The sequence below is a fragment of the Leopardus geoffroyi genome, chromosome C1 (assembly GCF_018350155.1).
Source record: "Leopardus geoffroyi isolate Oge1 chromosome C1, O.geoffroyi_Oge1_pat1.0, whole genome shotgun sequence".
In the NCBI taxonomy this organism is placed as follows: Eukaryota; Metazoa; Chordata; class Mammalia; order Carnivora; family Felidae; genus Leopardus; species Leopardus geoffroyi.
In genome coordinates, this window is record NC_059328.1 from 31,137,142 (window position 1) to 31,244,492 (window position 107,351).

General features: G+C 38.9%; 2 protein-coding genes across 2 annotated transcripts; both read left to right on the plus strand.

The window, feature by feature from the left end:
- Nucleotides 1–4,834: 4,834 nt before the first annotated feature.
- On the plus strand, nt 4,835–91,893 carry RLF (RLF zinc finger). The gene is made up of 8 exons (XM_045482320.1): nt 4,835–5,106; nt 36,131–36,285; nt 37,364–37,445; nt 40,988–41,120; nt 48,282–48,484; nt 65,872–66,008; nt 79,331–79,472; nt 86,769–91,893. Exons 1-8 carry the CDS (start codon nt 4,870–4,872, stop codon nt 91,410–91,412), a joined length of 5,733 nt encoding a protein of 1,910 aa, XP_045338276.1. The 5' UTR covers nt 4,835–4,869; the 3' UTR covers nt 91,413–91,893.
- Nucleotides 91,894–98,593: 6,700 nt separating this feature from the next.
- On the plus strand, nt 98,594–102,367 carry TMCO2 (transmembrane and coiled-coil domains 2). Its single transcript, XM_045482322.1, has 2 exons — nt 98,594–98,944; nt 101,964–102,367. Exons 1-2 carry the CDS (start codon nt 98,702–98,704, stop codon nt 102,276–102,278), a joined length of 558 nt encoding a protein of 185 aa, XP_045338278.1. The 5' UTR covers nt 98,594–98,701; the 3' UTR covers nt 102,279–102,367.
- The last annotated feature ends 4,984 nt before the right edge of the window (nt 102,368–107,351 follow it).

Here is a 107,351-nt window from a genome sequence, read left to right on the forward strand (position 1 = left end):
CCCTGCTTGGGCTTCTCTCTCCCCTTCCCTCTGCCACTCCCTCTCCTTTTCTCTCTCGCTCAAAGTAAATAAATAAACTTTAACAACAACAACAGTAAAAAGGAACATTCACTACTACTGGGAAATAATACTTGGTTATGCAAGAATATGTTGCACCTGTGCTAAAGAACTGAGCCACCCAGGTGCCCCAAAACTCAGTAAGTATGTAATACTAACTCCCCGTTCTCCTTTGCCCCAACCCCTTGCAACAACTCTTCTACTTTTTGTCTCTGATTTTAAATCCTTTAGGTACCTCAGATGGGTGGTATCACACAGTGTTTATCTCTGTGATTTACGTATGCCAGTTAGTATAATGTCTTTGAGGCTTATCTATTGTGTAGCATGTGTCAGATTTTCTTTCCTTTTTAAGACTGAGCAATATTCCATTGTATGTATATGCCACATTTTGTTTGTCCATTCATCCTTCAGTGAATGCTTGGGTTTTTTCCCATCTCTTGGTGATTATGAATAATATTGCTGTGAATATGCATATACAAATATCTGCTCAAATCCTTGCTTTCAATTCTTTTGGTGCCTTTCCGTTTGAGGACACAGAGCAAAAGATAGGGAGTTTGAATGATGCTAGTTATAAAAGTAAATAGAGTCGTACTTAAAAAAATTTTTTTTAATGTTTTATTTTATTTTTGAGACAGAGAGAGACAGAGCATGAGCGGGGGAGGGTTAGAGAGAGAGGGAGACACAGAATCCGAAGCAGGCTCCAGGCTCTGAGCTGTCAGCACAGAGCCCGACGCGGGGCTCGAACTCACAGACGGTGAGATCATGACCTGAGCCGAAGTCGGAAGCTCAACTGACTGAGCCACCCAGGCGCCCCAGGGTTGTACTTTTTTAAAGTTTATTTATTTATTCTATTTATTCTATTTCGAGAGAGAGAGAGAGAGCAAGCAGGGAAGGAGCAGAGAGAGAGGGAGAATCCCAAGCAGACTCCTCACCATCAGCACAGAGCATGACAAGACACGAACCCACAAACTGCAAGATCATGACCTGAGCTGAAATCATGAGTTGAATGCTTAATCAACTGAGCCACACAGGCACCCTTAGGGTTGTACTCTGTGATGAGGGCTGGATCTTGAAAGATAGAGAAATCTATGTGTTCTTTAATATAGTTAGTGTGTGTGTGTGTGTGTGTGTGTGTGTGTGTGTGTGTGTATAAAGAGAGAGAGAGAGAGAGAGAGAGAGATTTTTGCCAGGGCAGGGCCCTTCTTGGATGGTTTTAATGGGCCTAAATATGTAAATGGTGTTAGAACTGGGTGGGTACAGGGGCGCCTGGGTGGTTCAGTCTGTTGAACGTCCGACTTCGGCTCAGGTCATGATCTCACCGTCTGTGAGTTCGAGCCCCGTGTCGGGCTCTGTGCTGACAGCTCAGAGCCTGGAGCCTGCTTCGGATTCTGTGTCTCCCTCTTTCTCTGTCCCTCCCCTGCTCATGTTCTGTCTCTCTCTGTCAAAAATAAATAAACATTAAAAAAAAAAAAAAAGAACTGGATGGGTACAGCAATGAGTGTAGATAGAAAAGAGGTTGAAGGGCTGTGCCTGGGACAGCTAGAAATCAGAAAGAGAAGGGAGAGCAAGAAAAGAAACCATGAAGAAACACCAGGAAAGTATGGAGACTTGGAAGCCAACTGAAATCCAATACCGGGGAATGATCAACAAGGCCAAATACTGCCAAGAGACTAAATAAAGGACTGAGAATTTGCCACTTGAGACAACAAAAGTAGAAATTACTGGTAACATTAAAAAAAAAAAAAAAAAAGGCAGTTTCAGCGAGGACTGGGGATGAAAGCCTGGCTGTAAAGGGTTCAAGAGAGAATGAGAAGAAAGTGCAAATAGAGGATTTGGCCAGCTCTTTACAAGAGTTTTTCTACAAAAGAGAGCAGAGATGTGGGACGGAAACTAGGGGAGGATGTGGTGGAGTGAAAGAAGTCTTGTGGTTTTTGTCTGTTGTTGTCTTGTAACAGTGGCATGACCACTGATGGTTCTGCATCTCCAACCCTGCCCACAGACATATATCCAAGCGTATCCATTTGGATGTCTTATAGGGAAATTAAAATTAACCCATCCCAAACAGAACTTTCGGTTCTCTCTCCCTCTTTTCCCAATCTGTTTCTTTCCTTAGTCTCCATCTTTCTCAGTAAGCATCTTTGCCAACCATTCAAACTGAAGGCCATTCCAGATTCCTCTCTTTCCCTCACTCCTCATAAACAAAGCATTGGCCTGTTGGTTCTGCTTCCAAAATGTATCCTTAATCTGTTCACCTTTACTACTGGGACTGCTGCAATAGCTTCTCTGTCTTCCTTCTTGCCTCCCACCACCTTTTCTCTATGTGGTGGCAGCAGGAGTGTAAATCAGATGATATCATATGACCACTTAACGCTTTTCGGTGGTTACCTGTCACACTTTAAATCCCCACTGCTTGCCTTGAGCTATAAAGTCCTATATTATCTGGCCCTTTTCTCCTTCTCCAACCTCATCTCCACCACCTGCCCTGCCTTGCACCACATTACAGATACACTGATCTTCTTCCCACCCCACCGCATCCTGCCTTTTTTTTTAGGCCTAATTATTTTGTATGCCAAAGATACAAAAAAGTACAGAGAATTTTATAGAAAACCATGTGCCTATTACCTACATCTAACACATTAATGTTTAGCCACATCTGTCCATTAAAATATGTTGTTCTCTGAATCTCTGTTAGCTGGGAAAGTGCCCAACACATAATAGGTGCTAATCAATCAATGTTGATGTATGCAGCTTACTATGCTGATGTATGAAGTTTTAATTCATTCATTTACTGGCTGTATATTTTTTGTGTGTGAATATACCGTAATTTGTTTATCCATCTTTCTACTGTTGAACATTTAGTGTACTGTTAAACACTAATAGTGTTTCAATGAACATTGGCAACATAGTGTTTAAGAGGTCAGATTTGGTGGCTCGGGTAGGTTAAGCTTCTGACTTCAGCTCAGGTCTTGATCTCACAGTTTGTGAGTTCGAGCCTTGCGTCGGGCTCTGTGCTGACAGCTCAGAGCCTGGAGCCTGTTTCGGATTCTGTATCTCCCTCTTTCTCTCTGTTGCTCCCCTGCTTGTGCTCTGTCACTCAAAAATAAATAAACATTTAAAAAAATCTTTAAGAGGTCGGATTCTATGGTAGTTTTTTTTTTTTTTTTAAGTTTATTTATTTATTTTGAGAGAGCACTCAAGCTTGGGCGGGAGAGGGGCAGAGACAGAATCCCAAGCAGTCTCTATGCCGTCAGCGCAGAGCCCAATGCAGAGTCCAATGCCTGGCAATCTCATGAACCATGAGATCATGACCTGAGCCAAAATCAAGAGCCAGTTGCTTAACCAGCTGAGCCACCCAGGCACCTCTAAGAGATCCGTTTCTGGAGCAGACTACTTGGGATTGAATTCCGGGCACCATAATTTCCAAGTTGTGTCACTTTGGTCAAGTTACTTAAACTCTCCATGTCTGTTTCCTGAATTATAAAATGAGGGTAAAAATAGTAACTTTTCATGGTATTGTTAGTAGGATTAAACGGGTTAAAATATATAAAAAACCTTATCTCAATGAATATCAACTATTATTATTATGAGGAATTGCTGAGTCACAGGACATGTGTATATTCAATTTTATTAAGTGATTACCAATTAATGCCTCCACCAGCAATATATAAGTTCCATATTTCTAAATCCTAAAACATGGTACTAAAGGGTATAAAATTATGTATATATATATAATACATACATATATATTATATATATATTATATATAATATATGTGTTATATATGTATATATATATGTTTATTTGATCTCTACACCCAATATGGGGCTGGAACTCATGACCCTGAGATCAAAAGTCAAATGCTCTTCTGACTCATCCAGCCAGGTGCCCCATATATTGTTTTAATTTGTACCTTGATGGTCACAGTGAAGTTAAACACCTTTTCACGGGTTTATTGGTCATTCTTATTGGTGTTTTGGTGAACTAGCTCTGTATATCCTTTATTTACTTTCCTACTGGATTGTTTGCTTTTTTCCCTTTTGATTTGGGGAACTTTTCGGATATTAATCTTTTGGCGGTTTTATATATTTAAATACCATCTAGTTTTTGGCTTGTCTTTGTGTTGCATCTTCTTAAACTTCTGTTGTTACAGAATTAACTAATTTTAATGCAGTCAAATCTAACAATATTTTCTCACACGGTTTGTGCTTTTTGGGGCTTATTTAAGAAATTCGTCCCTATTTTGATATCCTAAAGAAGTATTTCCTGAAAAATATTTCGGGGCCTGTAATCCACCTGGGATTTATTTTTGGATATGGTTTAAAGTAGAAATCTAAATTTTCTTCCTATTGAAAAAGTTGCCTCAGCCCCATTTCCTGTAGAGGTCATCCTTTCCCTACTGACTTGTAGTGCCCATTCTTATAAACCACCTTCCCACGGACCTAGTCTTCATAACCTTTGCTTATTTTCTTTCCACCGGGGGATCCTTATTCTCTCTTTCTTCCGATCGCAGTTTAAGCGTCAGGCCGCTCCTGTCTAGGTTATGTCTACATGTATGTCCGGCTCGGTGACCCCGTGACTCCAGAGAGTCTGGAAAGGCTGAGAGAAGTAGGTGTTTGGCCAGCTGCCGCCAGGCTGTTGCCAGGGCGGCTGTCGGGAAGGCCGCCGAGAGGAGGAGCACCCAGAAACCCAGTGACGGAATCCGACCCGCGCCCGCGTCGCCAAGGAGTGCGTCACCACGTGTGGTCGAACGGGGGCGGGGCCAGGGCTGAATCACGTGGCTTGGTTGCCTACGCGCTGCTGGGCCGTGGGAAGATGGCGGACGGAAAGGGAGAAGCCGCCGCCGCCGCCGGGGCCGGGGCTGAGGCTCCGGCAGGAGCCGGAGCCGGGGACGGAACCGAGACTGAGTCCATGGCTCGGGGTCATCGCCCTGCATCTCCGGCTCTGGGAGCCCCGGGACTGCGACCGTGTCTGTGGCAGCTGGAGACAGAGCTGAGGGAGCAGGAGGTGTCGGAGGTCTCATCTTTGAACTACTGCCGGAGCTTCTGCCAGGTGAGGGGCTGACTGGCTGGCTGAAGGCGGCGGGGTGGGGAGGCCAGGGGAAGAGGCCTCGGATCGGTTGCCGCAGCCGGGGCTGGACTGAGAGGCGCCACCTCCGTGTCTCGCCGCGCCCCCAGGCCGGGAAGGCCCAGCTCGGGAAGCTCGACCGCTGGCCCCCCTTCACCACTGCCCGACTTTGGTCACCGCCAGGGCGGGTTGCGCTGGGCCAGACTGAGAGCCCGGAGGGCGCCGGCGGCTCCCTGGAAGGGCCGAGCCCTGTCGCCGTTGCCTGTCCCCCTGCCGGGTGGTTGGTTGGAGCGCCATTGCCTCCAGAGAGATTGATTGCTCGTTCCTGCTGGGAGATCCTTTTTTGAGTGCAGATCTCCAAACTGGAAAACCTGAGTTTTCCTGAATAATCCGGAGATATGTGTTGGGGCCAGAGACTTCTCTTTGGAGTCAACGTCATCTGGGCCCCTAAAAGGTCTGACAGTTGGCTTTGAAAGGCGTCTTGGGCTTTCTCATTAGTGATTGCGGAGCCCATTGGTTGGTTGTGTTGTTTTTTTTCTTTCTTATTTTATTTATTTATTTTTGAGAGGCGGGGTGGGGAGACTTTTAAGCTGTTCTTTCTCTGCTTCTGGATTCCTTTGAGGATTGTGCTATCAGCAGTGAGGCTAGTGAGCTAGTGGTGGCTATTTAGGGTCTTTGAGTGGAAGAGGATTGAGAAAGATGTGGAGTGTGGTCTCTTGGCAGTGGTATGACCATTTCTGTGCTATAGTGGGTCCTAACCTGTGGTTACATACATATTTATTGGTATGTTTAGTTTATAGTCTCCATGGTCACTTCCAGATTTTTGTCTATAAATTTAAAGATATGCTATTATTATTTCTACTTCTGCTATTCTATCGGGTTTCAGGACCAACCCTCTGCTCCTCACCTGGTGTATCTGAGAGAATGCAAAATAATGGTAGTATGTTGGTACTTGGACTCTTGATGAGTAGTTGAGTGTGCCGAATACCTTGCGCTGTTGCAAAGTTGTAATTGGGGGGGACAATTTTGCTCTCTTAGTCCAGTGGAAAATAAAAAATTGGCTTGCTTTCTTGCTTTTCTCCTTCCTCTTTGCTGAGCCAGAGACACCTCATCTCTTTGAATGGAATTTTGTCCATGCTCATCTTTTCTATACATTGTATCATTAGCAGTTTTTATGTCTACAACCTGCAGCATTTGTCTGCACTAGGAAGTGTCCCGGTGTAATTCTTCTTTGCTTCTATGCTAGTAATGAGCATTGGTATTTAATACATTTATTCTGCGAACTTTTACTGACTGCATTGGATGACGCCAGGCACTTCCTCGAGTGCTGAGGAAACGTAAGACAGCACTTACCCATGATGAGCTTACAGTTGGAAGGAGGTGGTAGACGTAACAGTATTTCCAGAACAGTTTTGGTAATGATGGAAAAGGAGGTGTTGTAGAGACAGTGGTAAGGGGATAGCCATCATGGCACATCCTAATGGAATGGAATGACAATTAGCTAGTAAAAACAAATTAAAAGTTTAACTGTGGACCGTACTGTGTACTTAGAAGTAACTGGGAGAGGCCTCTTTAGATAGGGTGGTCCAGGAAGGCCCTAAGGCTGAAAGGTAAAAAATGAGTCTTGGGACTGTAGGGGGAGGGGAAGGGAGCATTTGAATGCCAAAGGTAGAGATGAGAAGGAAAATTGAAGCTTTGGGAGAATGGGAAGCTGATTGGACAGGAGTAATGGGGAGGACGACAGGAGAAGAAATCTGGGTTTGGGGAAGTCTTCTAAGCTTGTGTTATTATCTTAGATAACAAGAATGGATGTAACTACTTAAGTTGAAGCTTGTCAGAGGATACCATGTATATATCTACATATCTATATATTTTGCTTTATGCCTAGTGCTTGCAGCCCTCATCTCATTTTAACTGAATGTTTTAATGTCTTGAGTCTTGGTGACACCTAGAAATGTAAGGGCACAGAGGAATTTTAAAAGCAAAGTACTTCTGTAATTTGTCTTTTCTGTGAAGATTTCCTTTGGCCTGAGGTTTTTCCCCAAACACTTTTTTGGACTAATAAATGTAATAAGAAAAGATGTTCCTGTAATCATAATGTGTTATAATAGGAAGCACATTGGATTGGGAGCTAGTCGGGTCCTATTTGTGACTCTACCGCTTATTAGTTAATAACCTTGGACACACTGTGCCTATGGAATTTATTTTGTTTCCTGGCCTTTATCTCCTTATAATGCTTTATACAAACAGTAGAAGAGAAAGTTTATATACAACTCTTCACAATATTTGTCAGAATACTTTGGTCACATTTTTTTCCCAGTAGTCCAGATAAAATCAACTCATGGTGCCCTTGTTCACCAAATGCAGAAAAAAAATTCAACATTTTATGATGAAGGAGGAACAATTTCACCATTCAGATTTGGTTGGATAGCTCTTGGTTTCACATTTGAAAGGCAGAATAAGATTTATTCATCCACTCTTTGTGGTGTGCCTGACGTTGCACTAAGTGCTGGATATAGGAACATGCCCTCTAGGAGCACTTAATGTGTAAAGATAGGTAGTAGCATCATAAAGGCCTGATTTGTGCTCTCTGGGATACTTAACTGCCACAAAAGTATTCTCATCAGGTATTTAGTTTAGAAATCTAGAGATTTAGATGTACCAAGCACATCCCTCCTGCAACAGGCTGGGACCATATTCTCTCCAGCTCTTGCAGTACTTAAAAGAAATGGGTCTATCTTTGGAATTGCACCAAATCAAGAAATAAACCAACATATGAAAGGATAGAGTAGCTTGTCTCATTCTGGGCATGTTTTCAATTTTCAGAAGTTTGTGAAGATGATAAAAATGAAACTTGAAAAGTAATAGTTACTAAGAAAATGATACTTAGATCAACTTGTATTCAGTGAACATTTGTATTCAGTGACAATGGGATGTGGCTTTTCCCTCTTTTCCCTCAATTTCTTTTCTGAAAACACTGTCTACCAAACAGTGTGGATGAGATTAACTCCAGAAAATAGTCTTTCTTTGTTTTGTTGAAAAATTGATGGCTATCCTCTCAAGTTTTTGCTATATTTTGGGAATCAAGATTCCTAAAGTTTTACAACTGGTAGTTCTATTTGTAATACAAATTTTGAAAGCTTAAGTAACATTAAGAGACTTGAAATTATTGGGTGAATGATTATACTTTGAGAATACCAGGCAAAGTAGTTTTATGAATAAATCTTGTTGATATGAAACTTTTAGGTTCTAGACTAATAGTGACTTTATAGATTTTTAAGTGTTAAAGTAAGTAAGTACTGCATATATTTCAGTTTCTCCTGGATTTGTGATTGAATGCAAAGGGTCTGCTGGCTTCACCATTTAAACTAGCTATGTGACCTTGGGTACGTTATTTTCTTTAACCCTTAGTTTTCTCATTGGTAAATGGAACAATAATAGTACTTACTATTATCTATGTAAACATAATTGTTTATGGACTAAATAAGACAATCTAAAAAACAGTGTTCCCAGAATTGTCCTAGTTTTCCAGATTTCTTAGCCTTCGAATAGAAAGTCTTCACCCCCTTACCTCCAGTTTACTTTTCAGCTCTTACCTAGCCAATCCCATCACCATAATCCTACTCTTATTCAGAGGTATTTTACTTGGAGTCTTTGGACCAAAATTTCTCCAAGTACATTATTTTGGGAAAGCTGACTTTAATTTTCATTTGATTCCTCAAGATCCAAGATACATATTAGGCTTCGGTAAATATTTACCGATTGATTGATCTCCAAAAGGATACTTTAGCAAGATCTCAGGTCAAGTAGTCTGCCTTTGCCTTTCATTGTGCTGTTCTCTCCTTTTTTCTCTCATTTTATATATGGCGAATTTTCCTTGTTTAGGGCCCAGTGCAAACACCGTCTCCTCTGTGAAGCTTTCTCTAATTTCTCTAGACTTCCTCTTAGATGTTTGTTTTCTTTTGATGCTTTGTACATACTTTTAACTCTTGCTTTTCTTGCTGTCACTGGCTTAGTCCAGGTTTCATAATGTCCTGTTGCAGCAACCTCTTCACCAAGCTCCCTTGCTTTCTGACTGACTTTATCTACACTCCATTCTGGTATTCTTTCTAAATTGTAAATATAATCTCGTTAGTCACTTTGTTCCCTGAAATTCTTCAATGGTTTCTTACCCCAAAGACAAGATAGAATTCAGACTTACCAGCCTCACCTGGCAGACAAAGCCTTTTAGAATTTGGACACTGCCCCCACTCCCCTTCCCCAACTCCCACCTTTCCAACCTTTTTTCTTTCTTTTTTTTTTTTTTAAATACCTTTACTACTGTATTCATCTCTAAGTCTGCCTGATTAACCTAGGGTCCTCCCTTCTCCATCTTCTTATTTATCCTTTAAGACCAGCTCAAACATTAAGTCTTTTTTTTTTTTTTTTTTAACTTTTTATTTTATTTTTGGGACAGAGAGAGACAGAGCATGAATGGGGGAGGGGCAGAGAGAGAGGGAGACACAGAATTGGAAACAGGCTCAGCCCAGTGCCTGACGCGGGGCTCGAACTCACGGACCGCGAGATCGTGACCTGGCTGAAGTCGGACGCTTAACCGACTGCGCCACCCAGGCGCCCCAAACATTAAGTCTTTGAGAAGTGTTTTATGATTGCAGCAGACAGAATGAGGTGATTCTTCGTGTACTCCGGTAGCATCTTGTACATAATTGTGGTACCTGAATAGTTGTTTCCATGTTTGTCTCTTGTATTGGCTAGCAAACCAACAAGAGTAGAGGTCTTATTTAGTCTTTTTTGTATACTTGGCACCTAGCAATTAATACAACGCCTGGCACACAAAACTAATTTGTTGAATGAATTATATTGTAGAACTTCATGATATACTGAAGAGGTTAGTACTGCAAAAGAAACACCTGATGTAAAATCTGATGTAAAAAGCAACTTTATCATAAGAAACAGGATAAAGGAACAGGATAGACACTCTTTGCTCATCTCTTGGAGGCGTACTTGTGAACTTAGCCTACATTCATACGATGTACACATTTACATGTGTGGAATGAGGAGTAGTGTTGGAGGGAGAAAATTAGAGGTGTTATAGCATTGAAGAAGAGTTAGCAGCCTAATAAGGCAACAGTTTGGAAATGTTGAGATGGGGAGGATCAGTTAATTCCTTGAGATTGGTGACCATGAAAACTCTTGAGATTTACTTCTCATTTATTTTAAAGGATTTTTAATACATTACCTTTTCTTTTTGTGCATTCTAAATAGAAACTAGATGACAGGTGGTTATAATGGCATAAACTAGCTTTGCACCGCATATGACCAAAACATAATTATAAATGTGACTATGAAGCAGTGGGAATTTTGGATGCTGTCATTTACTTGGTACCACCCAGTCTCTTTCATACTAGTGATTTTTGTGTCTACCTGTGCTTCATGCTCTTCTGAACAATTTTAATAAAAAATCTAAGTAGAAAGCACCACTTGTTTCAAGCCTGCAAAGGCATTGGTCAACTAAAGTGTGCTTTGTTTTCGCTTAGTTCTAGACACCTGTCACCTCTCCCAGAGGCCTTTCTTGGCTGTCTTGTCTAAAACAACACTTCCCCATCATCTTCAACTCCTGAACACTGCTTTATATTTCTCTAAATCACTGACTACTATCTGATGTCTATGACAAATATGTCTATTTATCTGTCTCTGCACCTGGAATGTAAGCATCAAGAGGGTGTTGACTGTTTTGTTTACCCAGTGCCTAGAATTGTCCCTGGCACTTAATGGGTACTTAGTCAGTATTTGTTGATCTTTTATCTCCTTCCTTCCTTAAATCTCTGACTAGACTTCTTAAGAGTAACAAGTCTTACCTTTCTTTATTAAGAAATAGGGACATGTTTTGGCCAGCCAATTTATGCTGCTTCTGAGCAGGGCTCAGGTCTTACTGTTCTTTGTATCCTAATTACTAAAGAGTATAACTAAATTTTATTTATGGTTTTTTTTTTTTTTAATGTTTATTTTTGAGGGGGGGAGGGGCAGAGAGAGAGAGGGAGACACAGAATCTGAAGCAGGCTCCAGGCTCTGAGCTGTCAGCACAGAGCCTGACACAGGGCCCGAACCCAGGACATCATGCCCTGAGCTGAAGTCGGAGCTTAACCGACTGAGCCACCCAGGTGCCCCTTATTTATGTTTTCTAAGAATTTCCCATGGTTGCTTGTATCCCACAAATATTTAAAGAGCTTTTCAACAGGGTTTGCTTAGCCAGGTTGAAACATTTATTTTGGATATGGTTGATATCATACTGGAAAATTTGAACATAGATAAGGGATTGAGCAAGATTGTATACAAAAAATAGATTCCTAAAACTTTTGTTGATCCCTAAAGCCAACATATAAACCATTACATGAAAAATTAGAGGGGTTATTTATTTATCTGTCAATCTTTCTATCTATCTATCAACTAATCAATCATCTTTTATGTGCCAAGCACTCAGGTAGATGGTGTTATTTTTTATTTTCATTTTACAGATAGAAAACTGAGGCTCAGGGAAATAAACTTTCCCGGGGTCACACAGCGAGTAAGCTGTGACAGAGTCTTCAGATTCCAAAGTCCATGCTCTTTTCCCTATATCAGCATTTCCTAAACTGTTTTCTTCCATGAGTTATATGTATTAGTAAGTACTTACTGAATTTAGGATTCTGTGTTCATGTAAGTTAGGATAATGTTGGGATAAATATTTTTTTATGTGTCATATAAGTTAAGATGCATTGTGAACCTCCTAGAGAGACATTGTTATGCAGCATTTGCCAAACTTAGCAGGTCTGGGACATTTAATATTTTGCTGTGTTCTAAACCTGGTATCATCCCCAAATTACATGTTTTTCTTTCATTATAGTAAAGCAAAACACTATGCGGAAGAGTGGATTGCTTTATGTTTCTATATACCACTGAATTTTGATTCCCTACTTTCAGCCTAAAACATGACTGCGAACTTTTTATGAAAAAAATTTCCCTCCAAGTTTTTGCAGGTTTTGAATTATACTTCTTGTCACATATGAAAAGTATTTCAATGTATTATAATTTTTGTAAATTGGAAATGAATACTATTTAGACCTATCTTGAGATCAAGTTTATTCATCTGGGTTTACCTTTATCTCTGCAACATAGCTAGCTTGGGAACTAATGTATTTGTCTATTTCTTCTCACTTTTGTGCTATGTCTGAATTCTTTATTATGTTTTTTTTTTTTTTTTAAATGCCTTTCTTGTCCTTTTTGGGAGGGATCTATTAGTTCAGCATGCTGACATTTGATTTCATAGTATTTTTACTCCCAAGGAAATAGCCGGAGTGTGTCACATTAGCCAGCACAATAATGCTTTACTAATATGGACACGTGTTAAGAATTATTACTGGGTAGGGGCGCCTGGGTGGCGCAGTCAGTTAAGCGTCCGACTTCAGCCAGGTCACGATCTCGCGGTCCGGGAGTTCGAACCCCGCGTCAGGCTCTGGGCTGATGGCTCAGAGCCTGGAGCCTGCTTCGGATTCTGTGTCTCCCTCTCTCTCTGCCCCTCCCCCGTTCATGCTGTCTCTCTCTGTCCCAAAAATAAATAAACGTTGAAAAAAAAAATTTAAAAAAAGAATTATTACTGGGTATATTGGAATGAATGGCCTAGCTTGGGAATTGCATTTTTGTGATACATGGTTATATAAAATAGGTGTATTTTTATTCATAATTTCATTTACTTTAATTTGCTTTTTTAACATATATGCTTAGAATACATAAAGTATCTTAAAATAATAAAACTGAATATATATATGTATATATAGATAGATATATATTTAAAGTTTTGTGACTCCTGCCTAGTATGTGCTCATTCTAAAAGCTTAAGACAAGATGTATAAGTGCAGAAAGTGAAACCACCATGTAATCTCACTGTGAATAGCTTGGTGTATTGTTCTGATTTTTGGGAAAATATGTATATAGTATACGTGTATATATAAGGATTAAAACTAAAAAAATTATTTGAGTATAGTTGACACACAGTGTTACATTAGTTTCAGATGTACAACATAGTAATTCAGCTTCTCTATATGTTATGCTATGCTTACTCCAAGTGTAGCTACCATCTGTCACCATACAATGCTATTATAGTGTCACTGAGTATATTCCCTTTACTGTGCCTTTTATTCTCATGACTTACTCATTCTATAACTGGAAGTCTGTATCTCCCATCCCCCTCACCCTTTTTTTCTTTTGCCCTACCTCCCTTCCCCTTGGCAACCATCTATTTGTTCTTTGTATTTATAGGTCCAGTTCTGCTTTTTGTTTGTTCATTTGTTTTGTTTTTTTAGAATCCACATATGAGTGAAATCATAAGTTAGTTTTCTTTCTCAATCTGCCCTATTTTAATTAACATAATACCCTCTAGGTCTATCCATGTTGCACATAGCAAGGTCTTATCCTTTTTTATGGCTGCGTAGTATTCCATTGTGTGTATGTATATGCATTTGTCTGTTAATGGCCACTTAAGTTGCTTCTATATCTTTTTTTTTTTTTTAATTTATTTATTTTGGAGACGGAGCATGAATGGGGGAGGGGCAGAGAGAGAGGGAGACACGGAACTCGAAGCAAGCTCCAGGATCTGAGCTGTCAGCACAGAGCCCGACGCGGGGCTTGAACTCACGGACCATGAGATCATGACCTGAGCTGAAGTCGGACGCTCAACCGACTGAGCCGCCCAGGCGCCCCTATCTTTTTTTTTTAATATTTATTTTTGAGAGAGAGACAGAGCATGAACAGGGGAGGGGCAGAGAGAGAGGGAGACACAAAATGCGAAGCAAGCTCCAGGCTCTGAGCTGTCAGCACAGGGCCTGATGTGGGGCTCAGACCCACGAACTGTGAGATCAAGACCTGAGCCCAAGTCGGTTGCTAAATCGACTGAGCAACCCAGGCGTCCCTGTATCTTGGTTATTGTAAATAATGCTGCAGTAAACTTAGGAGTGTCTATCTTTTTGAGTTAATGTTTTCTCCTTAGGTAAATACCCAGAAGTGGAATTATTGGATCAAATGGTATGTCATTTTTTTTAAGATTTTTTTTTAAAGTTTATTTATCTTTGTGGGGGGGGGGTAGAGGGAGACAGAGAGAGAATTCCATGAGAGATCATGAGCTGAGCTGAAATCAAGAGTCAGATGCTTAACCAGCTGAGCCACCCAGGTGCCCACTGGGTCAAATGGTACTTCTAATTTTAGTTTTTGAGGAGCCTCCATACTGTTTTCCACAGCGGCTCTACCAATTTACATTCCCATGGTGTACAAGGGTTCCTTTTTCTCCAGCATTTATTATATCTTGTCTTTTTGGTTCTAGCCAATCTGACAGATGTAAGGTGATATCTCATTGTGGTTTTGATTAGCATTTCCCTGATGATTAGAGATGTTGAGCAATTTTTCATGTGTCTGTTGACCATCTGTAGGTTTTCTTTGGAGAAATGTCTGTTCAGGTCCTCTACCCATTTTTTATTTGGATTTGTTTGTTTTTTGGTGTTGAATTGTATAAGTTCTTTATATATTTGAGATATTAACCCCTTATCAGATATGTCATTTGCAAATATCTTCTCCCATTCAGTAGGTTGCCTTTTTGTTTTGTTGACTTATTCCTTCGAAATGCAAAAGGATGTAGTCCCAGGAGTTCACTTTTGCTTTTGTTTCCCTTGCCTTAGGAGATATATCTAGAAAAATGTTGGTGGGGCTGACGTTAGAGAAATTAATGTCTGTATTCTTTTCTAGGATTCTAGGATATTTAGGTCCTTAATCCATTTTGAGTTTATTTTTCTGTATGTTAGAGAGTGGTCCAGTTTCATTCTTTTGCATGTAGTTGTCCAGTTTTCCCAGCACCATTTACCGAAGAGACTGTTTTTTCTCCGTTGCATATTCTTGCCTCCTTTGTTATAGATTAATTGACCATATAAGCGTGCATGTATTTCTGGACTCTTTATTTTGTTCCATTGATCTGTGTGTCTGTATTTATGCCAGTATCATACTGTTTTGATCACTTCAGCTTTGTAGTATATCTTGAAATCTGGAATTATGATACCTCCACCTTTGGTTTTCTTTCTCAAGATTGCTTAAATATTGGAATTTTTAATTGTCCAAGAAATTCATGTAAAAAAAATTAGAATAACGTAAAAGAAGAGAGTAAAGGATGAAAACTGTCACATATACCCTAATACTTCAGTACTACATTTTTCTAGGTTAATAGTTTTCTTAGGCTAACAGTTTGGGAATATATACTTAGAGAATTTTTCTATATATGTATATATTTTTAGAAAAATAATGTTGAGCTTATATATTAAAACCTAATATATTGATATTGTAGATAATCTGTCTTGTGGAATACACACGTTTATTACTTTAAAAAATTGTATAATATTTTATTGTAAACTGCCTTGATTTTAAATATTTTTAAAAATGTTTTTCATGTTTATTTTTGAGAGAGAGAGAGAGAGACAGAGTGTGAGCAGGGAAGGGTCAGGGAGAGGGAGACACAGAATCTGAAGCAGGCTCCAGGCTCTGAGCTAACAGCACAGAGTCTGACGCAGGGTTCGAATTCTCGGACTGCGAGATCATGACCTGAGCCGAAGTTGGACACTTAACTGACTGAGCCACTCAGGTGCCCCGAAAACTGCCTTGATTTTAAATTCTGCAGGTAGCAAAACCTTCAACACTCTTAATTGAAAAAAAATTTTTTTTTACCTAGAAAAATATATATTGCTACAGAAAGGAAAAAATAAAAGCCCTTTTCTGCCTTCAGTCCCTCCAGTCACTCCCCAAAAGAGTTAAGTCTCTTGTGTATTCTTAAAATCTCAAATACTCTTCTGTGATTTATATTTTAATTTAATGAGAACAATTTTCTATATCGACACACATTGAGCATGTACCATAATTAAACCATTGTGTTCTTTTTTATTGTTATCATAAGTAAGGTTGCAGTGAATATCCTTAAACATCAAACACTAGTTATTTATACCTATAGCATAAATTCTTGGAATTGAAATTACTATATTAAAGAGAATGTTTATTTTAAATTTTGGTGGATACTAGCCTACAAAAAGTTGAGTAGCATTTGTATGTTTTTCATGTGTATTAGATATTTGAATTTTTTTTTCTGTGAGGTTTGTCTTTACTATTTTTTACATAACTGTATTTTAAAGTATTCCCGGCTAAAAGTCATTAAAATTTGATTGTGTTTAATCATTGAGTATGATCATGTAATCTTAAGATCCCATGCTGCTTTGAGGTTCTCAAGAATCTGAAGCCATTGGAATGTATGATACAAATTAGTGATTGTTGCTGTGAGAAATTTGTCGGTCTACTCATTTCCAACAGACATTTATTGATGTTTTATATATCAATGCTATTAGACTCTTGGAAGACTTAAGTCATAGCTGAATAACTGGAAAGGCCCTAGTGCTTTCCATTAGCTAAATTTTTCTTATATTGTTATTTTTATGTTACCAAATAAGGTGTCACTGAATGTATGTATGACCTTGGGCCAAATCAGTTTGTTTTGGGGACTTCAGATTGCTGCTCAAATCAGATGATCTTTAAGGTTTGATTCTCCTTAGAAATTATATAATTCGTTTGAAAAATGTTTGCTAAGGATTATTTTCTAAGTCATCTCCAGACTTTGGTCTTACGTATCCTTATTGAAATAAATGAATAATGTTTTATTTATGCAGTACCTATATGTTATAAGCAACCACAGAAAAACATAAAAGTGGTAAGATTTTTGAAAGTCATTTAAATAAGTGTTAGTATTATGTTTCTGCCCCCAACGGGTTATTACTTCTCTCTCTAGGGTAAATGCCTATCCCAGTGGAAACCACTCTACTGATTTGAACTGAAGTTATTCGTTTACATTAGTTATGTTTATTATCCTTATCTGGCTTCTTTCTTCAAAGTGAAATCTTGATTACAGTCTTTAAGGGTCTTGGTAAATGAAAATATTAAATCTAGAACAAATGATCCCATAAAGTTCTAACAGTAAGTGTGGATACGACATCAAATTTGGGCAGTCTTAATGTTTTACTATCTTATGACATGAAGAACATATCTAATAGAAAGTAGATTTGAAGTTAGGAGATTTCATTCTAACATTCTTGTGACTTTAAACTTTGCCTTGGATCTCTATTCTTGTCTCTAAAATTGGGGGTAATAGAAAGCTCCCTGATAGGTGGTTGTGAATATCAGGTGGGACAGTATAACACTGCTCTTAGCATAACTTTTGGTAGCAGACAGGTACCTAGTGGATCAATTTCTTTATATCCATTTCATCACGAATAATGTTTTAAAGAAATATTTCATGTAGAGCAGCTTTCCACCATTTTCCTGTCAATGTACAGCCCATTGGGGGGAAAAAAGGTTTCCTAGATGTTTATAGAGCATTTGCTAATATAGTTTTAGAGAGCCTATGATGAGCTTTGTAGATTGGAAGTGTAATTTACAGTAAATTTCTTTTATGTTGAAACAATATGGATGTCGTTTGGGATCCACATATAGTGGATATAATGGATTTGACCTGTTGTAACTAACAAATCATTCTATATAAAAATTTCTTTGATTCATTTGACTACTTGTTTTAACTTGGCTTATTATTTGCCATTTAAATTATGTATTTCATTTTATTGAAATCTGCGCATCTCAAAAGTGATTTGAGGGGTGCCTGGGTAGCTCCTCAGTTGGTTAAGCATCCAGTTCTTGATTTGGGCTCAGGTTGTGATCTCATGATTCTTGAGATAGAGCCCCAGGTCAGGCTCTGCGCTGGCAGCACGGAGCCTGCTTGGAATTCTCTCTCTCCCTCTGCCCCCTGCCCCCACTCGCAATCCCTCTGTGTCTGTCTGTCTGTTTCTCTCTTTCAAAATAAATAAACTTTTTTAAAAAGTGATTTGAATTTATAACACGTTGGATTTGAGTCCCTGAAAAAAGGTGGCCATGTTTTTATAAACATGTTTGAGGGAAGAAGTTTAGAAGTTATTTAGTTCACTCCCCTTTCAGCTTAAAACTTTTAAGGGGGAAACTCCCTCTCAGTGTAGGATGTTAGCTGAGGATAAGAATAGGTGATAATATCAATAAAATTCTGAACGTTGACATATCTATTTATCACCAAACAAAATTCATGACTAGTGTGTCATTAATCTGATGTGAACACCCTTGTAAAAAATAGGATTTAAGCATTTTCTTTTATTTATTTATTTATTTATTTATTTATTTATTTATTTATTTATTTATTTATTTTTAAGCATTTTCTTTTAAAAACTCCCAGAAGTGCAGTTTGGTCAACATTATGCTGCTCTCCTCCTTTACAAGGATTTGAATGAAGCAGTAAGAATTTGGAACCAAATCTACTTTTTTTTTTTTAATGTTTATTTTTGAGAGAGAGAGAGACAGAGCATGAGCAGGGGAGGGAAAGAGAAAGAGGGAGACACGGAATCCGAAGCAGGCTCCAGGCTCTGAGCTGTCAGCATAGAGCCAGACACGGGGCTTGAACTCACGAACTATGAAATCATAACCTGAGCAGAAGTTGGACACTCAACCAACTGAGCCACCCAGGTACCCCAAATCTGTTTTAATATACAATTGTTTCACTCTCTTCAAAGATATGTATCTGAGAAACTATCTTAATCAAACTTCAAAAATAATTTAGCATATCCTTTAATAATAGTGCGAAGCCTCAAGAGCAAGTAACTATAAGAATACCTGCTATATACTACTCAGTATGCTGGATTCTGATCTGCACTGATGACAAAACAGATGTGGTTCTTGCCCTCTGGGTTTATTATCTAGTGGAGAAGATAAACGTTAAACAATTTTTGTATTATGTTTGCTTATTGATACAGTAGAGCAGTAGTCAGTGTTTGATCATATATATTTATCCACCTTCCAATTAGTTTGTCCTTAGGTAAGAGGAACATAAGTGAAACAGGAGCTATTATTATTGCATAATAATTTTGAGGTCTAACATAAGTGGTTTTAAATATTTGAACATCGAATATTTGAATATTGAACATGATTTCTCTTTTCCAATTAGTATAGATTATAAAGAAACAATTTTTCATGCCACTTTTCTATAATCAGTTTCATTGATCTTGGTTGCCAAATGGAAAATTTGAAGCAAGTATATTTTTAAGAAGGGAAGACCTGGGGTGCCTGGGTGGCTCAGTCGGTTGAGCGTCCGACTTCGGCTCAGGTCATGATCTCACAGTTCGTGGGTTTGAGCCCCGCATCAGGCTCTGTGCTGACCGCTTGCTCAGAGCCTGAAGCCTGCTTCAGATTCTGTGTCTCCTACTCTCTCTGCCCCTCCCCCGTTCACGCTTTGTCTCACTCTGTTTCTCAAAAATAAATGTAAAAAAAAAAAATTAAAAAAAAAAAAAAAAGAAGGGAAGACCTTACTAATTTAAGGGGGAGTAGAATGCCAGAAATCTTTTTTATTTTAGGTTTGGAAATGCCAAAAAATAAATACCTTTTGAACGTCCCAAAACCATAAGACATCTGAGCCCAGGAGATTATTATAAAGAATTAGAAAGCTTTTGTTTATGTTTATAAAGCATCTGTACCAAATTATTTATAGGGGTTATTTGGATGTGGGGAATGAGAGTAAAATTAGATGGAATACAGTTGTGATTTTTCACTTCTTTATTGCGTACAAAATTTTAATGTGGTGGGATTGTAGGTGAATTTTACCTTTTTGCTGTATTTCAGTATTTTTTCAAATAAAATTTAAACAGATGATAAGGTAGTGCTATATGTATTGATAGGAAAGGATACCCAAGATGTTCTTTTTTTTAAAGAAAATTATCTCATTATATAAAGCAGTGGTATATAGAAAAAGTTTTGAATTACTAAAATGTTATGTGTTGCATTTCAGTCAAGATTTAGTGGAACATCCATTTTTCTTGTATTTTTATACAGTTTGTACTTAATCTGTTACCCTTTTATATCATTTTTCAAAATATTTTTTAAATGTGTATTTATTTTGAGAGAGAGAGAGAGCATGAGCACATGAGCAGGGTAGGGACCGAGAGAGAGGGAGAGAGAATCCCAAGCCACTTCCATGCTGTCAGCATAGACCCCAGTGCGGGGCGCAATCCCACAATCCTGGGATCATGGACTGAGCTGAAACCAAGAGTTGGGTGCTTAACCAACTGAGCCGCCCAGGTGCCCCTCTAAAATATTTTATTTTTAAGCAATTTTTACATCCAACTTGGGGCCCAAACTTAACCTGGAGATCAGCTCACCAACTGAGCCAGCCAGGTGCCCCTATCTGTTACCCTTTCAAATTAATTTTCATTTTATCCTCTGTTGTTGTTGTTGTTGTTGTTGCTTGTTGTTGTTTTGTTTTGTGTGTTTTTTTTTTTAGTATTTGTCTTTGTTTCTCTCCCTTCTGTTTTCTAGCCCTTGTGTCGTTTTCTTGTTTTACTCGCTTGCTTTGGATCTGAAGGAATACCACACTCTGGTAGCTTTCTAAGATCTCTCCTGTCTCTTGTTTGTGTTAGACTGGGTGTAGGAATCTAGGTTGAAAATCAGTTTTGCTCAGAATTTTGCAGCATATGTTAAAAACAAAATATCTCCAACATACAAAGTAGTAAAGAGTATATTAAAATGAGCATGACCTAAGAAATAAAATGATAGAGACTACCTATGTACCCTTTCATAGATTCATTTGCCTCCTACCACCATCCTGATTTTGGTATTTCATCATTGTCCTGAATCTCTTTACTTAGTATTTGTGCATTTTAACACATTTATGTGTTTTCTGCTTTACTTAAATGGTGTACTATATTCTGAAGCTCTTCTTTCTTTCTTTCTTTCTTTCTTTCTTTCTTTCTTTCTTTCTTTCTCTTTTGAGAGAGAAAGAAAAAGAGAGAGGGCACAAGTGAGTGAGGGCAGAAAGAGAGAAGTGGGGCTCACCCAAAGTGGGGCTCTAGTTCACCTGAAGCAGGACTCAAACTCATGAACCGTGAGACCCAGGCCGAAGTCAGGTGCTTAACCAACTAAGCCACCCAGGTACCCTCTTCTGAAGCTTTTTAAATTCAACATAATGGAAAAATAAAATAAATGTAACAGAATGTTTCTAAGATTTATCTGTATTGGCATGGATAGCTTTGGTACCTTCATTTTTCAGTGATGTATAGTATTTTATTATATAAATATAACTCATTTGTCCATTCTTTTATTAATGGACTTAGAGGCATTTGTTTTTATTTATTTATTTTTATTTTTTAATGCCTTTTTTGAGAGAGAGAGTGCGCGCGCAAGCATGATTGGGGGAGGGGCAGAGAGAGAGAGGGAGACACAGAATCCAAGGCAGGCTCCAGGCTCTGAGCTGTCAGCACAGAGCTCAGCATAGTGCTGGAACTCAACAAACTGTGAGATCATGACCTGAGCCAAAGTTGGACACTTAACCAACTGAGCCACCCAGGCACCCTGAGGCATTTGTTTACATTGACTGTTGGGGTTGATATTTTCCCAATGTATCTTGATACATTGGTACAAGAATTTCTTTAGGGTATATGCTTAAAGTGGAGTTGCTGAGTTCATATATAGACCTGCCTTCAACTATAATACTGCCAAGTTATTCTCTAAAGTATTTGTAGCAATTTATGCCAGTTATTCATGTATGAAAGTTAACATTGCCCCACATTCTTGCCAGTAATTGGTGTAGTTCGTTTAATTTTAGCCATTCTGGTGGGTGGACTGTGGTATCTCATTGTGGTTTTAATTTGTTTCTTTTTTCTGTTTACTTGTAAGGAGTTACCTGTTTAGTTATATTTATTGCTATTCATATTTCCTCTTCTGTGAATTGCCTTTTCTTGTTTTTTGCTCATTTTTTAGTTGCGTTATTTGCCTTAAAATTTTTTTTTTTAATGTTTATTTTTGACAGAGACAGACAGAGACAGAGCCTGAGTAGGGGAGGGGCAGAGAGTGAGGGAGACACAGAATCTGAAGCAGGCTCCAGGCTCCAAGCTGACAGCACATAGCCGGAGGCGGGGCTCAAACCCACGAACATGGGAGACCACGACCTGAGCCAAAATTTTTTTTTAAGATTTTATATTTAAGTAATCTCCACACCCAACATGGGGCTCAAACTCACAACCCCAAGATCAAGAGTCATATGCTCTACCGACTGAGCTGTCTTTTACTTTATAGTTTTTATGAAATTTTGTATTATGAAATATGAATCTTTTGCTGGCCATATACCTTGGAATTATCTTCTCTCCAATTTATCTTTTCATTTTTTTTATATTTATGCACAGAGGTTTTACATTTTTTACAGTAAAAATTATAAATCTGACAACTGAAACGTAAAATTTATTTAAATTATTTTTATGATTTTGTGTACTTCTTGGCCCATGTCTTTTTTTAAAATTTATTTTATTTTTGGGGTGCTTAGGTGGCTCAGTTGGTTAAGCGTCCAGCTCTTTTTTTTAATGTTTAGCGTGTGTGCTAAACACACACACACACACACACACACACACACACACAGTGGGAGAGGGGCAGAGAGAGAGGGAGACACAGAATCTGAAGCAGGCTCCAGGCTCTAGGCTCCAAGCTCCTGAGTTGTCAGCACAGAGCCTGATGTTGGGCTTGAACCCACAAACTGTGAGATCATGATCTAAGCTGAAGTCTGGATGCTTAACTGACAGAGCCGCCCAGGTGCCCTAGCGTCCAGCTCTTGATTTTGGCTCAGGTTATGAGCTCACAGTTGTGAGATCAAGCCCCACGTTGGGCTCTGCACTGAGTGTGGAGCCTGCTTAAGATTCTCTCTCTCCCTCTGCCCTTCTCCCCTGCTTGCACTGTCTCTCTCAAAGAAATAAAAATAAGTTTTAAAGATTTTTAAGTACTCTCTACACCCAACATGGGACTTGAACTCACAAACCTGAGATCAAGAGTTGCATGCTCCACCGATTGAGCCAGCCAGACGCCTCCTGTGCCATATGTCTTTTTAAAAACAACTTTATTGAGGGGCATTTGGATGGCTCAGTTGGGTAAGCATCTGACTCTTTTTTTTTTTTTAACGTTTTTATTTATTTTTGAGACAGAGAGAGACAGAGCACGAGCAGGAGAGGGGCAGAGAAAGAGGGAGACACAGAATCCGAAGCAGGCTCCAGGCTCTGAGCTGTCAGCACAGAGCCCGACGTGGGGCTTGAACTCACGGACCATGAGATCATGACCTGAGCTGAAGTTGGCCGCTTAACCGACTGAGCCACCCAGGCGCCCCGCATCTGACTCTTAATTTGGGGTCAGGTCATGATCTCATAGTTTGTGGGTTCGAGCCTCATGCTGGTCTCCATGCTATTAGCGCAGAGCACACTTGGGATTCTTTTCTCCCTGTCTCTCTGCCCATTCCCTACTCACGCTCTTTCTCTCCCTCTCAAAAATAAATAAACTTAAGAAAAACTACAATCTTTATTGAGATATAATTGATATACAGTAAATTGCTTGTTTTAAAATGTGCAGTTTGATAAGCTTTGCCATATCTAATGGCAAAACACCGGTGAAACCATTACTGTAATCAAGATAATATATCCATCACCCCTAGAAGTTCCTTCCTACCCCGTTGCATTTGTCTGTCTTTTCCTAGCATCTTTCATCTTCATCCAACGATTGATCTGCCTTCTCTAGAGATTAGATTCCATTTTTAAGAATTTTATATCATTCTTTTATAAACTATGCTGTGCCTTTGGCTTCTTTTACACAGTAATTATTTTGAAATTCATGTTGTATGGAATTAATATATTGTATTGCTGGGTATTCATTGTATGGTTCTATTATGCTTTGCTCATTCACCTGTTGATAGACATTTAGCATGTTTCTACTTTTTGGCTGTTACAAATAAAGTTGCTGTGAACATTTGTATTTATAAGTCTTTGTGTGGACAAATGCTTTCTCTTTCGACTCTTAAAAAATGAGAACAAACTGAGGGCTGATGGGGGATGGGAGGGAGGGGAGGGTGGGTGATGGGTATTGAAGAGGGCATCTTTTGGGATGTGCACTGGGTGTTGTATGGAAACCAATTTGACAATAAATTTCATGTATTTAAAAAAAACAAACGCTTTCTCTTTTCTCTTAGGTAAATATGTAGCTGGAATGGTTGTATCACATGACAAGTTTTTCAGAGTAGTTGTATCATTTTACATTCCCACCAACAATGTATGAGAGTTCTAGCTTTCTATCTCCTGATCAACATTTGGTGTGATCAGTCTTTTTAATTTTAGCCATTCTAAAATTAGTGGTGCTCTCTGTGGTTCTAATTTACATTTCCCTAATGACTTATTATGTTGAGTATCTTTTCATGTGTTTATTTGCCATTCTTATATCTTTCTCGGTGAAATATTTTTTCAAATCTTTTGCCCATTAAAAAAAGTGGATTGTTTTTTATTGTTGAGTTTTGAGAAGGGTGTGTGTGTGTGTGTGTGTGTGTGTGTGTGTGTTTGTGTCTGTCTGTCTGTCTTTTTTCTGGACATAAACCCTTCATGAGATATATTTTTCTTTCTTCCTTTTTTTAAATGTTTATTTTTGAGAGAGAGAGTGGGGAGGGGCATAGAGGGGGGACAGAGGATCCAAAGTGTAGACTCTGCTGAGAGCAGAGAGCCTAGTGTGGGGCTCGAACTTAACAACTGCGAGATCATGACCTGTACTGCAGTCAGACACTTAACCGACCGAGTCCCTCAGGCACCCCTATTCTTTATTTTAATGTTGAAGCTTAGATGGCAGAGAGTGGGCAGAATGGGAATGGTGATTTTCACTTCCAAGGTATACACATTCAGACTCTAGATCACTTGGGACTCCGGAGGGAACATCCTTGGCCATGACACAGATTCCATTGTGGTAATGTGGCCATGGGGAAAGCCTAAGGTACTGTCTACCTGCTTATAGGGAGCAAATCACTAGGATGAACTAAGGCAGAACAGCATCGTGGGTGTCACACATTCTGGAATAACTGTTGAACTCATGTGAGATACCATCAAGAATTACTAGGATACTGGGTAAGACAGGAATGAAAAGTCCTACATGACTAATGGTGGGCACACAAGCCAGCCAAGCCATGGTTAATTTTTATTAAGTTGAACCCTTCTATAAACACACAGGCTTTTTTTCTTAGGCTTTTCCTTTTATTCTCTTACCAGTATCTCTTGAAGAACACACATTCTTAATTTTGATAAAGTTCAGTTTATCAACTTTCTCTTTTATCTTGTAACATGCTTTTCATGTTACATACAAAGATTTTCCCTATGTTGTCTTCTGTAAGTTTATTTTAGGTTTTACATTTAGATCTATGATCCATTTGTAGCTTATTTTTATATATCCTATGATGGGTGGATGGAAGTTTTTTGTGTTTTTAAATGAATATCTGAATGTTCCGTATTGTTAGTTGAAAAGACTGCTTTCTCTGGGGTGCCTGGGTGGCTCACTTGGTTAAGTGTCTAACTTTGGCTTAGGTTATGATCTCATGTTTTATGAGTTCAAGCCCCATATCAGCCTCTGCACTCACAGCATGGAACCTGCTTGGGATTCTCTGTCTCCTCTCTCTCTGCCCCTCCCCTGCTTGCAAGCGTGCATACATGCTCTGTTTCTCTCTGAAAATTCAATATATAAACTTCAGAAAAAGAAAAGACTCCTTTCTCATTGAATTAAAAAATTGCCTGTGCACCTTGTTGAAAACCATTTAGCCATATGTATATAGGTGTATTTCTGGACCGTGTTCTGTTCATTGATCTATTTGTCTACCCTAATGCCATTATTATTATCTTTTTTTTTTTTTTTTTTTTGCCATTATTATTATCTTGTGTTGCTTTTTCAAACAGAAAATAGAATATGAAAGCAATATTGCACATAGAGACAGGAAGTAGGTGATTGTCAGGGGGCTGAAGGGAGGTAGTAATAATAGGGAGTTATTTAATGGGTTCAGTTTCAGTTTTGCAATGTGAAAAGTGTTCGATGCATGGATGTTGGTGATGGTTGCACAATACCATAAATATACTTAATGCTACAGAACTGTATTTTTTTAAATGGCTGAGATGATAAATTTTTTTATCATCTAATGGCTAAGATTTTTTTTTTTTTTTGCCGTGATTTATTACAAGCTATATTGCACAATGTCTGGGGCAGAATGAATACTCAGTTTCAGTTGACTGATTTAAAAAAAAAAAAAAAAAGACCCAAAGAGGTTAGCTAGCAAATGATGAGGGTAAGAAGTTTGAATCCACAGCCAAAAGGCATATTATTTCACTCTATTACATAGCTACATCTGAATTGTAATACTTTTCCCCAACATGATAAAGCTTGGATTTTAAAATCTCCAGACTTGGGGCACCTGGGTGGCTCAGTCGGTTAAGCGGCCGACTTCGGCTCAGGTCATGATCTCACAGTCCGTGAGTTCGAGCCCCGCGTCGGGCTCTGTGCTGACAGCTCAGAGCCTGGAGCCTGTTTCAGATTCTGTGTCTCCCTCTCTCTGACCCTCCCCTGTTCATGCTCTGTCTCTCCCTGTCTCAAAAATAAATAAAACGTTAAAAAAAAAATTGTATATGGTTACCTAATTTTCCCAACACTGTTAAGAAGACTGCCCTTTCCCCCATTGAATGGTCTTGGCACCCTTGTGGAAACTCATTGACCGGATATGTATAGGGTTTATTTCTGGGCTTTCTGTCTCATTGGTCTGTATATCTTGTTTTCATGCCAATATACACTGCTTTGATTACTGTAACTTTGTAGTAAATTTTGAAATCAGGAAATGTGAGATTTGCAACTTTATTCTTTTCAAGATTGTTTTGGCAATTCTTGGTCCCTTGAGATTCCATAATTTTAGTATGGATTCTTCTATTTCTGGGAAAAAAAGTCATTGGGATTTTGATAGGGATTGCATAGAATCTGTAGATTGCTTTGGGTAGTATTAATATCTTAACAATAGTAAGTCTTCCAATTTATGAACATTTCCATGTTAGGTCTTTCCATTTATTTGTGTCTTCTGTCATTTCTTTCAGCAGAGTTTTATAATTTTCAGTGTGCTTGTCTTTCCCTTCCTTGGTTAAGTTTATTCCTATTTCTTTGATGTTATTGTAAATGGACTAGTTAACTTCTTTTTCAGATATGTCATTGTTAGTGTATAAAATCAACTGATTTTTGTGTGTTGATTTTGTATCCTGCAAGTTTGCTCAATTTGATTATTCAAATTTATTATTATTTTTTTAATGTGGAATCTTTAGCACTTTCTACATGTACAATCATGTTGTTTACAAAACATTGAAACTTTTACTTTCTCTCCAGTTTGGTTGCTTTTTGTTTCTTTTTCTTGCCTAATTGCTCTTACTATGACTTCCAGTAGTATGTTGAATAGAAGTGGTGATAATAGGCATCTTTTTTCCTGATCTTAAAGGAAACGCTTTCAGTCTTTCACCATTGAGTATAATGTTAGCTGTGGGTTTTCATCTATTATTGGTGTATATTATGTTGAGATAGTTTTTCTTTTTTTTTTTTTTTAAACGTTTATTTATTTTTGGGACAGAGAGAGACAGAGCATGAACGGGGGAGGGGTAGAGAGAGAGGGAGACACAGAATCGGAAACAGGCTCCAGGCTCCGAGCCATCAGCCCAGAGCCTGACGCGGGGCTTGAACTCACGGACCGCGAGATCATGACCTGGCTGAAGTCGGACGCTTAACCGACTGTGCCACCCAGGCGCCCCTAGTTTTTTCTTTTTTATTCAAACATTTTTTTAATGTTTACTTATTTTTGAGGGAGAGACAGAGTGTGAGTGGGGGAGGAGCAGAGACGGGCAGACACAGAATTCAAAGCAGGCTCCAGGCTCTGAGCTTTCAGCCCAGAGACTGATGTGGGGCTTGAATTCATGAACCTTGAGTTCATGACCTGAGCTGAAGTCAGATGTTCAACTGACTGAGCCAGCCAGGCACACCGAGATAGTTTTCTTCTGTTCCTTGTTGATTATTTTTTATCATGAAAAGTTCTTGAATTTTTCAGACACCTTTTCTGCATTAGTTGAAATGATCTTGTGAAGTTTTTTCCCCTTTATTCTATTAATGTAGTTTTTACATTGATTTTCATATGCTGAACCATCCTTGCATTCCAGGAATAAATCCCATTTGGTCATGGTATCTAATCCATTTTAATATGCCATTGAATTTAGATTGGTAGTATTTCGCGGTTGTTGTTTTTTTTTTTTAATTTAAGAGAGAGCCTGCACGCAAGGGTAGGAGAGGGGCAGAGAGATAGAATCCCAAGCAGGATCCACACAGTCAGCTCAGAGCCTGACATGGGGTTCAATCTCATGACCCTGGGTTCATGACAAGAGTCGGACACTTAACCAACTGAACCACCCTGGTGACCCAATGAATTTTTTATCAGTGCTTATAAGGGATCTTGATCTGTAGTTTTCCTACTTGTAGTCTTTCTTTGGCTTTGGTATCAGAATAGTGCTGACCATATAGAATGAGTTAGAAGTATTTTGTCCTCTTTGATTTTTTGAAAGATTGAAGTTAACTGTTGGAGCTATTCCCATCCAAGCTCTCTTCCTTACTGTTATTGATAATTCAGATGAAGATACCTCATAAGATGCTGTAGTAACTTAAGATTACCTCATAAAAGAAATATATGAAAATTTTATTCAACTTCACCAGTAATGAAAGGATTGTTAAATTGAATAAACAAAATAATTGTATTTCTCCTATCCAGTTGACCCTCAAAAAATCATATTTAGATTGCAATATACAATAATTGTGACAGCTCCCAATCTGTCACTGTCTAACACTAATAATAGGAATGTAAATTGGAACAAATTTTCTGGAGCAGAATTTGGCACAATGTAAAGCTTTAAAAATTATGCATCTTTTGACCTAGCAATCCCATTTATAGGCTATTATCCTAAGAAAATTGTCATGAAGAATACATGCAAGAAGTTAGAGGAATGCCTTCAACATTATGTGTAACAGTACAAAGTTAAAAACTATAATGTCCAGAAAAAGAGAATTGGGTAATAAATTGTGATACATTCACAAGCCTGTGCAACTATAACATACTGATGTTGGGGAAAATGTTACAAAATAATGTATAGTATGATTCCATTAAAATGTTTCTATTTAGGCATTAAAACCCCCTCAGATTTAATATTACCTGTTAACAGTGGTCTGTTTCTGGGTGGTGGTAGTGTGGATTCTTGATATTATTTCTACTTCTCCATCTCTCTGTTTTTTAAACAGTAAATGATACTAGTTTTAGGGCAACACAGGAAAAGGTATTCTGTTAGAATTGAAAATGGTGCTTGCCTCAGCAGCACATACACTACAATTGAAAATGAAATGAAGCAAGAAACCATAGTTAAATCTTATGACAGAATCAGTATCTAAAAATAATCTGGGTGGGCTGGGATGATGGACTGAATCCAATGAAATTTAATCAGGATGGATGAATTAGGTAGATAAGATAGAGTAATAAGTAAGTCATATTTCTGGGTTTGAAAAACCAACTATACTCAATATGGAAAGTGTGAAGTGGAGCCTGATAGCAACGTATGTAAAAGACTTAAAGGTTTTAGTTGACTCTACCCACTTTTTCTGTGTGAGCAGCCAGCCATTTTCCTCCCCTTCCATTTCATCTCACACCCAGCTTAGTCTCTTCATGGGAAACCTCCAGTGTTTCCTCACCAAGTGACGTTAAGTCTTGTCACCATTTGCCCCCATCTGTTCTAGTCATCTTTTCTGACTGTTCAAGTTGCTGTCTATTTGGAGTCCTCCTGTTCCTCTCCCTTTTGCTTTTTCAAACTTGAGCCATACTTCAGAAATCAGACTTAGTCTTGTTGGAAGCCTGTCTGTCATAGTGCGATCACATTTTACTCAAATTTATTTTAATTCTGGGAATTTCATATGTTGAGAAATTAAAATCAATAAGGTTTCTCGCTTTATGTGCAAAATTTGAAATAATGCAAATCTCTTCTGTTAAAAGTGACATAATTTCCTTTTGCCTTGGGACATGCAGCCTTAACACTAAATACCTTTTTTCATTTCTTTGTGAGCCACCAGCATTCTAAAGTGTGGGGCATTAATTAGCATCACTGCCGCAAAACCTTCCCAGAAGCAGTCACTTTAATGATACTACAAAATATTAAAGACAGTGCTTAGAGGAAAAAAGGAATTTAAAAGCAACTTAAAGGGGCACCTGGGTGGCTCAGTTGGCTAATAAGCATTTGACTCTTGGTTTGGGCTCAGTTTATGATCTCACGGTTCATGAGTTTGAGCCCCAGGTCATGCTCTGTGCCCACAGCACATAACCTGCTTGGGATTCCCTCCCTCTCTCCCTCCTTGTCTCTTTCAAAAATAAATAAACTTAAAAAAATAAAAGCACACTTAAAATAGTTGTAGAATTGTGCATTCTGAAAAGACATGCAGCAAAGTGATGAAGTGTGGGCTCTGGAGCCCGGTACCTCTGAATTCAAATTTAAATTCTGAGTCCTGCACTTAGCTAGTGGGTGACTTTGGGCAAACAACTTAATCTGTGTCTCTGCTTTCTTATGTGTGTATGTACGTACGTTTATTTATTCGTTTTGAGAGAGAGACTGAGCGAGCAGAGGAGGAACAGGCAGAAAGAGGGAATGAGAGAATCCCAAGCAGGCTCTGCACTGTCAGCGCAGAGCCTGATGCGGGGCTCAGACCCATAAACAAGATCATGATCTGAGCTGAAATCAAGAGTCAGATGCTTAACTGACTGAGCCACCCAGGTGCCCCTCTTTGTTTCCTCACTTTAAAAAAAAAAAAAAGGGGGAAAAGATTTTATTTTTAAGTAATCTCTGTACCCATTGTGGGGCTCAAACTTAACAGCCCTGAGATCAGGACTTGCATGCTCTATCGAGTGAGTCAACAAGGCACCTTTTTGTTTCTTCAGTTTTAAAATGGGCTGGGGACACCTGGGTGGCTCAGTTGGTTAAGCATCTGACTTTGGCTCAGGTCATGATCTTACAGTTCATGAGTTTGAGCCCCACATCAGGCTCTCTGCTGTCAGCACAGATCCTCTGTCCCCCACTCTCTCTACCCCAACCCCATGTGCACACACTGTCAATAAATAAATAAATAAATATAAAAATAAAATAAAGCTTAAAAAAGAATAAATAAAATGGGCTGATGATAGGGGCACCTGGGGGACTAAGTCGTTTTAAGTGTCTGACTTTGGCTCAGGTCATGATCCTGGTTCATGAGTTTGAGCCCCCCATCAAGTTCTGCACTGGTGGTGCAGAGCCTGCTTGCAATTCTCTCTCTCTGCCCCTTCCCCACTTGCATGCGTGCTGTCTCTCTTCTCTCTCTCTCTCTCACTCTCTCTCTCGCTCTCAAAAGGAATAAATAAACTTAAAAAAAAAAGGGGCTGTTGTAAATTGTGTTAGTAGCATGGAAAACTCCTAGGAGAATACATAGCTAATACTGTGTGCTCAAAAATACTATGAGAATTCCATTGGGAATATTTCTATTAAAGAAAATAGTCTTAAACCACTTGAGTTTTAAATTGCAGTACATCCCTGCATAAAATATGACTATTTTGTAAGAAATGCTCCCTCTTTGGGGCATCTGACTGGCTTAATTGCAAGAGCATGTGACTCTTGATCTTGGGGTCGTGAATTTGAGCATGTTGGGCGTAGAGATTACTTTAAATAAATAAACTTGAGAAAATGCTCCCTTTTAGATAGTTTCTCGGAAAATAGGATGTGCCAGTCTCTTTGAAACCATGTAGTGAGGAATGTAGATAGAATTCAGATGAAGGGAGATTTTTTTTCCCCCTTCATTGTAAGCATAATAATTGTTCACTAAAGAAAATTTGAGCGTGGCTGGGTGACTCGGTTGAGCATCCAACTCTTGATTTCAGCTTAGGTCATGATCCCAGAGTCATGGGATCGAGCTCCAGTCAGGCTTTGTGCTGAGCATGGAGCCTTCTTGAGATTCTCCTTTTCTCTGTCTTCCCTCTCCCCTGCTTGTGTCTGCACTCTTTCCAAAATAAAAATTTAAAAAAAAAAAAAAAAAAAGTTAAAAAAAAAAAAAGAAACTTGGGGGTGCCTGTGTGGTTCAGTTGGTTAAGCATCCCACTCTTGGTTTTGACTCAGGTCATGATCTCCCAGCTTTGTGGGTTTGAGCCCCTCATCCCTCGTAGAATTCTCTCTCTCCCTCTTTCTCTGCCCACCCCCACCCCCAATTTGTACTGTGTCTCTCAAAATAAATAAATAAACTTTAAAAATAAAATAAAATAATTTTAAAAAGAAATTTGGGAAGTTCAGAAAAATATGAAAACAACAAAAAAATTGTTCATAATGCTACTACTGTCCCAGTGCTAACCATATTAGCATTTTAGTTGAGTTCCTTCTAAGTTTTCCCCTGTGCATTATTATTTTTTTTTAATATACATATATGTTGTGATTATAGCATACAGAACGTATTTAGCCTGGAGAAGTAAACTATTGTAGAAGTCCAGATGAGTCCATAGTAAACTATGTTGGGGGCCTGGTCAGGGTCACTAGCTATAGAAGTAAAGCATAGGGGTAGGAAACAAAAGTATTTCTGAGGTTGAATCAACAAACTGTGGGGTGGTGATTTAGTTTTTTAGCTCTGGCTCCTGAAAAGAGGCAGATGGAACATAGGAGGAAGAGCATATCTGCTGGGGAAGATGTTTGTTTTGGACATGTTGAGTTTGCGATTTGAGTAGGACATTCAGATGGAAATGTCTAATAGGCAGTTGAGGTTTTTAACAAAGACTTGAGAGGTAATCTGCCTGGGATATGCATGAGAGCACCCCAGTAAGAGTGTTTAAAATCATCAAAAATGGCGCCTATAGAGATGCACGTGTATCTGACCTCTCAGTATACCTTTCTGTTTAAGGGCAGGAGTAGAATTTCCATCCTTACTACTCAGCACAGTATTACCACATAGTAGGTGTTTGTGGAATAAATGAGTTTATTGAAACAGAGAGGGGACATTAATTTGGTCTCTGTAGAATCCTAATGAGCTTGAGGAAGTGATATTTATTATTTATCTTCCCTTTCTCTTTCAGTTTTCTTGGTGTCTAAAATAAAATTTCTAAGGAGAAATAAGACCTATTTTTCTTTACTGCTTCTGATGGAATTTTGTTTACATGAGATACTTAAATATTATTTGGATGGCTGTAATTCAGCTTAATCTTGAATTTTTTTAAAAAGGTGATTGTGAGAAAGATTGTTTCAGTGAATCTTCAAATGCTCAGAGTATGTCATAGTGGATAATGTTAAGAAGATCTATTTAATTGGACTAACACATAAGGATGAAAAGATTTAGGAATATAAAATTATATAAATCAGTATAGGGCAAGCTATAAACATAAATATCCATGGGGTATTGAATCTTTGAAATTGTGTAGCTTGTGGAAGTCTTCATGAAATGTGTCATAAGATACTAGATTGGTGGCAGGAGCATTCTTAGTGGGAAGGTGGACTGGAAAGACCCACCTCATCTGTATGCATTCAACCCTTCTCTTTGTATACTTTAGGCAGCAGTTGGTTAATTTGCATGTGTGGTTTCAACTGTCACACTGTTGACTCATTCTGAAATCTCCATGAGGATAGGCCCCCATGTCTTTTTCCCCCAGTACCTAACAGTGTAGGTTAGAGTAAGCTATCGGTAAATATTTGTCCAGTGAATAAAATGATGAATGGATTAGCAAACATTTAATGAGACTTGAGAATGTTCTATGGGGGTGGGAGTGGGTGGAGAATTGTTAGTCCTGTAAAGATTGAAAACACATAATATCTGACCTCAGGGAGCATAAAATCTGGTATTGAGTATAAATTTATCAAGCTCTCTGGTTTAACCAATGCAGACAATTAAGTAATTTGCTGACCTGAAACAGACTTTGTTTGTAACATAGATTTTAATAAATTTCTTAAGAGAGATTATGTGAATTTTTATTTATATAACAGATAATCACATAATCTCCATTCCTTTTGTGTACTCATTTAGCTGCAAAAAGGATTGTTGTGGGCTCAGTTTTAAGAACCTTTGATATTATTAAGTTTTTATTTTATTAAAATTTGGGATTTCTTTTACATATATATTTTTAATGTTTATTTATTTTTGAGAGACAGAGACTAAACAGGGGAGAGGCAGAGAGAGAGGGAGACACCGAATCCGAAGCAGGCTCCAGGCTCCAGGCTCCGGGCTGTCACCACACAGCCTGATGCAGGGCTCGAACCCATGAACTGTGAGATCATGACCTGAGCTGAAGTTGGACGCTCAACTGACTGAGCCACCCAGGCGCCCCTAAAATTTGGGATTTGATTAAATGAGGACATAATGCTCCTCTGAAAATACAGAAGGAGCTCATATCTAAACTGTGATAAAGAAGCAAGATACCTAATTGAATTGGTATACTAAAACAACTGGCTTGATCACTCAAGTATGCAAAGACCAGATAATCCAATGTGTTAGCTAAGAGTTTTACTATATATGGTATAATTGTTTATGATGTATTTCCTTGTAAGTTTTTTTTTTTTTTTTTTTTAAGCAATCAAGACTAGTCAGTTCTTAATTATCAGAACTGATATAAGGCCTTTTTAGAAACTGAAGCTGCAAAAAATCCAGTGGAATCCTGTAGTGCTACTATAACTATTTGTGGTTCTTCACGCAGAAAAATTAAAGTGAAGACAGGAAGTTAGGACTTTTTGAAGAAATTATACTGGGGGTAATGAATTCAAATCATATGTAATTCGCTCAAGATAAAGCTACCCTTTGAAAATAAGACACTGGTCCAGTCAGAATGTGTATTCTGAAGGAAAAAACTTGTATGCTGCCTATGCATAATTCAAGTGGTAACCTAACTAGATATATCAGTTGAGCATAAGCAAAACCTAAGCAGTTGTTGGAAGGAAGATATATATATTAATAGAAGAGAGCACAACCCTGTGGAACTTAGAGTCCCCAAGCAAGAATTTTGCAGTGATTTTCTAGCATTGTCCAGAGAGAACATAAGCCAGCTTTCCACCATCATTTTAACAAATTCTTCGTGTTGGACACATGTAATTTATTAGGCTTGATTGTAGTTCCATTTTCCTTTGTTTTAGATTTCATACTCACCAGATACACCCTCTTAGGTAACCACACTATGGGTAAGGCATTACTCTGGGTGGTAATATGACTGTCTCCTATTATAAACAAATAAATTGGCATTTGGCCTATATGTGGATTTTTAAAAAATAAACTTCATTGAAAATAAAAATACAACATCATTCTTTCATAAATTGGTTGGTGTAAATTAAGCCTAATCAGTTCTATGTGTGGAGAGAAAAATGGATTTTTAGAGCTATAGAGCTGAGGGCCATACTCAGGAATAAATGTCTTCTTGTAGAAGGCAGGAACCATAGTCCTATTCTCATATACCCAGTGCTTACTACTGGCTGGTGCTCAATTTAATCTATTAATGAAACTTATTATTGAATTTCAGAGATCATAACTCCAGACTTCTAGTGAGAATAACTATAGAGATTTTATGGCTTTACCTTTAGATTTATTCTCATGTCAAAAGAGCAGTTCTGGCTTTTCTTTAATTCAGCAGAAACAATTCATTAAATGATGAAAATAGAGTCTTCTCGGGGTGCCTGGGTGGCTCAGTCAGTTGAATATCCAACTCTTGATTTTAGCTCAGGTCATGATCTCACAGTTCATGGGATCGAGCCCTGCATCATGCAGTTTGTTGACAGTGCGGAGCCTGTTTGGGATTCTCTTTCTCCCTCTCTGTCTGCCCCTTCCTTGCTCATACTCTGTTTCTCTCAGAGTAAGCAAGCAAACATTTAAAAAAAGAGAATAGAATCCTATAAACAAATGAGAGGCTAAAAAGGCAAATAAAAGGTGTGTGCATTTGTTAGAAAAAAGGGGAGTGACAGTATTTGAGAACAAAGACAGTCTGTTTCATTGTTTTTATTTCTTAAATAATTAATACTCTAATTTTATTTTTTAGACCTTATTGCAGTACGCAAGCAACAAGAATGCCTCAGAACATATGGTGTATCTTCTGGAGGTATATCGACTTGCCATCCAAAGCTTTGCCAGTGCACGCCCATATTTAACTACTGAATGTGAAGATGTCCTGTTAGTGCTTGGCAGATTAGTACTGTAAGTTTAAGTACTTAAGTCACTGTTAAAATTGAGTACTTCTGGTTGTAATGTTTGCTTGACTTTTCTTTACTATGAAATCACATTATTCAGAGCACCATTAAAGCCATACCTTTGAATGAAATTTCCTTTGCTCTGAGCCTTCATACTCTGGTTCCCAGGAAATAAAGTGCAAGCAAAGCTCCAGCCAAACAACGTAATCTTTAAATGCCTCCAGAGTCTCTTCTACTCAGGCTTAGCATCCAAGAATAATACATTTTCTCTCTGTTCTTAGGTATAGATCAATTTAAGTGACAGTATCTGGAAACTGTAGTGGTCTTTGAGGATCACTTTGTGGAGAAATACTCTGAAATTCTACAATTCAATTACATTATTTGAACTAAGAATAATTTTATTAGCGGACAATATCAGGATATAGTATAAGATTACTACCCTGAGTCCATGATGATTTAGCTGTTGTTTTAATATTTGGCTGTTGTAGTAACAGATAAAATTACACCTTTAATGCAATTTTCATCTGCAAATTGAAAAGGTACAACTATTCAGTTTTTAGATTGGTTTAGCTTACAGATTGTTTGGAAGGATTCTAGTCTGGGTAGTCTTGATTTGTTAAAGACAAAGAGTTGGCCTTGTCAGTATTTCTGCTTCCTCTGCAAGTGACAAGAATCTATATAGATGACAGTTACAATATTTATCTCTTTATCAGCTGCATTGACAATATTTTGCTCCTATTTTTGTCTTCAGGAATCAAAATGGTTCCTATTTGTGTGCCCTCCCCACATCCTAATAAAACTAAATAAAACTGCTTGCAATATGGTTTCTAAAAGGAATATATTATTACCGACTTCTAAAGCCACAATGTAATTATAAAGATGCCTGGTTTTTCTTTATTCTCTTTTTTAAAGTTGAAAAGCCAATATAACAGTGTTGAAGAAAATTTTGAAGAGTGAGAAACAAATTTCAAATAATCTAAACAAATGTAAAGTGTATATTCAGTATCACTGTTGTACTGTATTTGATTATGCTTATAACTACTATAACCACCTTTGTATATTGACTTCATTATTTTATATTATAGGAGCTGTTTTGAATTATTGCTTTCAGTGTCTGAAAGTGAACTGCCATGTGAAGTCTGGGTACTCTTCCTTCAGTCTCTACAGGTGAGTTGATTTGGGCTCAAAAAAGTTCTCTGTTTAGATATCCAAGACACTTAGTTAATTCCTCCCAGCAAATAAAATTGAAAACTTGGAAGAAAAACAAGCATACTGTATATTAATTTCATGAAATTTTGAGAAAGATGCCTTCCAGATGAAGGGGGTGTGTTAAAAATTGTTTTATTCTTTCATTTGGTTTTGTTAGCCATTATATAGCTTAGGAATCAACATAGAAGTTTTCATTATTCAAAAACAAAGTTTTAGACAGAAAAAAGCTATTAAAAATGTAAAGTTGTATATGGTTGGTTATAAGGTAGCAGTATTTGGATCATTCTTTGTACACTTATCTAGTAATTTCCCTCTAACATTAGGGATTATGTCTAGCAGTATAAGTCTCTCGAACAGCCAAAATAGTCATCATAGATTCTGCTCATGCATTTTGTTTGCAGAAGAGCTCCATTGGCTCTCATATTGGCTTGATTATCCACTTTCGTAAAAGGTGAGCAGCACATCAGAAAGTAACGAGTTGTGGAGGAGATAATAGGATAGGAGGAAAAGCAAGTAAAATGCCAGTAACAGGAGGCAAATTTGCCTGTTACTGACAGAGACTGAAAAACTATTTAAAAAAAAATAGTTGGTTATCACTATGTACTAAATACTGCTCTACATTGTTTTGTGTGTTTTGTGTCTTTTAATGTGTTTTGTGTCTTTTAATCAAATTACAAGCCTATAATGTAGTGATCATTTGAATCCCCATTTACAAATAGGAAGACTAGGCATGGAGTGTTGATTAGCTTACCCAAAGTTACACCCAGATTTATATCCAGAGCTTGTTTTGCTAACTGCTTCCTCGAGGACATAACTCTGTAGTAGCCCAGACCTGTTTCATGTAGGCACAAGTAAATATTTAGATGTTAACAGACATACTTCTTTATCTGGCAGTTTCTTTCTTCTGGGGTGTATAACTCAAAATGAAATGACAACAGTGTTAATCTTTTTCTTTTTGGGGAAAAGAGGATTTTTTTTCTCATGTCTTTGGCCTGTTTTAATCCCTATAACATGGTCCTAATTCCTCAAATATTCATATGGGTGCTAAAATCATCTCTCATACATAACACACTGATTTTGTTATGCTGTGTTTTGAGGCTTGCCAGTAGTTTTGTCCTGGCATACAACAGTCTAGAAGGGCAAATCTCCCTATTCTTGTTAAGGCTATTACTATTATTTATATTAGTATCCTTTGCAGAGAGAATACTGTCCTGTTTCTTCATTCTTTTCTTAGATTGTATGCCTGCACAAAATATTTGCCTTTCCCCTACACCTGTGTAACTTTTTCCAGTATTTATCATACAAGATATATTTTTGAATATGTGTTCAATAAAATAAATGTAGTAGAGGTACAGATAAATGTAAGACGTGGTCCCTGTTGAACACTAAAAGGTAAAACCCTGAAGTTTTCTTATTTTAGTGATAAATGAACAAGGCAGTAGATGGTTTTGAGGAAACTTTTGGTAAGAGAACAGTTGTTATCAGAGCAGGCCACAAATAGAACACGCTCATTCCCTATTTTCAGCTTGTGTAACCCTTCCACGTCTTTTGCCTATGAATATGAAAATACATCCTGAAATGAATTTTCTAATAAACAAAACCGCAATCCTGTTTTTTGCAACTTTTTTTTAAGTTTATTTATTTTGAGGGCGAGAATGAGCAGGGGAGGGGTAGAGATGAAGGGAGACAATGAATAAGAGCAAACACATTAAAATTTCAGAATATGGGAACAACCAATAATCCTCACTAGTAATAGTGGACATTGGAGACATATACTTAATCATTTATGTCAAGTTAAATTTCTGACTCCTTTCTCCTGACCCTTTGTGTACATAAATATTTTAAAGAACAAACTATTGGCAATTATATTTTGTTTTCCGAGGAGATAGAATGATAGCTGATAACCTAGACTTTCCATGACATTTTATATAGAGCCACTTTTCATTTAAAAAGTCTTTTGAGGGGCACCTGGGTGGCTCAGTCGGTTAAGCGTCCAACTTCGGCTCAGGTCATGATCTCGCGGTCCGTGAGTTCAAGCCCCGCATCGGGCTCTGTGCTGACAGCTCAGAGCCTGGAGCCTGCTTCAGATTCTGTGTCTCCCTCTCTCTCTGACCCTCCCCCATTCATGCTCTGTCTCTCTCTGTCTCAAAAATAAATAAACATTAAAAAAATAATAATAATAATAAAAAAATAACGTCTTTTGATAGAAGAATTTAAACAATGAAAAAATTTATCAGTTGGTATCATTAAATTAATATTTCTATTAGAAGGAATACATTGCCTTTGTGAATACCATGGAACCCTTTATTTATTAAAAAAGTTTTTTTAATGTTTACTTTTGAGAGAGAGAGTGTGCAAGGCAGGGCAGGGGCAGGAAGAGAGGGAGATAGAGGATCTGAAGCAGGCTGTTTGCTGACAGAAGAGAACCCGATTATGGGGCTCGAACTCACAAACCGCAAGATCATGACCTGAGCTGAAGTCTGGCGCTTAACTAACTGAGCCATCAAAGTGCCTTGTGAATACTGTGGAATCTTTTAAAAGAAAGCTATTAAATAGCCTTAAAATAATTTAGTAATTGGACAGTTGGGTGGCTCAGTCTGTTAAGCCTCCAACTTCAGGTCATGATCTCATGGTTCATGAGTCTCATAGTTTGTGAGTTCAAGCCCTGCATCGGGCTCTGTGCTGAAAGCTCAGCCTGCTTCAGATTCTGTGTCTCCCTCTCTCTCTGCCCTTCCTGGCTCCCACTTGTCTGTCTCTCTCTCAAAAATAAATAAACATTAAAAAAATTTTTTTTAATAAAATTATTAATGTGAGGTTGTAAATTGAATTATGGTCATAATTTTACCTAAGGAGAATTTAGGAAAACATTTTATTTTATTTTTAAGTTTATTTTGAGAGAGAGAGTGTGTGTGAGCATGGGAGGGAAAGAGAAGGAGAGAGAATCTCAAGCAGGCTCTGTGCTGTCAGCACAGAGCCCGACACGGGGCTTGAACGCACAAACCATGAGATCATGACCTGAGCTGAAACGAAGAGTCAGACACTTAACCAACCAAGCCCCCCAGGCACCCCTAGGAAAGCATTTTAAAGGTGCTCTTTAGTGAAAATACCCTAGTTTCTTTTTTTTTTTTTTTTTTTTTTTAAGTTTATTTTGAGAGAGAGAGAAGTGGGGGGGCAGAGAGAGGGAGGGAGAGAGAGAGAATTCCAAGCAGGCTCTGTACTGTCAGCAAGGAACCTGACACAGGGCTCGAATTCACCAACTGTGAGATTAAGATCTGAGCTGAAACCAAGAGCCAGACTTTCAGCTGACTGAGCCACCCAGGCGCCCCTCTAGTTTCACTTTTAAAAATAAACAGAGCTTTGAGGATGGTTTTTTTTCCTGCTTATTTCTCTTTTGGAAATCTAAGTTCCTTTCATAGACATTCAGATACATTGAAAAGGCAAAAAATACATTTTATATTGCTTATTAGTCTGTTTTCTGGATATGCTGTTTTTTGTTTTAGGAGTCACATGATGCATTATTGGAATTTGGGAATAATAACCTACAAATATTGGTTCATGTTACCAAGGAAGGAGTGTGGAAAAACCCAGTTCTTCTTAAAATTCTGTCTCAACAGCCAGTAGAAACAGAAGAAGGTAAGCCATAAAACTTTACTGACTATATTGAAGGAAGAGTTAGATCTAAGAGAATTAGAATTCATTTATGGCTTAAAATTTTGTGAATATCACCTGTGTATCCCTACCCAGTCTGTTCTCCTTTGAATAGTGAAAACTAACTGTTAGCATTTAATGTCTTCCTAGTCTTTAGTATATGGTAGAGCTTTGCTCGTGTTTTGTTCACTGGTTACTACAACTAAGGACCATGGAAAAATTGCTTTTTTATTTTAAACTTATGAAATAATTGGAATTCAGCATTTTGTAGAGAAATACAGAGAATGAAAATTTTATTTACAAAATTGTCAGTTTTAACACCAGAAGATTTATGGAATTGAGTTGGTATTTGCATTTTAGACACAAAAAGTTATTTCATTTGGTACCACGACCAATTGTGATTTCATTTGCTTTAAGTTAGTAGAAAATTAAAAGGACCACATTCTGTTAAGTATGTTTCAGGAATAAAAATGAGCTTCAGGAGAGTTTTTATTTATACTTTTGGTATATCTTTAACTTAGGTCTTGAACAGACCATTTGAATGTTGATGCCTTAAAATATCCTAGTTAGCTTATTCATTCACCAAGTTTGACAGCCTACTGTAGACATGCTGTTTGGGTTTTCCGTATAGTGAGAAGATTGGCAAGGAGGGTACTTCGAGTTTTCTCTTGATCCCTTTCCTCTGCTAATTCTCCTGCTTATTAGTCACATTGACAAAAGAGGAAAAGAACAAAGGAAAGAGCTGTTAAATAGAAAAGAGGTTGGTTTTATTGTTTTCTGTTCAGGTTCCCAGTATATGTCATCCCATTTGTGGATGTAGGCAAATGGAGGCTAAAATATCACCTTTCTTATTAATATAAGTTGCTTAGAGGATAGAGCCAAATAGTTTCAGAAGAATCCCAGAATTAGGCAGATCCCAGTCCAGATAAAGTCTGACTAGGGCAGAGAAGAGCACTTATTCTGTTACTCTCTAGAGGCAGGCCTAAGCTCAACAGGAAGAAGGCTAGAGTAGCATTAAATGTCCCCACTTTATTTTCCCTTGATGTGCGAGTCAGATACATCACCCCACTCAGGAGTTAACAGTACTTAATTTCTTTTCACATAGAAAAAAATCAAGAGATGGAGGGAAGCACTGTTCACCTAACATCTTGTGGTATCCTATCTATTCAGTAAAGATGAAGTGCCCACTATCTGTAAGACTGTGCACAGAACAGCGACATGTCTAAGGAATTATTCTGTGAACTAGCATATAAATGGGGGGCAGCCTATATAGTCTGCCTGCTTTCTCAGTTGGCCCTGACTCTAATTTCAGGTCAGAAGATTAGAAAGCTTTCTTTAGGGGAGCCTGGGGGGCTCAGTCAGTTAAGCAGCCGACTCTTGGTTTTGGTTAAGGTCATGCTCTCATGGTTTGTGAGTTTGAGCCCCACATCGGCCCCTGCGCTGACAGTGTGGATGGAGCCTGCTGGATCCTCTGTCTCCCTCTCTCTGCCCCTCCCCTGCTCGTGCTCGTGTGCACGCATGCATGTGCTCAAAAATAAACATTACAGAAATTAAAGAAAGCTTCTTTTATAGCCCCACTGCCCTTTGTAGCCCAGGTATTAACATATATTTGAAATTAGAAAGCAGTGATTATCCTCTCGTTGATTCTCTTCTGTTCAATGATGTAGTCATCAGAAGCATAAAAGTACACATTTTAACCCTCCAAGGAACTCAATAAATGCTTTTCAGTTTATTTTTGTGGATTTAAAAAAAAAGATCTGTCAGGGTTTTGTTTTTCCTGCCTTGAATTCTTGAATTCAAGAATTCAAGCCCAAAGTTTATTACTGAAGTATGTAATGAGTATCGGTTGTTGGCACTTCTGCCTGGCATAATCAGCAGGGAAATAGCAGGTTCTCCCACCCAGATTCCAGCCCAGGTACTGAAGGCCTTTCCACCCCAGGCTACCCCAGCAGCCTGCCACAGATGATGGGGATGGCAAGACCAAGCCCAGCTAAGGTCTCACTCGTAGTTCCTGTCCTGAGCTCCAGGAGTCACAAAACTACCCCTCCTCACAGTGGCAATGGCAGCAGCCACCTGGATCCAGGTAACCTACAGACTAGGAGACCTCAGCTACCATCAGTGGGGAGCCCCCACTACCATAATGGAGAGATTCCAACTATAACTCAAAGGACACCCAGAGCCACCATCTGATATCTGTCAGTTTTGCCAACTGACCTGTACCCTACCCACCTACCCAGCCCCCCGCCCCCACCCTTTCCCATAACTTATGCCAGTAGGAGACTCAGGAGGGCCAAAGCCACAGTCTTTTCCTTTTTTTCTCTCTCCCCTCCCAAAGGTTGAAGGAAGGGATACATCCTTGTTCAGAGTCACCAACTCCTTTCCCAAATCAGGCTGATAAGGAACCAGCTCTTATACCTCCTCCTGGTTGTATTTCTTTCCCACCCCAGTTTATTTTTTGTGTCCCTTCTGCCCCCTACCTCGGAAGCCATTTTATGAATTGTCAGGTGCCACTTGAGCCTTCCAGTAAAAATAAAAACAGGCTTTCCTGTTAAAAAATAAAAAAACGGCTGTTTTTAATTGGACCTTAAATGTTAACCACTTTTTACATGATGAAGTATCGTGATGTTTGCAGTTTACTTTTAAATGGTTCAGGAAAAGAAAAGCGAAGTAAAGAAATGACAACAGTTCATTTGTTGAATCTAGATGGAAGAAAGGATATATGATTGAAAATTATTTTATACTAAAATGACCAAAAAAATACAGAAAGAGTCCCAATTAGGAAGGGGATGTCTATACTTTATTATATCATTTTTAAATATTGAATGTATGGATGGATTTCGTTTTAAAAAACAAAGTTAAGATGCATAACTTGAAATGAATTTATCTATAAAGCTTATTTATTTATAAAGTTTATCTATCCTGAGAGAGAGAGCACAACTGAGGGAGGAACAGAGAGAGAGAATCCCAAGTAGGCTCTGTGCTGTGAGTGCGGAGCTGGATGCAGGGCCTGAATTCCTGAACCATGAGATCATGAACTGAGCCAAAGTCAGCCGCTTAACCACCTGAGCCACCCAGGTGCCCCTGGTTTTTTTTTTTTTATTTTTTAAATGTTTATTTTTTGAGAGCATGCAAGTGCCTGAGCAGGGGAGGGGCAGAGAGGGAGAGGGAAATCCCCCAAGCAGGCCCTGAGTTGTCAGCGTAGAGCCTGATGCAGTGCTTGAACTCATGAACTGTGAGATCATGATCTGAGGCAAAACCAAGAGTCTGGATGCTTAACTGACTGCACCACCCGGGCAGCCCTGAAATGAATTTTAAAATGCAAGATTGGGGGCGCCTGGGTGGCGCAGTCGGTTAAGCGCCCGACTTCAGCCAGGTCACGATCTCGCGGTCCGTGAGTTCGAGCCCCGCATCGGGCTCTGGGCTGATGGCTCGGAGCCTGGAGCCTGTTTCCGATTCTGTGTCTCCCTCTCTCTCTGCCCCTCCCCCGTTCATGCTCTGTCTCTCTCTGTCCCAAAAATAAATAAACGTTGAAAAAAAAAAAAAAATTTAAAATGCAAGATTGGTCTGTATGTTCAAAGTCGATATGGTGGTTTAACTATAGTACATTGAGTAAATTAGTTTTACCTCTATAATTTAGAGTGTTTGTTATGTGATAAGTACCATATTAGTGCTTTCCATATCTCATTTAGTCCATAAACCAGGTGAGACATTACACATGCCTAAGGCCACGTGGTTAAAATTGGGAGGCAGAATTTGAACACAGGTGAGGAGATATTGAAAGTTTTTGATTGAAGCATGATAACCACTCAGTTGCTAAATATATGGTTTTGTAAAACCTCTCTAATATGTAAGGCATTGTGTTTAGTGCTGCAGGGAATATAGAAGTTAACAAGACACGGTATTCACAAATTGCTGATGGTGTAGTAAGGGAGAAGACAGAAACAGATAATAGCAACTAGTATTGAGCATTTACTCTGTGCCTGGCCCTGTGCCAAGTGTCTTATCTGTGTTACGGTAGTTCATCTATGATTCATTCAGCTCTGTGAGGTGGATATTACTAATTTTTTTTTAACAGATGAAGAAACCTGAGGCTCAGAGAGGTCAGTTAATTGTCCAAGGGTCTCACAACTAGTATGTGTCAGAGACCTGATTCAGCCTCACATTGAATGTGATTCCAAAACATGAGGTAGTAATCTCTGTACACTGTAATCCTTTATTCCTGTAGTTAAAGAGAAAAGTAAGTACAGTGAAGGAAGTAAAATACTGTGGGAATTTTTTTTTTAATGCTGTAAGAATTTAGAAGAGGGTGGGTTGTATAGCTCTTCAGGGTGAGATTTGTGAAAATGCTTATAGCCTTATAGGGCAGATACACAGAGCAGAATCTGATGATAGGCAGAATAGGATATTGGGGTGACAGATGTGGCAGGAAATAATATGAAAGAATTAGATTGGGAGGTTTTTTAAATGTTTGTTTATTTTAATTTTTGTGAATGTTTATTATTTTTGAGACAAAGAGACAAAGCATGAGCGGGGAAGGGGCAGAGAGAGAGAGGGAGACACAGAATCTGAAGCAAGCTCCAGGCTCTGAGCTGTCAGAAAAGAGCCTGACGTGGGGCCATGAACTGTGAACTCATTATCCGTGAGATCATGACCTGAGCTGAAGTCAGACGCGTAACTGACTGAGCCACCCAGGTGCCCCTAATATATATATATTTATTTTTATATATATACACACACACACACACACACACATACATACATACATACATACATACATACACATAGAGAGAGAGAGAGAGAGAGAGATATCTATCAGTTACTGTTTTGGGGGGAAGAAGGCCGGAGGACTGGAGTTAGGGCAGAAAGGAGATAACTTTATAAACATTTTTTTGTGTTTTTGAATTTTATGTCATGTGCATATATGGTATTACTTATTTTTTAAAAGAATTTAAGAAACTGTACAGATCTATATATCTATATCTATATCTATATATATATATGTATATGTATATATGTATCTATATGTATATAGATATACAGATATATAGATATAGATCTACTTATTTATTTATTTACACACAAGAGAACATGAGTGGGGGAGGGGCAGAGAGAGAGGGAGAGAGAATCCCAAGCAGTCCAGAGCCCAATGTGGGACTCAATCCCATGAACTGGGAGATCATGACCTGAGCCAAAATCAAGAGTCAGATCCTCAACTGACCAAGACACCCAGGTGCCCCTGATTGGGGAGTTTTAAAAAGAATTGCTAGCATACAATAAGGATATAATAATAATAATAATTGAGGGATGGAATTGGCAAGGAGGGATAATGCTAAACGTTCATTTCTGTATGATTGAGAGAATACCATTACTGAAAATAGAAGTAAGGAATGAGGAGCTATTTGAGAGGGAGATGTGATTGTGAGTTCGTTTTGTGGAATTTAGTGCCTATGGGACTAAAATGGAAAAATCCAAGTGAAAGTGATCTGTTTTCCAGCCATACTTTTTGACCTTGACTACATTATTAGAGTATCTGTGGAATTTAAAACCAACACACACAGACACACATTCTCTATCCCCCTTTCTCCCTCCCCAGGCTTCACCTGCTAAATCAAAATCTGCAGTTAGAGCTCTAGAATCTAGACCTTTTTGAGCTACCACAGGAAATAGGCACCTTCCACCTATATAGAATGACCTATATGATATATTTAGTGGGAAAAGAAATAGGTCCTCTGTACTCAGAATATTTCTGGAAGAAATTGGAAACAGTTATTGTTTGGGGGGGAAGGAGACTGGGGGACTGGAGTTAGGGCAGAAAGGAGACAACTTTATAAACTTTTTTTGTGTTTTTGAATTTTATGTCATGTGCATATATGGTATTACTTGTTTTTTAAAAGAATTTCAGAAACTGTACAGTTGGTTCGGATGTAAAGACTGGGCCAGTAGTTTATCCCTGTCCCCACAGTGGTTTATCATTAATACAATGATTTCCACTCCATAGATCTCATGCTTGTAGACATAGCAGCATGGGTATCATCTGAGAAGCTTGTTGGAAAAACAAAATCTCAGGTCCCATCCCAGACCCACTGAATTAGAATCTGCATTTTACTAAGATACCCCAGGTGATTCAGAAGGCACTTTCAAGTTTGAGAAACACTATTTTAGATGGAACATCTAAAGCAGTTTGTTTACTCATGACTTGTCTTGACCTACGATATTCTCACCTCTATTCTTTAAATAATAGTAACGATGCCACATGCTTGTTGAGTGTATGCTGTTCGTAAGTCGTGGGATCGTCTAGAACACTGTAAAAATCAGTGCTCAGATGCTTAATATTTAGTACTGCCCAGAGCAGCATTTTCCAAAGTGTGTACTGAACCAGGAACATATATTTTACATTATGCTAATAATATGTGTAAAAGGGTTCTCTGGTCAAATCAGTTTGGGAGACATTGGGTTAAATAAAAGTGAACAGTTTTCTTTATTGCAGGACTGTTCAGAGATTTGACCAAGGAATCCTTTTTTTTTCTAGGACTATCTCTCAGGTCTTTTGGTCGGTGGAACACACTTTGAGAAATTCCTGGTTTAGAGGAAAGAACACCACTGGCTTTGGAATCCTTGGCAAGTTACCTAATTTCTCTGAATATTAATTTTCCTAACCTTAAACTGGGGATAATAATACTTGCCTTGGTGGTGGTGTGAAGAATAAGTGAGAGGTATATAGAAACACTCAGCCTAAAGCTTGGTACCTCATAAAAGTGTTCGAGTGGTAGTTGTTAATATTACATAGGCTACTTCTTTTTCTTGCATTTATTCTTGTTGTTCATATCCATATTCCTTAATATCCTTATCAGAAAGTGAGGGAGGAGAAAGTCAAATAATTAATTTTAATAAAGTGTTAGTAGTTTTATTAAGAGGTTTGGTGTTTAGAATAAAACTACAAATAATGTGGGAATTATTAGCAAAATTAATTTATCTTGCTATCTGCTCTATTAGATGAGTATTGAGATCAGAATATACTTCCCAAGTTATATCAACCGAATTTTTATTCACTAAAAACAAACCAACAACAAAAGATATCAAACTATCGTCTTAACCTTGACATGTTATGAGGTATGTTATCAGACTTTTATTTTTCCTTTCTCCTAGTCAATAAATTGATTGCACAAGAAGGACCTTCCTTTCTGCAAATGCGAATAAAACATTTGTTGAAATCTAACTGCATCCCTCAGGCCACTGCTTTATCAAAACTGTGTGCAGAATCTAAGGAAATTTCAAATGTGTCATCTTTTCAGCAAGCCTATATCACATGCTTATGTTCCATTCTCCCGAATGAAGATGCTATTAAGGAGGTGAGTAAAGCAAATAAGTGCTGTTGTCACTCACGCTTACTATGAATTTAATAGATTTTGATAAATGTTGCATGGCAGGGTGAAAACCAAGAATTATTTTTTTCTGGCTACTGAAAAGTGCTGTATTAATTGTATATAACTGTTCAACAGAGTGAATATAAAGTTATGTCTTATAGGTGGATTTGAAAGTAGATAATTAAAGAATATGCAGGTGGGTATTTATGTGTTAGGGCAATGGTTTGCTTTGAAATTTTCAAATGTAAAAGGTGTTTTTCTTTTTTTTAAAGTAATGATTTCTATATGTTTGGGAAATACAGAAGTTATTAATACTAACATCAAGGGATAAACTAAAGTAGGAATGTCACTTAGCTTTCATTTAAGGTACTTTACACATGTAACTGTAAGCAGAGAAATATGGGACTTTAGAACCTGTGAATATGTTTTGAACTATAATTAAATGCACAAGCTGGGTACCGTGGAAAATAATAAAATAATTGAATCTTTTTTAAAAATTATTTTATCAGTCACATTGCATTTTTTAACCCGAACCCTTTTCTTTAAAATGTTGGAATTCGTTTTCTCTAATCGTTTTTGATAAATTACATAGGAAAAGATGAATAATTTCTAGCTATATTCTGTCATCTACCTATAATTCTCCTAGATCTGGTACATGGATTCTCATTTTACTTCTCTGTTAAACCTTTCCTATTAAAGGTAATAATCCCAAGGATCTGATTGTATGCTGTAGTAATTCTTAAACTTTAATGATAGTTTCAACTTACAGTTTTATTTATAATATCCTACTCCAAATGCAACTCTCTCTTTCCAGCTCACTCACTCCAGGACCAAAAGTCTATTGATCCCGCTTGCCTTCATCCTCCTCATGTACTCCTTTCCCTCCTTAAACTCTGCTTTTCCATAGTCAATCAATATTATCACTCCCTAAGTTTCTCGACTGGTCTCTCCCTTAATTGTACTTATTTGACTAACCACCATCTTGATTATCTCTAAATCTTTACCTACTCTCTATCTTTTCCTGCACCATTGGGGTCAAACTGGGGTGGAGAAAACCAGCCTACTGATTTTACCAGTAATCAGTCACACAATATTTTTTTAGGCTATTTGCTCTCCCACTTTCATAAAGTACTATTTCATACTGTGTCCTTTCTTTTCAAATGTATACTGTAATGCCTTTTGCCCCATCACACTTTGCATTGATGAACTTTCTCCCTATTTCTCTGAGGAAATTGAGGCAGTTGGAAGGGGGTTTCTGTAAGCTGCTTCCATGACATCTATTCACCTACCTGTATCTGTGCGTGCGCACCTTCTCTTCCATTACTAAAGATAACTGTATCTGTTCTCCTGCCTAAGGCCAGTCCCCCCCTGACTTCAATATCATATCCCATCTGCTGTCGCCCCCTCAAGGATAATGCTTACAGGACTTTTCTCTACTGTATCATCAGTTCCCCCTCTACTGCAACCATCCTATCAGCATTTATGCTATTACTTCTTTCATCTTTGAAAAAGAAATCTTTAGATTCCACTTCCCCATCCAACGACCACCCCATTCTTCTCCTGGCCTTTCAGCATAATTTCTTGAATGAATTGTGTGAATTTACTGTTCTAACATCGTTCTCCTCGAACACATTATAATATGGCATTCACCCCTGCCAGTCTATCACATCACTAAATCCAATGATGATTTCTCAGCTTTCATCTTATTCAATCTGACTTCTTAACTTTGTCTTTTAAACATTTTTTTAGGTTTATTTATTTATTTATTTTGAGAGAGAGCACAAGGAGGGAAGGGACAGAGAGAGAAGGGGAGAGAGAAAAATCCCTAGCAGGCTCCAAGCTGTCAGTGCAGAGCCTGACACAGGGCTCAGTCTCCTGAACCCATGAGATCCTGACCTGAGCCAAAGTCAAGAGTCGGCTGCTTAACTGACTGAGCCACCCAGGCACTTTCTAGGGTATTGCATTCTCCTGGTTTTCTATGCACCTAACTGATTAGTCAGTCTTTCTTAGTTCTAACCTGTTCTTCCTCCTCATCTCTCTGTTGAGTAAATGTTATAGTAGTCTAGGACTCTGTCTTTGTGTGTCCTCTCTTTTCTACCTACAAGCATGCCCTTGGTGACTTCTTTTAGATTCCTGTTTTTCAATACCAACTGTTGTCTGCATCTCAAATGTTTTATCTCCAGCCCAGTCCTCTCCTCTGAACTCTAGACTCACATATCCAGCTACCTAATCACTATCTCTACTGGTATGGCTAATAGCATCTCAAACTTCATATGTCCATAACTAAGCTCCTGATCTACCTGATATTCGGGCTTTGTTTTTATGCGCTTTCTTCCAAATGAAGTCAGTTGCTGTCCAGTCTCAGTGTTGCAGGTGAAGGGGGGAAGGTAGTGAATAACCAGCTACCATTTTTTTTTGAGTCCTTACTGTATGTTAAATGCTATGCTGAATGCTTTATATATATTTTGTCACATTTAATTCTTACAACTCTTAACTGTATTTTTATTGGTGAGGAAAATGAGGCTCAGATCAAGTAATATGGTCATGCTTACAAAGCTTAAAGTGGTTAAGGTGAGATGCAAACCTGAGTTTGGTATACTACTACTAGTATTAAAAATGCAGGATAATATATATCCTCCTAGGTGATAAATACCTAAGGGTTTATATGCCGAATGCTGTGTTAGGCATTGTGTTACAAAAATTAATTCAGAAACTTCTGAACTGACCTACTTGCTTTTTACTCTCACTCTCTACATTTTATTCTTACCAAAATTAACTAGAATAATATCTTTAAAACTTAAAGTGGGGTCATGTCACTTCCTGATCAACAGTTTTCCATCTTCTTCATAATGAATCCAGAAGGCTTTATTCTATGTGTCATGGCTCCTGGAGACTTCTCTAAACATCTCTGACAGTATCTTCTACCATGTAACGCTCATTGCTCCGTAGCAATTTGCTGTTGTTTGAACAAACCAAACACATTCCTGCCTTAGATCTTTGTGGTTGCCATTTCTTTTGCCTAGAATGCCCGTCCACAAGATACTTGGGATGGCTCATTCACTTAACAGCATTCACATCTCACTGCAATATTGCCTTGTCAGAGACCTTCTTCACTGTCCCATCTAAAATAGTGTCCTATCAGGGTGCCTGGGTGACTCAGTGGGTTAAGCATCTGGTTCTTGATTTCAGCTTAGGTCATGATCTCACCATCGTGAGATCGACCTCTGGGTTGTGCTCCATGCTGCTGTGGAGCCCACTTGGGATTCTTTCTCTCCCTCTGCTCCTCCCCTGCTTGTGTGCATGCACACTGTCTCGAGTAAATAAAAGAAAAGAAAATTTATACTATCCCCCTTCTCTGTCCTTTTTTTCTTAATACCTGTTATCGTTATTATAAATATATAGACATCCATCTAAAATGGCCTCTGTCACTCTCTGTCCCCTTACTTACCTGTTTCTTCTTTATGTTTATATTACTACTTCTGCTAGACATCATATTTGCTTCTTTTCTGTTTCCTCCCACTAGGTTGAAAACATTGTAAGGATGAAGACATTGGTTTATTCACCACTATATCTCTACATTCTGGAAGAATAGTTAGCAGCGTAATAGGCATTTATTCATAAGCGACTAACTATAAGCCCATATGCTAATTTTTTTATTTGCAGTGTTGGGAAGGGTAAGGAGATGGGAGACTGCTTATCTCTAATAACAGTTGTAGTATTTTGTGTTTGGGAAACCTAATCAGAGTTAAGTTGTAGTAATGGTTACATTCAGCACCTGATACATGCCAGAAAATTTCCAAGAAGCAAAAATGCTAGATCATGGACTTGACTCCTCTTCATTCTATAATAATAACAACTTTTCCTTTAATGTCTCAGCCTTTGTTTATTTAAAACTTTTGTTTGTAGCATTGTGTGAGGTACTGGCAAAAACAGAAGGGTGTGTATGGCTTACTTTGGTTGCCAGAAACAGATACAGGAAGATAAGTACTAAGCTGTATGATACTGCCCCTGAATTCAATAGAAGTGGGGAGAATCTTTGTTGACTGGCATATAAGGCTTTATAAAAATTGATCCTTGATTTGGACCTTGAAATAATGTTAGGGTTTGGATGGGTAGAAAGAATGGTTTGGGGATAGCTGACTTTGGTAGTGAAGGCGGAGAAATGAATGTGTATGTTGCTGAGGCCCACTAGGGAACACCTTGCCATGGCAGAGTGGGTGTTGAGGTCTTGTGAGAAATAAGACCTGTTGGGTGGGGAGAAGGGGGAGGCCTTGGAAACTCTAGTGAATTAAAACTGATTTGATGCAGTAGAAATTAGAAAGGTTTTGAAGGTGGGGATTGAAATGACAAACAGTATTTTAGGAAGCTTAGGAAGAAGATATATTAGGCTTAGAAGAGATTGGAGTTAGCAAGAGGACTTAATGTCAAGAGACTCGTGAGGCCTGGGAGACTGGAAGAATGACAGTGTTCCGCTAACTGATCAGAATGGCAAAGAAGAAAGATATGGACAACAAGGAGGGCTTGGGAGAATAATCAGCTTTGTTTTGTCCATGACTTTCCTGGTTTATTAATAACAAGACAACAAAACAGGATTTCTTCCTGGAGTTACATAATTAATTCCTTTCAACAAATTTGTTGAGTTTGTAAGGAATGAAGTTAGAGGAAATGTGACTTGATTCTCTACAACAGAGGTTGGCAAACTATGGCATGTGGGCCAGATCCACCCAACTACCTTTTTTTGTAAATAAAGTTTTACCGGAACACAGTCATGCCCATTTGCTTATTGTTTATGGCTGTGTTTACAATGGTAGAGTTGAGTAGCTGTAACAGACTACCTGGCCCACGAAGCTGAAAATATTTTTTACCTGGCACTTTATAAAAAATGTTTGCTAGTCCTTGCTCTACAAGAATCAGATTTTCCAGTGTATAGTAAACATTGACTATCATTTAGTCTACTCCTGCATGGTTTACCAGTGATGAAACTGAAGCCAAGATGATAATGTTTCCAAGGCCCTACCTGCATTAAGCTAATTAGAGAGTCCAAGCCCAGGCTAGAACACAGATCTCCTTGCTTTCTGGCCAGCCTTTTTTTCCACTGTACAACTTATTTCCAGTTGGTAAATACAACGAGCCATGTTATAATAGGAAACATCTTAGTGGTATATCATCTATTCATATTTATACATTTATGTATAGGTGTGATTTAAAACATTTTATAATGATTGAGATTAATTACTTAAATATATCAATGCAAAAACATTTAGCACACATCATAAACTTTTAAAAGGAACACTGGTACCATCATAATTAGTCTCACCCAGTTGTGCTTTCTTTTGCAACTGACAATAGAATTAAAGAGAATCTTTAAAATTTGCTTTGGAAAAGTATAATGAATCACTAGACGTTCATTAATCGGGTTTAAAATCAGCATGTGTTCTAAAGTAGCAGAGTTCTATACACATTTGCCATCTACTTCAACTGGGTTCAGAAGAGTCAAATTAACTTGAGCAACAGCTGGGAATAAGAGTATTTGTATGTTGGCTCCTGTGGGTATCACCATAATGGGTGTGTGTAATAGGAAACCTCTGCTGGGGAAGATTTAGCCAGACACATACAATTAAGATTACTTGAGGGGATCACCTTGAAAGCCAAAATTCACAACCCCAAACTCAGAACCTCAGTGGAATCCTCAAGTTTCAGTTTCATTTAGAATTGAATGATACGATATTACTATTAGTTCTGCACATGAAAGATTTTTAATGAAAGTTACAGACTTGGTCATGGCCTAGTGTCCCAAGTGGATGTTTCCTATATTTTTTTCATTACTGAAGGAGGAAATCTTTGCAAAGATCAAGTTTTCCACATATAATATGAAGGATAATGAGATTGTAAACATGAAGCCCTTCTATTATTACGAAGAGCCAAGGAATCTGTCAGTAGAACTCTTGGCACAGTTAAGGCAGGAGTCCATTTCTGTTTTAATCCCTGAATGAACTATTTCTTCAGTGTCTAATGTTAATAGACACAACAGGAGAGGCTTCTTTCTTTTCTTGATGTGGGAAGAAAAAGACAAACAGTACCTAATTTACTCACTAGTCTAGCACTGTTGGGAATTGACATAATCACTAGGTATAGATGATAAACAGCAAATACATTTAAGCAGGATCCATTGGGAATTCAGTTTGGGAGTAGAAGAAAAAGTAAACAGGAGCATAGAAATTTCAGGTGTAGCTTAAATAAGAATCAAGATTAAGATCGATCCTGAACAAGGAATAATAACAAAGTGTATAATTACATTTAAAATTGAAGTGTAAATAATTTTACTTTATTGTATGGGGAATGAAACGTACTCTCAAAAAATACATTAAAGGGATGCCTGGGTGGCTCAGTTGGTTAAACTTCTGACTCACTCTTGATCTCGGCTCAGGTCATGGTCTCACAATTTGTGAGACTGAGCCCCATGTTGAGCTGTGTGCTGACAGCATGGAGCCTGCTTGGGATTCTCTTTCCCTCTCTCTCTGTTCCTCCCCTGCTTGTGCTCATTCTCTTTCTCTCTCTCTTTCTTTTTCTCTCTCTCTCTCTTGCTTGCTCTCAAAATAAACTTAAATACATTAAAGGTAGAAAGGCTGTATGAAGATGTTGAGGGTTTGAGTATTTAAATATTTTCTCTCCTAATGCAGAGGTCTTTTAAATAGCTTTGAAGAGACATCTTCCCAGGGCAGTTTACATCTGGATCTTGCATCTAGTCTTGCTTTCGTGGGTTATGTGTGGGTATTTTGGTTGATGTAAGATTATACTAGTGAGTCATGGAGAGTTAGATGTATAATTTTCAAGAATTTAGTAGGACATTTCAGGCTTACATACACACAGCGATAGGGTTTAATTAGAAGCATCAATGACCATTACATGCAGGTAACCACTGGTGTTAACCTAGTGCTGGTCTGTGGTATTATTGCAGTTTAAAAGAAGTCTGATTTTTAGAAGCATGGCCTTTTTTCCATGTTGTGTCTCTGAACCTAACAGGGATGATTTTCCCAAAGGTAGACCCAGGTTTATGTGAAATGTAGACTTGCTAACTGTAACTCCTACCTTTTTCCTGTTGGAGGATACACGTGACAAGAGTCTTATTATCTGGATAACCTGAAATCCACTTTGATTCCCTTTTGAGAAAACATCAGCTTCAGTTTAAAGAGTCTGTTATGAGGAACAAATGATTTGCATTGTGCCTCAGAACTGATCAGGGGAAAAAAAAGGAAAAAGATCAGGAAAATACTAAATTCAAAACCAGTAACCTAGAGAAAGATAAATGATAAAATATTCCAGTAATGGCACTGGCCAGAATACTGGTTTACCTTGGTAGCCTAATAGTGAAAATAAGAAGGCAGATATGCTGCCTCTACTCCCCTTCTCTTATGCCAGTTGGCTACCTGTTAGACCATTGGTATTTAATTGCCAGATTATTATGAAAGTCTTCTAATTGCATTCTTGTCCCTACAGTTCACTTTCTACAATACCCAAGATAATCTTTTTTCTTTCCTTTTTAAAATAAAAGTATATATTTTGTTTATTTGTTTTTGAGAGAGAGCGCATACACATGTATGAGCGAGGAAGGGGCAGAGAGAGAGGGAGATGGGATCTGAAGCAGGCTCCTCACTGTCCTCACAGAGCCCCATGTGGGGCTCAAACTCACAAACTGAGATCATGATCTGAACCAAAGTCGGACACTTAACTGACTGAGCCACTCAAGCGCCCCTTGAGATAATTTTAGATTCACATATTATTGTAAGAAACAATATAGACATACTTTCCAGTCATTTAACATATATTCATTGGAGGACTCTGTTAGGCAGTGGGGATACAAGGATGAACAAGACACGAGGGAGAGGAACAGCAAACAGTATTCATACACTGTGAGACTGAGGGGAGAGTTCTGAGTTGGAAATGAGGCGTTCAAGTCATCAGCATTTGAAACCACAGGGTGAATAAGATTAACTATTTCAGAACCCTGGAAATTAACTAAAGGCTTACTACAATCCAAAGAGGTTTTATTCAAGGAAAACCGATGAATCTCCCTAAGAACAACTTGATGCCATTTTAACTTGTCCTACTTCCTGTCTCTTCCCCAGCTTCACAGTAACCTTGAAAACAAACAGCCTCAAAGCTACAGTAGTAGTAGCCTATGAAAACCAGCAGCCTAGCAACCAGCTGAGGAAGCAGAATGAGCTTTGGAACTCTGCAAAATCTCATACCTAGCATTGTCACTATTTGATCTTTGTGGCAACTTCTGAAAAGTTCCATCCTCAAGACTTGTCTTTATTTGACTCAGAGCTCACAATGACAAAAGCTGTGTACTCAGTATGTATTTGTCAGAAACAATCAGTGGTAATTGTTTAATGTGACAGTGGTCAGAGGAGGCATTACGAGTCAGGCTAACAAGAGACTGCCCAAAAAGATTAAAAAAGAAAAACTGGGATATGGGACGTCATACGGGACTTTGAAAACTTTTGATGTATTGCTAGGATTCTGGAAGGTAACAGGGCTCTGTGTCTGGTGAGGAATGACCTAAAATGGCCCTAATCTCGAGGCTCTGCACAGGTAGGAAATGAAAGGCAGGGCAGAGTTTTAAACTGCCTACTGAAATATTGAAAGTATGCCCCAATACACAAAGCTGCTTGGCAAAAGCAGAGACTTATTCAGGCATATAAATAAATGTCTTCAATACATGGAACATGTAGCTGACCATTAAGCGAACCAAGCAGAGGCTGTAGTGGCCACACATGACAAAGAATGTAGACTTTACAGAATTAATTCTAGGAAAGTCACTAAACCATCAGGCAAAAAGATCGATGGACTAGAATCCAGAATCTAGAAATAAGCCCTTCACACTTACAACCAGTTGATTATCTATGTGAATTCCAAGACAGTTCAATGGGGAAAAGAATAATCTTTTCAATGAACGGGTCTTTAACAACTGGATATCAGTTGCAAAAGAATGAAGCTTGATCCTTAATACCGTATGCAAAAAAATAACTCCAAATGGATTGTAGATATAAATATGTAAATATAATACAAATATATATTATAAATACATAATTTATATACAAATATATTATCTATAAAATATATTAGATATAATCCATATTAAAATATAAACATATAATATGTAAATATTATGCTATAATATATAAATGTTAAATATAAAGTATGACATCTTAAAATACAGGAATAATTATTTAAGGCTTTGGATTTGGCAGTTGTTTCATATTTGACACCAAAAGCACAAGTGACAAAAGAAAAATAAGACTTCATCCAACTTTGTGAAAGGACATCAAGGAACAGCAAAGTTAATCCACAGAATGAGAGAAAATATTTGCAAACCATATATCTTATAAAGGATTTGAATCTAGAATTAATGAAGAACTCTTACAAGTCACCAGTAAAAAGACAAATAATCTAATATTAAAAATGGTTAAAGGTTTTTTTGTTAAATTAATAGACTTTTTTAAAAAATTAATACATTTTTAAAAGCAGAAACAGTTTATAGAAAGTTTGAGTGGCAAGTACACAAAGCCCTTACCCCACATTTTACCTGTTAACATCTTGCCATGAGTGTGTTATATTTGTTAGAATTGTTGAACTAGTATATTATTAATTAAAATCTATAGTTTACATTAAGGCTCACTATCAGTGTTACACATTCTGTGAGTTGTGACAAACATATAATTGTGTGTATTTGTCATCACAGTAACATGCAGAATAGTTCCCCTCTTCTGAAAATGTCCTGTACTCTGCTTATTTATCCTTCCCTCTTTTCCCCAGGCCCCTGGCATCCACTGATCTTTTTACTGCCCCCACAGTTTTGCCTTTTCCAGAATGTCATATAGTTGGAATTATGTAGTATGTAGCCTTTTCAGATTGGCTTCTTTCACTGAGCAGTATGCATTTAAGGTTCACCATATCATTTTATGACTTCATGCTTCCTTCTTTCCTCTCTTTCCTCCCTCCTTTTCTTCCTTCCTTCCTTCACCAAACTCATATTCCTCTCTGCCTTTCTTTTTTCTTTTTCTTTTCTTTTCTTTTTTTTAAACAAACCAAAGTCCATGGTTAGGGTTCAGTCTTTGTGGTGTACATTCTGTTATCTGAAGTTCTTGGGAGTCTAGTCCTGCTGCTTATTATGTATACTGCATTTCTGGAATGGCTGGTTTAGTTGTACTTTTTATAGTTTGGGATTGTGAGCTCAGTTTTGATGGAAGTGGGTGGAAGCAAGGAGTGCTTTATTTCTGAGAATTCTAATAGGGCTTAGTTAGCATATGTCTCTATAAATCAGTTTCAGTTTTCCTTCTGCCAGGTGATTCAGAGATGTTACCAGCCAGAACCTTCTTTTTATTTTATATCATTTTTCTCAGTTTGGCATTATTAGACAACGGAGTAGTGTTAGGGCAAATTCCAAGTTTGAAGGACAGGTTATAAATTCTCAAGTATTTTTTTTTTTTTATCCCACCAGAACCCAGGTTGAGATTGCTATACAAGTTTTCCTGCTGTGTGCCTTATTTTGGTCCACCCGTTCTCTGAGTTTGTAGCTCTATTGGGGTTCCAATTGTATGCAGAAGTCTCACTGCCAACTTCCTGTCTCCAGGTCCAAGCTTTATCATCTATCCATGAGTTGTAAAACACAAGCCTCTTAGTGAGATTAGCAGTGATCCAGCAAGTTAGGGCGGTTGACCAGTCACACTTGAACACTTTTTTCCCCCTTTATGATTTCTTTTACTTCTTTAATGTTCGGCTGTATGTTCTATAAAAGGCATTTCTGTTTTACCCAGGATTTCTAAGTGCTTTGCCACAGGAGAATTTTCAGGCATTACTCTTGTTCAGGACTGGCAGGAAGGTATGCAATCATTATATATTAAATTCACAGGGTAAGGTGGTATGTTTCATCTTTGCCACCAGAATTTCCAGCATTAGCCACTTTTAGCCTTATGCTGTAAGTTGTGATACTTTGTAAATACACATAGCATTGATAGTGCTTATGCATGATTTATAATTTTGTATTATTAAGTGTATCAGACTTTGTTATGAAGTAGATTTTAGTAAGGAAAGATCTGGAGGAACTAGTTAGGATTTTGAAGAGTTTGAAGGTGAGAACATGGTATGGAATGAATGTTCCTGACTAATCTTTCAGGTCCTTTTAAGTTCCTAGCTGGTTCTGCTCACTGTCCTTCCATTCCAGTTCAATAAATGTTTATTGACAGCCCTTAGAAACAAAACGATCAACGTGTCCTCCAGTCTCCTGCTATCATTAGCCTATATCCTTTATGGAAATTGGCAAAAAGGACCATGTTCCACTATGTCCTCCTTCATACGATTGCTTCCAAAGGTCTCCCTTCTGTGAGGAAGAGCCTCATGCCAAAACTTAGGGCTTGGCAAGCTGACTGAATTTCAGCCTCCATTAATATACTTGGCTGGTTACCTCTGTGTAGTATGAAACTGTACCCTGATATCCCCCCAAGAGCTATTTTCTTTGAAGCCTTCTTTGCTTACTCTAGTCTGCATTATTCTTATCTCCAGTCGGTCCCATTTATTTATTCTGTGGCCACTATGTTATTTATCTTGTGGTTCTCTTTTATTCCAACAAATATTTATTGATGTTCCCCCAAGTTCCTGGTACCATTGTAGGCACTGAAGATACAGTGGTGAATAGAAACAAAGTTTTGCCCAAATGGAACTTATATTCTCATAGGCAAGATGGATAGTAAACAAAAAAAGTATTGGGGCACTTGGCTGGCTCAGTCCGTAGAGCATCTGACTCTTGATCTTGGGGTTGTGAGTTTAAGCCCCACATTGGGTGTAGAGATGTTTAAACAAATTAAGGGGAAAAAAACTTTAAAACAATTTTTAAAAAAGAACTAAATAATTATTTCAGTACCTATCCAGGAATTTCCTAGACACTCACTGAAATTCTCAGAAGCTTGTCAGTGACCTCATTTTAATTTACTGTAGCTGAAAAGTATTTTGTGGCATATATTTGGTTTTTAATGTGGTCTTAAGCTATTCTATTAGAAAAGGTTGGGGACCATACTGTGTCTTATTAGTGAAGTGTTAAAAAATATGTCATTTTAATTTACCTGGATTTTTCTATTTTTAAAAATTTTTATTTAGTTTTGTTACTTTATCATAACTCTTTTTCCTCTGTATTCAAGAAAATACAGGTATTTGGGGCAAAATACTGATATCCTCTTCAATTAAAAATATTATCTGAGTGCTTGCTTATTTGTCACGTAAAGATCCTAAAGCAGGCACTAAGTAGGTTAAAAGCATGAGATAAGATACCAGCTTTCAAAGGACTTAGAATCAGGCAGAGTAGGTAACAGACTGAAGGAACTCTGGCTTCAGTTTCTTCACTTGGAAGAATGATGAGATTTTTTTTCATTACTTAAATGAGAGTGTAAAAAAAAAAAGTCTAGATGGATGCCCCTGTGTTATTAGCATAGATGAGTATGTGTGAGGCAAATGAGTTCTTGAATTGGAAGGTTGTACAGAAACCCCACTATAAACTAGTCCTATTTTGTCAGTAGAAACCTTGATGGAAGTAAAACAATGAAGGTAATGGATAATAAAAAAAATATATGTAAGTTACCATTCTTATTAGGTGTTACGGACCTCTTAGAAACTTCTTTATCAGGCATATATTCTAAAATGTCAGGTAAACAACAATATTAAGCATGAGCTAAAAGCATGCTAGTACTTAAAATTTACTAGGAAATGGGTAACATTTGGAGAAAGTTGAAGTTAAGTTTGAGAAGTTGGTAGAGGTTAGATTGGTACAGGAGCAGGCAAGGTTACCAGCAATCTTTGTGGTAGTCTCAGAAAAGGCACTAAGATACTGGAAGAGCAGAAGGCGTCTACTCTTAGGAAACCACTAGAGTTGATACTCCAACACTATTGCTAAATTACCATTAGCTGAATAGAAATAATTTATTTCTGTTTCTCCAGTTCCTTGTTCATTCTTACCTGTTGGCCCTTGCGATGTGTTTTTCTTCCTCTTTGGAACAGTTTTCTTATTTCACTCTACCCTTTCCCATGGCTTATCTCTACTCATTCTTTAATTCTCATTTTAAATGTGACTTCATCCAGGAAGTTGTTTTTGATCCCCCAAATTTGGGTTAGATCTCTTTTTATCAAAGGTAGGAAAAATACTCTGTACATCCCCATTGTAACAGTTAATATACACTGTAATTCTTAGCAGTCGCTGCTGCCTCATTTGTTTGTTATCTGTGGCTGGACTGTGACTTCCGTGAAGGCAAAAATCAGGTTGGCTTGTATCCCCAGTACTTAGCACAGCACAGGTACCTAGTAATACACAGCACTGCTTTGAAAGACATGTGCATTTTAATTTTAAAATTAATTAAATTTTAATTTTAATTTAATGTTGTTTTCCTGTGGCATTTTGTGAACAGAGGATTTTGGATATCATATAAGACTGTCTTCAGAAATTCATAGTCTAGTTAGAAAGCCAAAGTTCAAAGCACATGTAAAAAAAAGTAAAATAATAAAAGGTAAAGGCCACTGTGAGTCACTAGTTCAGAAGTTGGCCCAAAATGGAATAAAAAATAGCCCAATTAAAAATGTTGATAAGATGCTGTGAATTCAGAGTAAGGCAAGAGATCGTTGGATGCTAGAGTAGTCTATGAAGGAAGTTTCAGCTGAATGTTGAAGGATGGGGAGGATCGGTTCAGCAGGCAGGAGGAGGAGGGCTGTTTGTTTAGGCTTATACACTAACTGGTAGTGTTCATCTTTGTAATAAATCATTTTTGTAATAAATGTTTCGTGTTTGTAATAAATAGAAATAATAGAACTATGTATACCTTCTAAACAACTAGTCTGGATTTTTCATATCATTTCCCCCTCCCCCGTCATTTTAGGTTAATGATTTTTGACTTGAAATCTACATTTCTAATTTATTTCAGTTTTGTCCCTTTTTCTTAATACTTTGGTTCCAAGGTGAAAGCTCATATCTCTCTGAAGTATACCCTTTTAAAATGAGCTTCCCTGTAGGAATAAAATGACGTGAGATTAGTTTTTCATTTTATTTACTGTTACTTTTTATTATTAGCCACAGTTGACTAGAGACAAGAAACAGTCTCTTCTCAGGCTCATCTTTTACTTGTGAAGTAGAAATAATATTGCCTGCATTGCTAATCTTACAGATTTATCATGCTGATAAAGTGAGATGATATCTCATTCAAGGTATTTGAAAAGGATAAAAAATGTTCTAGAAATGCAAATTGTATATTATTTCCATTCTAATTTATATGTCTGGCTTAGAGAGTTTCTCATGCTATTTCTCAGCTTGGAAATGTTATATATTGCTGTTACATTGCAAAATCAAATTTTAGAATTCTGGGTTTTTGATAGGAGCTTTAACATGGCGTGGATAGTAGGTGGTTGCCCTGGAATAAATAGCTGTTTTCATTTGCTGAGGAATTTTCATTTCAGTCCTTCGGTCACTTCAGTTCTGAATACCCTGTGGTGGGCCTTTTGTCTCTGGATGACCCTTCTAATTCATCAGCTATGGATGAGGACATGGTTGTTGAGGGCATCATTAAAATTCCATCCTCATTAAGTCTGATACGGTCTTTTTTTTTTTTTTTAACCTGAAAACGGAATTTAAATTATGTTCTAGGCTTTACCAACGTAATTTTGCCTCCCAGTGCTCTTTAGATATAAATTTAAATCAGGTGTGATCTTGCAACTGAGCGTGATCTTTTGAAATGCTTTCTACTATTCTTAAGGTTGATTTTCTTTTTTCTTTTTCTTATTTTTAAAATTTATATATTTCATGAAAAATTCTTAAAAGCTCTTCTGATGTGCTCCCTATTTGTCAATCCCTGTTAGAATATATATTTTTTAAACCTTAACTGTAACTTTAATAGGCACACATACCACATTTTTAATTGATGCATAATTGACATTGTATTATTTTAGGTATACAACATAATATTCAATATTTATATAGGTTGTGAAATGATATCCAGATAAGTCTAGTTGATGTCTGTCACTATACAGTCACAAAAGTTTTTTTTCTTATGAGAACATTTAAGATCTATTCTAATAACTTTCCAATATGCAATACAGTATTAATTATAGTCACCATGATGTACTAAAACATATTAAATTCTTTTTTTTTTTTTAATTTAAAAAAAAATTTTTTTTCAACGTTTATTTATTTTTGGGACAGAGAGAGACAGAGCATGAACGGGGGAGGGTCAGAGAGAGAGGGAGACACAGAATCGGAAGCAGGCTCCAGGCTCTGAGCCATCAGCCCAGAGCCTGACGCGGGGCTCGAACTCACGGACCGCGAGATCGTGACCTGGCTGAAGTCGGACGCTTAACCGACTGCGCCACCCAGGCGCCCCTAAAACATATTAAATTCTTAAAATAACTCCATGAGGGAGGTTCTGTTATTTCCATTTTACACATGAGGAAACAGACACTAAGTCACTGAGAAGTTACATGACTTACCCAGAGTCACACAGCTAGTAGCTATAGAGCTGGGAAAAGAATATACACAACTTGGTTTTAGAATAATTGCTTTTGGGGCACCTGGGTGGCTCAGTGGGTTAAGCATCCGACTCTTGGTTTGGCTCAGGTCATGATCTCACAGTTCTTGAGTTTGTCAAGCCCTGCGTCAGGCTCTCTGCTGACACTGCAGAGCCTGCTTGGAATTCTCTCTCCTTCTCTCTCTGCCCCTCCCCTGCTCGCTCTCTCTCTCTCTCTCTCTCTCCCCCCCACACACACACACACTAAATAAACTTAATAAAAATATCTAAAAGGAAAAAAAAGAATAATTGCTTTTAACCACTATATCATACTGCTTATTGTGTCATCGCATTGTCTTTAAAAGACTAGAAAACAGACTTGTATGAGGTTCACTTTGTAAATGTGAACATTTTACCCTCATTAAACTTGATTTGTTTATCCCACTCATCACCTGTTTACTGTTTTTTTTTAACGTGTTCCAGACAATGCTATGTGCTGAGTTTTGAACAAGATATACAAAGTCCCTGACCTCATTAATTTTACATTCTAGCAGGGAAGACAGATACTAAGTTCTTTGCCTAATGATTGAATTGTAGTTGTGATAGATGTTACAAAGGAGGAATTAAGAGTAGAGTTTTTGTATGTGGGGTGTTTTTTAATTGAAGTACAGTTGACTTTTGGAGGAGTTGTTTTTTGTTTTCAATGGATGAGAATCGAGTTTTTGTTGGAGATTCTGACCTAGTCTTAGAAGTGAAAGGATTGTATGAGAAAATAGCATGTGAGCTAAGCTTTGAAAAAAGTCTTTCTGTGCCTACTTGAGGGTATGACTAAAATTAGATGTTTCGACCACCTGTTGGAACTGAATAGCACTTTGGAAAAGATGAACTAAACTCTTCTGTACCTCATTCACCCTGATATTCACTTCATTTATCCTGAAATTTATCACTGTTTTGTACATTTGGTGTCTGGTATAATTCACATTTATAAGGCTGACATATGACAAAGAGATTAATCATATTCTTTGTTAAGACAGGGAAGTGATAGAGTTGAGAAAGGATCTCTTTAGAGGTCTTAATCTCCTGTTTCATTAGTATGTAAAAAGAGCCCCAGAAAATTCTGATTTGCCCAGAGGTGGTTTTAAGATTTCTATAATTAGTGTCAATGAGGGGCACCTGGCTGGCTCATTTGGTACTGCATGTGACTCTTGACCTTGGGGTTGAGGGTTTGAGCCTCACATTCGGTGTAGAGATTGCTTTAAAAAAATTGAATCCTTAAAAAAAAATAGTGTTAATGAAAAAGATGTATTTCTGAGTGTTTTAGCTGTTTGAACGCACTTATATCAAGTATTATTTTTTCTCCTTAACTCTGAGAAAGTGATACAAGTTTCTCAACTGGCCTCGTTTAGCCCTACTGGCTGTGAGGATAAGCCTTGTGTTTTTTCTATCTGTAACTAGAGTGACTTGAATAAAACTGTAAAGGAAATAAAGAAAAAAACAAAAAAATTATACTTCAAGTGAAAATAATCTGAAGTTATTATGCATAATTTGACTTATTTATATGGTAGCAAAGTTCATGAATCATTGAACTGTACAAAAATGCTTTTGTCTGTGTTGGGACTGCAGTGGAACTTCAGTCTATTCACTTCTCTTTAATATTTTCTAATATGATATAGTCCAGGAGATTTAGTCATAAGTTAACAGAAGAAAATTGTGTCCCTCTAATTGCCTCATCAATTGTCAAAGATAGAAAACCTTAAAAGAGGCTTCTTGTTACATAACAAAATATGCAGGAAAGTCACCATTTTTATTTTGACTCCATCTTCTCATTTTTGATAGATTGCAAAGGTCGACTGTAAGGAAATACTAGACATCATATGTAATCTGGAATCCGAGGGTCAGGATAACACGGCATTTGTTCTTTGTACGACTTACCTCACTCAGCAGCTCCAAACTGCAAGTGTATATTGTTCTTGGTAAGTATATTTACTTTTTTTCACTTTATTTGTTTAGTACATAGTATGGCATTTAGAGTTTATGTAAAACATTGGCTTCTTTCAAATTTAAAGCCTAAGCAAATTAATTGATGACATGTGAATTACATCTTGCTTAGAAGCTAAACCATTTAATAAAAAATGTTACTGGTTTAATCTTTTCCAGAAGAGTCCAGAAATAAAGAGAGGGTAAAGAATTTGAGCTCCTCTTGATCATCTTATATAGAGGGTTGTCTGTTAACTTTAATATAGGTCTTCTTTGGAAATAAAATTATGGCAACATGAGACAAATTGGTGTTAGGTCATTTTCCTTTACACTTACTATATCTTTTGGTAGTCATTTTCCCCTCTTATTTGGAAACCCATTAATTATCTAGGTTTCTAGGTCAGTCTTGCACTAGAGAAGGAAATCCATTTGAATAGGTAATCTCTTTTGAAACTTTGGTACTATATAGCAGAATTATATTAATTTGGTTTTAATTCAGTTTATATCTCGTTTGCCTACAGAGTACTTAGTTGCTAAAAAGAAAACAGTAAGTGTAACCTACGGTTCTTTCATTCCAACTGTGCAGAATCTGTTTAGGCCAAAAGGGCAGACTTGATACACAGGAGAGTTCTAGAATGTAAGACTGCCAGTAAGTATCAGATTAGTGATATGGATAATGCCATAGGATATTAGTGGAAGGTGCTCACTGTTTAAGAAAGGTGTCAAGGGAGAGGTGATATCAGAGCTTTAATTCAAAGAATGGATTGGATTTGCATGATCTTGATTAGAGGAACATGGAGAGATTTAGAACCTAAGGATGGCTTGAAGTTGGAAATGAACATTTTGATTGTAGGAAAGCCCAGTAAAGCCCTTCGAGTGCTTTAGCCTTCATTGATCTCCTTTTGGAGCATCTGTGTGTATTTGTAGTTTTATTTATTTATTTATTTATTTATTTATTTATTTATTTATTTATTTTTTCAACGTTTATTTATTTTTGGGACAGAGAGAGACACAGCATGAACGGGGGAGGGGCAGAGAGAGAGGGAGACACAGAATCGGAAACAGGCTCCAGGCTCTGAGCCATCAGCCCAGAGCCCGACGCGGGGCTCGAACTCACGGACCACGAGATCGTGACCTGGCTGAAGTCGGACGCCTAACCGACTGCGCCACCCAGGCGCCCCTGTAGTTTTATTATTAACATTGTATGCTACTATATTTCTTCCTGTTTACTATTTTATGTAGAAATATTATTTGTGTGCTATAAATTATCTCATAATAATCCTCATAATTATCATTGTGCAGATGAGGCAGTGGATGACCAGAGGAATCAGAGAAGTCTTGTGATTGCCCAGGGTCTTAAGGCTAAAGTGATAGAGCTGAGATTCACATCCAGGGTTTTTGACTCCTAATCAGTGCTTTTCTTCTCCTGTGGTGGTTTTCTTGGTGCAGGGCCAGAATGCAGATTGCAGTCTTCTACCACTGAGTCCACTATGCCAGAGTTATATCTCCTGTGAGAAGGGAGATAGTGGAACAGGGAGTTAAATATATTTTGTAATAATCATATGGCATTTTGTTAGGAAACCAAAAAAGCAGTGCTAAAAATGAAAAGAATTAAGTAGCAGTGAGGGTTTTGATCATTAAATTAAGTAGAAGAGGTTTTTTCCCCCCCATGCATTAGAGATTAGAGATTTTAGCCTCAGTAAAACAGATGTATTTACTTGAGGAACAAACCCCAATTTATCTTGTTACAGTTAATTTCTTTGCCTACAATGAAAAAATATCTGCTAGTGATAGCTAGATTTTCAGGGCAAAGAAATACACTAAATTACATATGAGATGTGTTATACATTACAGAGGGTTATGGGGGTTTTTTTGGATTTTTTTTTAAGTTTTAGATGTACAGTATAATGATGCAACAATTCTATACATTATTCAGTGTTCATCACAATAAGTGTACTCTTAATCCCCTTCACCGATTTCATCCATCTCTCCTCTGGTGACAACCAGTTTGTCCTCTATATAATGAGTATATTTTCATTTGTCTCTTTTTTCTTTGTTCATTTATTTTGTTTCTTAAATTCTGCATATGTTTTAAATCATATGGTATTTGGGGCGCCTGGGTGGCTCAGTCGGTTGAGCATCCGACTTCAGCTCGGGTCATGATCTCACAGTCTGTGAGTTCGAGCCCCATGTCGGGCTCTGTGCTGACAGCTCGGAGCCCGGAGCCCGCTTCAGATTCTGTGTCTCCCTCTCTCTCTGACCCTCCCCCATTCATGCTCTGTCTCTCTCTGTCTCAAAAATAAATAAACGTTAAAAAAATAAAAAAATAAAAAAATAAATCATATGGTATTTGTCTTTCTCTGACTATTTCACTTAGCATTGTACCCTCTAGATGCATCCATGTCATTGCAAATAGCAAGATCTTTTTTATGGCAGAGTAAATTCCATTGTATATATATACCACATCATCTTTAACCATTCATCTGTTGATAGACACTTGGGCTGCCTCTGTATCTTGGCTATTGTAAATAATGCTACAGTAAATGTAGGGGTGCATATATCTTTTCGAATTAGTGTTTTTATGTTTTTTGGGTAAATACCCAGTGGTGGAACTACTGGATCATATGGTAATTCTATTTTTAATTTTTTTTTTAACGTTTATTTATTTTTTTTATTATTTTTTTAACTTTTTTTTTTAACGTTTATTTATTTTTTTTGAGATAGAGCATGAACGGGGGAGGGTCAGAGAGAGGGAGACACAGAATCTGAAGCAGGCTCCAGGCTCTGAGCTGTCAGCACAGAGCCTGACGCGGGGCTCGAACTCACGGACCATGTGAGCTGAAGTCGGCCGCTTAACCGACTGAGCCACCCAGGCGCTCCAACGTTTATTTATTTTTGAGACAGAGAGAGACAGAGCATGAACGGGGGAGGGTCAGAGAGAGGGGGAGACACAGAATTGGAAACAGGCTCCAGGCTCTGAGCTGTCAGCACAGAGCCCGATGCGGGGCCCGAACTCATGGATCGCGAGATCACGACCTGAGCCGAAGTCGGCCGCCCAACCAACTGAGCCACCCAGGCGCCCCTCTATTTTTAATTTTTTGAGGAACCTCCATACTGTTGTCCACAGTGGTTGCACCAGCCTGCATTCCCACCAGTGGTGCATGAGGATTCCTTTTTCTCTAAATCCTGGCCAATACTTTTTATTTCTTGTGTTTTTTATTTTGGCCATTCTGACAGGTGTGCCGTGATATCTTATTGTGGTTTTGATTTGCATTTCCCTGGTGATTAGTGATGTTGAACATCTTTTCATGTGTTTGTTTGGTATTTGTGTGTCATCTTTGGAAAAATGCCTGTGTCCTCTGCCTGTTTTTAAAAAAATTTTTTTTTTTTTTTCAACGTTTATTTATTTTTGGGACAGAGAGAGACAGAGCATGAACGGGGGAGGGGCAGAGAGAGAGGGAGACACAGAATCGGAAACAGGCTCCAGGCTCTGAGCCATCAGCCCAGAGCCCGATGCGGGGCTCGAACTCACAGACAGCGAGATCGTGACCTGGCTGAAGTCGGACGCTTAACCGACTGCGCCACCCAGGCGCCCCTCTGCCTGTTTTTAAATTGGATTATTTGCTTTTGGGTGTGTTCCATTGTGTAATTTCTTTGTATATTTTTGGATATTAACCCCTTTTCAGATATATCATTTACCAATATCTTCTTTCATTCAGTAGTTTGTCTTTTTGTTTTGTTGATGGTTTCCTTTGCTGTGTGAAAGCTTTGTATTTTGGTGTAGTCTCAGTAGTTTAATTTTGCTTTTATTTCCCTTGCCAAAAGAGACCTATCTAGAAAAATGTTTCCATGGCTGATATTGAAGAGATTACTGCCTGTGTTTACTTCTAGGAATTTTATGGCTTCAGGTCTCACATTTAGGTCTTTCTCAATTTTGAATTTATTTTTGTGTATGATCTAAGAAAGTGGTCTAATTTCATTCTTTTGCATGTAGCTGCCTTGTTTTCCCAACAGCATTTGTTGAAGAGCTTGTCTTTTTCCTGTTGTATAGTCTTGTATATTCCTTTGTCATATAATGACCATAAAAGTGGGTTTATTTCCAGCTTCTTTATTCTGTTCCATTGATCTGTGTGTCGGTTTTTGTGCCAGTACCATACTGTTTTGATTACTGTAGTTTTGTAGCATATCTTGAAATCTGGGGTTGTGATACCTCCAGCTTTGTTCTTCTTTGTCAAGATTGCTATTTTGAGGTCTTTTTTTTTTTTTTTTAATGTTTGTTTGTTTATTAGAGTGAGAGAGCAGGTGAACACAAGCAGGGGAGGGGCAGAGAGAGAGGGAGACACAGAATCCAAAGCAGGCTCCAGAGCCCTGTGTGGGGCTCAAACTCCGGAACCTTGAGATCATGACCTGAGCTGAAGTCAGATGCTTAGCCGACTGAGCCACCCAGGCGTCCGTGGCTATTTGAGGTCTTTTTTCATTCCATGTAAATTTTAGGATTATTGTTCTAGTTCTGTGAAAAGCTGTTGGTATTTTAATAGGGATTGCATTGAATGTGTAGATTGCTTTGGGTAGTGTGGACAATTTAATAATAATTGGTTTTCCCAATCCATGAGCATGGAATCTTTCCATTGTGTCATCTTCAGTTTCTTTTACCCGTGTTTTACAGCTTTCAGAGTACAAGTCTTTCACTTCCTTGTTTAGTTTATTCCTAGGAATTTTATTCCTTTTGGTGTAATTGTAAATGGGACTATTTTCTTAATTTTTCTTTTGCTACTTTATTAGTATATAGAAATGCAACAGGGGGTGCCTGGCTCAGTCAGTTAAGCTTCGGATTCTTTTTTTTTTTTTTTTTTTTTTTATTATATGAAATTTATTGTCAAATTGGTTTCCATACAACACCCAGTGCTCATCCCAAAAGGTGCCCTCCTCAATACCCATCACCCACCCTCTCCTCCCTCCCACCCCCCATCAACCCTCAGTTTGTTCTCAGTTTTTAACAGTCTCTTCTGATTTGGCTCTCTCCCACGCTAACCTCTTTTTTTTTTTTTTTTTTTTCTTTTTTCCTCCCCCTCCCCCATGGGTTCCTGTTAAGTTTCTCAGGATCCACATAAGAGTGAAACCATATGGTATCTGTCTTTCCCTGTATGGCTTATTTCACTTAGCATCACACTCTCCAGTTCCATCCACGTTGCTACAAAAGGCCATATTTCATTTTTTCTCATTGCCACGTAGTATTCCATTGTGTATATAAACCACAATTTCTTTATCCATTCATCAGTTGATGGACATTTAGGCTCTTTCCATAATTTGGCTATTGTTGAGAGTGCTGCTATGAACATTGGGGTACAAGTGCCCCTATGCATCAGTACTCCTGTATCCCTTGGATAAATTCCTAGCAGTGCTATTGCTGGGTCATAGGGTAGGTCTATTTTTAATTTTCTGAGGAACCTCCACACTGCTTTCCAGAGCGGCTGCACCAATTTGCATTCCCACCAACAGTGCAAGAGGGTTCCCGTTTCTCCACATCCTCTCCAGCATCTAGAGTCTCCTGATTTGTTCATTTTGGCCACTCTGACCGGCGTGAGGTGATACCTGAGTGTGGTTTTGATTTGTATTTCCCTGATGAGGAGCGACGTTGAGCATCTTTTCATGTGCCTGTTGGTCATCCGGATGTCTTCTTTAGAGAAGTGTCTATTCATGTTTTCTGCCCCTTTCTTCACTGGGTTATTTGTTTTTCGGGTGTGGAGTTTGGTGAGCTCTTTATAGATTTTGGATACTAGCCCTTTGTCCGAGATGTCATTTGCAAATATCTTTTCCCATTCCGTTGGTTGCCTTTTAGTTTTGTTGGTTGTTTCCTTTGCTGTGCAGAAGCTTTTTATCTTCATAAGGTCCCAGTAATTCACTTTTGCTTTTAATTCCCTTGCCTTTGGGGATGTGTCGAGTAAGAGATTGCTACGGCTGAGGTCAGAGAGGTCTTTTCCTGCTTTCTCCTCTAAGGTTTTGATGGTTTCCTGTCTCACATTCAGGTCCTTTATCCATTTTGAGTTTATTTTTGTGAATGGTGTGAGAAAGTGGTCTAGTTTCAACCTTCTGCATGTTGCTGTCCAGTTGTCCCAGCACCATTTGTTAAAGAGGCTGTCTTTTTTCCATTGGATGTTCTTTCCTGCTTTGTCAAAGATGAGTTGGCCATACGTTTGTGGGTCTAGTTCTGGGGTTTCTATTCTATTCCATTGGTCTATGTGTCTGTTTTTGTGCCAATACCATGCTGTCTTGATGATGACAGCTTTGTAGTAGAGGCTAAAGTCTGGGATTGTGATGCCTCCTGCTTTGGTCTTCAAAATTCCTTTGGCTATTCGGGGCCTTTTGTGGTTCCATATGAATTTTAGGATTGCTTGTTCTAGTTTCGAGAAGAATGCTGATGCAATTTTGATTGGGATTGCATTGAATGTGTAGATAGCTTTGGGTAGTATTGACATTTTGACAATATTTATTTTTCCAATCCATGAGCAGGGAATGTCTTTCCATTTCTTTAAATCTTCTTCAATTACCTTCATAAGCTTTCTATAGTTTTCAGCATACAGATCCTTTACATCTTTGGTTAGATTTATTCCTAGGTACTTTATGCTTCTTGGTGCAATTGTGAATGGCATCAGTTTCTTTATTTGTCTTTCTGTTGCTTCATTGTTAGTGTATAAGAATGCAACTGATTTCTGTACATTGATTTTGTATCCTGCAACTTTGCTGAATTCATGTATCAATTCTAGCAGACTTTTGGTGGAGTCTATCGGATTTTCCACGTATAATATCATGTCATCTGCAAAAAGCGAAAGCTTGATTTCATCTTTGCAAGCTTCGGATTCTTGATTTTGGCTCAGGTCATGAACTCATGTTGCGTGAGATCAAGCCTTGCTTCGAGCTCTGTGCTGACAGTCAGGAGCCTGCTTGGAATTCTCTCCCTCCCCCCTCCCCCCCCCCCCTCCCCGCCACTTGTGCGTGCATGCATGCATGCACTTACTCACACTCTCTCTCTCTAAATTAGTAAACATTTTAAAAAAATAGAAATGCAACAGATTTCTGTATATTAATTTTGTATCCTGTGACTTTGTTGAATTCATGTATCAGTTCTAGTAGTTTTTTGGTAGAGTCTTCAGGGTTTCTGTATATAGTATCAGGTCATCTATAAATAGTGAAAATTTTACTTCTTCCTTACCAATTTGGATGCTGTTATTTCTTTTTGTTATCTGACTGCTGTGACTAGGATGTCCAAACTATGTTGAATGAAAATGGTAAGAGTGGACATCCCTGTCTTCTTCCTGAACTGAGAGGAAAAGCTCTGATTTTCACCACTGAGTATGATGTTTGCTGTAGGTTTGTCATATATGGCCTTAATTAATGTTGAGGTGTGTTCCTGCTAAACCTACTTCGTTGAAAAGTTTTTATCATGAGTGAATGTAGTACTTTGTCAGATGCTTTTTCTGCTTCTGTTGAGATGATTACATGGTTTTTATCCTTCTCTTGTTAATGTGACCTATCATATTGATTGATTTGTGAATAGTGAATCACGTTGCATCCTTGGAATAAATCACACTTGATCATGGTGACTAATTTTTTTTAAGTGTTGTTGGATTTGGTTTGCTAATATTTTGTTGAGGATATTTGCATCTATGTTCATCAGATATTGGCTTATAGTTTTCTTTTTGTGTAGCGTCTACCTGGTTTTGGAAGCACGGTAATGCTGACCTTGTAGAATGGATTTGTAATCATTCCTTCCTCTTTTTTTTTTTTGAAATAGTTTGAGAAGAATAGGTGTTAACTCTTCTTTAAATGTTTGACAGAATTCACCTGTGAAGCCATTTAGTCCTGGACTTTTGTTTGTTGGGAATTTTTTGATTTCTGATTCAACTTCACTGCTAGTAGTTGGTCTGTTCAAATGCTCTTATTTCTTTCTGATTCAGTTTAGAAGGTTATATGTTTCTAGGACTTTATCCATTTCTTCCAGGTTATCAAGTTTGTTGACATACAATTTTTTATAATCTTGTATAATCCTTTGTATTTCTGTGGTGTAGGTTGTTATTTTTCCTCTTTTATTTCTGATTTATTTGCATCCTCCTTTTTTTTCTAATGATTCTGGCTAAAGGTTTATCAATTTTGTTGCATTTTTTAAAGAACCACCTCCTGGTTTCTTTAGTTTTATTTCACTTATTTCTCCTCTAATCTTTTTCATTTCCTTCCTTCTGTTGGCTTTGGGCTTTGTTCTTTTTCTAGCTCCTCGAGGAGTAAGTTTAGGTCATTTGAGATTTTTCTTGATTATAAAGTAATTTTAAAACTATAATCACACAGTTCTTTTAATATTCCTAATAGATTTTCCCTTCTAGAGTGACCTATAGCTTTATTCTTCTTCCTTTCTTTACTCTGACACATTAGCCCTTCCAAGGATGTTAGCAGCTGTAGGATTAATGCTGCTCCACGCAGCAGGAAGGGATTAACAAGGATTTCCCTCTTGTTGGCCTCCTGAGGAGCTAGAATGAGTAAAGGAAAGAAAATATTTAGTCACTTCACACTTGGAAAAGTAAGCTTCTTCCAAGCAGTTTAAAGAGAAATAGAATCTAAAATTTTGAAATTTGGAATCTTTTTTTTTTTTAACCCCTTCTGTTGTTTTCATAGGTGTTTGTTTGTTTTGCTAATGGGATATTGGAGTGGGATATTTGAAACTTAGGAATTCTGTAAAACATGTGACTAAGTTGGAATCTGATAAAAGCAGTCACTTATTTTTAAACACATATACTAGAATTTATTTATCAGAAGTATCATTCTTGAATGTGGTCATCACAGAAGATAGTATTTGAAGTGTTAACTATGTAACTATTACCCAAAAGTTTTTTTTTTTTAATTTTCTTAGAAATTTCCTTTAGAGATACTTACAAACCACAATAAAATATATCCTATTACTTTAAATCAGCCACCGTATATATGCTTGATCTCAAAAGGTATATTACTCAGCTTATTAATTAACCATGGCCCCAAAAGAATTTTGGCTCTGCAAAAATCAAAGATGTGCTGGAGGAATGAGTTTCCTATAGATGTCTGCAGTGATAATACCATTAGAGTAGCCAAGCAAATAAGAAAGATAACCATTTTTGAATGGGACAGTGTACATATAGATGTGTAATTACTACTGCTGCTTTTAAAATAAAGTTCAGGGTGCCTGGATAGCTCAGTTGGATAAGTGTCCGACTTTGGCTCAGGTCATGATCTCATGGTACGTGGGTTCGAGCCCCTCGTCGAGCTCTACTGACAGCTCAGAGTCTGGATCCTGCTTCCGATTCTGTGTCTCCCCCTCTGTCTCTCTCTCTGTCCCTCTCCTTGTAGTCTCTCTGTCTCTCTTCTCTCTCTCTCAAAAATAAACATTAAAAAAATTAAAATAAAATTCATGGGGCACCTGGGCCGCTCAGTCAAACGTTCGACTTAGGCTCAGGTCATGATCTCAAGGTTCGTGAGTTCGAGCCCTGTGTTGGGCTCTGTGCTGACAGCTTGGAGACTTGAGCCTGCTTTGGATTTTGTTTCTCCCTCTCTCTCTCTCTCTGCCCCTCCTTCGCTAATGCTGTGTCTCAAAAATAAATATAAAAAAAATTAAAGGTCATACAGGGGTGCCTCTCTCTGTCAAAAGTAAATAAACATTTAAACAAATAAAGTTCAGGGGCGCCTGGGTGGCGCAGTCGGTTAAGCGTCCGACTTCAGCCAGGTCACGATCTCGTGGTCCGTGAGTTCGAGCCCCGCGTCGGGCTCTGGGCTGATGGCTCAGAGCCTGGAGCCTGCTTCGGATTCTGTGTCTCCCTCTCTCTCTGCCCCTCCCCCGTTCATGCTCTGTCTCTCTCTGTCCCAAAAATAAATAAACGTTGAAAAAAAAATTAAAAAAAAAACAAACAAAAAAACAAAGTTCATACAGGTGAGCCTTAAACCTCCACACAAAGCTTTCAGCAAGTATTTGATAGGTTGACCTTTGCTTTCTTAGATCTGAGTTTAATGTATGTTGGGGCACCTGGGTGGCTCAGTCAGTTGTACATCTGACTTCAGCTCAAGTCATGATCTCATGGTTCGTGAGTTTGAGCCCCACCTGCTCGCTATCAGGAAGAGCCCTCTTCCAATCCTCTGTCCCTCTCTCTCAGCCCCTCCCCACCGCATTCGCTTATGTGCTCTCTCTCTCAAAATATATGTATAAAAAAATCTTGTACATTTGTGTTTCTTTGATGTAATCTCATGCCTGTTCTCTCCCAGGCTAGACTGTGATATGCCAGGGTCAATGTGTGTGTTGTCCTTAGTACCTGACGAAGACCACATATCCATATATGTTTTATTTAACCGAATTTTGTTGGAAGTAAAAAGTGGTCATGAGAATCACATACTGTATCTGCAGGAGCCACCTTTAAAGATGGTCATCCCTTAATGCCACAAAGTTTTCTTTGACTCATTTCCACAATGCCTGAATTCTAGATAACCGTGTGACATGCTGACTGGACTTTGGGCTTCCTGATATGCAGAAACCCAGTGTAGTTTAAAGTTCTTGCATGGTAGCTAGATCTCTGCTGAAGTATGTTTCCTACCATTAATAGAACTAAATTTCCTTTCCAGTTTTTATGAATTTGTATATAATTTGTTGACTTGAAGTAGGCAGTGGGCTAATTGGAAGCATCTATACAGTGGAATCATTTTCAGTATATTCTTTAATGGTTGTCCATTTAAAAAAATCGTACCATTATAGTAATTGATATTTGTCCCAGTGCATGTATGATCCAACAGGTTCTGAGTTACTATTTTATTGGTGGTTTCCGTTTTCCAGTGTACAGATTTGAATGGATGACATGGTAGCATTTTCATGAGCTGGTTGTTTTGCTTTCAGGCAAATTTGTATATTTGGTTGGGTAATGAGTGGTAGTTTTAAATTGTTGGATCATAATTGTGTAAGTATGTTTAAAAACAAAATACCCTTTTTTGATCATGGTTATTTGGAATTAAAATAACTATAGCTTGAAATATTTAATTTGGAATAAATCGGGCCATAAACATTCTGATATATATTTTAAAAGTTATTTGAGGGGCTCCTGAGTGGCTCACCGGTTAAGTGGCCAACTTTTGGTTTCAGCTCAGGTCATGATCTCACGGTTCGTGAGTTCAAGCCCTGCATTGGGCTTTGTGCTGGTAGTACAGAGCCTGCTTGGGATTCTCTCTCTGCCCCTCCTGCACTCCTTCTCTTTCTTTCTTTCTTTCTCTCTCTCTCTCTCTCTCTCTCTCTCTCTCTCTCACTCTCTCCCTCCTTCCCTCCCTCAAAATAAATAGATAAAAAAAAATTATTTAAGAGGCTTTAATACTCAACTTGCCTCTTACCACTTTATCAGATTTGCCTAACTTTAAACTAATATCTAGTTGACGTATTTTAGATAGTAGATATTCCTGATGCAGGGTTCAAACTCGGGAACCATGAGATCATATATGACCTGAGCCGAAACCAAGAGTCAGATGCTTAACTGACTGAGCCATCCAGGTGCCCAGCAATCTTGTGAGTTAAAAAAATGAACAGTCACCCCAATTACTTGCCTAGCCAGTAGCTATTTTCAAAGCTGACCTGTCTCAATTTTTTACTTTTCCTGGTTAGGAAAGCAACACTAGTCACCAAAGACAAACACTTAAAGGCATTTTAAGTTAATTTTATTTATCATAGCTCAAATTTGCCATCATTAAATATTAAAAGCTTTAATCATGTATCTTTTTTTTTTTTTTTTTTAATTTTTTCAACGTTTATTTATTTTTGGGACAGAGAGAGACAGAGCATGAACGGGGGAGGGGCAGAGAGAGAGGGAGACACAGAATCGGAAACAGGCTCCAGGCTCTGAGCCATCAGCCCAGAGCCTGACGCGGGGCTCGAACTCACGGACCGCGAGATCGTGACCTGGCTGAAGTCGGACGCTTAACCGACTGCGCCACCCAGGCGCCCCTAATCATGTATCTTTTAAGGAGTATATTCATTTAGATCTTTGAGGCAAGTTTTGTATGTATGTAAGAATTTCACCATATGAGAATCCTAGTTACTTCTTTAAAAATACAATAGGGGTGCCTGGGTGAATCAGTTGGTTGAACAACTAACTCTTGATTTCAGCTGAGGTCATGATATCAGGGTCATGGGATCAAGCCCTGCATTGGGCTTTGTGCTGAACACAGAGCCTGCTTGAGATTATCTGTCTTCCTCTGCCCCTCTCCTGCTCACACACATGCTCTCTAAATTAATTAATTAATTAAATAAAGTATAATAAAATAAGTTCTGTTAAATTTGTTTATTTTCAATCTGTTGAGGTATGTTCGTTTGTTAAGCTTTGTATTTGTACCCAGCTTCCTAGAATAGTCTGTTAATAGCAGTAAGGTATTAGTGTTCTAAAACTGGCTTGTGAAAATAATACTTTTTTATGAAAATTGTTTAAGAAACAATTAAGTTAAGTAAGTTAAGTTAAGTATGTATTGCAGTGTACAGAAAAGAGTCACTTTTTTAAAGTGGTAACATTCTCTTTAGTTTTACTAAGTAACTTCCCTTGCATTCATATTAGTATTTTTATCCTGGACATTTTTGAGTTACTAGTGCTTTTCCTTGAGAATTTTCTCTTGGGGCTCCTGGGTGGCTCAGTCGGTTCAGTGTCAGACTCTTGATTTCGTCTCAGGTCATGATCTCACACGGTTGGTGAGTTCAAGCCTCATGTTGGGCTCTGTGCTGACAGCGTGAAACCTACTTGGGATTGTCTCTGCCACTCCCTGCTCATGCATTCTGTCTTTTTCTCTCAAAATAAATGAACTTTAAAAAAAAAATGTTTTTTCTCTTAACCCATTCAGTGCCTTTAATTAACTTGTTCTTTTCAAGCTTTCTTTGTTTCCATAATGAATATTTGTAAGATTCTCGTATTTTAGCTGTTTCTAAAAGTGCCATTTTGCTATTTTTATTAGTAATATTTGAACATTCCAAAATGCATGCCTAAGTAGCTTCATGACATTTTAGAGCTAGAAAGGGCCAGGTAAGTGGAGAAGTGTACTGTTAGAATAGTTATTAGTTGTATACATTTTGTTAGCAGTGTCGGGATGTCTCATCATCTCTGCCCACTAGGATAGAGTTTAACGATTTTACCAGTTTGAGAGGACCCAATAGGGAATGTAGACAGTTTTTTTTTTCTTCTAGTTTCTGTTTACTATCAATTTATCTTTACAAACCAAAGTGGGGTGGGGAGGTGGGCAGCAAATACCAGTTGCTTTAAATGTTTTACCTTAATCTTTCTTTTTATAGGGAATTGACTCTCTTTTGGAGTAAACTGCAGAGAAGAATTGACCCATCTTTAGACACTTTTTTGGAGCGCTGTCGTCAGTTTGGTGTCATAGCTAAAACACAGCAGCATTTGTTTTGCCTGATTAGAGTTATACAAACAGAAGTGAGTAATTTTGCTTTTTATGATGATTGTCCTAGAACTGAAGAAATGAGTGGGGAGATTACTTCTCAGACAACTCCTTTTAGACAAGGAAAGATTATGGAATTGGACGTACCTAGGTGTTTCTGCAGATTGACCTTTTAGAATCCACAGTTTTCTTAATGGAAGATAGTGATTTAAAGTGACTGGAGGAAGGGAAGATTATGTTTCTGGGCTATATCTACTACCCTATATCTACTTTTCCTAGAACAGTTTTCTATATTTTATGCAAGCATGTTTGTTTGCATATTAACATAATTATTAACATGAAGAAAATATAACTATATTTTCCTTAAGAATAGAGTAATACATTTTCTAGGTTTTGGAATAATAGAACAGTTCCAGAATTAGCTATACAAAAATTATAATCTGTGCACAACAGGAAACAAGTTAGATATTTTTAGGAAGTAAATATTTCCTAAAATGAAATGAAGTGCTATATATAAAGCCTTGTTTTTTGAGTTGAGCCCTATAGATATATAAGACTATTAGCTTAGAGATTCAGCACAAATCTTATACTGTTCCCTGTTTTTGTTTTGTTTTTAGTATCTGCTCATGACTGAGCTCTCCGTATACCCATAGCTATAATGGCTCATGGCTATGTTTCATGGGCTACTTCTTTGACAACATCCAAGGATTGTTTATACTAAAGCCAAGGCACAGTTGTATCTTTGATACATCCTTTCTCCTTTAATGTAAACATCTATATCCTATACTTTATTTGAAATATGTTGGTCTGGTCTTCTCCAGTGAAGATAGGAAAAGGTAAAAAAACAGTTATTAAAAAGTAAATTCATGGTCAGATATGTTAGGTGATAATTATTTCTAATCACTGTGAATGAAGTTGTATCTCCTGTCACAGAAAGAACATGTTCAAGTAATTACCGAACTTGTGTTATTTTTAAAAATTAGTTTTAGGGGCATCTGGGTGGCTCAGGTAATGATCTCGTGGTCTGTGGGTTCGCACCCGACATCGGGCTCTGTGTTGACAGCTCAGAGCCTGGAGCCTACTCCGGATTCTGTGTCTCCCTCTCTGCCCCTCCCTGACTCACACTCTGTCTCTCTCTGTCTCTCAAAAATGAATAAACGTGCCGGGCGCCTAGGTGGGTCAGTTGGTTAAGCATCCGACTTCAGCTCAGGTCATATCGCATTCCGTGAGTTCGAGCCCCACATCGGGCTGTGTGCTGACAGCTCAGAGCCTGGAGCCTGCTTCGGATTTCGTGTCTCAGTCTCTCTCTTCCCCTCCCCCACTCGCACTCTGTCTCTCTGTCTCTGTCTCTCTCTCTCTCAAAAATAAACATTATGGAAAGAGCCTAAATGTCCATCAATTGATGAATGGATAAAGAAGTTGTGGTTTATACATACAATGGAATACTACTTGGCAATGAGAAAGAATGAAATCTGGCCTTTTGTAGCAACGTGGATGGAACTGGAGAGTGTTATGCTAAGTGAAATAAGTCATACAGAGACAGACAGATACCATATGTTTTCACTCTTATTTTGATCCTGAGAAACTTAACAGAAGACCATGGGGGAGAGGGAGGGGGGAAAAGGTACAGAGAGGGAAGGAGGCAAACCATAAGAGACTCTTAAAAACTGAGAATAAACTGAGGGTTGATGGGGGGTGGGAGGGAGGGGAAAGTAGGTGATGGGCATTGAGGAGGGCACCTGTTGGGGTGAACACTGGGTGTTCTATGGAAACCAATTTGACAATAAATTTCATATTAAAAAAAATAAACATTAAAACATTTTTTCATTAGTTTTAGAATTGGCCTTTAAAAAGTTTTATTTTGGGGGCGCCTGGGTGGCTCAGTCGGTTGAGCGTCCGACTTCAGCTCAGATCATGATCTCACGGTCCGTGAGTTCGAGCCCTGCATCCGGCTCTGTGCTGACAGCTCAGAGCCCGGAGTCTGCTTCAGATTCTGTGTCTCCCTCTCTCTCTGACCCTCCCCTGTTCATGCTGTGTCTCTCCCTGTCTCAAAAATAGATAAACACTAAAAAAAATTTTTTTAAGTTTTATTTTGTAAGTTTTAAGGAGAGTATTAGTTTTCTATTGCTGCATAACAAATTACCACAAACCTAGCACTTAAAACAACACCCAATTGTTAGCTCAGTTTTGTAGGACACAATGTAGCACAGTGTGGCCAAGTTTGTTGCTCAGAGTATCAAGAAGGTGGAATCAAGGTTTTTGCCAGCTTGTGTTCTTATCTGGAAGCTCTGTGGAAAATCTACTTCTAAGCTCATTCTTGTTGACAGAATTCTCTTCCTTTCAGTTGTAAGACTAAAGCCCTCATTTTTTGCTGGCTGCCAGCTGCAGCCTGTTTTCAGCTACTAGAAGCCATCCTCATTCCATACCTGCATTTTTAAGCAAGCAGACATTTAAGAAATTCTCCTAATTTGAATCTGACCTTCTCTAAATCTGATTTCCAGACACCTAGATGTAGAGGGCTTGAATGATTAGGTCAGGCCCACCTAGGTAATCCACCTGTTTTAAGATCAACTGATTTGGGGTCTTTATTACACCCACAAAGTCCTTTTTCCCATATGACATAATCATAGGAATTATACTTACAGGATCCACTTACCCTTGAATGGAGGAGATTATACAAAAGTGAGAGTCATTTTGGAATTCTGCTTACCTCAAGGAACCACAGAAAATGGGAAAGCTGCTAGAGGACTAGGGAAAGTGGGTTTCTGAGGCACTTGGCTGGCTCACTTGGTGGAGCATGTGACTTGTTCTTGGAGTTGTGAGTTCAAGTAAATAGAGATTACTATAAAAAAAAAAAAAAAAAGTGGGTTTCTGACACAGACCAAGGAATTTGCTGTCCACCTACATAACCAGACCCATTCCTCTTTAATCCTCATTTCAGGTACTTTCCACTATAATCATTCATGATAACTGGCCTAAAGGGTAGAAAAGATGTGGACTGGTAGGTGGAAGGCAGTGAGTGGAGAATTCCCTTCAAATTGAGAGACTCACCTCTGGGTTTTTCAACGTTTATTTATTTTTGGGACAGAGAGAGACAGAGCATGAACGGGGGAGGGGCAGAGAGAGAGGGAGACACAGAATCGGAAACAGGCTCCGGGCTCCGAGCCATCAGCCCAGAGCCCGACGCGGGGCTCGAACTCACGGACCGCGAGATAGTGACCTGGCTGAAGTCGGACGCTTAACCGACTGCGCCACCCAGGCGCCCCACACCTCTGGGTTTTTAAAGAGGGATGGATCTAACCTGTATCAGTTAGGATCTAGTTCTGCCGCGAGTAGTAGATATCCCACAATAGTAGTGCTCTAAAGAAAGTGGAAATTTTTCCTTTTCTCACGTAGGTAGATAATCCAGGCAGACAGGCCAAGGTTGCTTTTAGTGGTTCCACGTATCAGAAACCCAGGTTCCTTTTTGTCTGCCATCAACACATAGTTTCCGTCTCATGTTCTAAAAGCTAACTATTCCAATCCTAGCTATCATGTCCATTCCTGATAGCAGGGCACTGGGAGTGGGGAGGCAAACCACACCATGATAACACCTTTTCGTCATCCCCTCTAATACACACAGCCCCATCTAGCTGCAAGGGAGACAGGAGATATATTTATTATTTCAGGTTACTTTGTAACCAGATAGAAACCAGGCATTCTGTTTTTGTAGCAGAAGAGGCAAAGGATATTGGGATACAGCGTATAACCAATGACTTAGTCCTTGGGATGGAACAGGTTAATGATGCTAAAAAGCTTGTGTGGGCATTAGGTCTTTTGCAGAAGGCAACAGTGTATAATGGAGAGGGCCTTGTGATAGTACCTCTTTATTTTCTGGGCTTCCATTTTCTATAAATGAAGAGCTTAAACCAGATCATTTAAAGGTGCTTAGGGGCATCTGGGTGGCTCAGTTGGTTGTGTCTGATCTTGATTTCAGCTCAGGTCATGATCCCAGGGTCATGGGATTGAGCCCCACATTGGGGTCTGTGCTGTACGTGGAGCCTTCTTGGGATTCTCTCTCTCTCCCTCTCTCCTCTCCCCCACTCCTTTACGTGCATGCTGTCTCTCTAATTAATTACTTAATTGGTTAAAAAAATAAAGGTGCTTAGAGTTGTTAGACTTTAAAAATAGTATGAATGAAGGTAGATGAGGTTATATTTTGAAGTGGAAGTTAAAGAAGAGGGCAACATTCAAGAAACTTGAATCCAGTTTATTTGGCCATATGGCCCTTTTTGGTGGAACATCTAGTGCTTACTGTTTTGCAAAACATGACTTTGTCTATTTTAATTCCTTCTCTTTAGTAATAGAGAAGCTGAAAATTAGAGGTGTATGACTTGTAAAGATTGTAAACCTAGTTGCAGCAGAGTCAGGACTGGACCATGGGTATCTTGACAAATTGCGTAATGTGATATGATTATCATTTGTAAATCAGAGCACAGAGGTCTTGGAGGGTCAGGTAAGTTTTAAAATAATTCATAGGTTCTCAACAAGTTATTATTCTTTTTGGAAGAGTGAGATAGACTACAAAGAATATTCTTTTTTTTTTTATTTTGAGAGAAAGTGCATTAGCAGGGGAGGGAGGGAGACAGAGAGACAGAGAGGGAATCTTAATCAGGCTCCACCCTCAGCGTGGAGCCAGACGCAGGACTTGATCCCACAAACCGTGAGATCATGACCTGAGCTGAAATCAAGAGTCGGATGCTTAACCAACTGAGCTACCCAGGCTCCGTCCATTCTTTCTTAAATAGCCCAATCTGGATGAAATGGTAAAATCTACAAAATCACTAAGCGCACTTTTCAAAAAAACAGACTTTATACCATTATGCATTCTAAACAGATATACCAAGAAGTTACTTGTTAAAAGAGTAGTGAATAAATTATAGGATATGAAATGTGGAACTGAATTTTGAAGATAGGACTAAATTGATTTTAAACCAGGTAGCTGGAACAAAGAGTGGCAGACATAGTGTATGAAGAGCACATAGGATATGGCCATATCAAGCTTTGGAATTCATAAAGGTTGTAAACTGGTTAAGAACTCAGGTTATGCACAAAGATAGCTTTAAGTTTAAATCCTTGTTCCTTTGCTCACTAGCTGGTGACTTTGGGCAGTTAACCTTCTGAGCCTTGGTTTCTTATCTATAAAATGAGGATAATGTGGGAAAATAGTATTTGGAGTAGTGCCTAGACTGTAGTAAGGTTTCAGGGATGCCTGGGTGGCTCAGTCAGTTAAGCATCTGACTTCTGCTGAGGTCATGATCTTGTGGTTCATGGGTTTGAGCCCCATGTCGGGCTCTGTGCTGACAGCTCAGAGCTTGGAGCCTGCTTTGGATTCTGTCTCCCTGTCTCTCTGCCCCTCCCCTCCTCAAAAATTAACAGACATTAAAAAATTTTTTTTTAATAAAAAAAATTAGTAAGGGTAGGGTTCTGTAAATTGATGATAGTTGTTTCTCTGTGTTCCTAGAACTTAGAATGAATGATGCTCAACACAGTATAATTGCTTAACAAATTGATTATCAATTTGAAGAGTAGAGTTTATCCTGTTATTTTACATGGTATTCTGTTGAATACTAACTATGTGCCAGAAATGTAGTAATCACTTTATATTGCTTATTTCATTTTTATAACAATGTTAGGAGGAAAATCTAATGTTACCACTACTGTTTCCATTTTATAGATGAGGCAGCTACAGCTCAGGAATTAAGAACTTGTCACTGCAGTGAAGCTGGGTTCAAAAGCAGTAAAAATCTGACTCAAAAATCTGTGCCATTGGGGCACCTGGCTGGCTCAGTCTATAGAGCATGCAATTCTTGATCTCGGGGTCATCAGTTTGAGCCCCATTTTAGGCATAGAAATTACTTTTAAAAAACTTTTATGTTTTGCATTTTAAGCCACTCTGCCATACAATCGTACTTTTCTTTGCTCATAGTATTTTCATATTCCATTTCAGCCTCTCACATAAGTCATCTTCTTGTATGCCTTGTATCATATATGACCAGATCTTTTTCCTGATTTTTTTTTTAATGTTTACTTATTTTTGAGAGAGAGCTCAAGCCAGGGAGGGGCAGGTGGAAGGGGAGGAGGCAGAGGATCTGAAGCAAGCTCTGCGCTGACAGCAGTGAGCCCATCGTAGGGCTCGAATTCACAAACTGTGAGATCATCACTTGAGCCAGAGTCAGACACCCAACCGAGTACCCAGGCACTATAGAAAGAATTTTAAGTTTTTGTTGTTTTTCCCATGGGAAGCTTGAGATTGAGTATACCTATAGCTATAAAGTACTAATTCTTTTGGGAGAAAAGAGGGAGAATCATTTCAGCCTTGAGATTTTGAAAACACTCAGCTGTTCATGACAGTTGAATTTCTTAAATCGAATTCAGTCTTAGACTCACTTTTATACAGCTGTTTCCTTTTTCACCCATTTATTTAAGCCCTGTCCTTCTTAACCAGCTTAAGACAATTCTTTTTTTTTTTTTTTTTTTTTAATTTTTTTTTCAACGTTTATTTATTTTTGGGACAGAGAGAGACAGAGCATGAACGGGGGAGGGGCAGAGAGAGAGGGAGACACAGAATCGGAAACAGGCTCCAGGCTCTGAGCCATCAGCCCAGAGCCTGACGCGGGGCTCGAACTCACGGACCGCGAGATCGTGACCTGGCTGAAGTCGGACGCTTAACCGACTGCGCCACCCAGGCGCCCCAAGACAATTCTTTTTTTGAATCCTTCAGTGACCTTATTTATCCTGATTTCCTTTGAATTCATGTACCTTTATTATTTATACATTTGGCATATAAATAAATTCCTTGAGGGTTAGACAGTGCTTTAATAGGCAGTGTCTTGTAAAGTTGGACACTATAAATGTACATTGTAACATCTAATCCAGTCCTTTCTTTGCTTGTTGAGGCAAAAAGAATTGGAGCACCTGAGTGGCTCAGTCGGTTAAGTGTTCATCTTCGACTCAGATCATCATCTCAAGGCTCGTGGGTCTAAACCCCAGGTTGGGCTTTTAAGCTGACTGCTCGGAGCCTGGAGCCTGCTTTGGATTCTGTGTCTTCCTCTCTCTCTGCCTGCCCCTCCCCCACTCATGCTCGCTCTCGCTCTTTCTCAAAAATAAATCATTTTAAAAATTAAAAAGGAGAAGGATCTAAATGTAACTTGGAGGAAGAAAGTTTAAAGATAAATTTAAGAACACTAAAAGGTTTGAGAAGTATGTATCTTACCAGTGAAAGTTAGGTAATACTTCATAATGAAAAAGTAATAACTCCCCCCCCACCCCCACCCCTGTTTGTCTTACAGGCACAAGACGCTGGTCTCGGAGTGTCAATTTTACTGTGTGTCAGAGCTCTTCAACTCAGATCAAGCGAGGATGAGGAAATGAAGGCATCAGTTTGCAAAACAATTGCTTGTCTTTTACCAGAAGATTTAGAGGTCAGACGAGCCTGTCAGCTTACAGAATTCTTAATTGAACCTAGTTTGGATGGATTTAATATGTTGGAAGAACTGTATCTGCAACCAGATCAAAAATTTGATGAAGAAAATGCACCAGTTCCAAATTCTCTCCGATGTGAGCTCTTACTAGCTTTAAAGGCCCACTGGCCTTTTGATCCTGAATTTTGGGACTGGAAAACTTTAAAACGACACTGCCACCAACTGCTAGGACAAGAGGCCTCAGATTCTGATGATGATCTAAGTGGCTATGAAATGTCTATTAATGACACAGACGTTTTAGAGTCATTTCTCAGTGACTATGAGGAAGGTAAAGAAGATAAACAATATAGAAGAAGAGATTTGACAGATCAGCATAAGGAGAAAAGAGACAAAAAACCCATTGGTTCTTCTGAAAGATACCAGAGGTGGCTTCAGTATAAATTTTTCTGTTTGTTATGTAAGCGGGAATGTATAGAGGCCAGGATTCTTCATCATTCTAAGATGCATATGGAAGATGGAATTTACACCTGTCCAGTTTGTATTAAAAAATTCAAGAGAAAAGAAATTTTTGTTCCTCATGTGATGGAGCATGTTAAAATGCCACCAAGCAGAAGGGACCGTTCTAGAAAGAAATTACTGTTGAAAGGCTCTCAGAAGGGAATTTGTCCCAAGAGCCCCTCTGCAACCCTGGAGCAAAACCAATCATTGGATGAACAAGCCAAAGGAGAGTCTCATGAATACGTCACATTCAGCAAATTAGAAGATTGCCACCTGCAAGACAGAGATTTGTACCCATGTCCTGGCACAGACTGTTCCCGAGTATTTAAGCAGTTTAAATACTTAAGTGTGCATCTTAAAGCTGAACACCAAAATAATGATGAAAATGCCAAGCACTACTTGGATATGAAAAATAGAAGAGAGAAGTGTACTTATTGTCGACGACATTTCATGTCTGCTTTTCACCTGCGGGAGCATGAACAGGTGCATTGTGGTCCTCAACCGTATATGTGTGTATCTATAGATTGCTATGCAAGGTTCGGATCAGTGAATGAACTACTTAACCATAAACAAAAACATGATGATCTGCGTTATAAATGTGAATTAAATGGCTGTAATATTGTTTTCAGTGACTTGGGACAGCTTTACCACCATGAAGCACAACACTTTAGGGATGCATCTTACACATGCAACTTTGTTGGCTGTAAAAAATTCTATTATTCCAAAATTGAATACCAGGATCACCTCTCAATGCATAATGTTGAAAGTTCAAATGGAGATGTGAAGAAATCGGTGAAACTTGAGGAGGCTGCACCAGGTGAAAAGCAAGATTGTATTGATCAGCCCCATCTACTTGACCAAACTGATAAATCACATTTACCCGAGGATCTTCTTTTCTGTGCCGGATCAGCTAGTTCTCAAATAGAAACTGCAGAAAATCTGAAAGAAAACAGTGACAGTAATTCTAGTGATCAGTTAAGTCATAGCTCTTCAGCTTCCATGAATGAAGAGTTAATTGATACACTGGATCACTCGGAAATGCAGGATATATTATTATCTCATGAGAAAGTCTTTGTGCCCTCCAATTTAAAAGAGAAATGTTCCAATGTGGCAGTTTGCTTTGATGGGACTAAGTTCACCTGTGGTTTTGATGGCTGTGGTTCCACGTACAAAAATGCAAGAGGGATGCAAAAGCATCTCCGCAAGGTCCATCCGTACCACTTCAAACCCAAAAAGATAAAGACAAAAGATCTCTTTCCCTGTGGGGGTAATGAACACAATCAAGCAACGGAAAAGTTTGATGCAGAACCTAAACCCAGTTCAGATACAAACAGTGACTCCCCAGATGAAGGTCTAGACCACAATATTCATACTAAGTGCAAACGAGAATATCAAGGTTATTCCTCAGAAGCTTCTATCTGTGCTTCTAAGAGACCGTGTACAGAGGATACCATGTTGGAACTTCTGTTACGCTTGAAACATTTAAGCTTGAAAAACTCAATAACGCATGGATCATTCTCAGGGTCATTGCAGGGGTACCCATCCAGTGGTGCTAAGTCTCTTCAGTCGGTTTCACCTACTATCTCCGACCTTAATTTTCAGAATCAAGACGAGAATATGCCAAGTCAGTACCTTGCACAGTTGGCAGCTAAGCCTTTTTTCTGTGAGCTTCAAGGATGCAAATATGAATTTGTGACCAGAGAGGCTTTGTTAATGCATTATCTTAAAAAACACAATTACTCAAAAGAGAAAGTCCTTCAGTTAACCATGTTTCAACATCGGTATTCCCCATTCCAGTGTCATATTTGCCAAAGGTCATTTACAAGAAAAACACACCTTAGGATTCATTATAAAAATAAACATCAAATTGGCAGTGACAGAGTCACTCACAAACTACTAGATAATGAAAAATGTGATCATGAAGGCCCATGCTCAGTAGACAGATTGAAAGGGGATTGCTCTACAGACCTTGGTGGTGACCCCAGCAGTAACTCTGAGAAGCCACACTGTCACTCTAAAAAGGATGAATGCAGCTCAGAAACAGATTTGGAGTCGTCTTGTGAAGAAACAGAAAGTAAAACATCTGATATTTCATCACCCATGGGTAGCCATAGAGAAGAACGAGAAGGACGAGAGGGAAGAGGTAGCAGGAGGACTGTTGCTAAAGGAAACCTCTGCTATATTTTGAATAAGTACCACAAACCATTCCATTGTATCCATAAAACTTGCAACTCCTCCTTCACTAATCTAAAAGGCTTGATTCGTCATTACAGAACTGTACATCAGTACAACAAAGAACAATTATGTTTAGAAAAAGACAAAGCAAGAACCAAAAGGGAACTTGTCAAATGTAAAAAGATATTTGCTTGCAAATACAAGGAATGTAACAAACGCTTCCTGTGTTCCAAAGCTCTTGCTAAGCACTGTAGTGACTCTCATAACCTAGATCATATTGAAGAGCCTAAAGTGCTTTCTGAAGCTGAATCTGCAGCAAGGTTTTCCTGTAACCAGCCTCAGTGCCCTGCTGTTTTTTATACATTCAGCAAGTTGAAGCACCACTTGATGGAACAGCATAATATTGAAGGAGAAATACATTCAGAATATGAAATTCATTGTGATCTTAATGGCTGTGGCCAGATTTTCACCCATCGCAGTAATTATTCTCAACATGTATATTACCGACATAAGGACTATTACGATGATCTATTTAGAAGTCAGAAAGTGGCAAACGAAAGGCTACTGAGGAGTGAAAAGGTGTGTCCGACAGCTCTCACTCAGGGGCATGAACATCAGACTACCAGGAGATCATTTAATGCTAAGGCTAAAAAATGTAGTTTAATCAAAGAAAAGAAGGCTCCGATTAGTTTTAAAACAAGAGCTGAAGCCCTCCATATGTGTGTGGAACAGTCTGAGCACACACAGTACCCCTGCATGGTTCAAGGATGCTTATCTGTGGTGAAGTTGGAAAGCAGCATAGTGAGGCATTATAAACGCACCCATCAGATGAGTAGTGCCTACTTAGAGCAACAGATGGAAAACCTGGTCGTTTGTGTGAAGTATGGTACCAAAATTAAGGAGGAGCCCCCTTCTGAAGCAGAGCCCTATATAAAGAAAGAAGAAAATAGCTGTGAATCAGAGCACACAAAGCACGGCCATTCCCCAGGTGACAGCGTGCCTGTCCAGAACACAGATTCCCTTCATCCAGGCGAAAGGGATGGAGGTCAGAAAGGATGTACAGAAAGCAAACCAGTTTTTGATGCAGATACTCTCCTCTACAGAGGAACTTTGAAATGTAACCATAGTTCAGAAACCACTTCTTTGGAACAATGTAATATAGTTCAGCCTCCTCCTTGTAAAATAGAAAATTCCATACCTAATCCTAGTGGGACTGAGAGTGGGACTTACTTCACGAGTTTCCAGCTGCCTTTAGCAAGGATCAAAGACTCAGAAACTGGGCAGCCAAGTTCAGGGCAAGAAAACACTGTAAAAAATTCAACCCCTGTTCCAAAAGAGAATTTTAGGAAACATCCACAGCCCAGGTCATTTGATTTGAAGACTTATAAACCTATGGGATTTGAATCTTCATTTCTGAAATTTATTCAGGAAAGTGAAGAGAAAGAAGACGATTTTGATGATTGGGAACCTTCGGAGCACTTAACATTAAATAATTCTTCACAACCCAGTAATGACTTAACAGGGAGTGTTATGGCAAATAATATGGTGAATGACAATGACCCTGAAGTTGACATACCTCATTCTTCCAGTGACTCTGCAATTCATGAGAACCTGACTGCAATCCCACCTTTGATAGTAGCCGAGACAACAACAGTTCCTTCCTTGGAAAACCTGAGGGTTGTATTGGACAAAGCATTAACAGACTGTGGAGAGCTTGCCTTAAAACAGCTTCATTATCTTCGGCCAGTGGTTGTCCTTGAAAGATCTAAGTTTTCCACACCAATTTTAGACTTGTTTCCAACAAAAAAGACAGATGAGCTTTGTGTAGGAAGTTCCTAAATAGCAATTTTGTTTTAGAAACAGACTGGCTCCAACACTGCAACATGGGGACAATTGCCAATTTGAACAAAGGCTGCGAACCAGCCACACCATTGTTTAGGGTAGAATAGGCTGTGTATTTACATGAATGTATAATATCTATGTCAGCAGTATTGGCTGAGTCCATTAGCTCTCCAGTTGGTTTATTGATTGGGGTTTTTTGTTTTTGTTTTTTGTTTATTAAAAAAAGAAATGGAACTGTACTCTTGTTTGGTGCTAATTAATACATCAAAATATATTGGGGCTTCCTTTTTCAAATTAAGTGTGCATGATTGTATATGGAACAAATACTAAGATCCCAGGGTGGGAGGGCTAGGGAAAGGGATATGGAGTTCTTACTTGACTTGAATGTGCACCTGAGGGTGCTTTGTGTAATATATTGTACACTACAGCATCTTATATTTTTTGAGTTGAGTTTCAATAAATTACAATTTTTCACCCATTTCTTGTTTACTCATAGTGAGTTTTCATACCATACACTAACTGAAACTGCACTGGGCATTTTCTGGAATGTGCACTTATATTTTACCCCAGTAGTCTCTCGTTTCTTATTAACCAAACCATTCAGATCAAGTTTCTTTCTGAATGACTGTTGTCATAAAGTTTTTGTGTAGAGAAAATTCTGAAATTGAGTAATTAGCTCTGAGGGTCAAGATAGCTCCCAAAAGAGGATGCCCAGCAGCTGTCCAGATAGAGAGAATACCAAGGAGAACATGAAGGGCATAGATGGATGCAGTCATGTTTCCAGGGACCTACAAAGAATGTGGTAGGCTGCAATGAAAGGGAAGCGCTGGGGTGGATGAGATGACTGTAGAGATCGATGGGCAAGGACCCAACCATGAATGCTATTGAGTTTGGACTCGAGTCCTTAGGCAGCTGAGAGGCTTTAAAGGATTTGAACAAAATAACATGATGTTAATTGCAATGTTAAATTAATAACAATTTGTAGATGTCTTGAAATGATTGTGATTTGAGAGGCTGAGAATGGAAACAGTAGATATTAAGACTGTTGAAGTAACTGAGGCAAACCTGATGAGAGTTTATACTATCAGTTGGAGCACAAGGAAGAGGAGATGAAATTTAAAGAGAGGGTTGGATGGTGAAAAAAACGTTTTGAGCAAAACCGATTTAGTAGTGATGCATCCAGTTGAGGTTGGAATACAAAAGGAAGAAATGAATTTTGGGGAAGAGGGTGGAAAGCCAAGGTGAGCTTGGTCTTTGGATGTGTTGAACCTCAGTGGACTATGAGCCCTGTATGTTTAATGACAAAGCAGTGTGTTCTTATAAATACAGCAGCTTTATTCTCTGTTCTTGTGAAGTTCTCAGTGAGTTTCATTAGCTAGCAATGAAGTGACTCAGACACTCCTGATATCCCTTTCTTATGTCTGTCGTTAGGATTTTGAGACCTTTTCTCTGACCCCTAAAACCCACGCACACACACATGGACACACAATGCCTAAGTGCTTTCTTGGTTCAGATCCTAGTAGGTAACCATAGGGTTCTCAAATAAGCATCTGTTGAAAGAAAAAATGGCAGAAACAGTGGACAGTGGAACATCTTAGAGGCTGAGGCTACTACTGACTCCTTGGGACCTTTAGCTAATTTCTGTGGGCTTCAGTTTCCTCACCTATAAAGCGAAGAGGTATGGGATATTTTGACAGGTCACTTTCTGTGATCTGAGCATGAGAAACAGCTGGCGGCTTCATTTTTAGCCCAGAACAAGAGAAGATTGCTAATTTGCTTAAGACTGAACTGCATCCATTCGACCACTCCTAATTTCTACCCCCAGAAAGGGCCAAGTAGGTCCGTTTGTAGTGGAACCAAACCCTAGTTGAACGCTATTGAAAGTTTGCTTCAAGTACAAGCCTAAATGGTTCATCCTATGATTATTTTCTATTCCAGTTGGAGCATCTTTATTTGACTTTTTAATGAGACCACGTTTTATGTCAAACCCAGCATGTGTAGTTCTATAATACAGAAGGTCGGACAGTTATTTTTCTAGCTTTTCATACTGTCATTTTTACTTGATTTGTCTTTGGGATTTGTCCCAAAGCTAGCACAAACCTGGAAGCATTGACTTTGTTTTCAAAGCCCTTTTAAAGTCAAGAATGCCCCCTAAATGATGGGTAGAAGTTCAGAGTACCAGACATTTTCATTCTGTCCTTTTACCCAGAATTCTCTTACTTCAGTGTTTCCCCATGTTGATGAACACGTGTGAGAGAGTGGGGTGAGAAATGAAGGAAAAGAAAGTTTTTGATTAGTATTCACAGTATTCCATCCCAAACCTATCGTCTCTTAGTCCCAGGTTGCCTACTTCTGCCCTGCACTGCCAAGGACATAGTCATAGTTATTAACCAAATATTTAAGTGCACACATACTTAGTGATGGTTTCAGATGCTTTAAAAGATAAAAATGTAAAGTAAATTTATCAAGGCATCTGGCGGTGTGGAGCTTTCATGTGAGGGCTGGGGTAGCTTTAAACGTTGTAAAGTGTGGTAAGTGGGCCAGCAGCATGGGCATCACCTGGAGCTTGTTAGAAATGGAGAATGTCAGGTCCCACTCCAGAGCTTCTGGACCCAAATCGCATTTTAGTAAGATCGATATCCAGATGATTCATAGGCACAGAAAAATTTGAGAAGCAATGGCCTAGAATACAAAGTGGAAAGCACTGTGAGAATTCAGGGTAATTGCACTTTTTTAAAGCACTTTACATAAAATTATCTTGTTGAATTTTCATAAGTTCATGAAGTAGGTACAGTTACCCTTATTTGGCAACCAAAAAGATAGAAATAAAGTGTTTTGCCTAGCTGATAAAAGCTAGGAATAGGTGGAGCCTAGTTTCCAATCTCATCTGATGGAAGGTATCAGGGAGGGGAAGTTAATGTGAAGGAAGAATATTAGAAGGTTGCAGGTGGTATTTAAAGTCCCAAAAACACCCTAGCTCTGTAATTAAACTGAGTATATGGTTTGTAAGAGTGAATAATGGAGAATAAAGTTTGAAATGTAAGTTAAAAGCCAGGTCATGCGAATCCAATGCCAATCATACATCTATTATTGACATTTTCTCATTTGAGGAAAAAGGAAAACTAGTTCATATGGTTTCTGTGAGTAATTTGTAACTGTTAAAAAGTCCATGTTTCTCTCAGAGAGAAACTTCTAAAAGTCTGAAAGGTTGCTCAATCCCTTCTCCCCACCTGCCACCCCACAATAGACTGTGATACCCCTGGTTTTATATGCTGACTCAGAGGCAAAGCCTCCCATTATGTAGAGCTGAGTCTGGAAAGAGGGGCCTGCCTTAGTCTGACCTGCTTGGTCTATACCTGCAGGAATAGATTCTGTGACAGACTGCTTTTGGAGGTCTGAACCACTTTGAGGAAGGGAAGCAGGATAGTCAGGAGATTTAAAAACCTGTTCACCTGTATTCGACAGGTTTAGCCTGGAAAAGAAGACTGGAGGTACAGGAAAGCTATAGCCAAGTATTCACTAAGCACATACTATCTGCTAGCTCCTGAGCGATGAACCTGAGGCAGTGAGTTTCCTGCATCATGGTGATTAGAGTCTAGTAAAGAAGAGACAATAAACAAAACACTACATAAAGTGCTACAAAAGAATCTGTGGCTGCGATAGCCTCCTCCCCCCCACCCCCCACCCAAAACCAAAAAGGCCAGGAAGAGCTTCCTTGAGGAAACCATGTTTGAACTGAAACCTGAAGAATCAATAGGAATTATCCAGAGAGGATAATCCTGTTGTGTGGAAAGGCTTTGTGGTGTGTTCATGACCTTGACAAGTCTGGTATAGCTTATGCTGAGAGAAAAGATGGGAAAGGGAAAGGAGAGAAGGTTGGATAGATAGGTAAGCAGCAACCATATTTTAGTGCCAAGTAACTAGCTTCTAGATTTCAGATTTTGTTTGAAAGTCAACGAAGAACCTTTTGAAGGTTTAAAAGTAGGTCTGCGTGATTCATAAATTGCAGCATGTAAGTCAAAAAGTCTTAATACAGTCTGATGTGGAAGTGACTGATGGCTGGCCCAGTAGATAGATGGATGGATGACACTATCTAAAGGTGGGCTGAGGGGTGCCTGGTGGATCAGTCGGTTGAGTGTCTGACTTCAGCTCAGGTCATGATCTCACGGCTGGTGACTTCAAGCCCCGCGTCGGACTCTGTGCTGACAGCTCAGCTGGCATGCTCTGTCCCTCTGTCTCTCAAAAGTAAATAAACATTTAAAATTAAAAAATTAAATGTGGGGGGCGCCTGGGTGGCTCAGTCGGTTAAGCGGCCGACTTCGGCTCAGGTCATGATCTCTCGGTCCGTGAGTTCGAGCCCCGCGTCAGGCTCTGTGCTGACAGCTCAGAGCCTGGAGCCTGTTTCAGATTCTGTGTCTCCCTCTCTCTGACCCTCCCCCATTCATGCTCTGTCTCTCTCTGTCTCAAAAATAAATAAACATTTAAAAAATAATAAAAAATAAATTAAAAAAATTAAAAATGTGGGCTGAGATGTCTTGCATAGTGATAATTCAACTTTGGATATGTTCAGGTGTCTAAGAAGGGAGTCCAACTATAAATGGGTTTTTGGACTAGGTTCTTTTTAATTTTTTTTAACATGTATTATTCATTTTTGAGAGACAGAGACAGAGCATGAGCGGGGAAGGGGCAGAGAGAGAAGGAGACACAGAATCCGAAGCAGGCTCCAGGCTCCGAGCTGTCAGCACAGAGCCCGACGCGGGGCTTGAACTCACGAACTGTGAGATCATGACCTGAACCGGAGTCGGACGCTCAACCAACTGAGCCACCCAGGTGCCCCTCGACGAGGTTCTTTTAAGGTATGTTATACTATGGAGATTTACAATACCTTGCATTTGTAAATGTCACTACAAATAATAGTTGCACTTACCTCTATGGGTAGCTTATTCTTTTACACAAATTTTCAACTTCTTACTATAGGCCTACAAGGTAAGTTACCCCACGTCACAAGGTATTAAGGCTTGAGTTAAGTAATTTGCTCAAGGTAACAAGGTTAGTGAATAGGAGAGCCAAAAGTTTTAACCCAGATCCATTGTATTCCCAAAGGCCTATCCTCTTAATAGTTACTCTATAAAGATTCTATCCAGGGGCACCTGGGTGGCTCAGTCAGTTAAGCATCCAACTCAAGTTCGACTCAGGTCATTATCTATGGTTTGTGAGTTCCAGCCCTGCAGCAGGCTGTAAGCTAACAGTGTGGATCCTGCTCGGGATTCTCTCTCTCTTCCTCTCCCTCTGCCCCTCCCCCACTTTCTCTCTCTCTCAAATAAACTTAAAAAAAAATAAAAATAAAAGGATTCTACCCAAACAAGTGCACAGATACGGTAATAGGCACTTGATGAATGAACAGTGTAGGCCATAAAGATATTTTGACTTTGCATTCATCTAATATTTTATTTTAAAAAGTTTTTAATGTTTATTTTTGAGAAAGAAAGAGTGTGAGCAAGGGAAGGGCAGAGAGAGAAGGAGAGAAAGAATCTGAAGCAGGCTCCAGGCTCTGAGCTGTCAGCACAGAGCCCAATGCAGGGCTTGAACTCATGAACCATGCGATCATGACCTGAGCTGAAGTTGGACACTTAACAGACTGAGCCACCCAGGCACCCCTCACTTAATATTTAGACTTCTCCTATGTGCCAAGCCCTAGGGATACAGTAGTCAATAAAAGGGACATGGTCCCTGTCTTCAAGTTGATAATAGGAAAGACAGATGTTAAACCAAAAATTTCACAAATAACTATAATTGTGTTAAGTGCTTTGAAAGTAAAGTGAGAGGTGCCATGTAACAGGGGGTCTAATCTAGTATAGAGATTCTCAAGCAATGATTTAGTTGTCACAGCCCTATCTTTCTCCAAAAAGTTTCTGATTGGCATTCTTTAATAGTTTCTGACCTATTTTAACCTTTAATAGCCAAATCCAAAGTCTTATCTGAGTCCCTTTTATTCCTTGCTAGAAAAGATTTTGCATTCAGTCACTAGGAGACTGTGGGTTTAACATCAATAGCAGTCACTCCTGAACCAGTAGATCATTTCATCCTGACGCAAGTACATTTCCAACAGCACTCTGGACTCTGTCTTCTGGATGTGTCTCTGGCACCTCAAGCAACTTGCCTTACCTCCCCTTCTTGCAAGAACAAAACAGTCCTTGCCTCTACCAGGCCTCCCTCTTGCTGTCCTTTCGACCAGAATGAGCAGATTGGAATAGCATCACACGATATTTTTCCAAAAATTGTCATAACTGACCCCTTTTCTTCCTTTTTCTGCCTCTCCCTCTTCTTGGTGCAAACCCACTTTTGGATTCTTGGCTGTCTTCACAATTGATCTCACAGTTCATACACTTGTGTGTGAACTCTTTTCATGTAAGTTTTTTAGGTACAGACCATACATTTTGTATTTTCATACCTCCTTGCTGAAAATACATAGGTAGTAGCCAATAAATAATTGTTTTGATAACGTGATTTAAGTTATTGCACAGCACGCTACCGTTTACCAAGTGTTTAGAAAATGGTATCATTTGTTTCTAACATAAACCTTGCAAAAGATGTGGCATTCCCATCTGTAAAGAGATGAGCAAAATGAGGCTCAAATATGTTTAAAGTCTTCCCAAAGATCACAATTTCTAAACAATAGTGACATGTGAAAAAAGGGAATGCTACAAAATGATCCAGTAATATCCCCCCTCCACATTTACCTAATCCCTAAAGAGCAAACATTCACTCTTCAGGAAAACTTTCTTTAAATCCTCAAATCTCCACTTAACCTCAGTTAATAATTGCTGTCTCTTCAGTGTATTGTTGGAAGTGTTTTATATCTACACTCCCCAAGAAAGTGACTGCTAGCCACATTGGCTAAATAATTAAATTTATCTAGTTATAATTAAATAAAATGTAAAATCCAATTCCTTGGCCACACTATTCACATCGGACAGAGCAGATATAGAATATTCCCATCATTGCAGAAAGTTCGATTGGACAGTGCTGGGCTAGAGCTAGAACTTGCCAAAGATCAGAGAAAGCAGTATGACTGAACCGAAAATCCAGGCCAGTAGCTGGTTGGTTCTGAGTGAGAAAGTTCACCGGGCGAGTGGGAAGCAAGCTGACCTTTGAAACAGTGACATCACAATGTACAGTTCACAATGGCTCCAGAACACCTCGGCTCCAAGGCCACGCTCCCTAGCCCATATCTAGGTTCCTGAAGCCTCTGCACACGTAGTTCCAGGAGCTGCTGTCTTACTAAAATGTCAACATCTTTGTCCTCATCTTCTGTCTGGGACAACCTCGTAGAATATCTCTCTCTGAGCTCAGTATGGAAGTGGCTACAAGCAACTCTTCTGGGAGAGACTAGTCCACCTCAACAAACAAATTTTGGAGTACTAGATACCCTTGCTCCAATTGTGCAAGTTATCCTGGGGATTTCTTTTTTGCTTTTGTTGGGAGTAGGAGTATATATCTTATGGAAACGAAGTGTTCGGTCAATTCAGGTCATACTCTTTTGTTCCAGAGGAATTTAAATAGTTAGAAATTGAAACTTGGTTAGTTCTCTCCCGCATTGCTGCTATACCCGTATTCTAAGACCATGCAGATGAGGAAAGGATGAACCCTAATCTCTGAAATTGGTTGAAACTAGGGTATCCTTAAAAACTTTTGCCAGTTAGGTTTCGAGCATGAAACGCTCTCTCTCTCACAGTGGTTTTTGGCCTGTTTTAGAATAAAACAGATGAAACAAGCTTATAAACCGAGAAGGCAGCTTAACCTCAAACTTATTTGATCACATATTCATCTTTGAGTTTTTACTATGTGCCTGACACCATTAGGGGCACCTTTTCATAGAATAGGCATTGCAAGGATAATTGGGATCTTGGCTTTGGCTTTGCGTTCTTACTGTGACATTGCTCTGTACCTGATGTCAAGGCATGTATATTCATTAGGCACCGATATTTTCATTATTTCTTTGTTTTCACAATATCAGGCTTGGGCACCTGGCTGGCTCAGTCAGTTAAGCATCTGACATCGGCTCGGGTCATGATCTTGCTGTTCATGAGTCTGAGCCTCACGTCAGGCTCTCTGCTGAGAGCACAGAGCCTGCTTCAGATCCTGTCTCCCTCTCTCTCTGCCCCCCACCCCCGCCTGCACATGCTCGCTCGCTCTCTCTCTCTCTCACACACACACACACACATAAATAAATAAATAAATAAATAAATAAATAAATAAATAAAACATTGAAAAAAAACCAACAATATCAGACTCAATAAACAGGGATTCTTCTGGGGAATAGGAGCATAATTGGCTGGGATTGTAAGAAACATTGAGGATTTTACATACTTCTAATCACCAATAATAATAACTTCATAGTTTTATCACCAGCAATAATAGCTATATTTACAATGTAGTCAAAATGCTTTCTTTTTTTTTTTTAATGTTTATTTGTTTCTGAGAGAGAGAGCAGGGGAGGGGCAGAGAGAGAGGGAGAGAGAGAATCCTAAGCAGACTCTGCCTGTCAGCAGAGCCCAGTGGGGGACTCTAACCCATAAACCATGAGATCATGACCTGAACTGAAATCAGGAGTCTGACACTTAACCAACTGAGCCAGCCAGGATCCCCCCAATTTTTTTAAGTTTATATGAGAGAGAGAATGTGTGTGCGAAAGTGTGCTCGGGGGAGGGGCAGAGAGAGAAGGAGAGAGGATCCCAAGCAGAACCCACCGAACCGTGAGATCATGACTTGAGCCACAGCCAAGAGTCAGACACTTAACTGACTGAGCCACCCAGAAGCCCCTAGTCAAAATGTTTTTAGAATCCCAACAATAACATGAAGTGGATAGAGGTTGTTTTCATATAGAGGTTTCATTTTCATTATCATCTCCATTTTGTAGGCAAGCGAACTTGGTTATCACTGAACCAAGTTGACATAGACTGTAAAAACTGGCAAATCTGAGATTTGAACCCAACTTTTAGGATGCCAAATTCAAATCTCCAAAATCTCATTTAATGTAATCTAACTAACGTAAATCCCCAACAGGGATATGTGTGTATACGTGCACTTCAGTTAGCTAATAGAAGAATATAAGGCCAAAAACCCAAACTGTTTTCTATAATTCTGGGTTCTGCTCTTGTCTGGCTAATGTTCAGCTCAATTAGATGAACCCGCAGCCCTCCGGACACCTCAGCCAAGAAAAAGAGGTAGTATAACAAGTGGTTAACAGCAAGGGCTTTGGAGTTGGATTGCGGGGGCTCAAACCTTGGTTCCGTCGCTTGCTGTGTTGACTGACAGCAACCAGCCTCCAAAACCCCACTTTCCTTTATCTGTAGGATGGGTTTGCTAACAGTGCCTCTCTTTTTTAAAATTTTTTTTTTCAACGTTTATTTATTTTTGGGACAGAGAGAGACAGAGCATGAATGGGGGAGGCGCAGAGAGAGGGAGACACAGAATCGGAAACAGGCTCCAGGCTCTGAGCCATCAGCCCAGAGCCTGACGCGGGGCTCGAACTCACGGACCGCGAGATCGTGACCTGGCTGAAGTCGGACGCTTAACCGACTGCGCCACCCAGGCGCCCCAACAGTGCCTCTCTTAAGAGTGGTAGTGAGGGTTAAAGGAGATATTGTGTATGTAAAGCTCAGCACGCACTGAGTACTCAATAAACAGGGCCAGTTATCATAACAAGGAAGAAAGATGATTGGTTGTTTGGTTTTTTTTTTATCCTGACAGGAATCTATCCTAGATCATTAAAAATTTTCCCCCAGGGGCACCTGGGTGGCGCAGCCAGTTAAGCGGCCGACTCCAGTTCAGGTCATGATCTTGCAGTTCGTGAGTTCGAGCCCCACGTTGGGCTCTGTGTTGACAGCTCAGAGCCTGGAGCCTGTTTCAGATTCTGTGTCTCCCTCTCTCTGACCCTCCCCCGTTCATGCTGTGTCTCTCTCTGTCTCAAAAATAAATAAACGTTAAAAAAAAAATTAAAAAAAAAAAAAAAAGGTAAGGTAGGTTAAATTGAAAAAAAAAAAAAAAATTTTCCCCCAGGGCCAGGAAACCTAGTTTTTCAGACCACTGTGTCCTGAGGGAACCTACACGGAAGTCAGAATTCCTGGGTTTCAGTCCTGGCTCTACCATTCCCAAGTATACGACCTTGGACAATGGCAGGGTCCAAACTGGAAGGTATTTAAATGGCTACCCAGTTCTGGTTTTTTTCTACATAAATAGGTCATGCATAGGCAAAACGCCCTCCTAGCACAGATCCCTGCCTGTGACAAATTTTTAGTAAATGATACCTATTATTATCATCTTCACTAATTAAATGCAAATAATAATCCCTGACCTGCGTATCACTGTGTTTTGTGGTAAAGATCAAAAGACGAAAAAGATGTGAAGGTGTTTTGTTAAACAGAAGCCTTGGCGTAGGGATGAGGGATTATTGTTACTGTTAGGTTTTTGTTTTGATTCTGTTAGTAAACTGAGGCATTCGTGCGAATAAACAACTAACATTCAACTTCTGTTGTTTTATTTTAGAAAATATTGTTGTTTGTCATCACACTCTACAAACTTTACAAGAAGAGCGCAGATTTTTTTCAGGCTTTGCTGGTCAACCCAGAAGGGAACGCTCTCCCAGGTCAAGACAATAACTTCTTCCTGTCCTTGGGTCTGCAAGAGAGAATTTTGAAAAAACTTCAGACAGTGGAAAACAAAGTGAAGGACCTGGAGGGGATGATCATTTCCCACAAACCTGCCACGAAGAGGGATTGCTCCTCTGAGCCCTACTGCAGCTGCTCTGACTGCCAGAGTCCCTTGACCGCATCAGGATTTACTTCCACATCTGAAATGTGACGGACTCCAATCTCTTCCAGAAAAGCACTGTTTTTTCCCTCATGTGTGTGGTGGTGTATCAATAAAGATAGAGAACTATATTGAAATTACCCTGCAAGGACGGGCTCTCTATTCACTAGGGCCCAGCTTCTACTGACGTGTGCGGTGGGGTAATGTGGGGTATAGTCGTCGTTAAAAATGTCTCTGAGATACTGATGTCACTTGGTAGGCTGGAGACCATAAACAGGCATGTTGCGACAATGATGACCAAACCGGAATATGTGGGATGGGAAAAGAAGGGAAAGTGGGTCAGGGATGCAACCTTGGGTTCCACACTGAAGAGGTTGGATTGGATACAATAAAAACAGCAAGAAAGTGCTGTTGAAGGGCAATGGTGTGGACTGTCCTGTAGAGGTAGGCTGGCTCTTGTGCTGGTCTTTGGTCTAAAGGTAAATAATGTGGCCTGGGAATCTGTGTTCATTAATTACTCAGAGGTGGACAAGGGTGGGGTGGACATAAAGGACACTACAATTTTATCCAACTTTTATTGATACTTAATCTGGGCTAAGCATTATAACCCTTGGGAATCTGTCCTGAGTGCTTCAGGGGCACCCAGTTTGGTTGGGCAGTTAACTTCAGAACAAGGAGTTATATGTGATACAGTGGGGTTATACCAACTTGAACTTAGCTGAATTCTCCTATGTGAATCCCAGCTAGGCAGGGAGGGAAGGAGGCACCTACCTGCTATTTCACTTGATGGGTGTGCCCCCCCCCATAGGAAGGAGGGCCCATGGAGGGAGGGATGGTAGTAAATCATCCCCTCAGTGGGTGGGTCTCAGATTCCCCAAGCCTTATAGTGTGTGCATTTTTGCCACAATAAATGTGATTACAGTCATTGAAATACTTTGCAACTCTCTGCCACCCAAATGAAATACTTGGGCAAAGAAAGCAGCAGTGATTTATGGCCATCCTGGAGAAAAACTGGCTGTGCTGTTCAACAGGATACGATATAACAATCTCCCAAGCTGGCATCTTCCTAAGGGATTTCCAAGGGTAATTTTGATCATAAGTTTTTTCCAGTGCACTGGCATTAAAATGCAACCTCTGTAAGATGAGACCTCACGGTATAGTGTACTTAACACAAGGTAGGGCCAGGAAAGGCTTTGCAGAAGAAGTGACATCTGAGTAGTCCTATAAAGGGTTACATAGGCAGACAATGAAATGGAAGGTATTTCTGCTGGTGAATCACCACAGAGCCATATAAAAAGAGGGTGGCTTGGCTGGAGAAGGAGAGTTTCAGGATGGCTAAAGCACTGGCTATTTTCTAAGCTACAATTAAGGATTTGGGCTTCAGGGTAAGACACACTAACTTCATCATCAGATCAGCTTTAATTGATGATGTGGTGGGGCGCCTGGGTGGCTCAATCGGTGAATCATCCAACTTCGGCTCAGGTCATGATCTCATGGTTCGTGAGTTCATGTCAGTGCATGCTGACAGCTCAGAGCCTAGAGCTTGCTTCAGATCCTGTGTCTCCCTCTCTTCCTGCCCCTCCCCTGCTCATACACTGTCTCTCTCTGTCTCCCTTTCTCTCTCTCTCAAAATAAGTAAACATTACATTTTTTTTTTTTTTTTAACTCATGATGTGGTGGGGGCGCCCGGGTGGCTCAGTCAGTTGGGCGTCTGACTTCGGCTCAGGTCATGATCTCGCGGTCTGTGAGTTCGAGCCCCGCATCAGGCTCTGTGCTGACAGCTCAGAGCCTGGAGCCTGTTTCGGATTCTGTGTCTCCCTCTCTCTCTGACCTCCCCGTTCATGCTCTGTCTCAAAAATAAATAAACATTAAAAAAAAATTCATGATGTGGTGAACAGAACAGACGGAAGTTACCAAGTATGCATTATCTGTTAGTGCAGGTGAGGAGTTTGTTCACTATGCTGCTTAAAGAGTGCCATGCAATCTTTTAAATAAAGTCAAAGTCTCAAGGCACCTGGCTGACTCTGTCAGTGGAGAATGTGACTCTTGATATCGGGGTCCTGAGTTTGAGCCCCATGTTGGATAGGAGACTGCTTTAAAAAAATTTTTGTTTTTTAATTGAAGTCATTATCTCCATTTTTGCACAGTCCACATTTAAGTGTCTTCCTACATAGTTCTAGTCATCTTGTTTCAGTTACTTTTCTGGGGTATTTCAAAGAAAGTGTCAGAAGAAGGGCCCAGAAGAGTAGACTGATGTCATGTAATGAAGGGCCTTAAAGGTCATACCATATTGTTGGAAATGGGTCATTGTAGGTTCTTAGACAGGAGAGTGACATAGATTTGGTAGTCCGTATGGGAGACAGAATAGAATGATCTAGATGTAAAAGATAAAACAGGCTGGCTGCTTGTATGAGGATGCACGGTGTGGTAGAAACTGATGGAGTCACCTTGTTTCTGGCTCTCAGCTCTCCAGAAAGGGTGTGTGGGTCACACCACAGTCACAAGAGACTGATACCAAGTGTTCGTTCCCAGTGTGGGGAGTGGGTCATTCTTGAGACCAGAGTACTTATGTCCAGGGCATCAATTAAGGAAACTTGGATGTGTGGCGAGCAGAAAATCAAGGCAAAATGGGGAAAGGGCTTGAGAGCTACTTTGTCGTTCAGGTCAGTTGGGCTAGACCAACTATCCTCCACCACTCCATAGGGAGGAGAATCCTTCCCCTCCACATTCAGTCTGCCTCCTTTGGGAAAACCCTGACGACAGCCTGTTGGGAGGCTCCCGTTTCAGTCTTCACACACACCAACCCTTCTATTTACAAACACTATCTCTCTGCACAGGGTAGGAAAGGATTCACTTTCCATAATTCACTTCTCCCTTTGCTGCTACCACCCTAGTCAAAGCCCCCATCATTTCTCACCTGGATTCTCAAAATGGCCTTCCAACTGGACTCCCTGCTTCCATCTGTGTCCCCATTCAATTTATTCTCCACACAGAGGGCAAAGATACATTACTCCTCTGCTTAAAACCTTCCAATGGCTTCTTCGTTCACCCTGAGTAGAAGAAGTCAAGTTCTTGTCTAAAGGACTGTGCTTGATGACATGATCTGCCTCACCCTCCTTCTTACTCTCTCCTCTTTCCACACCCTCTTATTCCTCACATACTAAGCATTATCTGACCTTAGGGTCTCTGCACTTTCCCCAGATACCTATGTGGCTTCTTCTCTTACTTTCTTTGGGTGTATGCTCAACTGTCAATCTGAGAGGTCTTCCTTGCTTATTTTATGTAAAGAAGGTGCCCCTCATGCCAACATAGTATAGCCCCCTTTTCCTGCTTTTTCTTCACAGTACCTATCACCTCCTCCACTTCTGTCATGCATTTGCTTATAATCTGTCTTCCCCTCTATCTACCCCAGCCTACTAAGAACGTAAGCTTCAGGAGAGAAAGGGGTTTTGTCTAGTTCACTGTTATATCCCAGGCACTCAAAACAATGCCTAATACTTAGCAGACATTCAATATTCATTGAATGAATGAGCGAATTCCAGTCTTGACTTTTAGCAACCTCTTACCAGCTTCCTGTTCCTCCATTTCTTCAGATACATGGTGACAGATAACACTGTGATGCAGTTCTCTCGAGCTGGGGGAGCCTGTAGCTAGTCTTTTTTGTTTTGTTTTGAGAGAGAGGGAACAAGCTGGGGAGGGGCAGAGAGAGAGAGGGAGAGAGAAAGAATCCAAAGCAGGCTCCATACTGTCAGCATGGAGCCAGACGCAGGACTTGATCCCACAAACTGTGAGATCATGACCTAGGCCAAAATCAAGAGTTGGACGCTTAACTGACTGAGCCATCCAGGTGCCCCTGCTTTTTTTTTTTTTTTTTTTAAAGTAGGTTTCACGCCAAGTGCAGAGCCCAACGTGGGGCTTGAACTCATGATCCTGAGATCAAGACCCGAGCTGGGATCAAGAGTCAGACACGTAACTGACGGAACGACCCAGGGACCCAGGTGCCCGAGTAGCTAGTCTTTATAAGGCACTTGTTCAGAGCCGTATACATTGCTGAAAGCTTTACATGATTTTTCTCATTTGATCTTCACAATAGGAGGCGGTAAGTACTATCAGTCTCATTTCACTGATGAGCAACCAATGCAGAGAGGTTAAGTAACTTGCTAATATGTGGTGCAACCGTGGCTGGCAATCAAGCAGCCTGATTCTAAACCTGTGCTCACTTTAGTCACAGCATTTGGTTGGCGGGAGTTTCCGTGAGGCTTTTGGACAAACTGCAGCAGGATGGAGCTAGATGAACCCAGACAGGTGGAGGCAAGAAAAACAAAGAGGGCGTGGCAATGATAGCCCAAGGGACAGGGAATTTTGAAAAAGTGTTTATCCCCTCATATTTTTAAGTTGATAGCTAAAGTTTTCATCACAAATGTATTAATTTTTTTAATGTTTTTATTTTATTTTTGAGAGAGAGACAGAGTGTGAGTGGGGGAGGGGTAGAGAGAGAGGGAGACAGAACCTGAAGTAGGCTCCAGGCTCTGAGCTGTCAGCGCAGAGCCTTGACGTGGGGCTTGAACTCACAGACCACGAGGTCATGACCTGACCAAAGGGATGCCCAACCGACTGAACCACCCAGGGACCCTAGATCACAAATTTAAATAGTTGCAATGAATGTAAACTCTGGCAAACTGTAAATAATGACAATTTAAGATAGCACTGTCAAATCACTTTTTATAATGTATCCAACAGACTCTATGTTACAATTTAGTGACCACCATCATCCATTTAAAATTACACATGAGCTCTTTAATATTTGGTAATTCTATATTGTTCTTTCATCTCTAAATTATATTTACTCCATAAAATGTTATCCAAAGACAATAATTTTTACGTTTCAAAAACCTTTCACTGATCACTTATTCGTGATAAAAATATGTATCAAGGGAAATTAAAAACATTTTTTGCCTGTAATTGTATGGCTTTATGTATTTGAGTTATTCTGAGCTGAGTAATATTACAATCATCTTTAATATACAGCTGCTCAAAATGACATGATTATAAATTTTGATAGTACATAAATATAAAAGGTAAAATTCTACTGGAAACACATCTCTCAGTGAGATAGATGGGGAT

What these genes read in the sequence shown, in the direction of transcription:
- RLF (XM_045482320.1), top strand. Translation starts at nt 4,870, where the DNA reads ATGGCGGACGGAAAGGGAGAAGCCGCCGCCGCCGCCGGGGCCGGGGCT. An exon ending in TCTTCCTTCAGTCTCTACAG is followed by an intron (nt 37,446 to 40,987) that starts GTGAGTTGATTT and finishes TTTTTGTTTTAG; the next exon opens with GAGTCACATGATGCATTATT. An exon ending in TTAGAGTTATACAAACAGAA is followed by an intron (nt 79,473 to 86,768) that starts GTGAGTAATTTT and finishes TTTGTCTTACAG; the next exon opens with GCACAAGACGCTGGTCTCGG.
- TMCO2 (XM_045482322.1), top strand. Translation starts at nt 98,702, where the DNA reads ATGTCAACATCTTTGTCCTCATCTTCTGTCTGGGACAACCTCGTAGAA. An exon ending in GAAGTGTTCGGTCAATTCAG is followed by an intron (nt 98,945 to 101,963) that starts GTCATACTCTTT and finishes GTTTTATTTTAG; the next exon opens with AAAATATTGTTGTTTGTCAT.